The 121454-nt window shown below is 44.7% G+C and overlaps 5 protein-coding genes across 10 annotated transcripts; 2 read left to right on the forward strand and 3 right to left on the reverse strand.

The window, feature by feature from the left end:
* Window positions 1-5148: 5148 nt before the first annotated feature.
* On the reverse strand, window positions 5149-32591 carry LOC127236455 (C4b-binding protein alpha chain). Of its 3 annotated transcripts, none has more exons than XM_051204091.1 (12): window positions 32409-32591; window positions 28876-29042; window positions 27893-28075; window positions 26147-26246; window positions 24949-25034; window positions 24606-24800; window positions 22373-22555; window positions 20313-20504; window positions 14898-15086; window positions 11263-11424; window positions 5837-6012; window positions 5149-5533 (listed from the first exon to the last, which is right to left on the reverse strand). In XM_051204091.1, the coding sequence occupies exons 2-12, from the start codon at window positions 29000-29002 to the stop codon at window positions 5372-5374; spliced, it is 1755 nt and encodes a 584-aa protein (XP_051060048.1). In that variant the 5' UTR covers window positions 29003-29042; window positions 32409-32591; the 3' UTR covers window positions 5149-5371. The 3 variants fall into 3 exon arrangements, with proteins under 3 accessions (XP_051060048.1, XP_051060047.1, XP_051060049.1); XM_051204090.1 differs by having other exon boundaries at window positions 20313-20507; XM_051204092.1 differs by lacking the exon at window positions 11263-11424 and having other exon boundaries at window positions 20313-20507.
* Window positions 32592-38130: 5539 nt separating this feature from the next.
* Window positions 38131-45918, reverse strand: C4bpb (complement component 4 binding protein beta). Of its 2 annotated transcripts, none has more exons than XM_051203977.1 (6): window positions 45650-45918; window positions 44941-45114; window positions 43354-43530; window positions 42657-42750; window positions 38877-39003; window positions 38131-38352 (listed from the first exon to the last, which is right to left on the reverse strand). In XM_051203977.1, exons 1-6 carry the CDS (start codon window positions 45699-45701, stop codon window positions 38200-38202), a joined length of 777 nt encoding a protein of 258 aa, XP_051059934.1. In that variant the 5' UTR covers window positions 45702-45918; the 3' UTR covers window positions 38131-38199. The 2 variants fall into 2 exon arrangements, with proteins under 2 accessions (XP_051059934.1, XP_051059935.1); XM_051203978.1 differs by having other exon boundaries at window positions 38132-38352; window positions 44941-45111.
* Window positions 45919-49460: 3542 nt separating this feature from the next.
* Window positions 49461-73475, reverse strand: Pfkfb2 (6-phosphofructo-2-kinase/fructose-2,6-biphosphatase 2). Of its 3 annotated transcripts, none has more exons than XM_051203938.1 (15): window positions 73330-73475; window positions 72427-72540; window positions 66538-66663; window positions 65951-66047; window positions 65487-65553; window positions 65273-65347; window positions 64862-64918; window positions 63834-63958; window positions 60632-60839; window positions 60123-60269; window positions 59174-59278; window positions 58354-58483; window positions 56922-56984; window positions 56415-56479; window positions 49461-49655 (listed from the first exon to the last, which is right to left on the reverse strand). In XM_051203938.1, the coding sequence occupies exons 2-15, from the start codon at window positions 72518-72520 to the stop codon at window positions 49590-49592; spliced, it is 1425 nt and encodes a 474-aa protein (XP_051059895.1). In that variant the 5' UTR covers window positions 72521-72540; window positions 73330-73475; the 3' UTR covers window positions 49461-49589. The 3 variants fall into 3 exon arrangements, with proteins under 3 accessions (XP_051059895.1, XP_051059894.1, XP_051059896.1); XM_051203937.1 differs by lacking the exon at window positions 49461-49655 and adding an exon at window positions 55325-55831 and having other exon boundaries at window positions 73330-73474; XM_051203939.1 differs by lacking the exons at window positions 49461-49655; window positions 73330-73475 and adding an exon at window positions 55325-55831 and having other exon boundaries at window positions 72417-72538.
* Window positions 73476-75347: 1872 nt separating this feature from the next.
* Yod1 (YOD1 deubiquitinase) lies at window positions 75348-77565 on the forward strand. The gene is made up of 2 exons (XM_051203969.1): window positions 75348-75684; window positions 76546-77565. Exons 1-2 carry the CDS (start codon window positions 75348-75350, stop codon window positions 77247-77249), a joined length of 1041 nt encoding a protein of 346 aa, XP_051059926.1. The 3' UTR covers window positions 77250-77565.
* A 9485-nt stretch (window positions 77566-87050) lies between these two features.
* On the forward strand, window positions 87051-99626 carry CUNH1orf116 (chromosome unknown C1orf116 homolog). The gene is made up of 4 exons (XM_051203960.1): window positions 87051-87247; window positions 92830-93014; window positions 96253-96430; window positions 97564-99626. The coding sequence occupies exons 2-4, from the start codon at window positions 92910-92912 to the stop codon at window positions 99069-99071; spliced, it is 1791 nt and encodes a 596-aa protein (XP_051059917.1). The 5' UTR covers window positions 87051-87247; window positions 92830-92909; the 3' UTR covers window positions 99072-99626.
* Window positions 99627-121454: the final 21828 nt, after the last annotated feature.

Below are 121454 nucleotides of genomic sequence, written 5' to 3' on the forward strand. Positions count from 1 at the left end.
ACCTAGATTTGAAAATATATCTATGAAAACTGAAGTTGCACACCTTAGAGTCTGCAAGTTCACCCAAGACGTGCGGCCATAGTCATAGCCGTGTAACAGCAAAGCAACTGAAAGGGACTCTAAATCCCTTCCTTAAAGGAAAAATAGAGAAGTCATAGCATGTCTGCACGAGGAAGTCATAAAATAACACAGCAAGATGAACGAAGCTATGTATGACATGAATAATCTCATAATCTAAAGAGTCCTAACAGACAGAATAGCCTGTGTGGCCCCGCCATGAACGCCCCCGACTTGTCGGTACTTTCTTGATCCTTCTTTACATCTGGCCGATCCCCTAGGATTAACTTCCACCTGCTGATTTCCTGTTTTTAAGTAAAGCACTATACATTTCTATAACGAATCACATGGTTTTTAAAGGTAATGCCTTTTCGGTATCACATCAAGAAAATAATTACAGGGAAAGGAAAGGGCTGGCCGAGGTGGCTCGGCTGGTAAAGGAGCTTGCTGCCAAGCCCGAAGATCCCAGTTCAATCCCTGGGTCCTCTGTGTCAAAAGAAAAGACCTTCCTACCACAGGGTGTGCTCTGGCCCACACACACGTGCTATGGCATGCATGTATGCTCCATGACACACACATTTTTAAAAAAAATGTTGGTCAGGCAGTGGTGGTGCATGGCACATGCCTTTAATCCCAGCACTCGAGAGGCAGAGGCAGCTGGATCTCTGTGAGTTCCAGGACAGTCTCCAAAGCTACACAGAGAAACCCTGTTTTGAAAAAATAAACAACAACAAAAAAGTAGAAGAGGGGAAGAAAAATGTTTAATTTTAATAAAATTTTAAGAAATGTGGAAATTAAATATAAAATATAAATAAATATAAAATATAAAATAATTACAACACATAATTAAGATTTTATTCCATATACATATGGAATATATATATATATATATATATATATATACATATATATATTTGGAAATCATTCAAAAATAGAAGCACCAAGTAAAACGAACAAACAAGTAGATAGAAAGAGAAGAAATGAAAATGTTCATTTCTAGGAAATATTGCATGAGTTGGGTTCCCTGGACAACAGCTCTGAGATGGAGTTTACCTATGGTTTGTTTATCTGAGGCCGCCATGAGGAATAGTATCTATATGGGAGGACCAGGGCTAAGCAGAAATAAACCTAAACCAGGGTTTCTAAACTTGTGGGTCGTGACCCCCTCATAGGCCAAATGGTTTTCCACAGAGTTTGCTTAAGACCATTGGAAAACCCAGACACTTAATTTTGAGATTCGTAACAGCAGTAAAATCACAGGTATGAAGTAGCAATGAAAAACATTCTATGGTTGGGGGTCACCACACCATGGGGAACTACATTAAAGGGTTGTGGCATTAGGAAGGTTGAGAGTCACTGTCCCTCTAAGGTCCCAGTTCATTAAACTGAGCACCCATACCCCTGCATCAACCAATCAGAAGACGAGAAGGCCACTTTAAACGAGACAAGAAACGCCTTGTGCCTATTAAAAACACAGATTCCAGGTGTGCACCCCCTGGCCAGATGCATCCTCTAAATCTTCAAGGCCTGAATTGTTTCTAAATGCCCCACGTTGTTCTCTTGGGCCTCAGTTAAGGAGTTTCTGCCACGAGGATGCTATCCTTTGTCTTCTGGGACCCTTTATTTCAAACCCCGTGAAAGTGGCCATGTTTGGACACCGGTAGTTGCTTAACTCCTTGCAGAAGCAAAGATTTTAAAGTAATAAGTCAACAGTACATGCAGATTGGCGATGGATTTATCTGAAGGCTAGATTTGTAGTTGTTTGCTATTGACATTGTCCCATATTTCTTTTCCTGCTTCTTATAAAATAGACCATAATCTTTTAACTTTCAAATTTATTTTTTCTATTTTACTAGGAGCAAATACATTTTCATTCAAAACTATGTTTCTTTTTACCTGCCAAAAAGAAGCATATAATCACTGTAGTTCCCATTATTCCTTGCTTGAAGAAACAAGAGAGAGAGAAAGAGGGAAAAGTGTTTTCTGAAAATCTGAATATAAATCCAGAGGAAATGTGATAAGAGCTAAGACTGATCCTGTCGGAGTAAGAAAACGGGACTTTATTTTTTTAATGGATCCGGGAAGGAATAATATCTTTAAACACAGATACAGTTTGTTATTTTTAAATAGTAATATGTTAAGTCAAGAAATAGATGTGTTTGCATTCTGGCGTTTATTGAATTACAGAAGTTAAAATGTAAACTTTATGTTTACGCTTAAAATGCAAGGAAAGAAAAAAAAGGAAATCTCGCAGACATTAGCACTTTTGTCCATCTTTATTCTAGTAGTAATGTTTATTATTTTAGATACGCAGTATCTATTTTAGATTATTTTTGAGTCCTTCAAGTAAAAGAACATGATTTTAAATGGAAGACTAGTTACAGTAGCGTGAAAGCAACTCTGCAGTGAACAGTGTGTCCATGAAGGTGTTGAGGAACCAAAGGCCTCAGCATTTCTTCTCTGCCGTAAGGACTATGGCTGGTGGTACACAACACTGGGTGCACTGGTATCAGCGTGGCGGGAGTGTGCTCCCGTGTCTATTCTAAGGCAGGAGTAAGAGGCTGTGGGAAGTGGCTTCTCAGAGAGGGCAGTTCTAATTCCACTTACAAAATTATGGAATTAATTTGGGGCATGGAGAAAATACTATTTCCTGTTTAATCCCACTTTTCAAACCACTTTATATGTATTAAGCTACAAATAACCAGCAAGGATTTATACAGTATAGTACGTTTAACATGTCAATTAGCTTCCCAATACTCTAAGAACGTACTAATAATTTAAATGTAATATGAAACGAATTATAATCATAATCTATTCTGGACTATTGAATAAATGTAATAAAAAGTAACAAATGACAATAAAAATTTAAGATATTATTATTCAATAGCAACTAACAAACTAAAAAATCTCTTATTTTTAAAATAACTATCTAATGAATATTGCATTGGCATTTGGTGCCAAGAGGAGGGAGACGTAGTCTCAAATACTGATGGCAAAATGCAGAGAAAGAATTAGTAAAAGCAGCTGGGCGCTCTGTGAGTTCGAGTCCAGCCTGGTCTATAGAGCAAGTTCTAGGACAGGTTCCAAAGTAATACAAAGAAACCCTGTCTTGAAAAACCAAAAAAAAAAAAAAAAACACCCTACCATATAAGTACTGATATTTGGCCCCACAGCCCTGGCCAGTGTGCTCTCTTTTCCTCCTAGACACTGAGAGTAGCTAAAGGGAGGACCTGCTGGAGGATGCAAAGATAACACCTGGTTGGATTTCCTTTGTTTAAAACTGTGCAGCCCTAACAGAAACCTGCCATGCAACCATTTTTAGCGTGATATGCCTGCAGACCTTCTGATAAGTCAATAGTGATCATTTTTCTAAATTTTATTGAATATTTTGCTCTAAAACATCACCTCCTTCCCTGCCTCCCACTCACATCACATCATTGACGTGAGCAAATGGTCCAATGTGCCTTTGTTGTCTGGTAAATTCCACCAGCAGGGTTTCTGAAAACCATTCTCCTAGTACTCATTTTCCTTCCCTGAGCTCACACTTGTCCTAAGTAATGAAGACGAGCTGAACATTGTCCTACATGAGGCGTCTAAACAGTGAAATCAGGAAAGGGATTACTACTCTAAGAATGGCAGAGTCACCAGCAGAGCCTAGGATGCACCACCCACCCCCAGCAACAAGTGGGAGCCAAATGTGCCCAGCGCTTTGTTGACTTATTAACAAAGTTTAATTAAGTAGCTTTTCCGGCAGGTGCAGCAAATGCTTGACTTGTGAGAATGTAACAAGTGCTATCAGTAGAAGCCAGCTTGGAGGGAGGGAATTGTGTCAGCAGCAATACAAGGCTTAACAAGACAGGAATGATGGCAGCTGCGTACAGAGTGGTGAACTACACATGCAGCTGATAGGCAGCTCTAGACACGGTACTCTGCGCCCTGCTCCATCTACCCTGAAGTTCGCCACAAACACCCTTCCTTGCAGTATGCTTTGCTGCCTCTGGGAGTCAGTGCTGCTGGAGTGAGGAGGTGGATGTACATCCCAAGTCCTCAGCAGGGGGAGGCTAGCTCAGAATCACATTCTACAGGTCCTCAGAGAGCTGTCAGCCTGACCGGGGCCCCTGGGAACCACGGCAACAGTACTCTCTCTGTGGAGTGGTCCCTGGTCCCCCTTTGGCTCTCCTGATCCCTGTCACATCACCATCATCTGTTAGTGCTTACCAGAACCATCTAAGTAAATCAGCTACCACAAGCATGCTTGTATGTGGGGGAAAACAAAAGCAGTCATCCAAGACAGAAATTCCGAGACACTCATCAGCACTAGGCAATGGCTTTTATGATGGCAGACAGGAGCTTTCCATACCACATGTGCCTGGCCAGCAGGCAATTCAGGAACATCTGTCTCATCTGTGGCCCAGAGGAAATGTGCTATGTATCACTGCCTCCTTGCAGTATGTTTAGAGGAAGTCAACGGAAAGACTAAAGTTACCCACGGAGTTCCGTAGGCAATAGGAAGTACCAAGACAAGAATGATAAAGACTTAGAGGGAGCAAGAGGAGTTGATGCCTGGAAATACGTGGTGCCCCAGAGGCTTCAATACAAACAATAGTGGCACAGGGTTTCTCCTCTGGGGTTAGGGATGTGGCTCTGACCGCGTTCGTTCAATATCAAGGAAAATGGTGAAGCGGATGGAAGACTTGGGAATATGAAGATGGCCCATGTGATCCTCACAGTTACCAGTCCTTGGAAAGTCCTTCTCTGGGGTGCGGTGAAGTCAGAGAGACTATGTGAGCCCCCTTCGTGGAGGGTGATGGCTGGCATGTGGCCTGGATAAAAGAGGTACTAGTCACAGTTCGGAGGAGGCGGGGTAGCCGTCAGTGGGTAGCCTGGACTGGGCTGGTTGGGGGGTGGGATGGGGATTGGGAGACGTTGACAGTTACTCTGAACTCTGAAGGACCTGGATGATATGCACATGTGAGACTGTGAGACAGAGGCTGTCCAGGGACACAATAGCATGAGTGCTCTCAAATGAGTTTTGTGCCTCATATTTTTAAATACATGCATTAATTTTATATATTAGCAAATGAATACAAGGACAAAATTGGTTTTTAATTGAGAAAAAAATGTGCATGCTGTATTCAGAAAAGCAAATGTATGAGCCACAATATGATTAATTATTTCATACACTTAAAACACGATGCTTTAGTGGATTGGTCTAACCAGACATTTATCAGCACGGCCATTGGTGCCAAAGTGACAAGAGGTGCTAAATGCAGGCGATCTGTTTTGACACTGAGGTTAGGAAACCATCCTGAGATCATAACTCCGGGGCAGTTTGTTTTGCCTTTTCTATCTGCAGCTCTAACAGTTCAATCTCCAGAGACAGTTTATATACCTCCAGTGCCATCTTCACGTCAGCTGAACTTGGCAGACATTGCATGAATCTCTTGCCTGCAAACACAGGCTCACAGTCTTTCGCCTGGAAGAGATGTAGGTTTGGGTAGCAGTGAGTGGCTTCCGATGACCAAGAAATACCGCAACATTATATTACACGGTGTAGAAAAGTAGGAGGCAGTACTCCTAGGTCTATGGGACTTCACTCTTTATAGGATTCTTTATGCCCTCAAATGAAAACAGGAAAATGCCTTGTGCCAACTTACCATATGACTGTGAGGGGAATACAGGTTATCTGGATGACTTATAAGTCACAGGTTGGCACTATTGGCTGGGAAACCCATTTTGGTGTTTGATGGCGCAGAAGTTCTAGACCCGTGTCACTTACCTGTGCACATCTGGGCACCTCTGGGTACCAGGTTCCATTCTCTGAACAAGTGATACTTTGGGAACCCAGCATGGTAAAGCCAGTGTCACACTGGATGGTGACATTTTCAGATTCAACATACTCATCTTTACTGGCAGACAGCATCCCATTGCTTATCTCTGGCTTCTGGCATAGAGCTATAAAGAAAACACGTTTTAGATAATTGTGACATAGCATTCTGTAGTAAAAAGAATGAACTGGACTGGCATGTAGCTTATTCTGCTTTCCATTCGTGTTGTTAGCAAAATATTGATGAGCGTTTTTGTCGAGCATGACAGTCTGTGTACACAATGCGACTTTAACTTGAGCCTCATGAGTCCTGCTAAGTGAGTCTACTGTTCTCCTGTGTTTTTTGCAGAGGAAAACTCAGATACAAAGAAGGTAACAAAAGTTTCCATGGCTAAAATGTGTTTAAATGACATGACAGGATATTCGTAAAAGTGTATATGATTCTCTCTAGACACATTAACTCTTGCTGTAAATAGTTCTTCAAGACTCTAATCATGAAGTTTTGATATTCTTCTGTGAGCACTGGGGACAATTACATCAAATAAATTATGAATTACTATGACTATAGTTGTACTAATATTACATGAACATAATATAAGACCTAACGCTGACTCCCCCCCACTCCCTATAACTAACTGGCACTGTGTTTTCTCAACACGGTAGGTGGTACTTTGGCAGAAGTTTTGATGGTAAAACTTATCATTCCAGTGTTTGAAATTAGCCCAACAGAGACAATATTGATGCCGGAACAAGTTTTATTGAAACATATTTACAGGCCCACACATGTAATTATAAAGTGTTTTGCTTCTACAATATTTCTTAAAACATATATAAGAAACTGAGAATATGAGCTGTCTCAAGAAGGTTGATGCTTGTGGCTGTAAGAAAGAAGTAGAAGGAAGTCATACTGTGCCTTTTTTGTGTGTAGTTTTGTGTGGAATACCACGTTTATATGAGTTATTTAAAAATAAACAAAATTGAATCAACCAGAGGCCACACCGAGCACAAGAAGTCTAGGCAGGCTACCCTTCCCCAAACTCCCCCATTATCTCAGCATCATATTACAGCAAGCCCTAAATATGCCAACACAGCTTAAGCACAATTTTATGAAGAGATTGAGGTCTTTAAAGAAATTCAGGGGCTGGAGGGATAGCTCAGCAGTTAAAGACTAGGCTCACAACCATAAATATAAAAAAAATTCCAGGAAAACACAAATGATTGGAGAAAATGCATAAATCCCTTAAAGAAAACCAGGAAAAACAAACAAACAAACAAACAGTTCAAGGAAATGAATAAAACTGTCCAAGAGCTGAAACCGGAAATGGGAGCAATAAAGAAAATACAAACTGAGGGAATTCTGGAAATAAAGGATCCAGGTGAGTGCACAGGAAGCACAGATGCAAGGATCACCGGAAGACTATCAGAGACGGAAGAGAGAATCCCAGGCGTAGAATATACAGCAGGAGATATAGATACATCGACCCAAGAAAATGTTAAATCCAAAAAGTTTCTGATACAAAACATCCAAGGGCCCAGAAAATATTCTCAACAAAATCACAGAAGGAAACTTTCCTAACTTAAACAAAGAGATGCCTGCAAAGGTACAAGAAGCTTACAGAACACCAAATAGAGTGGACCAGGAAAGGAAGTCCCCTCTCCACATAATAAAACACTAAATATTCAGAACAAATAAAGAATACTAAAAACTGAAAGGGAAAAATATCAAATAACATATAAAGGCAGACCTAGTAGACTGACTTCTCGATGGAGACTCTAAAAGCCAGAAGGACCTGGACAGATATCCTGCAGACAGAAGACAGATGCAAGCTTAGATTATTATACCCAGCAAAACTTTCAGTCACCATAGATGGAGAAAACAAGATATTCCATGAGAAAGTCAAATCTAAATAATATCTAACCACAAACCCAGCCCTACAGGAGGTATTAGAAGGAAAACTCTAATCCAAGGAGTATATAACTACAAACAAGAAAGCAAAGGAAATAATCTCACACCAGCAAAACCAAAAAAGAGAGAGAAACACAGACACACACATACACACATACTCACTCACTCATACACTGTCAACAACAGCAAAAAAACAATAAAACCAAGGACTTAATAATCACTTATCATTGATATCTCTCAAAATCAATGGGCTCAAGTCCCTAATAAAAAGACACAGACTAATAGAATGAGTGTGTAAAGAGGAATCACCCTTCTCTTGCATACACCTCGACATTAAAGATAGACATTTCCTCAAAGTAAAGGGTTGGAAAAAGATTTTTCAAGCAAATGGATCCAAGAAACAAGTTAGTGTGGCCATTCTAATATCTAACAAAATTAACTTCAAAACAAAATTAAGAAGAATAAGGAATAATAATTCATACTCAACAAAGGAAAAAAATCACCAAGATGATATTTCAATTCTTAATATCTATGCCCTAAATGCAAAGACACCCACATTTGTAAAAGGAACATTGCAGAAGCTTAAATCACACAATGACCCTCACACACTAATAGTGGGAGACTTCGAAGCCCTACTCTCACCAACAGACAGGTCACCTAAGACATTATCTAAACAGAAAATTACTGAAGTTAACATGTTATAAACAAAATGGACCTAACAGATATCTACAGAACATTTTATGCAAACACAAAAGAATATACCTTCTTCTCAGCACCTAATAGAACTTTCTCCAAAATTGATCACATACTCTGTCACAAAACAATTTCATCAGATAGAAGAAAATTGAAATAACCTCCTGTATAATATCAGACAACTACAAACTAAAGCTGGATTTCAACAACAATATAAACAACAGAAACTCTACAAACTCCCTACTGAATGAATTCTGGGTCAAGGCAAAAAAAAAAAAAAAACACTGATGAGTATTTAGAATTCAGTAAAAAAGAATATACAACATACCCAAACTTATGGGACACAATGAAAGCTGTGGTAAAAAGGAAATTTCATAGCACTAAGTGCCCTCATAAAGAGTTTGGAGAGATCTCCATCTACCTCAAGACCCAGCTATACCATTCTTGGGCATTTACCTAAAGGATGATCCATCCTACCACAAGGACGCTTGTTCAACTATGTTCACAGAAGCTTTATTTTTTTTTAAGTTGTGATTTATTATTTTTTTCTTATTTTACATATTGATCCCAGTTCTCTCTCCCTCCCATGCCCCACCACCACCACCCTCCCATCCCATTCCCCCCCCCACTCCACAGGGAGGGTGATGTCCTCTGTCAAGTCATTTGGAGTAGAGACTAGGCCCTCCCTCCTGCCTCTAGGTTAAGGGAGTATCCCTCCATGGGGAATGTGCTCCCAAAGTCCTATTGCACACCATGGATACATCCTGGTTCAACTGTCAGAGGTCCCTTAGACTGCCCAGGCCTTCTAATTGAGATCCATGTTCAGGGGGTCTGAGTCAGTCCAATGCTGGATTCCCGGCTACCAGTCTGGGGGGGGGGGCTCTCCCTTGTTCAGCTGTCTCTGTGGGTTTCTGTAGCCTGGTCTTGATCCATTTTATCACTCCACCCTCTCTGCATCTGGATTCCAGGAGTTCAGCTCAGTGTTTAGCTGTGGGTGTCTGCTTCTGTCTCCATCAACTACTAGATGAGGGCTCTATGATGGCATATAAGGTAGTCATCCATCTCATTATCAGGGAAGGGCATTTAAGGTAGCCTTTCCAATGTTGCTCAGATTGTTAGCTGAGGTCATCCTTGTAGGTCTGTGGACATTTCTCTAGAGTCCGTTTTCTCTTCAAACCTATAATGGCTCCCTCTTTATGGTATTTTTTTTCTCTTGTCTATTCCTCCCCTGCTTTATTCATGATAGCCAGAAACCAGAAACAACCTAGATGCCCCTCAACAGAAAAATGGATAAACAAAACGTGGTACATTTACACAATGGAGCACTACTCAGCAGTTAAAAACAATGACATCATCATCCTGAGTGAAGTAACCCAGGCCCAGAAATACAAATATGGTATATACTCTCTTATAAGTGGTTATTAGCTGCTAAGTCAATGATAATCATGCTACAACCCAAAGACCCAGAAAGGCTAAGTAACAAGGAGAGCTCTACTAAGGATGCATGGACCTCCTTGGGAAGGGGAAAAAAAAAAGAATAGATTTTGTATGAAGGTGGGGCTGGAAACAGGAGATATCAGGCAGGGATGGGGTGAAGGAGAGAGCGCTGAGAGAGATTACTGGAATTGGTGGGCATTTGGGGAGCAGGCGATGTGGAAACTTAGTCCAGTAGAAACTCAGGATTCTACAAGGGTGACCCTAATGAAGATTCCCTAGCAATGGAGGATTCAGAGCCTAAACCAGCCATCCTCTGTAACCAGGCAAGGCTTTCAGAGGTGGGACACGGATACCAACCCGGCCACAAAAGCTTCAATCTAAACTCTAACTCTTGTGCAAGATGTACTAGAGGGCAATGGAGGTACAGAACTTGTAGGAATGACCAACCCATTACTGGTCTAACTCGAGGCCCACACCACAAGAGGGAGCCCATGACGGACACTGCTTGGATAACCAGAAACCGGAGGCTAGGTGGTCCAGAGACTTGTGATAGAAAAAAAAATCAATAAAATCATTCCTAATCATATCCATATATGCTCACAGATTGGTGCCCTGCCCACTAGTCATCAAAGAGGCTCTTGCTGGGAGCTGATGGGAGGAGATGCAGAGAGTCACACGTTAGGCAGAGAGCCCAAACTAAAGATCTCCATAAGGCTTCCCCCCTTTGTAGCTCTGGGAACGCTACGGAACAGGACAAGGAAGAAAGGTAGGAACCAGATGGGTCAGGGATGCCAGGAGAACCTGACCCACAGAATCTACTAAGTAGGGCTCACAGGTGCTCACAGAGACGGAAGCAACAGTCATGTGGGTCTGAGCTAGTTCCTCTGCATATATGTTCTAGTTGTTAGCTTGCCATTTTTGTGAGGCTCCTAAGAGTGGGAATGTCTCTCCCTTTCTTTTGTCTGATCCTGGAACCCTTTACCTCTTACTGAGTTGTCTCTCCCAACCTTGATATGAGGGTTTCTGCCTAGTCTTACCCAATCTTGTTTTGTCAAGTTCAGTGGATATTCCTGGGAGGTCTGCTCATTTCTGAAGGCAAATGGAGGAGGGGTGGATCTGGGGGAGAGGTGAGGTAGGGTGAGGGGCTGGGAGAGATGGAGGAAGGAAAAACTGAGGTTTTTGTATTGAAAACAAACAAGAAGGAAAAATCATATAATGACAAAAAAAAAAAAAAAACCAATCAAATGCTTTGTCCTTCATCTATCAGGGAATAACTTTGATCTCCACTCCTGACAACAATTCTACCCATGTTGTATTGGGGTGGGAAGGAGGGAGATGTTACCTTTACATTTGGGAGGTGCTGAAAACCATCCTGGTAACAGGCAGGAGATGCTTGCCTGTCCAACCAGCCTGTATCCTTTATCACATTCATATGTAACCATAGTTGAGAAGAAGCTCTTAGATTTTATACGTCCATGGGCAATGTTTGAAGGAAAACCACAATCTTGGTGATAAAACAGAGGAGAGAGGATAAGACATGCATGTAAAATGTGTCAAACAGCACTTCTCCCACCTCTTGAGTTTGCCCAGATGTTTCATAAGTTGCATCTCCTCTGTGAGACATGAGGCACCCTACTTTTGGCAAGACTTTATCTGCCTTCATGGCTCTGAGAAATATGCATGTTAAATATGTGTTTGGGTATTAAACTGGAAACCTTCTGGGATCAAAAAGAACTTTTAGGGTATTTTTAAGAACAACTTTTAGAGGATTTTTAGAAAGAACATCTAAAGAAACTTTGAAAGAATATATTAGGAAAGAACTGTTTTTGAAGAATAAACAAACCTTTAGAAGAATGATACGTGTATGAACTAATTCATTGGCCCTCAGGTCTTATTAGTCAGCTCTACCAGTTTGCTTTGCGCCTCCTGCCTGAATGCTCATTAATCTTAAAAGAGAGAGTCTTCCTGACTGGTCCAGCTAAATTGGGAGTATTGAGATAGAATGAATCAATTACCTATGCAGAGAAAGATTGGAACCCTGGGTACAAGAGACCAGGCAAGGAAGCAGGTAAGTTGACAAACAGAAGTGGGCAGGAAGGTTGAAGGTGTGTGTGTGTGTGTGTGTGTGTGTGTGTGTGTGTGTGTGTTAACGGTAGTGCATCCCCTATAGACGAGGTATTAGAGGACGAAGTAGATATCCACCAGATAAAGTTGGGTGTCCCCTATCATTGGGGATGGGAAGAACAGTTTCCATGGTGACCGAGTGGAACAAACACAGGAGCCAACAACGTGGACTCCCATTCACCGAGGCAAATCATCATTCTTGACATTCCAACAATGATGTCCTTGCTATGACAGTGTAGCCGGAAGTGACCCAAAAGCCACAGTAGCAACTTGTCTCCCTCAGACCCCTTCTACCCTGAAAGGCCATGATTTTGTTTTGATAGACAAGTATTCCAGACACGAGATTGCCTTTCTTGAATGTTCTACCTCAATCTGTAGCTCCTCTAAGGACTATAGAGTAGACAGGCTAAACAATTAGAAGATGGGAGGGCTAAGAACATGCAACCCAAAAATATGATTGCTGTATTGGTCATGCACTACGTTCTCTAAAATTACCCTTGTAACCCACTAGCTTTATACCCCACACCAGCCTCCAAGTTGTGGGAAACATACTCTAACTTGCGCCCAAAGATGCCTAGTAGATGCCTTTCATTTTAAAGCAGAATAAATCTTGGCATCTCTGCCTTCCTTTTTTGTAAAGGTATCTCCTTTGGGTGAACAGTTGAGGTCCTGTTCCTGATTGAGTCTACATGTCAGACCCATTCTGCAGTTTGAACACCAAGTGTCTCCCTCAAAAAGATGCTGTATTTGAAGCAGTGTTCAGACGAGGCTTTAAGGAAGCAATTGGATTATGAGGGTGCCGACTTTCTGGGGCACTGTGGATGTATCTTTGAAATGTGTGTCTTTTTCTCTTCCCTTTCCTCCTGATATCTCTCTGCTTTAGGGCCACTATGAAGTGTTCGGCACTGCCCTGCCCTGACATTCTAAGTAAGCCAGCTGTCTTAGTTAGGGCTTCTATTGCTGGGATAGGGCGGAACGGGTTTATTTTCCTTACACTTCCACATTACTGCTCCTCACTGAAGGAAGTCGGGACAGGAACTCAAGAGCAGGTACTGGAGGCAGGAGCTGATGCAGAGGCCATGAAGGGGAGCTGCTTACTGGCTGTTTCACATGACTTGCTCAGCCTGCTTTCTAACAGAACCCAGGACTACCAGCCCAGGAGTCACAGCACCTACCATGGGCTGGGCCCTCCCCCACTGGTCATTAGTTGAGAAAATGCCTTCCAGCTGAGTCTCACGGAGGCATTTCCTCAACTGAGGCTCCTTCCTCTCTGATGACTCTAGCTTAAAGCAGTCATGCTAAACCAGCTAGCACACCAGGCAAACTGCATGCAGCCTCTATTGCCATGGCCAAAATAGATCGTCCCTTCTTTAAGCTGTGTCCCTTAGGCACTTGTCTAGCAATAGTCAAAATGTTATTCGTTTAAACATCTATCTTAGCCCAGCAGCGGTGGCACACACCTTTAATTCCAGCACTCCAGAGGCAAAACAGAGGAAAACCTCAGCAAAACGAATGAGAAAAATAGCAGCATAAAAGGCAGCAACATGGAAATAAATTCATCAAATAAACTGAGATTTTTGAAAAACAGAAATATAAATAAACTCCGGGAATCAAAGAAAAAAAACGTACAGTGAAAGGACCCCCAACCCCTACTTGACAAGTAGAAGAAAGGATGTCAGGGAGGGAGGACAAGGTTGGTGGAATGTCACATACAATCTTCAATGTGAAGAAAAGTAAATGACTGTAACAATAGCTTCCATGAATGCTGGGATGTGAGCAAGGGAAGAAACCTAAGACTTCATGGACTGGGAGAGAGAACTGAGACAGACACCGAAGGCATAGAGAATCTATGCAATGAAGTCAAAGCAAAAGAATGTCCCAGATCTAGAGAAAGAAAGACACATTAAAACACATTAAGCATTTAGAAAGAAACTGAGATTCAAACATAAGGTACAGCCCTTTCTATTACATACTATACTCATGGATCAAGTATACAGAGAAAGAAAAACTATCACACTAAAAGCTTGGCAGGGACAATGCCAGCACAACCACAACAAAAGAAGCATCAGAAGAGCATCATGTCCCTTCTCCCTCAACAAGTCTAAACGCCCAAAACACAGGGGAAAATAAAGAGTAAGCACTACTTCCACCATCCAGAAAAACAGCAAGCATCGGAGGAACTGGTAACAGTCTCTTAATAATAACCTTCCATGTCAATGTCCTCTAACCAGGGACACACAGACAGACAGACACTGGCTGACTGACTGCAAAAATGATATGCAACTTTCTGTGGTCTCCAAGAAACATTTCACTGACAGAGAGTCCGAAGTTTGAAAGAAGATCTATCCATCAATCAAGTGGAAACAAAAAATGAAGGAGAATAGCTACTGTTTGATCTGATAAAGTAGACTTCAAACCAAAATTGTATTAGAGATGAAGACAGTCACTACAGTTTAGTGAAAGGAACAATTCAACAAAAAGATTCAACAGGATTTATTGTGTAGTCCCTCCTTACCACTATGTTGTCCAACCTATCCTTGACTTTGTTTTCGCTGCATTGGGCTCTTGATAAAACTTCTTCTATCTACACTATTACTTAAAGAAATTCTGGGGCTGGAGAGGTGGCTCAGTAGTTAAGATCATTGGCTGCTCTTCCAGAGGACCCAGATTCAATTTCCAGCATCCACGTGGCAGCTTACATTTTCTGTAACTCCAGTTCTGGGAGATACTACACCCTCAAACAGACATATGTGTAGGCAATATGCCAATGCACATAAAATAAAAAATAAATAAAATTTTAAAAATAAAGAAAATAAACTCTCCCCCACAAAACATAATTCTGTAAATTCTTACTCTTATCACATAATGGTGTTTTGGGATTCCATGTGCCATCTGATTTGCAAGTGGCTGAAAAGACAAGGTCATTGTGGCATTTGTATGTCACTGTGTCATCATAGAAATAAGTACAGTCATTCTTAGGATGTGTTTTTTCATGTCCAATGACTCTAACATTATTTGGGTCTGGTTCTGGACAACATACCTCTAGAAAAACAAAAATGGAAAAATGAGCGGCAATGAAATCATCAGAAAGACGTTCTTACAGTTAATAACCCAATTTCTGCAACACTGAAGAGAAGTTTGGGGTACAGAAAAGGAAACCCAAATGCTTCATCTTGCACCTCCTGTAGGATTTCTTAAAACAACAAAGAAAAAACTCAAGTCCAGTCACTTCCTCCAAGTAAGCAATTTGCAAATATGCATATAATGTGTTTTAATCAAGTCAACTCCAATTAACTCCATAGCCCCTTCCCTATCGCCCACATATCTCAGTTTCATATTTCCTTTTTATTTTTTTAAAAATAGTTTTCTTATTTTACATAGTGATCCCAGTTCCCTCTCCCTCCCATTCTCCATTCTCCCCACAAGAAACCCCCCCCTCATTTCATCCCCTATCTTCTCCCCAGGGAGGGTGAGGCCTTTAATGAAGGGTCATCAAAGTCTGTAGAATCTCCCCTTCCTTAGGGTTAGGGTTAGGGTTTTACACTGAGTACACTTGATGTTTCCAGTAAGTGTACAGGTGTAAGGCCATCTGCTGAAGAATGAGTAGCCTATTAGAGTCTGCTGCATCATGAACAAAACGAAAACAAAATAAAAAAACAACAACAACAACAAAAAAAAAAACCTGCCTCTCCATTTCCTGGCAGCCATCAGTTGCTACTAGCTCTGACTTGCGTCTCTAAATATAAGCAGAAAGTGGTTGGTTACTCCCATAACATGTGTACCTCTATTGCTCCAGTGGGCACACCTCACCAGGCCAGTGTTGCAACAGTGCATAGCTGGGTAATAATAATGATTACCTTCTCCCCATCCTCCCAATAGTGTGCAGATCATCTTGCCATACAGTGAAAGATGGCCACTAGGGATAAAGCATCTAGGTTGATATAAACTTGATTTCCCCACGTTCTATGATTCAAGTATGTGTGACAGCAATAACCTATCATTGTTCAGAATCTTTGGTGCCCACTGACCAACATCTATTAGATGGCCGGCACCGTACTTTTTATTTGATAGCCTATGGTGTCTGAGAGAGGCACTGTTGCCTGCAAACCCCCCCCCCCATTTCAAGGTAATTCCACTTAAATTCTTTATATATGCATGTATGTATGCTTTGGGAAGATTATAAAGTAGTTGGGTTCCAAATGGCTTTAAAAAAAAAGTCTTTAGTGTTATCTCTCCCCATACTTTCTCCTCTATCCTGCTATCCTGCTCTCCTACCAACATCCCATTTAATCTTCCTATCCCACTATGCCCCATTTCCCTCTTTATACCAACCGCATTGTTTATCAGCCATAAGTCTTTTCACGCTCATGTATGGTATAATATCATCTGCAAATAAGGACACATCTTCCTTTTCTATCCGTACCCCCCTTATCTCCTTCATTCGTCTCACTGTTTTAGCAAAGAGTTCGAGTGACATATGGAATATACATGTAGACAGTAGGAAGCCTGGTCTGCTTCCAGATCTCACTGGACATGCTCTGTTTGAGGTGATATTTAATTCATTTTACTATTATCTCATTGAGAAGTTTTGCATTTATGTTTATTACTGACCCTTTTACTTTTTAGTTGGGTTCTTATCTGGTTCTGGTCTCAGGATAATACAGGCTTAGTAAATAATGAAAGCATTCCTTCAGTTTCTATTTTACAGAATAACTTAAAGAGCAGTGTTATTACATATTATTCTTTGGTAGTCTAGTATAAAGAATTCTGTACTGAATATACCTGGCCCTGAGATTTTTTTTTAAGTTGGGAGATTTTTAACTACTGGTCCTATGTTCTTGGTTTTTATGGGTTTTTAAAATTATTTGCTTCATCTTGATTCAATTCTGGTTGATGATATGCATTTAGAAATTTACCCATTTTCTTTAGACTCTGTTATTGAGTAGAATACAGGTTTTCAAAATATGTTTTTATAGTCATTTGAATTTCATAAGTGACTTATATTTTCCTTATCAGCTATGATTTTCTCGATTTGGGTCTGTAGTGAGATATTCACCCAGTCTGCACCTGTTGCACTGACCACACCCATTGGGGAGGATGGGGACAGATGCAGATGTGACCAGAGAAAACTAGGTCTGGAGTTGGGAGTTCCAGAGACTCTCTCTTACTTCCTGGTCAGAGACAGAAAGCATCCGGAGGCATCCTTGGGACGACGGGAACCTGCTGACGCTCATCCGTCTCTGTTGTAAGTGATTTCTCCATGAATAAACATCTATCAGCCTATCTGTTTTCCTTGATCCCTATTCATTCCATGATATGGGTCCTTTCTTTCTCCTTGTTGATTTTGATATGGGTTTGTCAATCTTGTGAGTCTCGTCAAAGAACCAACTCTTCATTCAGTCCATTGAGTCTTTGTATTGTTGTTTGTTTGCTGTATTTTATTCATTTTTACCCTGATTTTATCTTTTCCATTCAACCATTTTGTGTGTGGTTTGTTCTCATGTTTCCAAGACTTTTTAGATGGATCGTTAAGTTATGAATATGAGAGCTCTCAAAGAAACTTACGTAGGCACTTCGTACTATAAATTACCCTCTTAAAATCTCTTTCATTGTGTTCCATAAGTTTGACATATTTTGTTTTCCTTGTGACTCACTTCTAGGGATTTTTAAGTTTCTTCTTGATTTCCTCATTGACCCAATTATCATTCATTAGTGTGTATTTAATTTCTGAGAGTTTTGGTCATTTTCATTCCCATTAACATCCATCTTTATTCTATTGCTGCCCAATGTAGAATGTTATTTCAATTCTCTTATATTTGTTGAGAGTTTCTTTGTCTCCTACTATTGAAGAAAGTTCTAGGAACTGCTGAGAAGAACCTTGGTGTATTCTATAAGTGCCTATTAGGTCTGTTTCACTTAAGTCATTTATCTCCAATATTTCTCTGTTTATTTTTGTCTGCCTTGCTGTCTCTTGATAAGGGTGAGGCAGTAAAGTCATCCACTACCACTGTTTCATTTAATCTGTAGTTTTATGTCTAAAATATTTCTTTTATGAAGTTGGGTGCATCTAAATTTGGTGCATATATGCTCAGATTTCTAATAATCCCTTAGTAGATTTTCCTTTCATGAGTATAAAAGGACCCTTTATTTCTTCTGACTAGCCTTTGCTGGAAGTTTATTTTATCAGATAACATAATAGATAAAGCTGCTTGTTTCCTAGTTCCAATTTCTTAAGTACCTTTTCCCATCTTTTTACCCTAAGTTGGTATTTATCATTGAAAGTGGTATGTGTCTCCTGGAGGAAAAAGAAGGATCCTGATGGGGGATGTCCTTCTGTATGCTGTGAATATATGTTTCTCTTATTGGTTGATGACCAATGGACCTGATGGATAGGCAGGAAGTATACGCAGGGTTACCAGACTAGGAGATGGCTGGGAAGAGGAATACAAAGAGTAAGTCGCAAGAGAGTCGCCATGTAGCTGCCAAGGAAGAAAAGGCTCAGGTATCACCAGTAAGACAAGACCACATGGCGATGCACAGACTAATACACAGAAATGTGTTAATAACTAAGAGAGAGCTAGCCAACAAGAAGCCTGAGCCATCAGCCAAACAGTTTATAATTAATATAAGCTTCTGTGTGTTTATTTGGGACTAAAGGACAGCAGGACCTGGCAGGACAGAAACTTCCTTCTGTTTTCTAACCTAATCTGTTCGTTGTCTCTTTATTGGAGAGTCAAGATCACTGATATTAAGAGTTATTATTAAACGGTGTTTTAATTCTTGTCATTTTATTGTGAAGGTGTTTTTTTTTCCCTTAGACATCTTTAGATTAATCATTCTGGAATTATTTATTTACTCTTTGTGACCTCTTGTTTTTACCCTTCTCTTGAGACTAAAGTATCCCTGTCAATATCCACTGTAGAGATAGCACAGTAGCCATAAATCATGTTTTTTACCATGGGACATTTTTGTTTCTTCTTTGACTATGACTGATACTTTTTCTAGGTATAGTAATCAGTGTTAGCATATGTGGCATTTCTGAACTTGTAAAACATCAATTCAATCCCTTTTATATTTTAAAATCTCCATTGAAAAATCAGGTGTTACTCTGATGGGTCTGTCTTTATTAAGTGACTTAACCTTTCTTTCTTGTAGCTTACAATACTCTTTCTTTGTTCCATATTCTTAGGTTTTTTTTTAACTATAAAATACCAAGGGAGTTTATTTTCTGGTCCCATCTATTTGGTGATCTACATACCTCTTCCACCTTGGCAGGCTCTCCTTCGATTTGGCGAATTTTTTTTTTCTATGATTTTGTTGAAACTATTTTCTGTCCCTTTGATCTGTATTTCGTTTCTTCTTGTAGGTTTTTTGTATGTTTGGTCTTTTTATAGTAATTCCAGAGTTTCTGCCTGTCCCATTCATTGGTCATTGATTTTCTTTTTAATTTTACACTTTGTTTAACCAAGTGATTCAGTTTCTCTGCCTTGTCTTCAAAAGCTCTGAAATGTGACACCCCACTGGACAGGCTAATCAAAACCATTTCATTTTGCTGCTTGTATCCATTAATAGATGTTTCAAATTTGATCCATAACATAAAAATGCCCTGTAGTCTGAGTCTGTGTTTTTACTGCTAAAATGACAAGCTTCTGCTAGGAGAGAGACAATTTCTCTCTCCTAGAAATTTCCCTGAGGTCTGTAAAATAGCGATTACCCACCTTAGCCCCTCTTTTGTTCCCACAAATAGACAAAGAGGTAAATGAGCAAGTTCTTTTCTATACTGCTGAGGTAAGAATTCTGGATCAGGAGTTAGTACCTGTCTTCTAGAAGACAAACCCGTGGCTCAAGAACTGTAAGACATATGCCAATTTGTAGCTTGTTGAATTCATAATATTCTCATGGACTTCTGTTTCTACCAGAACCCCCAGACTTCACATGGTGAAAAAAGTACTGTAGAGTCTCACTATGACAAGTGTTGAGCTGGGTACTCCACCCCAGATCCACCAGCAGTGAAGCTGAAATGTAAACCCGCACGCTATCTGACTTATATATTTATTTCTTCTGTTCACTTCTAAAGTGGCCTACAGAAAGTTTTACAGTCTTAGGCCCTGAAACTTTATGATCACATGATACTAAATAGCTTCTACTTTGGTTAAAGTAGTGTGCTCAGGTTTTATTCTAAGTGATAAAACTGCACTCACATAAGGTCTAAGGTCCAGTCACTTAGACATTTAATATCCACACCCATTTAGAAAACCCAGAACTCACCCTTGCATCCTTTGAACGGGCTCCAGGATAAATCTCCCTTACAAACGACAGTCATAGGCTCTTTTGTAGAAGGCTCATAGCCAGGATGACATTGGTAGTGTAACACAGTCCCAACCGGATACAGGTCTTTTTGGGGATTGAGATTTTTTAGCCAGGAAGCATGTGGGATGTTTGGAATATTAGTGCAACCGGCTCCTCATTAAACCAAGCAAGAGAAAAGGACATTGTTAATAGGGCTGCCATAATATTCAGAGAGCATATTTCATCAAAGGGTACCAACAGGAACTACTCTTCCATAGCTCCCATTGACCACACCAGAAAATACAGAAGGACATTTGCCAGTCTTGGCCCAGCACCTGACTGTTCTTACCAAAGGCACTACCTAATGCTGTCTGCGTGCTACGCCAACTACACTCAACAGTAATTCTCTCCATTGTACTTTACACAGTGTTGTTTCTAAATTGGAACATGAGGCTTTTTAAATGAAATGAGAGGGAAACCTATGGTGTTTGTCTTTCTGAGATTGGCTTAATTACCATAACATGGTTGTCTTTGTGCTGTAGACAGGAATTGGAAAGAATAAGTCACTTCCTTCACCAGAGCCCTTACTGTAGTGTAGGGGCTGTGGAATGGAAGGAGTGTGTCAGAAAGGAGTCCTGCACCCAGCTGTCCCCACCACCAGTTACATAGTCTACAACCCAGAGCCAAGAGAATGAAATCTGTCAATATTTGCTCCTTCTCAAGTCTATAACAGAGAAACTGGGAGTGACAGTTTGTTGGCCAACCCACTAGACCCTTTCTCTTCCAAGATGGATCTTTTCAGAAGCAGGAGGATACAGTTGCTGAAGCCGCCTCGCCTGGCTTCTCCATCCTATGCAATGGATGGTGGATGGAGGAACAGACCTGATGTCTGGCTGCTGACATCTGCTTAATATAAACTTCTTACAATGTGGCGCTTTACAAAATTCCCACTATTCAAAAACAGCCCATCCCAAGAGTATCTTTCACCCAGCAGCAGATAGGAGCTGGCATTTAAGAGTTCACATAAACAGTTCTCAATGAGTTAGTGTTGATACAGTGGCCTCTCAATATTTCTATCAAGTATCCGTGGATTTACTAAACAAATGCTTCTCAATTTGTTGTAACTCCTTTAAGTACTCTCCAAGACACACTGAATAGTTTCTTTACTAATTTTGGTCAGTTTAATAGATGCTTCTCCAGGACAGAGATCTGTACCACTGTTATAGAAGTCCCCAAGATAAAGAAACATAATGCTTCATGAGTGTAAAACTAAGACTATAAGGCATCAGAGGTCTCCTCCCCTTACCAGTTGTGTGACCTTAAGAACTCACTTACCTTCTAGAAATGTTTGTTCATATGCCAAATTAGGGTAATAATACTACCCACCATTTATTGATTGCTTTAATTCTTTTTATGAACAGAGACTAGTTCCAACTTAACATTACAACTTTTATCACTATTAAAAAGATCCACAAGTTACTTGTACAAATTAGAAAAGGACATTTTATTACCTGACTTCCAAAAAATCATTTTGTTAGACAATTATCTATTAACTGCCAAAAATTAATTACATAAATATACTAATCCTCTATGTCTGCAACATCAATGCTTCTCCTTAGGACTGGAGTGAATAACTGTGTATGATAGATGACTTTGCAAGGAGTACTAAAGCCATCCTTCATTCCAACAAGAAAACAAGTTAGCTTGAGAGATAGAGGCAGGCGGATCTCTGTGAGTTCGAGGCCAGCCTGGTCTGCAGAGCGAGTTCCAGGATAGCTAGGGCTGTTACACTGAGGAACCCTGTTTCAAAAAACCAAAAAGAAGGAAGAAAGAAAAAAAGGGAGGGAAGGCGGGAGGGAGGGAGGGAGAAGGGGGAGGGAAGGAAGGAAAGAAGGAAAAGAAAGAAACCAAAATAAAAATTAAAAATCCAAATTTAAAATTTTGTGGTCCAGAATCTAGACGTGAAAGAGTGTCCACACAAATATACCTGGGTATCTTTAGATGCCAAACAATGAAACTCCTTCATGGTCCATACTTACTGAGCTCACAAAAGGGAGGAGGAAAATTCCAGTTGCCATCAGCTCCACAATGGATTATATTTTTGCCTCTGAGGATGGACCATTTCGGGCAGGCAAAACTAATAGAGTCTTTGTATTTATAGGTAGTTCTAAATCCAGAAGTAATTATTCTATGCGAAACATTTGGCTGAGGACATCTGATTCCTAAATAATTATGAGAAAAGACAAGTAGATTTTCAACGTTAAAGGTTACTGGGGCAATGGCTCAGTTGGTAAAATGCACAAAAGGACCTAAGTTTGAATCCCCAGAGCCCACATAAAAATCCAGCATGGGAGCATACCTCTGTAATGTCAGTGACCCTACGAGAAGACAGGAGACTTTCCTAATGCTGGAAGGACAGCTACTTCTGTGTATGCAGCACAGAGGCGAAGCCAGACATGGCAGTGTTCACCTTTAATCCCAGTCCTTGGGAGGCACTCATAGTGAGACCCTGTCTCCGGGTAGGAGGAGGGCTGCCTCGAGGTCAAAGGTCAGCACTAACCTCCCACCTCTACATTACTCATGCACACACATCACAGAGAATTTGAGATCTGGGGATGTAGCTTAGTGCAAGGGTGCCAGCTGGGTACCTGGGTACCACACACACACACAACAAAAAACAGTATCTTGATATCTTGAAGAATTAACATAAGTAGTAATAGGAATTTGATTGACGACAACTAGCGGATGCCTCTGAAAAAGCCAGTTAAGAAGTCAGAATAAGACTTTATTTAGAAATAGAGAAAGAGCTTTAGAAATCCACAAAATAATTGAAAAGGATGCCAGAAAAGATGGGGGGGGGGGCGGGGCTTGACACAGAGAAGTGACCCTAACCAGCCTCAGCTCCACAGTTCCCTGTGGAGGAGGGGAGCAGAAGGCACCCGAAAGGCAAGCCAGACAGAAAATCAGGAAGTCTGACTCTCAAGACAAGCTAAAACACCCTCATAAGCCGCAGGGCCAGTTGTGGATTTTGATGAGACAGTCAGATGGGGCCAGCTAGGAAGAAAAGTCCCTTTTGTCACAGGACTGTATGACAGCAGCAGAGCCGGTACAATCTTGAAAGAAAATCTATTTCTACAACTGAGCTACCTATGGGCCTGAGGTTAAAAGAAGCCCCAGGTTAAGGAGCCTTAATGTAGCCTGTTCCAGTCCCTAGTGAGGGAAGGCCCAGAGTTAGCAATTGTGGTTAGGAGGATGGGTTAACACCTCTTCCACTCCAGTTAACACAATGAAGGTAGGTACTCCCTACAGGCTTTCCTGAGAGGCTGTCTTCCAGGTGATTCTATGTTCTGTCAAGTTGATAGTTAACCTTTATCATCACAGATAAGATGAAAAAAAAAATCTAAGAATCCCCAGCATAGAAGAAAGAAGTAAGGTAATACAGAATCTACTCAATAGAAACATAGCAGAAAAATCCCCCAAATCTACAGAAAATATTTCAAATACAAGAGGCATTTAGAACCCAAAATAGACATGACAGGAGAAGGGCCCCCTCCAGTACATATCATAGTTGAGATGTTAAAAAATGGCAAAAAGGGTCAGGCGGTGGTGGCGCACACCTTTAATCCCAGCACTTGGGAGGCAGAGGCAGGTGGATCTCTGTGAGTTCCGAGGCCAGCCTGGTCTACAAAGTGAGTTCCAGGACAAGCTCCAAAGCTACACAAAACGAAATAAAACAAAAAATGTGGCCAAAAGGGAAAAAGTCAGTGGCTTTCTGGCTATAAAGACACTTGCTGGCCAAGCTTGACTACCTGAGTGCAATCCCAAAGACCCACACAGTGACCAACTTCCTTGATCAAAACAAACTTAAAACTTCTCAATAAAATTGTACAGGTCAAATCCAAAAACATTAAAATGATCACATGCCAAGGATCCATTGTTTCAACATAAGTAAATCAGTAAGGTAATATATTCAGCATACAAATAGACTTAAGTACAGAAATCACATGATCATCTCAACTGATACAGACAACAAAGCTCAACACGTCTGCATGATAAAATTCCTGAAGAAAGTAGGAATAGAAGGCCCACGCCTCAACTTTGCAAAGGCTATAAATGCCAAACCTCTATGTGTGAGTGGCAGCCAAATGATAGATGCATATATGCACTCATTCATTTATCTTTAAATTGTTCTACTTCCCACGATGAATTCATCTTCTTTTTTCTTTTAAGCAAAATGTTAAGTGGACAATTGAAAGTGTCACCAGGCCTTACTTTCACAGGTAGGAGGGCTCGGGCTCCAAACGCCTACTGTTTTGTTCACCACGGTGCAGGTAATGGAGGCATTGCCAACAAGTGAGAAGGTGGGGTCACACCTATAGGTAACCGAGGAGCCATACGTGTAGACATCTTCATATCCACCATTGTGCTTCCCATTGCTGATGTCTGGAGGAGAGCTACACTTGACAACTGAGAAATTAGTGAAAGAGAAAGAAAACGTTCAGGGATGGGCAATCGTAACAATGCTAGAATTACTGCAAAGGTATGCAGGGTCAGGAACAACACATAGACTCATCCCCTGAGTTTATGGCCAAGTCAAAAAGATTTCTTTACTTACTTTCACATTCTGGGAGTGGGTTGCTCCAGGCAACGCCTTTACTTTGGATCTCACAATAACTAGTGGATGAGCCAATTAAGAAATATCTAGATAAGGGAAGGTCAAAAAGTTTAATGGAATTCCCACTTTAAAGAAAATCATATAAACCAGGCATTGGTGGTGCACGCCTTTAATCCCAGCACTCGGGAGGCAAAGGCAGGTGGATCTCTGTGAGTTCGAGACCAGCCTGGTCTACAGAGAAACTTCCAGAACAGGCTCCAAAGCCACAGAGAAACCCTGTCTTGAATCCCCCCCAAAAAAAATTGTATGAAGGTTACATACATATTAAAGAAATGATGTTTTCTCATCTGAGGAGTTGTAGTAGAGGGTTTGAGGAAGAGAGAGGAGAAGTAGATCCAAGAATAATGACACATGTTTGAAGATGCCATAATGAACCCATTTCTTTGTACTTTAAAGATTAAAAGTCAAAAAGTACAGTGAAACAAATGCATAAAATTGTCATAATGGAACCCATTACTCTGTATGTTAACTTTAAAAATTACTTCAATTTTTAAAAAATCATTATACATTGCAGTAGAAGACTATTTCAAAATGCATTTCAAGTGAAGGTTACAAATGATCTACATATTTAAGTTAATGTACATTACATAGTAGTGAAAAATTGGACCAACTGCTCCCATTAAAACAAGTAAGATGGCTCAGTGGTTAAGGCCCCTTTCATAGGACTGGAGAATGCTTCCTAACGCCCACCTAAGTTCACAGAAATCTGCCTGTCTCTGCCTCCTAAGTGTTCAGATTAAAGGTTTGCATCATTAAACCCAGCAGGACTCAGGGGTTTTTGTTTTTGTTTTGACGTTACTTATTCTTGAAAATTTCATACATGTATCGCATACAATGAAATATGATCATATACATCTCTATTTCCCCTTCCGACTTCCCTATATAAGAGGCTTAAACAGGAACTAAATTTGTTATCAGAAAGGGGAACTGAGAAACGTGCTAATTTCCTGACTTGTATTTGAATGAGGAGGAGAAACTGATGAAAAGGAAATTACCTTTTATACCACAGGAAGGGAAAGGGCGCACGGAGATAGGGTGGAAGAATTCCACATAGATATTCTTTGTATCACTTTAAGTTTTGAAAGTAGCTGGTTTTTAAAGGTAACTGGGAACTGTTCCTAAATTACCTCACACTCACCCTTCTGAGCAACTGAATTCTATCTGTGATCCAAAATAGAAATCTGTTTTAACTTCCACTTGTCCATTTTGTAAGTCTCCTGGGTTCCCGCATGATTTTTCTAGAGAAAAAAATTAAATGATGGTAAGTGATCCCACCGTTCATGGGTAGCATCCATTTCAGAAACTCACAGATCCATGCCTCTCTCCACACTCACAACGACCTACATACTTAGCGGCACGTTGCCCCTGAATCTGACTCACTGAATTTCTGTTCTGGAGGGGAAATTCTCACAAATCCTGATCTCTTTGCATCACCATGCTTTATTTTAGCAAGAATCGTTTTCTTTATTATGAAAAGAAATGAGAGAGAGAGAGAGAGAGAGAGAGAGAGAGAGAGAGAGAGAAGCCACTGTGTCATTACTGTTGGGGACAGTACAGAATATATTACCTGCTCGCAGTAAATTAGCTGCTTTTCCAAGTCCACGAAATATTTTGGTTTCTGCGTGATTTTACTTAATATTTAAATTAGTAAACAAAATAGTGGTTTTCATTATGACATTTCCATATAGGTATAGTATTTTAATCATACTCACTAGCTATTGTGGTCACCTTCCTTCCCCAATATATGTATGCATGTATGCATGTATGCATGTATGCATATGCATGCCTTTGTTTAAAAACTTCCAAATTCCACATATAAAAGCAAATGCTCACCATGAGTTTGAGGTAAGATTGCTATTTTCTGGTCATTTAGTCCCAAGATGTTTTATCATATTATTATCTTTACTATTTGTATTACTGTTGTTGCTGCTGGGGGGGTGGCTACAGCGTGCAGACTGAGCTCAGAGGACAGCTCTGGAGGGAGGCTCACTTCTTTTCTTCCATCTTTACACAAGTTTCAGGGATCGACTCAGGTCACCTTCACCTGCCAAGCCAGCCTACTGGGCCCGATTTTCCTTTCTTTTCTCTTCTTTATGTTCTGTTTTGTGTTTGAGAGAAGCCCTGGGCAAGCCTGGAAGTCGCTATGTAGACCAGGCTGGCCTCCAACTCACAGAGGTCCTTGCTTGCCTCTGCTTCCCGCATGTTGGGATTAAAGGTGTTCACTACCTCACATCAGGCCTTAGTCCTAATATTTATTTAAAGAAGCACCCGGTAAGTTACTGATAACTTAGTTAGGGTTACTACTGTTGTGATGAAACACCATTACCAAAGCAACTTGGGAAGTAAAGGGTCTATTCAGCTTATATTTATATATAACAGTTCATCATCAAAGAAAGTCAGGACAGGAACTCCAGCAGGGCAGGAACCTGGAGGCAGGAGCTGATGCAGAGGCCATGGAGGGGTGCTGCCTACTGTCTTGCCCCTCATGGCTTGGTCAATCTGCTTTCTTGTAGAACCCAGAACCACCCACCCAGAAATGAAACCACCCACAATGGACTGCCTCCCCCCATCAATCACTAATTAATGAAATTCCCTCCTGGCTTGCCTACAGCCTGATCGTATGGAGACATTTTCTCAAGGGAGGCTCCCTCCTCTCTGATGCTTGTGTTGAGTTAACATAAAGCTGGCTAGCATTCTTCATTGCAATTAGCTTATTTCTTATTTTCTGCTCTGTTTTATTCTGCTCTCTAGAAGATTCAAACATATGTTCATTCAAATTGCCAATTTATCATTTAACTAGTTCCTTAGTGACTTAAGATTCAATAATTATATAACCTGAGATGGCATTCCGAAACCGGGGAGAAAAATAAATATCAGTACTTACTAACACAGGAGATACCAATCTGCCAATCCCCTCCATGTGCACAGTAAATAACATGGCTTGAAGTTGCCCTACTGTAGCCAGGGCGGCAACTGTATCTCAAGACAGTTCTGCTTGCGAAGTCTGTCTGGTTCGTCTCTCTTTCTGGGAAGGCACCGGGCACATCAGGTGGTGGACCACATTTACCTAGACACCGACAGGACAGCAACGCCAAATGTTACACCCTAAAACACAGCATCTATAATTGCAGACAGAGAACGGTTCTTTTCTTCTGTAATCAAGAAAAAAAAAATCACACGTGTACTATTCCCCTGTTATGAGTCCTGAGAGCAGTACGACCATGCCTGTTGATGAATGACGATGACAATGATGACAAAAGGCATACAGCTTGTAACTTTTCCAAAAAGGAGACAGTCATACATTTCTTCGGCCTCTATTACCCATCTCTGCTCAGAGAGCATCGATGAAAATCCCGAAGTTCCTATAGATTTGCCTTAACAGAAACACGCTGTCTCACTTGAACTAACATAAGCCAGACATGATGATCTGTAAGGAAGATGATGAATTCAGTCCAGCCTGGGCCACAGAGAAGCCAAAGCACAGAACTCTTGAGATACAAGAATCTAAATCCTACTTTCCCTATTACAAATGAATAGACAGAGCTAAGGTGTTCTACGTGAGCCCCAGAAGTATGTTCTTCACTTCTCCATCCCAGACCACCCCTCAGGCCATGAAATGTGTTTAGGTGCTGTTAGGCAATACAAGTTTATTTCAAACCCCAGCTGGGAAACAGGTTGCCTTGCAAACTTAGGTAAGAAATTTGAGGTGAAACACCTCGAAACTGTCCCAACTCCAGCTGGCCCAATAAATCCTTTGTTGCTGAAACCGAATCTCCACTAGCTAAACTATCTCATTTTTAAAGTATTGTAAATAATTCTTTGTTATCCATCTGGATTTTTTATTTTTTTGACTCCTACCCTACTCACCAAACACAGCAACCCAGAGAGCAGCAATGATGGTCATTTGGAACAAAGTTGGGTCAGAGACTCTCCAGAGCCTAGAGAAGGGCCAGGCCACAACATCTCTCCCATGTGGAACTCTCGAGGGCCACATAGCCTGCTGGAGCTTTGCCCACTTCTGTTGTGCCAGAAACCTGAATTTAATAAGCAACGTTTAATCTACTTGTCATAAAGCACTGGAATAAATGCTATTATGATATCCACCTCTTCAAGGAAGTGACAGCCTACATTTTACTAGGATATGAGCACAAATGGTATCACCAGAAGACCATGAGGACTCGCCTCTGTAAAGGCCACTTCTGGGAAGAGAAATTCATTCCGACTGGAAAAAAGGAAGTGAACTTGCAGAGGAGGATACACCAGTGCCCAGTGTTTTGTGAAGCCAAGAGAGTAAGTTCATACCAGACAGGGTCAGGAGACATTGTTCAATTTGGCAAACTAGGAGAACTCTCCTCTCTCCTGCTGACTTACTAGATACCTAACCATGTGGTTATTCAGATTGTAGATACACACTGAAGACTGAAGATCTGGCCTGCACATATAAGAGAAAATATACAATATTTGTATTTTGGGGCCTAGGTTAATTGGCTCAGGGCTATTTGTTTTTCTAGCTTTGCCAATTTACCCGGGAATTTCATGCTATCTTTCTTAACAACTGAGTAATACTCCATTGTGTCAATGAGTCACATTTTCATTTTCTATCCATCAGTTGATACACATCTAGGTCATTTCCAATTTCTGGCTATTATGAATAGAACAGCAATAATGAACACGAATCTGCAGAAGGATGTAGTGTCCTTTGGGTGTGTGGTGGTGGTATAGTGGTATAGCTGGATCTTGTGGTAGATTTGTTTCCAGCTTTTGAGAACCCTCCACATTGATGTCCATAACAGCTGTATCAGTCCATACTCCCACCAGCAATGAAAAAATGTTTCCCATTCCCAGCATCCTCCCTAGCATGTGCAGTCATTTGTTTTATTGATCTTGGACATCCTGACTGGAGTAAGATGAAACGTCAAAGTTGTTTTCGTCTCCATGTCCTGATGGCTAAAGCTGGGGAACGTTTCTTTAAGCGTTTCTCAAGTATTTGTGTTTGATCTTTTGAGAACTTTCCACTTAGTTTTCTGCTTAGTCATGTACCCCATTTTTAATTGGAGTATTTATTTTCTTGACGTTCAGGGCTTTATTATTTATTATTATTACTAGCCTTCCACCAGATGCATAACTGGTGAAGATTCCTGATGCTTTTGTCTTCATTCAATAGCTGCTGCTTTGCCCAAATACTGGTGTCCTTTACTGAAGCGTACTAGCCTCACGAGGTCCCATCTACTAATTGTTGGTCTTAGTGCCTGTGCTACCAGCATCCTCTTCAAACCTACACAGCGTAGTCTTATGGATTCACAAAGGGAAAACTACAACAGGAGGACTAAATGAGGAGGGAATGGGAAAGCAGGGAAACTGTGGTGATATTTTGCTTGTCTGGAAGTCAGAGAATGGAGCTCGCCACTAGCTAACCATAGAAGTCTGGAGGGCTGTATAGACAGACAGGAAATGAAGTAGCTGGGCGGAAACAGGATATAAGCAGTGAGAAACAGGAACTCGCTCTTGCTCCTTCTTCTCTCTGATCTCTCAGCATTTTCCATATCTGACTCTGGGTTTTTATTACTTAGACCAATTAAGAACTACATTTACAGGGGAGTGACAACTAATATTAAAGGCCATTTGAAAAATTATATGGAAACATGCTACTGTAGAAGCTTCCTAAAATATATTCATTTAAGAAAGGAATTTAAATACAGTCACTATATAATGTGGGAGACAATGCCCCAACAAGACATCTTTTGCCACCAAATATCACAGGCTATTTCTAAGGCTATTGGTTGCTTTCCACTTGATGGTAAGGTCCCATATCTGATGACAGCAATAGTTAGGTCATCCAAACAGAAAAGCTGAGCTGATGCCTGTCAAGAGCTTCACTCTTACTAACTAGCACTCATGGCACTAGAAGGTACTCTGCTGGTGACTGGAGATGAAAAAATGGTCATCAGTATCATCCACCTAGCAAAGTGTGAAGACTTTGGTGGTTTTGTTTTGTTTGTTTAGTTTATTTCTTGTGGTATGGAGGAGATTGAAGCCAAAACCTTCTGCATGCTAGACAAGTACTCTACCAAATACAGTTTTAATGAACTTTTCTCATTTGGGTTGATGGTGCTTCCTCCAAGACCCAAAGACCACCTAGCCAAAAAAAAAAAAAAAAAGACATGACAAGCCCTCTTTTGAGTTTTTTGGCCAAGGCTATTCAAGAGACTCCAGAACATAAAGCCTATTGCTTTGCCCTTGGCCAACCCCTAGAAGAGGAAGGTAAGTCCCTATTGCTGAAGACACCATGAACTTTAGAAATAGGGACCAGAGACCCCTGAGCTGGAGCTGGGGCTGATTTGAATGCCCTCTCCCAGAGGAGTAGCTTTTGTGGTACTAGAAGGCACCATGAAAACTTCCAAAAGGAGGCAGCCACCAACAGCCCTACCTACCTATGATGTCTATGAACCACATCAAAAACCAACATAGCACACCAACCACTAACCCTAAGCATGTAGTTGTGGCACACACACCATCGCAGTAAACAAAAGCTCTCTAATTGGACTTAAGACCCATTCAACAAGGGAGGAAACCATGCCCAGTACTGCAAACCTAGCTAACTAATTACTCGGTGCTAGTGAGGTCACAGTTAATAACAGAGACTCTACAACCAGCAATTTACTAAATCAGCATAATCTGTAACAATAATCTATAAACATTTGGTCTTATGCCCACAGATAAGTATAGTCTTCCTCGCCAAGGAAACTTCTCTTTGTAGCAGATGGAGACTAACACAGAAAACCATAACCAATCAAAATGTAGAGTTATGGAGCCCAGTTCCAATGAATACATCTACAAAGCACTCCTGTGCCTAAGAGGAGCATTGCAGAAGAGGGGACAGGACCCAAGGGAGAGTTTACTGTGAGATTGTAACTAGTACCATCAGAAGCTACACCAGTAAAAATCTCACCAGCATGACCTCCCAAACTTGAGCTGAACAAGGACGCCAGGGAACATACAAAGCTAGATGGGCAAGGCCCATGAGGCCTTGATTCTATACAAAGAACTATAGGCAACTTAGGTAACCTGGGAATGACAGAGGCGGCATTGCCCAGGAGAAAACCACCACGACTGGGTGTCAGTGCCAAATGTTCAGCCCAGAAAACATGCACACAAGTAACATGATACGGGCTGAACAGATTATATTTAGGAATACAGTCATGCAATCACAATTAATGAAAAAAGAGGTCACAGATTTGGAAGGGGGCGAGAAAGGGTGTATTTGAGGGGAAGAAAGGGAAAGTGTAATTAAATTACAATCTCAAAAAACAAAAACAGAACGTAGAGGTGCATGCCGTATTATAGGGCTTGATGGCCAGCTTTACCCATAACCCCCCACCCGTGATCAGTTGCTCACTGACCTGCAGTAGCAGAGGAAATGACTCTGTGACGGTGCCTTGATCTTTATTGTACTAGCTTCTCCCAAGATGTCAGTTGATCATAATATCCTAAAGGCCGCCAGTAATGGCTCCACCAAAAAGTCCCTGGATTCTCCCCACACAGGTGGTCCTTGGATTCCACCTACTCGGGTGGCTGGTCAGAGACAGGTAAATAAAGATGGACGGGAGAAACTTCTCTGTCCCAGTGAATGATTAACAAACCGGAGCAGTGGTATTTACCTAATCTCCTTCCTCCCCAGCACGCTTTCTTGACCATGTGTTGCAATTATTTATTTTCTTCTCTGCCAACCATTTCCCCTAAGTTAGAAGGGTGACTGGAATTTGATGCCAGAATTTTCCTTTTGTTTTCATAATCATAAGAGTGATGCAACATAAAACCCAACCAGCCTAGAAACCCTAAGGAGTTCAGACCCACTCCAGCTACAGGGATCCTCTTCCTAGTACAGGAGGCCTAGAGGCATTCAGGGAACTCAGGTCTGGGGTCCTTGCTCTTCACTTGTCTCCATGAATCACAAGGAGGTCCAACAGAATGTATTTTATTGGGTTCCTGCCATGTGATAACATACATGGAACATACTCAGAGCTCAACAAATATTAACAACCCGCCAGCAGGCACCAAGTGGTCTCCAGAAGCTAGTCTGACACTGATTACCACTCAGAAGAATGTGATGGAGAGGCTGGCAGCGTTAGATATCACACAAATCTACAAATAACATCAAACCCCAACATGTCCATTTAACAAAACCTAAAGTTTCGGATTTCATGAGCCCAAAAGACTGCTATTGAAAAGCAATTCTGGACCGGTGAGATGGCTCTGTGGGTAAATGTGCATTTCGTAAGCCTATGCCATGTTATGAATGCCCCTCGTATAAATAAATACATGTTAAAAACAAACAGTTCTTACCAGATGTAGTGCTACAAGCTTGTAATTGTAGCCCTTGGGAGGCTGAGGCAGGAGGACTAGGAATTCAAGACTAGCCTGGGCTACATATAAGATCCTAGCTAAGAAATCAAGGGCTGGAGGTGTTTCCCAGTGATAGAGCACTTGTCTAACATGCAAAGGTCCTTGGGTGTGATCAGCATAGCAAAAAAGAAAAAAAAATGTTTGTGGCATAATATTTTGTTTTCGCTAATAAACACTAATGGCTCCACAAATTCAGCTCATCAGGGAAGTTTGACAGGGATGTGAGATTTAGGGTGGGCCTTGAATGATAAGCAGCAATTACTAGATGAAAATGAGAAGGATATTACAGGGGGGAAAAAAAAGCACAGCCACCTCACAAAGGTAACAGCCTGATTTAATTTGATAGGAATCTAAATAAAAGACAATCCACAAAACTGAGTTGGAGGAAATAACACCTTTCAAGTTCAGTCTTCAAAGTATCGTTTTTTTCCAATGTGTTCTTTCCTCTGCTCTGTGCTACGGTGGGTGCAGAGTTTCCAAGGGGCCTGGCTTGTCTTACTCTCAGCAGATCAGGTTGCCTTCTCAAAACTCATTCTGTATTAGTTTTACCCATGCCACATTTCTCTCTCCTGTCAATCCTGATTTTAAAGAGTTGCCTCTCCTCTGATACAAGTCTCTTAATCTGAAGTATTCCTGTAACCTTGCCAGGACTTCAAACTCCTTTTCATTCCTTAATATGGCGCTGTACTCCTCAAGAACAAAGTCTTTGTCTGCAAGTTTACATGTCTTATGTCTCTTATGTGTTTAACTCTGCCAAACATTTCCATTCTAAACCACCCGTTCCCACTTTGATTCCTGTGATAATGCTATCAACTTGGCAAAATTTAGGGTCATCTGGGAGATGGATAGGCGTCTGGGTGTGTGTGTGGGGATCTCTTAATTATGCTAATTAAGGTGGGAAGACGGAGCACCATGGGTGGCATCATGCTCTAGGCAGGACGTCCTGGGTGGTATAAGACAGTGAGCAGCACATGCATGCATTCATTGTCCTCTTCTGACTGAGAACCAGCTACCTCAAGCTCATGGTGTCTTTAATTCATTTCCTGTCATGATGTACTGTAACTGTGAGCTAAAACAGATCCTTCAATTAACCCTAAACTTCCCTGATTCTTCAAATTCCTCTCAGGGTTTTAGAACTCCTTTTCCTTCCTCTCATCCATAAACGTAAACACATTTCATTCCCGTCTTCTTTTATCATTTTATCGTTTAGAGTTTAGGTAGCCCTAACTGGCCTGGAACTCATTACACAGACCAGGCTGGCCTCTGCCATGCCTGGCTCTTTTCCTTATTAAAGAAACAAAGCAATCAAACAAACAAAAACCTCTTCACTTTAATGAACTTATTTATTCTTAACCTTTAAATAGCCCCAGTAGGAGGACCACTCCATAGAACATCATTATCTTTGATTGCTGTCCTAAGTTCTATTCACATTATTGTGTTGTGTGTGCGACATATTTAAACACCTCTCACACACAGCACATCTAAAGAGAACTCTAGGTCCTCGAGGAAGGAATTTCAGGGCTGCTTTTGAATACTTCTTCCTTAAGCAAATCAGTTCGCAAGTTATTTTTTATATAAGTATCACAACACCTCTCATTCCTTCTGCTCCATTTCAGCATCTGCCTCCATGAAAATAGTTCCGTACCATCAGTGTCTTTCGTGTGGGTGTCTCGGTCTCTTTTCTGTTTCTATCGCAGAATGCCCAAGGCTGGGATTCTTATAAAGAACAGAGGTTTACCTCTCACATCTCTAGATTAGTAAGTCTGAAACCGAAGGGCCTACTTCTGGCTAGGGCTTTGCTGCTGCGTTGCCCCACAGTAGGAGGTGAGGGGCAAGAGAGCAGCAGGAGGCAAAGAAGAGATGGAACTGAACTCCATCCTTTTGTCAGGTCTCCTGTGACAACTAACTCAATATCAATCCACTCTGAGGACACTAACCCATAAAACCTAATGACTTCCTATGCTGGGTGCTTTCACGTCAATTAGACACAAGCTAAAGCAGAGATACCCAACCTTCCTAATGCTGCCACCCTTTAATACAAGTCTCATGTTGTGGTGACCCTCAACCATCAAATTATTTTCCTTGCTACTTCATAACTGTAATTTTACACCCGTATCGATCATAATGTAAATATCTGATATGCAGGATATCTGAAATGCAACCCCTATAAAAGGGTTGTTGGACACCCCCCACCCACCCAAAGGGGTTGTGACTCACAGGAACTGTTGAGCTAAAATCACCTGAGAGGAGGGAGCCTCCATTAAGAAAATGCTTCCTCAGGATGGGGCTGTAGATGAGTCTGTAGGGCATTTCTTCATTAGTGACCAATGGGGGAAGTCCCAGACCATTGTGGGTGGGGCCATCCCTGAGCTGCTGGTCCTGGGTTCTATAAGAAAGCAGGCTGTGAAAGCCATGGGAGCAAGCCAGTAAGCAGCACCCTCCATGGCCTCTGCATTGGCTCCTGCCTCCAGGGTCCTGTCCCGCTTAGAGTTCTTACCCTGACTTCCTTCAGTGATAAACTACACGGTAGGAGTGGAATCCAACTAAACCCTTTCCTTCCAGCACGAACTCTGGGGAACATACATGCACCACTGCAGAGACCCTTGATTGGTTTCTCCATGTCAATTATTTTCCACCTCAACACATGCTATTAGGGTTTCCCTTACCGCTATGAGAAAGCATCCTCTGTGTTGTTCCCATCTCACTGCTTGAAGGCCATATGTACTCTGCCTAACAAAAGACGTGTGCAAATTCTCTGATGCATGTTTTAAAACCCTGTTAGCTGGATTTAAGCAACCTTCTTCCCCTCACCACCACTCATGTTTCATTCAAGCCAACCCAAGTTACATGCTATTGCCTAAACATGTTCCATCTTTCTTGCATCTCGGGAACCCTTTATGAAAAAAAAAAATTCACTTCAAAGCATTAAATCACCATAGGGGAGAAAGCCTTAGGGTTCCTGCATCTCCTACTCTTTAAGTAAAGAGACGAACATGCGCTCACCATACTGCAACATCTCAGACCCATGTGATGCGGGGGACTGGGAGTTACAAAGGCAGTGACCATATTACCCCAGGCACCACACTATCACCTGGTTACTTCATAAAGCAAGTGTAGACAAGAGTTTGGGACCTAATTCTTCTTCTGTCTCCGTGGGTCATTTTATTTATTTTATTTGGTTGGAAACATTTTAATATTCTTAATTATTCTTCGAGAATTTCACATGGCATATTTTTTTACAATATTTTCCATCCTCCAAGTCATCCTAACTCCCCCACCCATGAGATTTCATGCTCTTTCTTTCTCTAAGAACAAGAGTTCCAGGCAATGCTGGCACACACCTTTAATCTCAGCACTCAGGAGGCAGAAGCAGACAGGTCTCTGTGAATTCAAGTCTAGCCTGGTCTACAGAGACAGTTCCAGGACAGCCAGGGCTACACCAGAGAAACCCTGTCTCTAAAAACCAAAAAGAAACCCAAAATTCCTACAGCCATGGGATCTGATTTGTGTTAACGAACTATTCCTGAACATGGGGCCTCCCCTGGAGTGTGGCTGCTACTGCTATGCCAATGTCACTCCATTGAAGAGAAGTGATTTTCCCTCTCTCAGAGGTGGGACTTGTACCTCCTTCCTTCCCTTCATACTTGGATTTTGTCTTGCTTGAGTGTGGGTCTTGGCATTCTGGCATAGTCTGCGTGAGTCTATCTTTCCTGTTGTGTCTGGAAAGGCTGTATCCTTAAGGTCATCTACCACCTCTGGCTATTGAAGCTCCCCTGCATAACTCCCTCCCTGGGTTCTAAGGGTGGTGGTGTGATAAATATATCCCACTCACGGATGAAGGCTTCCAAAGCCTCTACTCTGCATGTCGTCCAGTTGTCTCCGCTTAAATTATCATCTACTGCAAGGAGAAGGTTCTCTGATGAGGACTGAGTGATGCACTGATCTATGGGTACAGCAGCGTGTCATCAGGAGTCATTTATTCCTCTGTTCCTTTTGCAGAATAACAGTAGTGTATTTTTTGTCTAGTCTCTAGGTCTTGGCTACTTACACAGGGTCAGGGATGGGTTCCATCTTATGGATCAGGCATTGAAACCAATCAAAATGTGGTTGGCTATTCCCTTAACATTTCTGCCGCTATTGTACCAATGGGCGTATACTGTACGAAGAACGTTATTATAGCTTACAGGTTCACAGCCGAGGGAGATTAATGAGCACTCTTCTTCTCTGGTAGCATAGTACCTTCCAACACTGTGAATTTTATCCAAAAGGGATGAAACTCTCTGTTGAATACCAGAGAGACTTTGCCATATGGTATGTCATATCTTCAGCAGTAGGGACTTACTATCAAGTTGTCAGAATAACCAATGGCATTGTCAATAATCTTTAGCGCTTGAGAGGGTGTGGTACTCAATAGGTAATTTTAAAGATGTAACTGTTGTAAATATATTTGTCCAGAATGGAAGGTTAGTGCTTGTCTCGGAAATTTTGACTTGTAATTCACATCTCATGTGACCCTCTGAACAGATGCATGATTTCTTATTCCCCACACAGCCAAAGAACTCATCTTTGCATTCTTCATTAGCATGTTGCCAACTCTGGTCTGCAGCGGATAACCACCACAGCTGGCCCTCCCACAGTCTAAGTAAAATTCCCACCCATGCCCCCCAGAGTACACACAGTATACCCACTGTAGAGTCACACGACCTTGCACTTCAACTCAGTAAGGAACAACCTGAGAGCACCCTCAGAAGCGCTTTATTCACAGGGGTGCGTCGGTCACCATCTTGCTTAGCTATATTTCAGTAAAATATCTGCCTTCAGCTTAGTTTTCTTTATCTCCAGGGAATATTTCAGTTCTCCCATTTTTAGTCCACTTTCCCTCAGGCTTCTCACAAAGTTCTCTGTGGCGCTGCAAAGGTCCTTACTCTCCTGAAAGGCAAGCTGAGGGAAGAAAAACTTTTGAAGTCAGGGAGGCGAGATTCAGCTGTCTACTCTTAAACCAATAAATAAATAAGCTGCAAACCCAGGGAATTTGCGCGAGGATCTGAGCCCTCAACATGATCAGCCATTTACATGTCCTGCTTTAAATACAAGCGTTACTATTTCTTCAAGAATAAATGCAGGCCTAAGTTAGTCTGAAGGAAAATCAGTGTGTTCAGAATATACTGGAATCTAGACTTGGAGCAGCTTCTCACAGCTGCCGGTGCACCGAGTATAATTAAATGCCGAACGAGGCAATAAACCATGAGAAGGTTGTGTGAGGTGTTTGTGATGATGGCGATGAATAGGAATGTTATCCAGAAGTGCGAGTTGGCATTTTATGAGACCCCTTCTGCAATGGGTCAAAGTTAACCTATTCAAGCACATTACCCAGAACTGAACAAGTATCCACTAAGTATATGCCATGAGTAATGGCAGGCCCGAGGCTGCAGCTAAGAACAAAATAGATAACTGCCCCTACTTACAATTGCTGTCCTAAGTGCAGTCTGTTCAGCCTGGCTGGGATCTTCCTGAATAGGCTCACAGGTAGGATAGGAACTGCTCCAGTCCCCGTCAATGCATCGCAGCTTCTGCGTGCCCACCAAGCGGTACCTGGAGATGTTAGAACACTTAGCCTTTGCGCCTTCTAAGCGGAGCAATGGGGACTGCATTTCAGTGTTTCAAACTGTCGTCAAATCCACCTCCCTGCCCCCAACTCCCAGTGTATTCTGCAGTTATCTCATTCTGAGAAAACAGCTCTGGAGTAAAAGCTCTCCTGAAATGGTGGGAAGACCCAGGGGATGAGTTAACCCAGGATCACATGGAGGTAAGTGAGAGCTCCAGGGCCAGGGCTTTGGGTGGGGACCGGTGAGGGAAGAAGTGTTTGATTGGTCACAGCCTACAACAGGCGTCTGTGTTAAGCTCTAAAATCTGGTGCAGGTGAAGGGACTAAATAAGAGAGGTGTGTGTGATGAGAAAAAATAAAAGGTGACTCAAAACCGAGAGGTGGGACTTAGAGGCTGAGGAAGCCACATGACCCATCCAGGAGGGAGAGGAGACCATGTGAAGGAGGGTTGGTCCTTGTTATAATGTGTGTGTGTGGGGGGGCAGACAAAAGGGAAAATCTGGGCCATGAGAGACGAGGCTTCCCCTGAGCCAGACAGTATAGTGACCCTCTAGGTTTGGAGAAAACAATGAATAGAGACTTGTTCAAGATTCCACATCCCTGAAACAGACTCCTCATATGGAGTTGGCTAGTTATCGGTCCCCTGTAACACAGAGTCACAATGTGACAGCTACCGGTGCCAAAAATACACATATTTAGAAACCCGGATAAGTTTAAGAACCATTTAACAGAAACTGAGGGATCCAGTAGACAAATAGCCCCGGAGCTCACTTTGAGACTGGGGCATATGCCCCAAAAGTCTATGTCACAATCCCCGAATATATTGCGAGAATGAATGTATTATTGCAAACTACCATGGGGAAAGGTGCATGGCAAACAAATATGTCTTGGCCACAAAGCCAATCTCAAGAGACCATATCAGTGACACTGCTGACTCCAAGGCCATGTACCAGTACTTTCTAAAGGTATGGGGGAGCACCAAGAGAACACAGAAACAATCCATGAGTTGGGAAAGGTTAACATCACTATGCTTGTATACAACCCTTTAATTTGTTGTCATACCCTATCCAAAAGCCTAATGGGACATAACTTAAGACAGCTGGTTACTGGAAATATTGAGTAAGGTGTATCTGGCCCTACTTAACACTGCTATACTGTTTAAGTCTTGAAAACACAACCAGGACATCACCATTGTGTGTGGTCTATGTACCGGATTTGTCCAATGATTTTTTTTTTAGCTCTGATACAGTAGTTGAAAGGCAAGAATATTTTGCCTTCATCTGGGAAAGCCATCAGTGGACTTTCACCATGTTTCTGGCAGAAACGAACCAAACCAGCAACTGTTCAAATATTGCATTACACGGAGGAGACATTAATCCAAACAAGGTCCAAGGACCTGAATTGTTTATGAAATATTTGAGTGTTGTCTACCATAAAATGTAAGTATTGCCACAGATTTAACAGACAAGGCACAGGCTTTCCTCCTTCTCTACATGGTTTAGCAAATACAGAAGTCTATAGGGCTACTTGGCTACTACAGGGCTTCCATCCCATACCTGACCCTTCCCACCTAAGGCCATTCCAATTCAAATATAAAGCAAGAGATAAGAGGCTGTCCAGAAGCTCATCCCATGGCATTTAAGGAAGAAAAGCAAACTATGGAGCAAGTACAGGGTGTGCAGACAGTTCTCACACAATAAGGGGCTAACCATGCGTGTGTCTGTGGGGAAAAAATGGTACACTACTCATGAAGACTTAATAGCCACAAAACCCATTGGCCTAGAAGCTCTGGTCAATACACTGACTACTTACCCACTGGAGGCTAAATAACATTACTTATAGACCCATCTGTATTCAGGGACAGCACTGATAACTACTTTGAAGATAGCACATTCTCCCTCAGTAGAGAACTCCAACAGTGTTGTTACCCCATTAACTATCAAACAGAAGAAGTGTAGGTGAAGTTTTTCCATTGGGACCCAATCAGCTCTGTCCCATCAGCTGCTCCCAAATATCCACAGAGACTTAATGTTAATTATAAATGTTCAGCCAGTAGCTTGGGCTTGTCTCCAGTCAACTTTTACAACTTAAATTAACCCATTTCTATTAGTCTATGTGCTACCCCAAGGCTCATTTACCTCATCTGTGAACTTCCTATGCTGCTTCTTCGATTCTGGCTCTCAACCCTCAGACCCTGCCCTTCTTCTCCCCAGAATTCCCTTTGTCTTGAAAATCCTGCCTGGCTATCAGCCAATCTCCTTTTTTATTAACAATGAGAGCAACACATTCCCACAGTGTACAAAAGGGTTATTCCATAGCAAAGGAGGCGTGACTATACCCAGGGAAGTGTTCACTCATCAGTGAAGGAGGGGAGAAGCAATTATAAAGTGGCGGGTTGGCAAAGTGAAACCACCCCCTGACAGAGGGCCTACTACTGAAAGACAGAAAGCTTTTGTGTTGATGAAGGTCACGTTTACAGCAGTCAGTGGGCCAGACGCCACACAGAATGGATCCTAGCAATGTGAGAAGAGAAACTCCTAATTATAAGCACAGAGCTTCGGTCCATGTTCAGAGGCCTTCCATTTTGGCTTCCTCACTGGCAGAGTCAACAGTGGTCCATTAGCAGACACCCACTGTGGGGATGAGAGCCATGGGGAGATGTGGGTCATGAAGTGAAACAGGTAACCAAGACCTAGTAACCAAGGCCTACTGTGGGTGTTCCATCTATCCTTCAGCCCAATAGGTTCGGGACTCACCAGGAGCAGGACACATCAAACAGGCGAATAAGTAACTGAATCTGGCTTTAAAGATAGACTCCCGCTTCTTTCCCTAAAGTACTGAGAACGTTCAATAAAAGGCCAAAACAAAACAAAAAACAAAAACAAATCCAGCAGCAATAGAGTAATAGTCACAATTACCCAACAGAGGCCCCCAACATTGAGACTACAAATTAAATGGGCAGATCTCTGTAGCCAGCACGGGGACCTGACAGAAATGTGCTCCTCTGAGATCAAACGGAAGTCACACCATCCACAGAATACCTTATGTAGCCCTAGAAGGTCTCAACCATTGTTACACCTATCATGCTAAGAAAATGGTCTAACACTTAAGTGTGCCCAATAGCAGGAATTACTCACAAAGGAAAATATCATATAAACAAATCGCAATTGCATCTCCCTGCAGGATCTGTTTCCTTTCTCCCCCAGGTCCCAGCCTGACAGTTGGTTGAATAACCGAGAAAAAGGAATTCTTTCACAGTGTGCTGTTTTGAATAAGATGCCCCCATAGTCTCCAGCACTCCAATACTTCATTCCCAGTTGGTGGTACTATTCGGGAAGGCTTAGAAGGTATACCCTTGTTGGAGGAAGTATGTCACGAGAGGCATGCTCTGAGAGTTTAAAGACTCACGCCATTTTGAGTTCATGCCCTCTGCTAAGCGCTTGCCGTTTAAGGTGTGAGCTCTCTGCTTGCTGCTCCAGCCACCATGCCCCTGCCGTCATATTCGCTGTCAGGATGCTACCGGGCTCTTAACCCTCAGGAACCATAAACCCAAGCCAACCCTTCCTTCTACACATTGCCTTTATCACAGCTATAGACAAGTAACTGCTCCAACTAGGGTATAGTGGTACTCTACGCTTACCCATCTCGACAGTGATAAGTAACAACGGATCCTGCAGTGAACGATCCTCCTTCAAAATAGCCATTGCTAGGAATCCCAGGAGATCCACAGTCTCCTAAGGGAAAGACAGCCGGGAGTGAGATTTGTGAGAGGTGGGTACAATCAACAGGACAGGGCGTCCTATGCTGTCTGCCACCTTCACACTGGGACATGTGATACCCGAGAACGTGTTCCCCATTCAGTTCTTTCTCCACTGAAATAACAATTGCCCATGGGAAAGATCCTTTCTGCAGCCGGTCCCCTGAGTCACAAGGAAGCGGGAATCCTTTCTGACCAGCAGGGCTCCGGGAAAGGAGCTACACATTGTAGAGCTGCCAACTGGTAGAGTGTAAGAGAAGGCAAATTAGGGTTGAAGGTGTGGCTCCGCTGGCAGAGTGCGTGCCGAGCACGTATGAAGCCCTGGGGTCAAGCACCAGCACGGGCTAACAGGGATGGCAGCACACCCATCATCCTAGCTCTCCTGGCGTGGAAGCAGGGGGATCCGAGGTTGGGAGAGGAGGGGCGGGAAGAGGGAGAAAGGAAAGAGGAAAATTTGGATCACATGGGAAGGAGAAGTAAGTCACAAGACAGTAGGTAAAGGTTTTATCCTGGCTTGTACACTAATAGGGCACCAAAAGGCAATTTTACCCCCACGGTGGCAATACTAATCAGTACTTACTATTGTGGCATATGGGCAAGGGAGGTGCCCAGGTGTGGTCCTCTAGGCACTGGCTCCAATTGCTTCCCTTGAGGATGTAACCATCATTGCACTTAAACACGATTCTGTCATTTGTATTCACAGGCCCAGAATAATTGGTGTTGCCATTTTCCAGTACAGGCTCAGGACAGTGGCCCACTGAAGTAAGAGAACCATCAGGCTAGGAAGAAGTAAATGTCACACTTCCCCAAGCCTCGGAAAGGTAACAGTAACTCGGAACTTAATGGTGCCCATCTATTATGTATGTATGTGTTGTCAAACCATAACCATGCAGGATGAGAAAAGGCCAAGGTACAGTAATTGGGAACAGAAAAAGGAGTGGGACTATTGTATGGAAATGTCCTCCAAAGCTCCTTAAGTAAGCCCCACAACTTTCGAAAGAAGGCCCATTTAGACTCTGGAAGTTCTAAAGGGGACGGACTCAGCAAGAAAACAGCTAAGAAGGACATCCTGAGCCTGGCCAGATTCACAGGACTCTTCCCTCCTTAATGTTACATGAGCAATAAGGACTGCCCCAGAGCCCTCGGACCAGCTGAGTGGCCTGGGAGAGAGTTTTGAACCTGTTTAGCTGCCTGCAAGTTGTACAGAGGGCTGCAGTTTCCCAGCTTCTGTGAGCCATCATAAATGCTGGGGTGGGCCTTGGGCGATGCCGCTGTCACTGAGTCATTTCTGTTCCTGGAAGTAACCCCAATAAACTCATTGATTCACCACGTTGGACTTCGGTAGTATCCTTAACCTTGGTCTGTCATTAGTTTCTTATCTGGGATGGGCAGACATTTTCCATGTCTCCCCAGGAATAGTGTTACACAACATGGTCGTGCACAAGAATGTGAATGACAACTGTATTACACAAAATGAAGTATGTAACTAGTTATTCCAGTAACATGTTCATTATTCTGCTATGTTGAACACTGTTCAAATGTCTTAAGCCTATGTTTCGTGTAAGTCTTTCCTTTTCTTTCATCTAGCCATATATATATATATGCTTGCTCATTTCTTGCTTTCTTTTTTCTTATATATTTTAATTGTTTTTTTTTTCCCTTGTTGAAAAATCAGGAGTCAATGGAGAGGGATGTAAATTTTTTTCATATGACAGAAACTTTAAAATATTATGAATACATAAGATTAACACGGTTTATTAGAAAATAGTAGTAGCAAAAACCATCTGGAAGAATTATGCTCTGTCATTATAGAAGATAACTCGATGAGTTTTGTCACCTGGAGCAAGCCACTTGAATCACACTTATTACACATGTAAATTAAGAGTACAGCTTTCCCCTAGCTTAAAAGTAACACGATGGACAAGCATTGGTGATGTGCCTGAAATTGGAAGTTCCAGGTCACTAGGGCCACATATCAAATTCCAGCAAATTCCAGATCAACATGACGGGCTACTACAGCAAGATTCTATTTCAGAAGCACCTGGGAGAAATGAAGATTAGCTTCTTAGAAATTGAGATTTTTTTTTTTTTTTTTTACAATTTTAACATGAAGCAGGATATAACAGGATACAGGAGATGACAGTGTGGACAGAAAAACCAAACTCACGGCGGCACTCAGGCGGGGAGTCAACCCATTCCTCTAGGCCACTGAGGACCAAAGACTGCTTTCCCACCAAGTGGTAGCCTCGGATACAAAGGTAAACCCCCTGAATCTGTCCTTCTACTTTCTTTGCAACAAATACACTATTGTCCACTGGAGGAAGCTCTGAGAAGCTCTCTGCTGGAAGGAGAAAAAGAGAATGGAATCATTCGGCACATCGCTGGCTTCTGGCTTCAAGGACACCCCACTGGATTCCTCCCTCCAAGTCTTTGCTGAGCTTATCTTCACACCATGCCGTGGCCTCTCTCTTCCATTGTATGTGTATCCCCATCCCCCATTCTCCAAGGATTTCTGAAGCTATGTTTCCAAACAGATCATGGGCATTATAGTCAAATTCAGCCACAAGTTATCCGTTCTTGAACGAGCAACCTCCCCCCCAAGTATCAGTCCTGGAGTTTTTAAATAAGTGATACCCCAGAATTTTGAAATTGTCACTTTTGGGGGTCCCAGAATAAAAAGAGCAAGCCAGCACTGGCCATCCATCTCAGGGAGCAAGATGACCATTAACATTCACCAGGTCCCCAATGAGTATAGAGCATATACCTCAATTAAGAATTTTTAATATTATAAATGTAAATTTCATTAAAACACTACATAGAATGCCTCTTAAAGCCACAGGCTGGCATGAAATATCTTGTAAGGAAATAGTACTTACCATCAAAGGCAGAAATCAGCCACATCAGAGAGCACACAACCCAACAAAGCATTTGGTGAACACTTACTTGACCCTGGGGTGAAATTAAAGCGTGATTTCAATCCTAAGCATCCTCCTAACCCACTTAAGGTCTGAACAACTTCCTTCTAGGGAAGTTTGATTTTCCTCCTAGAACAAATGTGAAAAAGCGAAGTCTTCCCTGAAGACGGGGGAAGGACAGCAAAAAGAGGACAATGTATCCAGTGGCTTTGCAACCACAAAAGATTGATTACAGAGCTGCCAGATTTAAAATTTTAACAACCTTCCCCGTTTCTAGAAATGTAAGCCAGCTGACCAGTCACTGTGAACTGCAGGTTTATCCTTCCCCATTGGGCATGGGCCAAGCGGTCCTGCCGTGACCTTGACTTCTGTCAATATTTACCAGTGTTTTTACTCCACTGCCTACACTCTCTCCAGCTTTGGGGACAGAGGAGGGTACAATGGTCAATGGCAACTTCCCAGTGAAGACCAAACTGAGTGCCACTCTCTGCCACTTTTCTGAATTCTCTTCTGTGTCCCCGGACAATGCTGACAGGCAGGTAAGGTGAGGCAGGTGAATGGGTGTACACAAGGCAAGAGACTGTGTTAATGAGACACAGTTCAGTACAGCCTCAGTGGGAAAGGCTAGAGGCAACATCCACCTGGAGGGAACTGAAGGTGCTGCTTTTATCCGGTGCTAGGCTGACTATAGGGGCAGTCAGCCATTGTTTCAATGCTAACAGTGATCTGGAATGAGTGATGTATTATTAGAAGCAATGACAGTCTCCACCTTGGATCAGAAATGGCTCAGCATGACCACCCTGTCCTGAGCTGACACCCACATTTTAGAGCTACAGCTCATTATGAATAGCTCTGATGACCAGCAGTGACCCTTGCTCTGAGCCAAGCCTTCTGTGAGCCAAAGCAGACTTGGGTTGGATGCCTTGGTACATTCATCCATACCAGACTGGCTTCCACACATTAGCATGTGCTCAGTACTCAAGACCAGAAGTTCAAGTTCTACTGGGAAACTTTAAGCTTCTCTTTTTGGGTTCTTAGTCTAACCGATGAAAGGATTTAAAACAGAGTCGGGAGGAACACGGTGAACCATTTTATTGGAGTTTGAAGGCAGGCCTTCAAATCTTAAGGCTGCCAAGGGGCAGGAGGTGGTGTGAAGAGGGAGGGATAAAGCTGTGCCCTGAGCTTTGGAGGTTGTCAAGCAGCTGCATGGGCTGGGACTGGGGTGCTTCACAGAGGAAGGCTGAGAAATCCCAGGTTGCCTGGCAAAGTATGCCTCTACACTGAGCTGGGAGGAAAGAAGGGAAAGGTGTACATTTCTGAAAGCAGAGGGCCTCTGCGATGCTGCCTGAGGGACGCACCCACTGGAGGTCTGAAGTAGTGGCTTCTGCGAGGACACTTCATTATCGGTAGACCCTAGCTCTTCCTGGACGCTGCCTGCTTTCATTCATTATTCTGCCTTCCCCTTAACACGACAGGTCCAGCTGGTTAACTCTTAAGAGACAATAGCATACAATGTTTTGGGAGGCTTAGAATGTCAGCTCACCACCCAGGGAGAGGTAAAACTTAGACCCTGTTCTTTTGATCAGGGGGAAGTAGCTTTACCTTGACAGACCTCAACAAAAACTTCACCTTTCCATACAGTAATTTACATTCTATGGTGCTTGCCTTTCTATTGTTACCAAGGAAACAAGAGATGGGCTCAAAAGTCAACCAGGAGAGAAGGGTCCATCCTCAAAGGCCTCCAAGTCTATTAATACCAACCCCCCAACTTAAGGAGGTTGTGGCTTCCCAGAACTGGATTGAGTCATTACCTGTCAATCAACAGGCAGTCATTAAATGTTTGTAAATCAATGAATGAATGTCTAGACTAGTAATAATATATGGCTAAAAAAAACTCCACTGATAGTCACTAACTGAAGACAATACAATAGCTGGAAACATGGATACCATTAACTTCAGAATCATTTCCTTAAAAACCTTCAAATACATTTTGGAAAACACTCATATTTTGTGCATCTGTAATGTACCAAATGATGTCTTTTCGTATGTGAATTAAAAATTTCACTGAACCTTTTAATTAAAAAATAACTTTATTTTATTATAAAAGCAGTTATGGAACTCAGATATTTCAGCATGGTTTTTACTATCAGAGAGAACTTTTCTCCAGAGAAATACATTCCTTGGTTTATGATAAAAATCAATGAAAAAAATTTAAATGTACTGCCATAACATAGTTATCACTCTTTTACACACACATGTATTTATGCACTACAATTTTGACTTAAGGTAATACTATGGACATGAGGCTTAGGAGTCAGGCCACCTACACAGCTAGCAGAACACAGAACATACATGACATCCTGATTAAATACATGCAAAATCCTCACACACAATAAATAGCTTCACAAAAATACTAGCTAATCATCAAAAAGGAGTGTAGTCCAATGCAGAAGGCAGCCTGGACCACCAGAACAAAACCCTTGTAGCAGAGTATGCTGCAAGCAACCGAGGGGAAACTCTCCACACTGAGCAGAACAAGGAGCCTCCCTCCAGGTGATGTGTGTATGAAGAGAGCTACAAGTTGGGAGACCCTGGACTGCCCGCAGTTCACCATATCCTACTTAGGTAACCGTCTCCAGTATTGTCCGAAATATAAAAGAACCGTGTAGAAAAAGAAGCATTTCATGATTTTTCTTGCTACTATTTTTCTGCCCAAAGAGTGAGCATTACAAGTGAAAAGAAACAAAAATGTAATGGGAAAAAAACAAAACAAAACAAAACAAAACACTAGGTTGTACTTGTAAGGTACAATACACTTTGTGGCTTCTTCATTCTTCTTCAGGAATAACACAAGAGGAGTGCATTCATAGTGTGTACATACATGTGATCTGGGAACAGCAATCCGATTCGTCTGAAAGGGCATCTACTCACTGATGCATCACCGTAGCGACAGCTAGAACAGAAGTACCCGTCTTAGGACCACTAACTACTTATAGTCACAGCCATGGCTTTCCCAGAGACCGCGTCAATAAGACAGATGCAAGGGCCACGTCTGCCTCTGCCTATTTTGAAATTTAAAAAAAAAAAAAAATCCCTAGTATAATTTATTTTCAAGAAGCCATCCTTACTTCCTGGTGGGATGGATATGATCCCACCTAGCCTTCATTGCCAACCCCTCAGGAGGCACTGGATTAGTCCTCTCTAGCTCTGTGAGGCACAAGTCTCAGAGAGAAAGATCATAGCTACAGGAGAATGTAAAGGCTGGTCCCCTTTGGGGAAGGCTGGCATCCAGACCCTGCACCAAAGAGTATGGAAGAAGAAAAACTTCTCTAAATAAAAAGAGAGCCATGGGCACCACTCTTCTGTGGCCAGATGAGGCACTTCAGAGCTGAGTTCCTGACACCCTCCATTTACCTGCTGATAGATCTCACTCCCCACATTGCAAGAGGTAACCGCTTGCACTCATATTGCCCTTCAGCCTGCTCACCCTCAGCAGATGCTACGAGCACCTCTCACGGAGCAGAACGGCCTTCCTGAAATCCATCCTCACCTAGAAACCAATTCTAAAGCAGTGCGTTCACATGTTCGGCCAACCTCCAGCTAAGGATGCAGGCAGTCATAGGTAGACTATTGAAGGTCTAAGTAGAATAGCATTTGCAAACTTGGGTCGAAAGAGGTAAGAACTAACTCCTTCAGGCTGTAAAGATTTCTGAGGCACGGTGTAGTAATAACCCTTCGGCATGACGGGAAGAAACAGAGTCAGGTTCTCCAGGCCTCATTTTTGATGGCCTCAAATGAGAGGTTCCTACTTAATTTCCTGTTCTAGCCTCGGTGATGCTGGCATCCCAGGCTTTTTAGTGGACCCAGTTCCTCGGAGAGGTCTGGCCTCAGCCTCACACCATCAGGAGAGCAATGTGAGGGATGCCATCGAAGGGCGTCTGTGCTCAGCCAGCACCTTTTCCACTTCCTAGGAGTCAGAAAGAGAAGCAAAGCCATTATACCACAGCCAAACAATGAGCAGACGTGAGAAGAATCCATCCCCAACCCTACCAGTGTTTGTTACCTCATCCCCACACCCAGACACACGTGAGGACACGTAGGTGTGCCTGCACACACCTTGACCCTAGGAGCCCAGGTAAACTATAATGGCTTAGCTGTTCAGTGGTTTCTTTCCCAGAGGAGCTGACCTTAGGACAGTAACAGAGTACCTGTCTGTTTCAGGACTGGACTCTCAGTTGCACATCAAAGATACAAAGTACAGGTGGGTTGAGTCTCTGTGGTAAGCAGGCTGCATCAGCCCCAACACACACACGCACGCACGCACGCACGCACGCACACACACGCAAACACACACACGCACGCACACGCACACCAACAGCAATGAAGTCACAGGCTATATGACTTCTGAGGAGGGTCCCAACTGTTATGGTTACCTCAGTCCACCCTGAAATCTATAGCCAAAGTAGATCAACTTCCCATGAACTGATATTTAACGTTTAATTATTTCCTTTAGGAAAAATTGTTTAGAAAGTATTAGATGTACCTATGAACCCAGTCACTTGGTGATCTAGTTAAAACTGTGGTTTAGTAAGTTTGGGAAGAAGCCTTTGATTCTGAATTACTAATGAGCTCTTGGTCGTTGGTACTGCAATGTGGGATAAAGCAAGAGAACACTGGATACCCATCTGTATCTCTGCTCCAGGAGATGGTAAGTTCCATCTCATACCATTGGCTGAAGTCTGCTTGGAAACAGGCAGGATGGATTTTAGAAACAACAGCTTGGTAAATTCTTAAAGACTTACCAAATTTTTCTTTACAATAGATAACAAAGGTTATGTGCGGTGTGGTCTATTACAGTTCTTAATTCTTGCACAGGTACCAGAAGGTGCAAGGGACTGGCAACTAAAGTTGATGCACTACCCACAGTGTCTTCCCCACCTTCCCCCAGAAGGTGGTGGAAGAGAGCCATGCCTATGACCCTGGACTCCAGGCTTTCTGGGAACTTCCATTAGTCTGCTACATCTCGTCTCAGCTTGTCACGGATGAGGCAGTTTTAAAAGACAGTGAATGGGAAGAACAGCTCAAAATACAAACCAAATTAGTAATAATAATGATAACAACAATAATAAAAACCAGAAGTCTTCTGATAAGATCAAGTTACTCGATGACTTTATTAACCCATTCTACACAGGCATGCACATAAAACACATTTCAAATACAATTATATACACTTTCAATGGACCCAATGCAATATTTCATTATTAATACCACGAAATAAATCAGAATGCTACTGAAGATTGACATTCCCACTTTCAGCAGGGCTGTGTCTAAGAAACCTGCAATAACATTCTGTTACCGGGCTTCCCAAGTGCAGCCCATTTCCATCCAAACCCACAGGGCTCAGCCTCTCTCTATCACATGCCCCATTTGGGATGGGCCCTTCGCTTTTGCCACAGGAAGCCACCACGTCTGAGCAACTTGACCTTCAACAACAACAGAAAAGCTACACACAATTCACAAGTCCCTTTACAGAGTGAGCCACATGAGTGTTAGTCACACACCCAGTGAAAGGCTTACGAAAACACTCTTGAGATCAGTATTTGCATGCACATCTCCCTTTGCATAAGATTAAGGCCGAACATACAGCAGACTAAAAACAGCATCATCCTCAGTGAGAACCGTAGCCCATGACTTCAGATCTGTGTCCATCACCTCTAGGGAAAAGTTGAGATCTTGCACGGCAGTCCTGCTATCTGGCTCAACTGTTACATAGTTTTAAAATAAAAGTGCTTCAAAACACAAGTCAAAAATGAATACAAGGGAATCTGGGTAACTCACTAAAACATCAACAAATACAACATCCCTCTGAGACTGGCAAGGCAGTGGGACCTGCATAGAACCCCATCACTTGGAGCTGTCTCAGGTACCTGCCATGAATTCCTCTGTTCACTGGCCACTCCCAGAACTAAAGATCTCTGGAACCCAGATGACACCTGTCCCAGAAAGGTCATCAGGAAGACTTATTCCCTAACAGTTACCCTGTTTGCTCAAATGAGGCGCCTGGAGATCAACTGTGGATTTCTAAGAGGATTACTCGGATCCTTGCCTGAAATGCTCAACCATTTGGTTCTAGAACACAAGCACGCTGCTTCCCTAACTTGACTTCTTAGGACCCAGGAAGAGCGGCCAGCATGCAGCATACTGCATGTCTAAAAATGGTGAAATGATCCCTTTACCAATGGTCAGGAAGTGCTACATTTTGGTTTGGGAACAGTACAGGGCAGAAGTGGTTCTCTAAATCTCCTTTACATTCCTCTCTGGGATCCATTTCCTGACTGTCTTCATCCTTCGGTGGTTTTTTTTTTTTTTTTTTTTTTTTGTTTGCCCCGGTACTGGGGACCGAACTCAGGGCCTCCTATATGCTAGGCAAGAACTCTACCACTGAGCTGCATCTCCAGCACCCCTCCCACCATTCTTCAGGGTTTCATCTCCCACTCAACTTTGAGTTTAAAAATAAATACATAAATAAATAGACTACTGCTTTCTCTTCCACTTTACACAGGTAGCATTCACATGGTAGATCCAAGGCTTCACCTATTCCTTCCACAAGAAAACCGAAAGCCTCAATACAGTACGGCAAGTCACCCTTGAGACACAGACACAAGCACAGCAAGGAAATCTCCCACCCGTAACAACAAGGGGGAGGGGGAAATGAGAGGTGGATTTCCCTGGGATAAATACTTTCCACTCTGCTTCTCCTGCGCAGCTCCTCTGAAGGATCTTGCTCTAAAAGGTGAAGGATGTTGAATCGTCCGCTGCTTTTCAGCTCTAACTTCCACTCCTTGTCATCCAGGGACAAAACTACCCCAGCTTCTAATACAAGAAGGGAACTAACACAGGGGAAACGAGAAGAGTGAGTCTAGACTGAGTCAAGAATGACCGTCCAGTGAACCCGTACAGACGGTATTTATAACAGGCTAGCTCAGTCCCAGGTGGGCAGCAAAGTCTCCTCTTACAACCTAGATCCTCAGCCTTTGGATCAGGGTTCTTCCTCCTCCCACTCAGTGTCCCTGAACTACTCTAACCTGGCAGCAGCAGAGAGGACCGAACGCCAATTTAGACCAAAGCTGATAATATCTACAGTAGACCAGGAAACTGTGTACAAGTACCAGGCATGCTACCCAGGCCACATGTCACCCTCACACTGTGAGGAGAGCACATCCCAAACCTACTCACAGCCGCAGAGCAAGAAAACAGTCAGAAGACAGGCTACCCGTACTCTATCCAGCGTCTTCTAGCCTGTTTGTTTATTTTGCAAATATTCTTGTCTTTTTAAATCTCATTTTTAGTATTTCATACGTGAGTACTGCATTCTAGCCCTCCCACTCCATCCAACTCCTCCAAAATTTCCTCTACTCTCTTTCAAGTTCTTAATCTCTTAGTTATTGTTGCATTCATATACATATATACACGTATGTATGAATAATGTGGCTCTAGATACAGAGCCACAGGCAATCAATGGCTGCTGAGAGAGGGAGACTTGGTCTTCTCCAGGAACAAGGCCCTGACAGGTTATCCAATCCTAATTGGTCAGCCCTAAACACATATATGTCTGGCCTTTTAAGGGTTGTTTGTTGCTGTTTGTAATCTCCAGGGCAAGGATACTGAAAAGAAATTTTTTTCTTTTTGCATGTTTTCCTCACCAAGACCAGTGCCTACAAACAAAGCTCAAGAGGGGACAATGAACACTGCCTAAAAGTTCCCACTTTCTTTGTCTTGGACGCTTCAGGAACCTAGACAGTCTCCGAAGCCGGCTGAAACGTTCTGTATGGGATGGAAGGGTAAAGGTGTGACATTGGATGGCCTCCATCAGTCCACGTGCTCTATCTCCGCATACCCTCACCTTGCATGAATTCAGTGTGGAACCAAGGACGTGTGTTTAAGTCAGTACTGTGCTGCACATTCCCCTGCAATGCCAATGGGAAGGATGGGACCTTTCTAACAAAGCAGCCTGCCCTTGAGGGGATAACTCATTCAAAACTGCTCTAACCCAGCGTCACAACCAAGAACTCAGAATTTCCAGTCTGATACATACTTTGTCTAAGATACCAATATACTGGCATTTTTCTATCCAGCTTCATAAAGTGGGATTAAAAAAAAAAAGATTTACTTTAGTTTTACTTATATGTATTTGTGTATACGAGCTACATATATGAAAGTACCTGGAGATCCCAGAAGAGAGCATCAGATTCTCTGGAGCTGGAGTTACAGGCTGTTGTAATTCACTCAACATGAATGCTAAGGGCCAAACGCTAGACCTCTGGAAGAGCAGTATGTGCTCTTAATGGCTGAGATATCTCTCCAATCCCTCAAATGGCCTTATTAACCTCGAATTAACTCTTCTCAGTGGGCTGATCACTAAGGAAGTAATTTAAACACCCAAATATCCAGGCTCCAATCCCAGAGATTTTAAAGGCAGTACTCAGCCTAACAAAAGGGAACCCAGGCATGTATATATTTCAAAAATTCTACAGCATAGTCTAGGGACTGATTTTAGATTTTAAAAAAAAAATGCAAAAAGCTTTCTATCACAAGACAGTCTCATTGGAAATTGCTAACCTCCCATCACCAGCTGGCCCCACATGACAAACTGTCTCTTCTGAGACCTTAGAAGATTGGACACGAGTGGACTGGTATTGAGCTCAGAGGACAAAGCCCTGGCCAATGCAGAAAGAATCCCCTTAAAGCAAGCAATAAATACACATATAAACTTCCAAGAGCCAAACCTCAGGAGACTCCCTGGAATATTGAGATGGTTTCTCAATATAAACAAAATGGCCCAATAAGATAGGTTAAGTCCATCATCAAAACTTTCTTATGCTCAAAAAAGAAGAGATGGTTTTTTCATGTAAAAACTTGGCTTAAGGAAATTGTTCTAAAAAGTATTGGTACATGCAAGTGGCTTTACTGAACTTATTGACCACCTGTCTTTTGCCTGGAGAAATTTGGGGCTCAGTGGTAGACCCTGGTGCTTTTAAACAGCCCCAAAAGTCACGTGCTACAGGAAAGCTACTGGAAAGGCCAAGAACCTGAGAGCCACAGGACAGAAAGTCTGAACTGGGAATTTGTAAGGGCTAGACTTCACCCTATCCCCAGTCCCACTCCACAGCCAGGAAAGGAGTGTGTGACTCCTCGAGTTGATAACACAGATCAACATCCTTAGAGCCAGCTCCCCAGGGCAGCAAAAACTTAGGACTGTTTCTCACGAAAAGAGGCAGGAGCTCTCACCCTATGCCCACTTGCAAACTCCAGGGCTCTCTGTGGATGTTCTGTAGCCTGGGCTGACCCTTGCGGGACCTGGCTGGAGAGGAAGGGAGAAGGGGAAGGGAGGCTCTCCCAGTGCAGAGCCAGACCCACTTGCAGGGAGAGCCAACGGGCTTAAGCTCCTCTTAACCATCCCTTACTTTACAGCACCACAACGCCACGCATCAAACCAGACAAGCCAAAGAAGCCAGAAGGGATGGGAGTTCAGCAAGGAGAGTAAGGACAGATTAAAAGGACACAGGCAAAGGACAAATGGGTTTTGTGTCTCCCTCTATTCAGCACTCCCTCCCAACCCACCCTCCACCCACCCCACACACGCTTCACAGAGACATTAGCGGATCAGACAGGAGAAAACAGAAGAACCAAGTCCATGACTCAGGCTTGGCTCCTCTCCCTCCAGACCATCCCATCTGGGAAGCCGCCCTAAAAAGACCCAACTTGCCATCTTGCCCCCGGCTGAGGTGTTTACACTAGAGAATGGCTGAGGCTGCTCTGCACACGCATGAGCTCATATTCCATGTTCAGATTAATGTTGGGACAGGAGCGGGGTAAAGTTAAATGACTTCTTGGTTGATTAGTGGCAAGGGCAAGAGGCCAAAGCTGGAGGGAAACACACAATTACACCACCGGAATGCTGACGTGGCTCTTCGGCTGGTCCGCCCCTTCTTGCGTGTCCAGGGCACGGAGAGGGCTGAGGGGCTTGAGGGGCCGGCTCCCAACACTGTAATTTCTTGGACGCCTTATTGTGTTCGAACTGGACAGAGGCGTAAAGCTGTTCCTTCTCATCCTTACAGGGGTTTGGCTCTTGGGGAAGTTGTGCTGATTGGAAATGGAGGGACACCACATACATGAAAGCCATACCAAAACCTCACCCACAGAGGTCAGACAATGGTCCTGAGCACAACCGCTGCTCCTCCTGCTTTCTCTACACACAGGGCAGAGCGGGGCAGAGGCTGGGCCCAGGGCCCCAGAGGAAAAAAAGGGTCATCACAGGGGGAGGCCCCTGGCCACCACACTGAAGAGCAGTAAGGGAGCCAACAAAGGCATTTGTTTAAGACCACACAGGTTGCCAAGCCCAGACCAAGGAGCTGACCTGCACCTGCTGACTATACTATACTGGCAATGGCCCCCCGGACCCTGCTTTGCAAACGGAGACTTCCCTGCGGGTACAGCAAGGGAATTCATACATTTCACTTTTTATTTTGAACTCAATACCCTGGGCTAAGATTCATGAAAGAAATACTCATTTAAAGAACTAAAAGTCCCTTCATCTTTTCCTCTTGGAAGTAAGGAGACCAGTGAAGGCCATGAATTCTGGCTTTGCTTTTCTTTGTACAGAAAGGAAACCCAAGTCTCTTGACAACAAAGAATCAGAGATCCAAGATGACCAGGAAATACTTACAGTTGGCTTTTCACGATGTGTGTCCACAGCCTCCACATTGAGTTTAATTGTTTCCACTTTGCAACCTGAAAAAAAAAAAAAAAAACAAAACAGTAAAGAAAAGCTGTCATAGCCAGGCATGGTGGGCTCACTCCTGAAATTCCAATACTTAGAGGCTGAGGCAGGTGAATTGCCACGAGTTCCACATTACCTGGAGTTCCAGGCTAGACCCAACTAGTCCCAACAAACAAAACAAAATAGAACCAAGCGCAAGAAATAAAAATACAACAAAAATGGGGTAAGGGTGGAGAGGAAGAGGAAGAGATAAATAAAAGCCACCAGAAGTAGCCCAAAGAGAACTCTTCAGTGCCAGCATGATCAAGTATACACTGGCTGGCGCATACGTGTCCTCTCAAAGAGACACGGGTGCATGTGCTTTTTTTCGAGTGGCAGCTACTAACACAACATCCTTGCTACCCAGAGAATGTTCCTCATCCCCACCTCTCACCAGCTCAAGCTCATAGTTACCATAGGCCACAGGAGTAAGTTTGAAGATGGTATGGAGAGGACACCTCAAGTATGGTAACTCATCTGAAAGAAAAAGGAGCCGGTGAAGAAAGCCTTAGTACTCTAGGTAAGATCATTTGAGGAGAAGAGACTCTAAGGGGCTCGTGAGTCTCCTTTATCCTGACCATCACCTAGAGTGACACAGCTGCTCCAGTAAACTCAGCAAACTGGCGAGGCCAAAGAAGGCACCCAAGCTACCGCGTGGCGAGGAAGGAGATAAGGCCACGCAGATCTGAAAACGCAAAGAAAAAGGAAGCGATTCTGAAGCCAAGGACTACGGCCCACCCGAGCCCTCAAAAGCAGTCAAAGGCTTCAAGTGGCCCGAGGACTGGAGAAAGGCAGGTCAGGGTAGCACTTCCGGCTGCTTTCCTAAAACAGCTGCTCTCTCTACTCCCAACCTGAAGGCTGGAGACAGTCCTTGTAAACCATCCACGATGGTTTACCTTGCCAAGTCAGGGTAAGACAGCCATTCTATTTCCCTGCTGTTGTTGTGGTCTGTCAAGTTCTCTTGGCCTTAGCCAAATCTGGGTGTACCAACGTCGCTGTGAGACCTAGGGTGACTGTTCAGGTGGCTTGCTGTTTCTGTCCTTGCTGCACCTTTTGGAAGTTGTCCATCCGCATTTCCTGTCTACTCTAGTATTGTTAATTTCCTTCTCAGGTCTTGATGAGGTTAAAGATTAAACTATCACAACTATTATTCTCTCTTCCTAGTTAGATATATTAGGTACTAGACTTAACGTTTTCCAGCTTAGGACAACTCTATTGTAAACTCCATTATGCCCTCACCCTAGGACTAGATATGTAGGTCATTTTGTTCTCGATTTTCCTTTTCTTGGAGCACAATTGTTATTCACTGTTTTGTATATACTTTTGTATTAAGCCTAAATCTTTTCTTTAGACTAAAAGGGAAATTGTAGTGAGATAGTTCTGTGGCACTGACCACGCCCATTGGGGTGGAGCCATGGGTGGAAGTGACCTGTGGAAGGAGGTCGGAGGGGGCCAGGAAAGGCGCTCTCTTTCTGGCGTGACTCGGACAGGAGAGGATCGGGTTGAATTTTCCGGTGTTCATCTGTCTAGGTTGTAAGTTATTTCTCCCTGAATAAACATCTATTCGGCCTATTTGTTTATCCTGATCCTTATTTACCGCGATAACTACAGACTGGACTATCCAACCGTCCACCTTGATGCTGCCAGTAATGTCAGCTGGAGCTGGCCCTTTAGGCATCAACTCAGCCATCCTCCGCTGCCGGCCTTTGCAGCCGCAGACTGAAGAACCTTCTCTAATATGAGCGGAAGAAAAGGAGGGCCAGTGGTCAGAAAGCCTGGTACCACCGAGTCCAGCCTTGTCCCGGTGTGTGCCTATCCCCTCCCCATGCCTTCCCTCAAACGGTACCTGCGCCTTTATCTAAGAAGTAGGCCAGGAGGCAGCGCATGACAGCTTGGTGAGAGATGACCAGGATGTTGCCCTGACGCTCCAGCTCCATGATGACAGGCTCCAGGCGCTGCACCAGGTCCTGGTATGACTTGGGAGAAGTAAGGAGAGCTGGTAAGGGGCCAGCTGCATGCTAGCAGCCAAGCTGGTGGCTAAGTTTCAGAATCAAGAGACTATTCTGGGAGGCAGGGCGCCTCTATGTTGCCTAACTACCCTAGCTAGCGGCCCTGCTTTCCCGAGAAAAATCAGATCTTTCAGAAGCAACACTTGAACCAAAATCCAGTTAAGGAATGCACGTGGGAACTCAATTTATTCCTGTTTTCCACACAGACATTAATAGGCAGTGTGTAAAGCAACAAAAGAGTTCTATTAGTTTCTGGAACTTCTGCCATTACACTCCATTTACCTTTACCATACATACCCTAGGGTAGGAAGCCATTTCAATAAGAGTAAGTGCCTAAAACATGGTAAACGAGTAACTCATGCCCCATACTTATGTGGCGACTCTATCTGCTTGTAGGAATGGAGTAGAGGAAGTAGAATTAAAAAGGAACAGGGTCGTGTTCATTCTACAACATTTCAACACAAAAGGTATCTTGCCACCCTGTCCCCTGGAGATCTTAAGAACCTAACAAAATGTAAAGCACTGACTGTATAAGCTGAATTAAACAGTATAACCAAAGGCAGGATAACAAGGGCTCTTAGGTCACCCTTTCTCGTCCCCTTAAGAAAAGTGCCCGGCAAAGCTCTGGGCAGCTAGTTCAAGTGAGCAGAGCCTCACCTCCCCACCAGGGTAGCGATACAGGTACTTCTCTTGATCTCGAAGAGCAAACTCCTCAGGGTACCGTTTCTCAATCTCTGAATAAGTCATCTCCTCACACACGCCCTGCAAAGGCCATACCAGCATCAGGGTGTGGGCTACCTACCCTGCACTCTCCACATCCCAGGTAGGACGGTGACACTGGAAAGCGCCAGAGCCCCACCACGCGCGCGGGGGGAGGGGGGGGGGCGCGTGCTGTGTTCTGTGTGTCGCACCCACCCGTCTGTGGCAGGGAAGTCAGGTGTCACAAGGTGCCATGAACAGGAGGCACTTCAGAGACAGGTGGTTTCCCTGGCTTGGGCTGCCACTCTAGCCTGCTACCACAAGGGAAATCACAGCTCAGCAAGGATCTGCAGGACCAACAGGAGCGGGGATCAGAGGACGGGAAACTAGGGAAAGAGAAAGCTTGTGGGATGAATGCAAGGCTAGGGAAGGATGGAAAGAGGAGCATCTAAGCCGAGCATGGCGGCTCATGCCTGTCAGTTCAGTATTTGGGACACTAAGGTATGAGTTACAAGCCAACCTGGGCTAGAGGGAGCCCTGGTATCAATACAACAAAATGAAATGTATATTTGGGCTAAGAGGCAAGGAGTGCAGAGAGAGACAGGGAGAGAGAGAGAATTGGGGGAAAGACTCTCCCAGAACTGCTGGCCGAACGATCAAAGCAGGTCTGACAGAACTGAGGGATCAGGAATTTATTTCCCTTTTCCTAGCAGGGAAATGAAATGAGTCCTTGTTAGCTCCACTTTCCTCAAACACCAGGGGCTCAGTTACAGAGAATGGCCTGGGCCTCTCATCCAACCTCTGAAATGGCTGGATTCAGAGTCCTCGGTTTCTAGTGGGTGATTCCAGTTTCCTAAGTTTCTCAATTTATGAGTTCTGAGAGTGTCGATCGGAGATGCCTACTCACAGCATCAATCTCATTTAGGATCTTCCACTGTTCATAGGTCACCCCGAGGGACTCAGCGGTCTGGATAGTCCTCTTCAACTGGCTCGTCCACACTTTGAGGTCCTGGATCTCCTGTTCCTCCAGAAACTTCTTCAGAGCCTGAGAGAACTGGGGGTTTGAAAATATAAGCTAAACAAAGAAAACCCGCCACACCACACACACAATACACACAGAGACTACCAGCCATGGTCAAGAGGAAATGCAATTCAGTTGGAAGGCTCTGCTCACATCACAAATTGTTCCCAATAATTTCCTGATGGCTGAATGATCACAGCAGAACGTTCTCAGGTGACTCATACTTTAATCCAGAGTTAGGAACAGTAAGCAGGGAACATCCTTAGCACTTGCCTGGCCATGTGAAACCACAGCCTAAGCCCAAATGGGATTTAAGCAGGAGGGGATAAAACAGATGACCTCTACCACGCCCTTCTAACTCTAATCTAAGGAAATCCAGCCTGCTGGCTATTTACCTGCTTTCCTCGGAGTGAAAGGCCAGAGTCACCCCCAATCTTTCCCAAAAGATTGAAGTCGCTCTCTCCATGTCGGCAAAGGTAGATGGTTCGAGGCTGGACATGGATATTCATAAGGTAGTAGACAATTTTACTTTGGATGTAGTCCTGGACTCTGTTGACCAGAAATCTCTGGCCTACGTTTATCACCTTGATGAAAGACAGATCCCTGGGACAGCATAGAAAGAAGAAGTTTTGCTGTCAGAAAATCTGAAACTAGGGACGAGGCAGGCACGGTGACAAAGCTACCAGCACGTGGTGACAATCCCGGCACTCAGGAGGCTAGGGCGGAAGGAAGGGCTTGGGCTTGACCCTGACTCAAGACAAATGAACAAAGGGAAAGTATGGGAAGGGTGATCTGCACACTGACTTGTAGGGTCCCATGACCTCTTCCCTCTGTCCCCATCACTGCCACATTTATAGAAGAACCAAGCGTTAGAGACAGATACGATTTGTTGAACTTACAGTAAACATGTACTGTCTTCCTGGTGTCTGCCCCATACCATGCGGTATGTGTAAGAGTGAAAAACAGAACTCAGGGCTAGACTAAGGGACTTGAAGAGTTTCCTAAATTCAAAATTTGGTGAGACACGTGGGCCCCACATAACGTGGTCAAAATCTAGACAGAGAATGACAACCCAGGGGAAGCGGAGGAAGGAAAACCCAGGGCGACCGCTGCACCCTGAACCGCCTAATCAATCTCTCTCACCTAATCAATCTCTCACCTAATCAATCTCTCTCACCTAATCAATCTCTCTCACCTAATCAATCTCTTGCCTAATCAATCTCTCACCTAATCAATCTCTCTCACCTAATCAATCTTTCTCGAAGATATTGCTGCTATTTGCTTTGTAGCCAGAGGATTTTTCTTCAAATTAAATAAGAGATTATTCAAAATAATAACCAGGAGAAAAAGCTACAGTAAGTAAGGAAAATCACCCATTGACCTACCAGCAGAGATAAGTATCTATAAACATACGTACTGATAAACATAAATATCCCTCTGAAAGCTTTTCTGCCCAGGCCGTAGAGACACTTCTCCTTATGCAACATCTAGGACAGTGCCTGCCTTTCAGCCACTTTATAGAAATCCGTTTGAAGAAAATGAAAACATTCAAGACATGAATAACTGTAGTGATTTAACACTGCGCTACGCACAGTTGTGATGGCTGGTTTTCATACTCACCTTGACGGGATTAAGAATTGCCTAGGGTACTAGAGACACACCTCCGGGTGTGTCCGTGAGGGTGTTTCCACAGAACCCTAACCCTGACTGTAGCCAGCATCATCTCACGATCTAGAGCCTCCTAGACTGAACAAAGAGGAAAAAGGAAAAGAAGGAGCGAGGCATAGGACCTCCCTCACGCCTGTCTTCTCGGCACTAGGACTGCCCTGAGCCCAAGGCTAGCCTAGCCTAGGATACACAGTGAGCCCTTGACTCAGAGAATGGGAGAGAGGGGAGAGAAAGCCAGGTGAGCACAGCTTTTCCGCCTTCTGAGCCTCTGAGATGAGAGCAAGCAGCTGCCCCTCAGCAGCATGGGCGGGAGCCAGCCCTGCCCCCAATGCTTTCCCTAGCGAGGGGGCTGTACCTGCTGAACACTAAGCCAAAGCTAACGTCTCCTCCCAGAGTCCCCATGTCAAGGGTTCCGTCACAGTGATGAGAAAGCAGTGGCAACAACACCGTTTCATCGGAATATCATGCCAGCACTGTGGAGGTGGAAGCAGAAGGGTCAGGGGTTCAAGGTCACCCTCGGTTACACAGTAAGTTGAAGGCCAGCATGGATGAACTGTCTTGAGTCCTTGAGACTGTCTCAATGACTCAAAACAAAACACTATTTCATAAGGCCATGTTCCCACAGGTTTCCCAACATACACTGCCTTTCTGCAACACAGACTTAACTTTCCACTATATCCTACACCAGGCAAATCAATCTGTATTCTATGTCTCACTGCCATTAGACATCACCACAGTCACGACTACTGTTTAACACTGATCAGACATCTGTCCTTCAATCAGACAGTCCCTGGGTTTATATGATACACATGCAACAAATAAATACGTGTATATGTTAAAACACGAATTATATATGGTGAGCTTTAAAATTGTAGAGCCTAATGATGCATCTCTGGGAGATATCCTATAGCATTCTAGTTCAGATTTCTAAGTCTGGAGCAGTGCCTCTTAACTAGACGAGACCTGGGCCCCTAGGAGACATTTGGTAATATCTGAAAACGTTTCTCTTGTCACGGTTTGGAGGTACCCCCCGGCACCTAGTGGACGGCTGCCAAGGAGACTGCTAAACACATAAAAATACGCAGAGTAGCCCCTACGACTAAGAATCCCATAGCTGAAGATGCCGCTAATGCTTAGATGGAAAACCTTTCTCTACATCAGTGGTTCTCAACCTTCCTAATGCTGAGACCCTTTAATATAGTTCCTCATGTGGTGAGCCCCAAACAGGAAATTTTTGTTGCTACTTCATAACTGTAATTTCGCTAGTTACGAATCGTAGTGTAAGGCTTGACATGCAGGATATGCGACGTGTAACCCCCTGTAAAAGGGTCATTCTACCCCCCCGCCCAGAGAGGTCTAGAGAATAGAAAAAAAAAAATTGAAGATAGGGAAACATGGTTACGTATGGTTAGGTAAGACATACAGCCCACATAAATATCTGTGCTGGATAGTTTTGGGTCAACCTAACATAAGCTAAAGTCATCTGAGAGGAGGGAACCTCAAATAAGAAAATGCCTCCCCAAGACCAGGCTGTAGGGCATTGTCTCAATCAGTGACTGTAGCTGGTGCCGTCCCTGGGAGTGGTGATACTCGGCTCTGTAAGAAAGCAGGCTGAGCAAGCCACGAGGAGCAAGCCAGTGAGCGGCACCCCTCCATGACCTTGGCATGGATCGGCTCCCACCTTCAGGCTCCTGCCTCTGCTTGAGTCACTGTCCCGACTCCCTTCAATGATGACCTGCAAGGCGAATAAACCCTTCCCTCCCCAGCCTGCTTTCAGCCGTGGTGTTCTGTCACAACTAAGACAATGTCTCTGAGAAACGACGCAAATACACACCATAGGTTTAGAGTAGCAGAAAAAATAAGAGGCCAACAGGGAGAAAGCCACCCTTCCTCCTGTCTCAACCCTCTCGCCACAGGGTTGAGCCTTACTTATCATAGTGGTCCGGGTCAAGGGGCTGGTAAGTGACTTTGTAGCACTCAATTCTCTTCAGGAAGTCCTCCATCACATTCTCCCTATTTCTTTCGGGGTAGTCGGGGCTTGACACCTTTACCTCCTGAAATCACAGGAACATAAGGACCTGGTCAGAATGCTGTTCTTTACAGCCCTTCTACAAATATAGCCACTGCTAAAAACAGAAGGAGTCCGTAAAAGCAGATCCTCACTTGAGCACTGGCACTCCTCATTCACTGAACACTCTCATCCTGTCCTGTGACCCTGGCAACCAAGAAAGGGAAGACAACTGGAGAGTCATGTGCCTGCCTTTGGCCACAGGACAGACAGTCATGCAGCTGATGCTGCTTCTGAGCGCTGCGCACTGAGCCCTTTATGGACTTGCCTGTGAACGCAGAATGGGCTCCAATTTTCCCCTACTGCTTCTCAGAATAGGGTATGTGACCCAGTACCTGACTTAGGAATCACTGCTTCTTCCACAGATAAGAGAACTCCAGCTCCTACGGTGGGAAGGCACCTCTGAGAGAGCACACAAAGATGCCTACTTGGCACAGAGCAAAAACAACCTGTCCTGGGAGAGTGCTGTCTGCTGCTGGGCCTCACAGGGCATCGATGCTGATGAGAACATTCGACAACTCCTGAATAAATCACCTCCCCGTGAGGCGGCGGAACAGGACAAAAAGAACTCTAATCTGCTACAATATTTAGGTTTCACTATCAGGTAGTATCAGAGCCCAAAGCCAGGACTCCCAGACTCTGAGTTTTTCCCCATTCGGCAACTCATTGTTATTGTATTTCTCACAGGCCCGGGCCCGTTTCCAAAGACAAGAGTATACAAGTACAAAATGCTCTCAGATAAAGAAGACCTCTGTGTTTGCTTCCTTCTTTCACTATCCGGAGTCCACACACACACACACACACACACACACACACACACACACACACACTGAGAGAGAGGCAGAGAGACAGAGACTGACTGACTTCAGGTGACAGGGGTGGCACTCACCAGAATATTGGCAGCAATGACATCGGGATCATCACAGACAGATTCCACAAAGAATACCTGGCCACCGAGCAAAGGCATGATAAACACGTCAGAACTGCCAGACTGTTAACTGAAAGCACATGCTAACCTACTCTAGCCAGCTGCCGCACCGTCAGGATTTCCTTCATAAGGTGACCTTTAAGGCTTCTTCCTTTAAAAGCAGACCTTACCACATCCCCTGCACCTGATGGGCTAAATAAAAGTCAGAGAAAAAGATCTAAGCAAAAACACGCAAGGATTAGGCATGTGCCCCAAGTGGACAAAATCAGATGTCCTAATCTTGTATTCATCAGAGTCAAAGGGATCTACATCCCCCTCTCCATCCTGGCTCCCCGTCTCTTCTTTTCCTTCCAGAATACTGTCGGAGCCCACCTTGAAGGCATTCTGCTCCGCAAAGTTCAAAATCATGTCCCTCCTCTCCCGAGTGGTATTGGTAGCATCAAACACCTAGGCAAAAAGTATACAAAGTAAATGAGTGGGAAGACAAAAAAAAAAAAAAAACAAAAACACCGCCCCCAGACCAACTCCAGGTGGGGCTGAGTAATGAATGACAAGGATGCTAGATGAGCTGAGATGGAAGGCTTACCGCAATCTGCCCACTCTCTTCAGTAAAATAAGCCTTAACATCTTCCAGCGCTACCAGAGCACACTGTCTGCCACGAGAACAAAGGAAATCAGTGAAAAGAGCCACGCTCAAACAAGGCCGGACGGAGTCACACACGGTTGCAGGAGTCACCTCCCACTCAATTTCTTTCTGGTTATGGTTCCCCTGACTAAATCCATCAACCTTCCCAAGAAGTTTACGCGCCATCCTACACCTTCCTCACCGTCCCATTTATGGGCCTTATACCCCTTTAGACATCACACAAAAGAGGACATCTTCTAGAGCCCTGCCTGCTACCCAGCCAAGCCACGCTGATCTGTCAATCTAATCACACTCATTAAAACACCCCCCCATCAAGATATTTCCTGAGAAAAACGGGGCCCTAACACATTCAGTCTCACAACTGCTGCAAAACAGTCGAGTTGGGTCAGGCCTTTAAGACTCACTTGCGAATCTTCATAGCTTCCTCGTTGTCATGACGAAAGAAATCGTAAGACTTGTAGGACTTGACTGCTTCACGCCGATACACCCCAAGATTAAACACTGCAATAAAAACAATACAACGGCCCCACTAAAGGAGACTTCTTGGCTGATGGGTAGGGTGGCCAGTGGGACGGGAAAAGCCCCATGTATGTTGGAAACAATACCAAACTAAGACAAGTGAGGTCAGCCTCCTGACACAAGAAATGTGTGGGCAAGCCTGAAGCTGAGCTTCTACCTCCTCAGCTACTGTCTCACCAGAGTGCCATTAAGGTCCAAAACATGACACATTGGGACAAGGGTTCTGAGACAGCATATTCTCATTTAGTTATAAATACTTCTATCAAAGGCATTCTATCAAGACTAGGATGATCTGCCTAGGCCTGGAGGAGACATGACTGGGGACAGGAAACAAATCCAGGAAGTGAGGAGGCAGTCTTTATTTTCATCAGAAGCATTATACGACCTCCATGCTAGGAAGATGAGGTCCCTCAGAGGCCTGTGGGGCCCCAGAACTCATCAACTCCCTTCCAGAGGAATGGCCTGCACCTACCTTTGGTGGGTACCCCAATCCAGTTGAGGTAGCGTGTTAACTTCTTGGACACGTAAGTTTTACCCCGGGCTGGCAAACCGATCATAACGATGAGAGTTGGGGAGTTGGTCATGTAAGAAGCCCATGCTAAAAGAAAATGAAGCAGGTAGAGCTTAATGGCTACACATCTGCCGAGGGTTATGTCCCGGATGAGGGACTTCATAGGCATCACCTCATTTCACCTCCATAAACTACAGAGCAAAGCTCCAGGAAGAGTGAGCAGGCAAAACGAGGCTGTATTTGGCACAGCCTCTTGAAACACAGTGAAGAGGCCAAGCAGACATCCATAAAGTACCCACACCCAGTCATTTCTGCCCCAAGCCTTCAGAGAGGTTCCTAAGAGGGAAAGACATCCCAGTAAAGACTAGGGACAGAGAATGCTTGGTAACATTGTAGCTATGATTCTATTCATCCCAAACTACACTGACTTTAAAAGAGGCCCCACAGAGTGTTTGTCTCGAGGATCCCAGACATCCCTCCAGAGCCCCAGGCAAGACTTTGAAGGTCTGGGCAAAAAGAGCCGCACCTCGAGCTGTCCACTTTAATTTCTAAGCCAGTGATATCCGGTAGCCAAAACCTACAGGACAAAGGGTTGGCCAGACTGGATGAACACAGGGCGTGGAGCCTGCCTGCCTCCACAGCTCATCTAAAGGAAAGATGGCTAGAAAGGAAGCAGTTGGTGGTGCTGACCTCCCTGGGGAACTTCCATGAGGAGTGTTCCTTTACAGATACAGGGTCCCCTGGGTTCGTAGGCTTAGACGGTTAGTGACTTGTACAGCACAACATTGGTCAAGTGCAGGCCAGTGCTACCCAGACAGTTTTCCTGCCAACAAAAGGCCTTTTCCAGTTTGCTCACAGAACTGGTTCCTCCATGCATACGATGACACAGAGCAAAGGTGGACAACATACCCCCATTTGTGCCTGATCAATCCCTTTCTTGCAGCCAAGACCCGAGCTGAGGTTATCAGGGAATGCTCAGGCTGCCGGCTTTCTCCATGGAGAAAGACAAGGAAAGGAAAAACCAAAATACCTTGACCTTCTGCTTTCAGCACCCTTTTCCAAAGGGACCCTGTCACATGTGTCACCTGATGGTGACAGTGTCGCTCTGAGGCTAAGCATCTTTGAAGCGCAGTGAGGTCCTTCTCACTGTGCCAGAAACTAAAGCACCAGGGCACTTTCCCACACTTGTGCGCTAAGGGGCTGCCTCCTCAAGACCTGACATCATTATAATGCACATTGCTGTTGTGACACACTTTCCCGCTTGCAGGGATCTCCTAAAAGGGAGATGCGGCCCACCATGACTTGGGAGGAGAAAGGCACCCCCTAATAGATACTCCTTTAAAACCTACAGTTCAGAACCTACTGGGTTGCTGCTTCCTGCCTTCAAGCCTCCAACTCCAATCTCCTTAAGAGTCTTTACTTTGTTTGGCTTTGCCAAATACACTTCTGTTTAAGCATCTATTACAGTCTCTATGAATTCTTTCCCTCAAAAGGAACAAACAGACCACCTACTGAGAGTCCAACCCCTGTTGCATGGGGGAAATTGCAGGCTCTCCACCAAAACAGGTAATGGAGCAGTGTAAGCAGTTTTCATCTCTAACCACACAAGGCCCTAAGGGGTAAGTAAACAACACCTTGTAGTCTCTGGGGACAGGCATTAGTCCCTGAGCACTGACCCCAGCAGACAACATGCCTCTCTCTCCTGCCATCAGGTTAGAGCAGTTAATAAACCCCACCCCACCCCCGCCCCCCAGTCTTCATGTTCTCCAGCCTAATGCATACTCCTCTGGACATGCGATAATTTGGCTCATTAGCTGCACTTAGAGGCCTCTCTGCCCGCATCTTCTAGCCCATTAGGCACTTCCCCCAAAGGAGTTGTTTCCCTCCCTGAAGTTTGGGAAAAAAAGCATGCTTCCTTGGAGCTGCTCTGAGAGAAACCAGGGAGAGGCAGCTCTGTGTCCACCGGGCTGGACAGAGAAAGCCAAGCCAACAACAAAAGAAAACACTGCTGGGTCACAGGCTCCATAGCCCTACTCTTCAGCACCACTCCTCCAGCCTCCGCCTAGGGCACATGCGCGCACGCACACACGCGCACACACACGCACGCACACACATGCACGCTCATGCACGCACACACACACACGCTCATGCACGCGCACGCACACACGCGCGCACACACATGCACGCACACACACACACACGCACACACACTCGCTTGTGGTATAACCACGTTTTTGGTTTTTTTCCACCTGAGTTTGAGCAGAAGGTACTTCACACCGATTGACCTAGAGATTTGCAATACCATGTCTTGACAATGGAAAACTGCTCTAACCCTGAAATTCTTTTGTCTTTTTATGCAGAATTGAACTTGGGTTATCCAGCTTCAATTCATTTTCTCTTTATAAGCATCATTAGTCAAAATGAGAGCTTGACGGTTTCATAAGATCCCAGAGATCTTAAGAGCTTGGCCCACAGGACCACAGAAGAAAGTCAAGGTCAGGCTTCCTGACCACATTCCTGATCTCATGACTGCCTATTCAGGCTTATCTGCTGGTTCTTAGCCATCACATTAGCACCTAACAAAATGTCCCAGGGAAAACAAGCTGATCTGGAAGGACGTCTGAAAGAGTAATGGTTCCTAGTCTCCTCACGGCCAGAGATATTTTCCACTATCCACATAAAGCAGGCCCAGTATTTTGAATATGCAACCCATAAGGCATTATCATTACTGCTATCTTAATTTTATTCATTAAAAGTTATAAAACCTGATTATCTACTGCTGTTTGACTGATAAGCATGAAATAATCAAGTTCAAGAACTGCACTTAATTAAATACTAAAAAGAACTGAGGCTTCTGTCAAGCAGCGCAGCTTTAGTCGGGAGTAGCCAACCTCCAGCAAATCCGTCTCTGGACACCCTGAAACTTCAAAGAGCATGCTACCACATGCTGAGGACTTCCACTGGGGCTACCATGCTCCTTCACTTCTCTCAGAAAGGCTGCTGACAGATGTCTGTACACTCTGTCTGTCACTGGAGCATTCTTTACCATAGAGGAGAGTTTCTAACAATTATTGCTTGACATTCATACAGTGCAGAAAGAGGTCAATCTGGATTTACCAACAGGGAAAAAAATTAAAAAAAAAAAAAAGAGTTCAAAGTGTAGGAAATACGACAACAGAATAGAACAGGTATATCATGAGTCTACCTATGTTTGGTACTGTGATACACCAGAACGAAACACACACAAGAAGTGAATTTAACAAAGATAGGAAAGATTGGAAGAGATTTTGCTTTCTGTGTTTTTTTTTTTTTTTTTTTTTTTTTTTTTTGAAGTATTTGAGTTTTCCTAAACATGCACTGCGTTAGTATTTAGAGGAAAATATACTTGTCTTCTCCAGATCTACTCAAAATATTTAAAAATAAATAAATAAATAAAAGGAACCAAAAGATAGAAAGAGAAAAGAGACTTAATAAGGAAAGCACATAGGACCCTCGCTTCCTGCTCTGGGAGACCCCGAAACCACTCATCTGGGCACCTTAAAAGGACCCAGCCAGCCTGCCTACTACCCAATCCCAGGAACAGCTCAAGTCCCAGTAGGGCTGTTCGGAGGTTTTGGCCTTGAAACAAAGCCCAGTCACTTTCCAGACTCAAAGTTAGCAAGCAGGTGTAGTGAGCAGCAAGGAGACAGCAGGGGAGCTATAAATAATGCGACACCAGCCTGTGTGGCTCTGCAACAAGGTCCCTTCCCCACACAATACAGAACGGGCCAGTGTGGGTCTATCTACTGAGGGATGATATCTCCCATTTACAGGGGTTTTAAAAGGACACAGTAACAACAGAATAGGTGCCTATGGGTGTACTTTGACTCATTAGTAGGGTGGACCAGAACAAGCTGTCTAAACAATCAAACTGCCAAGTCTCTGTGCACAGCAGAGCAAAATAAACCAATATTCTCCTCCTAAGGGTCTTACAACCTCAGTCCAGCCACGAAGTTAGAAAAGTTGGGTTACATAAATGACAACTCAGAGTCCTTTGGTTGGATAGAAAAAGCAGTTTTAAAAGAGCAGAGATTAGCAAAGAAGATCTAGAGCCAGGAGTGGGGATGAGTCTAGAGAACATACATGGGACCTAGGGTTACGCTTCTTAATCAAAAGCCCTGCTCTACGAAAGGGTCAGGAAGGCAGCAGCAGCTAGTTGGAGAGCAAGGCAGAGCTAGGAGGGCTGAAATACGAAAAGTGGAGTCACTTGTGAGGCGGTACACACAGCAGCTGCTTCCAATATTCATCTGAGTGCTTGAGTGTACGCACCTACCTAATTCTCACAGCACTCCCGCAAGAACGGTTTTAGAATTTCACTTCATAACTAGGTTAAGAGTGTCCTCGTTCACCTGTAATCCTGGCACTCTGGATCTAAGGCAAGAAAAGCACGTTTAACGCTGATCTAGGCTACATAGTGGGACACTGTCAAAGGAAGGAAAAGAAGAAGAGGAGGAGTCAGAGAGTCCTGATTCTTAAAAAAAAAAAAAAAAAAAAAAAAAAAAAGGGCAGGTAAATTGAAGGAGAGAGAGGTTAAGCAAATTGCTCACTGGTACACAGCTAGGAAACAGGAAAACCATCATTCAAACCCAGGGAGCGTGACTCAAGGGGGCTACAACTAAGCATCTTGCTGCCTGCTTTACTCACGAGACAGTTTGCCCTCAGTACTGGCTTCCTGCCCTGGCAAGGAAAAGAGACCCTGACCACAGAGGTGTGCCAGGCTCAGTACTATAACTGCATCAATCGGGATTTATCTCACGATGCCAGGTAAAAGAGCACGAGCCTGTCAACTCTGAACACGGCTAGTACCTGGTCTCATGCTGACCACCCACCTCCTTCCCCCTGCCCACAATAAGCACTTCTCACTAATGTAGAACTGACTAGAAGTGTTCCCAAAAAAGATGCCTTCCACAAGGAAGACCAAGCTAAAACACTTGTGCGGTTTCCAGAAACACCTGCGGACCAACGCCCCAGATTTTGAGGAACTCTAGAGCCTTGCTTAGGAATGTAAAGTCAGGCAACAAGAAGAGATGTTTCATTCCCGTGTCACCATTTCTGCCATCCCTGAGCTTATGGTGAAAGAATCTGCAAACTGAAGGCTAACCCTGTAAGAATGTAAGCACCCAAGACAATGAAAGTCACATGTCAGGACTATTCCCCTCAGGCCCAGAGGCAGGGTGAGTACCAGCTTCTACCTGCAACTTCTAGTGCCCCAGGCTTACTCTGAACTAAGCCAGCCTTTATCTCACCAGGGCTTGGGTTACAGGTGTGTACCACCATGTTCTGGAACACAGTCCAACAGATAAAGGGAAACTGAGTGACAGCCCTGGACCTTGACACTCTGCCATCCTGTGTATATAATAACTAGCGTCCTACATCAGGCAAGTGTTCCCTAATCGCACAAAAGCAAGAAACTCTGGGCCACAGAGCAGTCAAGCTCCAAAGACACATTTCATTACGTCTACTTGTTTGGAACAGGAAATTGCCCACTTTGTAGACTTTAATTTCATGTCGTGTCCAACACAGTGGCACACATTTGTACTCAAGAGGTTAAAGAATAGGAGAACTGCATGAGTCATGGGTCAGCTGGGTTACACAGTAAGTGCCCAGCCAGCCAGGGGTCTGTAGTAAGACTCTGTCGCAAAATAAATAAAACATAAGTGGCCATACCAAAGAATTACTATTCACTCCCACAGAGCAAGAGTCTAGGATACAAATACATTCATTATACATTTCCAAGACCCCCCCCCAAAAAAAAAAAAAAAACAAAAAGAATCCTAAGAGGGAGCAGCCTTCATCTTTACCAGAACTCACAGCATTTCTTCCCCGCCTTCCGAAGGTTTGTGGCTTGAGGTTTACAGTTGCTGCTGCTTCTGTTTTCTGCGGAAGATGAAGTATTCCCAGACATGGCAGTTCTTCCAGAGGCACCTGGGAAAAGAGAGAGAGGAAATTCAAGGAAGGGAAGGAAGGTGTCCCCCAAAACAATAGAGATTAGTGTGATACAGGCAAGGAGCCCCCCACCAAAATTCAGGTCCAGCCTCTTCCTCTGATTCAAATGCACTTGTTCTTGGAAAATTCACAAACCCAATTCCTCACCTACAGAGCTGCTCCAACTTTGAATTTATTTGTTGACCTTGTTCCCATTCATAAACCTCAAATCCAGGAAGCCTTCCAGTAATCTTTTAATAAAGCAGATTTTTCCCATCATGGTTACTTCGTTTTATTTTATAGAACTGACAAATCAAAGACAGCCGACTAAAATGCCTGTCCAGTTCTCCTGACCTCACATTCTAGTCTTAAGACTATGGAGAGAACGGAGGTGGCATCGGAGGTGAGGTGGAGGTAGGGATAAGAGAAGTAATGCACTGTCAAGAAAGCAATCTCAATCCAAAGGTAACACTCAGTCTCAGTGAGAGAGAGAGAATGAGGGCGGTGGAGAGGACAGGGCTGAAACGTTCTCTGAAGGAAGAACTGTAACGGGGCTGAGACATCCCTAGCATGTTACATTCCCCTCCAGTATTCCCCATCCTCCCGGCCCTCTCCAATCCACCCTCTGGGGCTCAGCGGAAGAAAATGGTTTACCTACAAAATAAGCCTCGGGTCCTAATATCAACTAGGGTAGGAGGGGCCGAGCCTCACTTCTCAAACCTAGATAGATAGATACCAAGGAGCTCAAGACAAAAGGTCCTATTTAAGAAACAAAACATAAAAGAAGACCTTGCACGGCTTGCTCCTCGCCTGACAGTACAAATTCTTCAGTCCTCACAGCAGCTGCGGCTCGGCGTCGCCAGGAGTTGCCAGGCGAGCTGCACTTCCCGGAGGGCTATGCACCACCGCTCCGCACCGTAACCGCGCCCGCGCAGCACCCCATCCTCGCGTCCCGTCGGCTCAACTGCGGCTCACCCTAACCGCCCTATGCGTCCTCCGCGCTGTGGACCCGGTGTCGCCACCGGAGCGCCGCGAACCAGACCTGGCGGACCGGCTGAAGCCCCGGCTCTCCTTCCCCCCCCCGCCAGCCCCCCCCCAAACCCCGGGATCACGTGGCCCTGGCCCCGCCCACTCGCGCGTCAGCCCTCACCTGGAGGCAGGCTGGACCAATGGAACGGCTGCAGGCCCGGAGGCGGCTCCTGGGGAGGCTGGGCTGCCCCGGAGGACCTACGATCGCCTACGGCTGCCGGCTCCCAGAGAGGCCGACTCAGTGCGGCTCGGTGGCATCGTTGCTTGGGAACAAACCGAGCTGGAGGCGGGGTTAATTAAAAGCCTTACCTTTCCCCCCCCCTTATTCTCGCGAGACCTATTTGACTGACATCCTGAGTGGGAATGACTGGTGAGAGCCAAGATTAACGCCTTCACTCCTGTATCCCAGCTAGACTGGGTGGCTCCCCTAGTCTCGGGAGGCAGACGTTTGCTATGGTTTGGTTTTTCGAGACAGGGTTTCTCTGTGTAGCCCTGGCTGTGGAACTTAGATCAAGCGGGCCTCGAACTCACAGACATCCACCTGCCTCTGCCTCCCCGAGTGCTGGGACTAAAGGCGTGCGCCACCAACGCCCGGCTCCGACGTTTGCTTTTAAAGACGCCTTGCTGGCTACCAGGGTGCGAGAGCTGACTGCTAACTTAGGGTCAGATCCTGGAACCTAAGCCAACCGTGCACGAAAGCCCGGAGCTTCCCTGGCCCCAGGTGGCTTCTCCAGGGGACTGCAAACCACGCACCTTCCTTTCCTCCTACTACCCCGACCCCGATGGGATGATCAGTGGAATATTTTCTAAAGAACCAAGGGGGCGGAGAGGGAAAGCTTTGCTGTAACTGATTTGTAGGGAGAGGCTCTTTCCGCGGCCTTACGCGTCGCGGAGCTGCTTTGCAAACTTATCCCAGCACATGGTTCGACTGACAGCCCCGGGTGGGCGGGGATCTGCCGCTTTAAAGTGTGGGGAAACGATCGAACCGGGGCTGCTTCCCTAGCTTCTTCTTCTTCTTCGCCTGCAATCGGGTCGCCTTCCAGCCAGTCCACGTAGGCGCCTTACAGCCCCGGCGCGTTGCAGCGGGCCAAGAACCGGCCGCGTCGTCAGCTCGCGTTTACTGCGCTTCTTTTTAATGCCCAAGGTCGTGCCGGGCTGTCGGCACGCAACGCTGGGAAGCGGCAAGTGGGACTTTGTCCCGCGTCCTCTGTCCCTGATGCCCCCGGTGCGGGAACCGCAGTGGCATCCGACGGCACGGCGGGGCGGGGCCGCGTCCTCCGCGCCCCGGCGAGCACCGGAGTGAGGCAGCCGCCCCGGGCACAGCCGCTGGCCTCACTCGGGCTTCCGGGTCCGTCCCACCGAGGGGCCGGGCCGGGCCGGGCGTGCAGTGCCCGGAGGCCGCGATGAATCAACCATCCGGGCGCGGCCGCGGGGCTCGCCGGCAGCCCCCGTGACGGTCGCCGCCATGGGATCGCCCTGTCCACGGTGAGTGTGCTTTTCCTGGAGCCTGAGGGTTGCTGCTTTCATCACTTCCGACCTCCCTGACAGGTGACACACGCCGCGGCGCGACCCGCCCTCCCGCCGGGAGCATAAATGCTGCGCGGACGCGCCGGGCGCCACCCTCGCCGCAGCGCCCGCCCTGGAGGGGGGCAAGCCGGCCGGCCGCGCTCGGCGCTTTTAAGAGTCCGCGCTAACCGAGCTGTCGCGAGAAGTGCGCCCCACACACGCACACACGCACACACACACACATACCCACCGGCCCGAGCCTACTTCTCGCGATGTTTGGCGGCGCGAAAGGCGGCCATTTTGGAGTCCCCCCTGCTGGCGGCGGCGGCGGAGGAGGCGGCGTCTCCCGGGCTGCGGCGGGGACCAAAGCCGGCCCAGCAGGTGGCCGGCCGGCGGACGCCATGTGGCGGCTCCGCTGCAAGGCCAAAGGCGGCACTCACGTTTTGCAGGGGCTGTCCAGCCGCACCCGCCTACGGGAACTCCAGGGCCAGATCGCCGCGATCACCGGGATCGCCCCGGGCAGTCAGCGCATCCTGGTCGGCTACCCGCCCGAGTGCCTGGATCTCAGCGACCGGGACACCACTCTTGGGGACCTGCCCATCCAGTCAGGTACCGGCCGGCCGGGGCTCCCCTGAGGGCTGGGGCCGTCTCGGGCATTTGCTTTTCTCTGCTTTCCCAGAGGACAGCAGGATCCTCGCTCATGTCCTGATCAGCAGGCCAGCAGTTATGACACCAATTTTATCCAATTGGGTTTTTTTTTTTCCTCTTTTTCCCTTTGCTTTAATTTGTTTTTGTGGTTTGTCCCGTGTGTGTGCACTTACCTGTACTGTAGAGTTTTGTCCCCACTATTAAAACCTAAACGTCAATGTTGGTCATCAAAACTCAAGGCTCCCTCAAATGATGTAGTCAGGCTAAGTGCCACTGTTAACACCCCGGTGACCTACCTAGTCTGTGGTTGGCATCTGGAAGATTCGTGGTTTTAAATGCACAGTATAGGAGGGTTGTTGTTGTTGTTTGCTTTTTTTTTTTTTTTTTTCTTTGTATTTTCTTCCCCGAGACAAGAGTTTCTCTGTGCAGCTTTGGAGGCTGTCCCGGAACTCACTCTGTAGACCAGGCTGGCCTCGAACTCACAGAGATCCACCTGCCTCTGCCTCCCGAGTGCTGAGATTAAAAGGTGTGTGCCACCACTGTCCGCCTTGTTTTTCAACTTGTTTTTTGTTTTTTGTTTTTTTTACATAAAGGTTTTTGCCTCCAAGTTGAGATTGGACTCGAAGCATTTTGTTCTCTTTCCCTTTCCGAAGACACAGTGAACTGAATAACAAACAAACCTAAGTGTCGCCAGTCTCTTGTTTACAAAGTCATGTTGTCTTCTTTATGCTTCAGCCCATTTGACTCATAACTTACCGTGTTGCCTCATAAGCACGCAATCTATAATTTTCTGCAGTTCTGGATTTGTTTTATTTTTAACAGGTGACATGCTGATTGTTGAAGAAGACCAAACCAGACCAAAAGCTTCGCCTGCATTTTCAAAAGCTGGGGCCCCTAGTTATGTCAGGGAAACTTTGCCCGTGCTTTCCAGAACCGCAGTGCCGGCTGACAACTCTTGCCTCTTTACCAGTGTGTACTATGTCGTTGAAGGAGGAGTCTTGAATCCAGCCTGTGCCCCTGACATGAGGCGTCTCATAGCACAAATTGTAGCAAGCGATCCAGACTTGTACAGTGAGGCAATACTGGGAAAAACAAACGAAGAGTATTGTGAGTGGATCAAAAGGGATGATACTTGGGGAGGAGCAATTGAGATATCAATTCTCTCTAAGTTTTATCAGTGTGAAATATGTGTAGTAGATACACAAACAGTTAGAATTGATCGTTTTGGGGAAGACGCGGGATATACCAAAAGGGTTCTGCTTATCTACGATGGTATCCACTACGATCCACTGCAGCGTAACTTCTCTGATCCAGATACTCCTCCTCTGACCATTTTCTCCTCAAATGATGATATTGTCCTTGTGCAAGCATTGGAATTAGCTGATGAAGCTAGAAGGAAGAGACAGTTCACTGATGTAAACCGCTTCACGCTGAGATGCATGGTGTGTCAGAAGGGGCTAACTGGACAAGCAGAGGCAAGGGACCATGCCAGGGAGACAGGCCACACCAACTTTGGAGAGGTGTGAGCCTACTTACGAGTTGGAGCCTACTACCTCACAGATCCAGAAGGCTCTGGGTTTTCCAATAAGCTATTCATCACCCTGCAGAATAGAAGAACACAATGCGTGGACCCATCCTTTTAACTTATATCAGTATGACTGACACTGGAATTCCTTGTTAAGATTAAAATTAGTGTGCAAGTTTACAGGTGTGTGTCTACACTAGTGGCATCCCTCTTTCTACTAGGGTGACGGAATAGGTGGCTTGGGCCACTTCTGCTAACCTGAAGACTGGATTCTATTATAAACCAGCACCCAGCGGCTTTACCTAACAGAAGAAAACACCCTACTTTAGGTAATGTGGGAAGCCTTGCAGAGGGTCACTGGACGTATGCCACAGTGTCTACAGCAGTTGATTCCCTTAAATAACTTTGAATGAGTTAGTAGTTTCTAAATTCTGAACTGATTCATCAAATGAAGATACTCAGAATTGTCAAAACTTTTTATATTGCAATTTGGTAGACTTTATAAGTGTATCTAACAACTTACAAATGCATAAAAAGCAATTTTACAGGGATGCGTGTATCCTTTGAGAATGTTATCTAAAACAGGAATGGGGTCCTGTTTGGGATTTCTAGTGTGTAAAAGTGGAATGTATAAGGGGGTTAAGGTGCCTGATGTAGCTTACTGAAGCTTTAAAAGACTGTTGGCCTCATTTTTTAATGCAATTCGTGTGTTGGTATTTGTCACATTAGATATTTCTTTGTTGTTGTTAATGAAGCAGGGTATGCCTTTTTATTTGCTAATTTAATTTAATTTGAGTGGTTTGTTTTGTTGATTACATTAAGTTTGTCTGGAGGGATTTTGATTCCTCAGCTGCCCTGCTGAAAGCACTTCTTCCAAACAAGTCTTCCTGTAAAGTGTCAATGCTAAGCTTTGACTCCTAAACATCTTTTATGTAGATAAGTATCCACTTTGATATTTTAGATACTCCACATTCCTGCAAGTTAGGACCTTGTTTACCTGTGATCTTTGACTTTCAGTTTTTAAATAACTAATTGGGTTTGTTTCACTTCTAAAATACAAGTTTTAGAATCCTTGCCTTATGCAGCTCTCAGAATCCTGCTACCTAGATTCAGACATGTAGCCATTTACTTGATGGATTGCTCCTCAAAGCATACCCACTCAAAACAGCTTCACTATGCCATCTAACAGGTAAAGTCTTCTACCTCTTAATTCTCCTAAAGATCAGGGACCTTTAAGTTAGGATCTGTGTGTTCTGTCATACAATGTCAAGAGGCATACTGTTGTGAAGTTCTGTTGTCTCCATCTCTGATTACATAGCTCACAACCATCGGTGGGTGGACTTTCAAAGCACTCACATCTTTCCCCGTGTATCTTAGCAAATGTTTTCAAATTAGCCATTTACTTGATAGAGGTTAGCGATGTAAAATCAAGGAATATTAAAGCGAACAACTTCAAAAGTTCCTTTAAGGAGCAGTTGAACAATTCACAAAGTATGCTTCAGTCATCAAGTGACATTCCTTCTTGATATGAGACAGGGTCTCCCTATGTGTTTCTGGCTGGTCTGAAATTTACCATATAGACAACCAGGCTCTAAACTTGAAGTGGCCCTTCTGCCTCAGCCTCCTGAGTGTTGAGATTACAAGCAGGGGCCACCACACCTGACCAGAAGACTTCTCTTGAAAACCTTTCATGACATAGCCAGTCAGGCAATGGCACTTATTATAGTCATGTGAATTGGAAATACTTAATTTTTGTGGTTTTTTTGTTTGTTTGTTTGTTCGAACTGAGCCTTAAATATAGCACCAGTGAGGTTAGGACACTGAATATTTTGCATCTGTGACATGGGTAAATGACTCTTACAAAAGTCTCAGTGGTCCAGATGATTTTTTTATCTATTTCCTCTATAAAATAGTTTAATTTAAAACTGTATAGGAAAAGTCTAACACTGGGTAACATCCATCAATAGAGTTGTATGCATCATATTTATAAAGTCTGCCTTCCTGTGCCACCTGAGCATTCAAATTCAATGTTTCTTAAAGTTTGGATCCAGAAGTCTGTTCATGCAACAAGTATTTATTGAATAACTTATAATGTGTAGGGCATGTTCTATTTATTTGAAGATAAAGTCCTATCACAATAAGTGTGAGTCTGTGTTATCTACAGAGGATTAATTTAGTAAATGTGAAGAAGTAGACTGAGTGCTGATGTCTTAAAATCCAAGCCCTTCCTTCGAGGTGGTTTCTGTACATCTTGTTCAGCGCTTATTTAGGGGATAACTTCTTACCTTATTTTATCTTTCACCTGGATTGTCCAATTGCCAGGCAGACACTTGATAGTCAAATGGCTTTCAAAAAGGCTTTTTAATTATTTGCTTGACATGTCAATTAAATATTTAATTGACATGAAAAGTAGTTTTAGAGTAGTGTTCTGGGTTAGAACATTCAAGGTGAAGCATTATATGCATATTATTTAATTATTAATTTATGTTCATTCTAAATACAAGCTGATAAGCCTCATAGAATTTAAAGGGCATTGTTGTTGTTTTATATATTTTTTGGCCTGTGCTTATTAAGCTCTTGAAATTATTTATTAGTGAGTAAACTCATTTTGAGAGTTTTGAAAAATCTGAATTTAATTGCCATAACTAAAAGAAACTTTGTCCTAATAAAACCCTTCCTTCTGTTCAGTTTTTGCCTGTCCTACAAGAATTTTCTTTTTTAATTAAAATGAAACAGTTTACATTCGTGTGCTAGAATATTAGTGGTAGAATAAAATTATACTTTTGCTCTCGATACCCTATTCTTCCCTCAGTCTTCTTTGGATTAAAGATTCAACATGTTTTCATAAAGATACCCTCCCTAGTCATGGTATTAGTCCAAATTATTGTCCCTGGAATTTTGTGACATGACAGCCATATAAAGACATCCGGGATGTTACCACATCTTTTAAAAGCTAGTGATTCATGGTTGATTTCTTAATTGCCCTTTGTGAATGAGAAATGGACATAGTCAAATGCTTACTCGCCAGCCTGACCCCTTTGTTAGGAACTAATACCATTATGCCACTTGAATATTCGATGGAGTCCAAGTCCCAGAAAATCAGAATCCAAAAATAACATTATTACTTCCTACCTATATATCCCTCTAACTGCTTATGCTTACCTTGCTTGTCTGTCTAGCTTCCTCCCTTCAATCTGCCCTAGTTGAATCTTCTGTTCATTTGGAAAGTGTACAGAAGGACAGGTGTGAAATTAAGCGACAATGATCCGTATCCCCGAACGCACTATATTAAAAATCAGGTGGCCTTAAATTTACATACACTGAGAATTACATTTTTTCCTGTGTTGAAACATTATTTTTGCAGCACTTTAAAAATTGGAAAATAAAAGTTTACATAGCCCTCTGCAGATCTTGAGGGCAGGAAAGATAGAACCTTGAGCTGCTTCATCAGTATTACCATCAGTATTTTCTGTATCTTCTGATAAAGTCTAATGTCATTCACTAATAAGAGCTTGGTCTATGCCCTAACACAAGAAATACTACTTGTGTGATGTGATTGTTACCACTTGTTTTACAGTATTCAAATTGTGTTTACAGCACAGAGTTTTTAAAAGAAAGTAGATTTCATCGACCCTTTCATTCATTTTTAAGTAAGCTTATTTTGGAGAAATTGTCTTTTGAGTAAAGTATGCAAGCAGTATTTGTGAACCTAAAGGAATACTTGTACGAGCTAGCTTGTTTCTCATAGTGATAGACATCGCCAGCCCCAGGGTGTTTCCTTAATAACCATTGTAAGATGTCAGCACATCCAACTCAATGAATGTAAGACTAACTTGATGGTGATAGTCTTTTCCTTCAAAAAGTAGTTAGCATTTGTTTACAGTGCTTTGAATATTTCATTTGGAAAACAGTATTTATGTTGATAATGAATTATGGAGTGTTTACATCTTAATTTAGTAGGAAAAAGTACTACTAAAAGGGCATGAATGTAAGCATTTTGCATGGCATGCTTTTTTACTTCTGTTCTTAAATACATTAACCAGTGTGTAGGAATTTAAGTATAGTGAAGGTATGTTTTGGTTAAGTTACAGATAAAGAGGTTGGGAATTTCTGCTGAGGTGATGGGCCTTGGCACCCACCGGATGAGAATGTTGTGTTAAGTATAATTCCCCCTCAGTTATTTAAAGGATTAGGGTTTCCGGTTCATATTTTGTACCATTCAGGACTCAAGGTGTCACAGGAAATGTATTTATACCAAGTTAGTTTTTCCTGTAAGAATGCCTAATAAGTACATATAGCTTGTTAAACAGATAAGGAATGAGAAATAGTTTATAGAGGCTGTATTAACACAGTAGAGGGAGAACTCCTTAAATAAGGAAACAGCCATGAAGACTGAAATGCAGAGCTCTGGAACATAATTGCAAAGGGATTAAAAGGGGCCAAACAGAAAAGAGTTGTTTTCTTAGCATAAGAAAATGTGTTCTTAGTGATGAAGATGGACAGTATTGCTTTCAAAATGTTCCCTTGGCTACTTGCCAGCAAGTTTTCAAAGTTCATGCACTGCTGCTACCTGGAAGATGTCTTAACTTCGTTTTACATAATTCATGGTTTTGCCTTTGTTATTAAGATGCATTAATTTTATTTATGATATGTGACTTTTCAATATCTAAATGTATGAAGTGACTTGTTTTAAATGAATAAATGAAGTGAAAACATTGTTGTGTGAGCTTATTTTGGGGTCAGGGCAAAGGACCAGCGAAGAATACTACACTCAGTTTACACATTACCAACTGAGACCACAGTTTGGGTTTGTGTCCCTCGTTCCCACACCCTTTGAGTAATGTTTCTCTTTTCTGATGCCAAAAGGCATTCACATTTTCCCTTCATTGACTAAATTTTCTAAATCCCCTGAAGTTCAAGTTTAACAACCTTTGCTGGTGAATTGTTTAAATGGACAGGTTGGGTGTACCTGTTTTCCCTAGATTAGGGTCTAAATGGACTTAAGTTATGTTTGAGAGTCGGCAGCTTTTCTATAGGTTCCCATTGTCAGCAGTTAAACACCAGAAACCACAGGGCTGTTAGTGTTGGCCAGAGCTTAGGTTTTCTAACTTGACCTAGGTCCACAAATACACACAGCACACAAGAAACTAACAAGAATAGAAAGAATTGGTTACTTTAGTATTCTTTACAGCTTCAATACTGTGAAGTCTGAAGTATAGGGATGATACTAGAAGTCAGGTAGTATCTGCCATCTTGAAAAGCATTTTAATACCAGCTATAAAATAACTGCAAAAGAACCTCTTCCTCCTTTCAAATGTTTTTTTACAATATTACACCCACAATCAGGGTTTTCTTCCCCTTACCCTGGAAGAGAGTTGGATATGGTAGAGGCTACAAAGCAGGGCATCCATTTGTGGCAAATGCCTATTTTTGAATTGATAAAGATCTTACATCTCCAAACCTGAAATAAGGCAATGAAGATCAGAAGGTTCACAAATCTTGTTTTGAAATTCTTGTTCTGATATGGATGTTTGTCTTTGTCTCTCTTGCAATGGCACCAAGTGCCAGGTTACATACACACAGTTACCAAATGTGACAATAACTATAAATCGAATGGGAGTTCCTGCTCCGTTCAGGGTGTAGCACACTGGGGTTCTAACCTACACCAGGTGTAGTCCTTGTTCCCCTTGTTCTGCCCCGCCATCACTAGTACCATCCAGCCTTTCAGAATGTCAGCTACCCAGTCTGGAATAAACATCTCTCTGGAAGAAACCCCAAGTGTTAGGCATACTACCCCATACCTGTCCCTGCTTCCAGGCCCAGTCATTTACCAGATTCTTGGCCTTTTTGGTTTTCATTACTGCAGCAGGAGGTTCATCTGAATTACTTGTTTCAACATTTCTAGAAATGGATACCTCTAACATTACCTTTGTTAGGATTATCAATAGACCACCACCATGAAACTTGGGGTGGGGGTGGGTGGGGTGGGCATAACTTAGAAATGGCAGGTGGAGAAGAGTAGAATTTGTCAATGTGGGATGTAGAGCCCTCAAGAAGGAAAGGGGCTTAGCAAGTAACATAAACATATCTATGATAGTTCACGTTCATCCTTGTAGATATTGTATTGAAATACCCATCAAAATAATAGAATAAAACTTCAGAAATACTAGAATTCCACACTTTATTTTATGACTGAAACTGCTTCCTACTGGGGCTAGGAAATCAATGCTCCCTGTGGTTTTTATTGAATTACTTCTCCCACAGCATAAATATAACAGGACAAACCAATCAAGTTCTTAAACCTCCAAAATATGGGACACACTGAATTACGACCTTTTGCAAAAGTGACCCTCCCTCCCACTCGGTTCATTTAATAATGAAAACATCCATTTTGTTTGTCTGGGGTGGGCTTTGGTTTGTTTTTCCTGAAGAGTCTCACTGTGTAACCAACCCAGAGGGGCTCCCACTTAGGACCTCATTGAGTCTGCCCTCATATTTCCTAAAAGCCAAGTCACAGGCGTGCACTTCTGTGCCAATCTCTAGTATTGTCTTTCTTACTCTTAAAATGACAACCGAGAAAATGGTTTTTAATTTGCCGAAGAGAAGCCAGGTAATTCCAAGCTGTTAAATCCTTCCTAAATTCTACTTGTGGGCTGTGGTGTCACATATCTCAGGATTACAAAAAAACACAGATTCATTCAGTGCGCATTCTTGAATGGCATTATTCAAGCCATTATTCAATGGGTGCTAGATGCACTGGAAGGAAAAATAAAGACAATGCTGTAAAGAAGCTAAAATGTATATTCCATGAAGGAAATAATGGGGTGAGAAAAGCAAATTAAAATTGGTGAGTCTGGGAGAGCCTTTTAGAAAAAGTGATATTAGGGATGAATTAGTCCTTTAGAGAGGACCAGGAAGTGGTGGCATCTGTAAACTCAGTACTGTGGGAGGCACAGAAGTATTTCCCTAACCAGGCTGTCATAGTACAAAGGAAGGAAGAGGAAAATAGATGCCTTTAGAAGTGGACAAGGACCCCAGATTTGTGCTCTCTTATTCCATGTACTTGTGTGTGTGGATGTGTGTATATGCATTTGTCTTCAATTTACTCCATGTGGGACAATGAGTTCTGTTCTGTTATTGTATTCTCAGCTCCCAGTAATGAATGAATGAATGAGTGAATATGAATAAATGATGTCAGGGTCTAAGGAAATAGACATTGACCTTCAAGTTTGTTGTAGAGTGACTGGAAGGACATAAAAGCATTCCTGTGAATCATCATATCTTTGTCTCAAAGGAATTTTATTAGCTCTTACTGAGGAGTCCAAGAGCTCTCACAGGACTAGAACCAGAGCTTCGAATAAAGCGACTCTTAGAAGCATATCCTCATTGTTGTGGAAATTTCTAAATGCTAGAAACAGGAGGGTCCAAAATGTAGAGTCAGAAATACTTTGGAGCTTTTCAACAGCAATACTGGAAGCTAACACATGGTAACTTGAAACTGTATGCAGCCACACAATCAAGTACAGGGATGAAAGTAAACATTTTCCGACTTACAGGATCTTAAGCATTTGTCCTTAGGAAATTAATAGAAACTGCTCCGCCAAAAGAAGAGGGCTAACACAGGACAGAAGGTCTAGGCTCCAAAGACTCAACAGGGATGGCATTTCCCCTAGTTATTGATGAAGAGAGTAACGGGACGTCCATTGACCAGCTTACAGAACAGTCTTCCCCAAACTGATGCAGCTCTGAAGACTGAAGGAAATGTTTTCTTCAGAATGAAGCTGATAGAAAATATAGCATATATGTGAGTGTACTGAGGGGAAATTTACATACGGAGGGGGGTGAAGGGCATAGAGATACACAGAAAAGGGGAAATGACCATATCATATCTAGTAGCTCAACTATCAACATTTGTGTAATAGGAAACTGTGTGTGTGTGTGTGTGTGTGTGTGTGTGTGTTTGAGAGAGAAAAGAGAGAATATGGGGTGAGGATGTGGGCATAGAGGAACAGAGTACTGTGTAATAAAACAAAGCCATCTTCTTGCTCAGTAGAAAGAAGACATCCATACCCAGCGTGGAAACATAAACTCCTAATTCCCATAGCAAGTGGGTTAGAGAAGCTTTGAAAAAGAAATAGGGAAGAACCTGCTCCTGTAAACAACTTAGCAATTAAGTAGTGTCAGAAACTAGAGTGCACTTTAGTATCGCTTAGTTTCCATTTGTATTAGGCATAGTAAGACTCATACTTTGATGAAAGCTTGGTAGTTTATTAGCTATGGCCTGTTCTAGAATTTATAGCCAAATTATACTCTTCTGAATCCATTCCTAGTTATTCCTTATTTAAAGTCAGCTCTTCATTCCCCAGGCTGTAACTTGAACTGTCAAACTTTCTACCCGTATCTTAGAGGTCACCCTCAGAGCCCCAGCAAGCATCCCCATGAAGACAGGGTGTTTCCTGGGAGTAAAGAAAACACTTTTCCTTTAAGAGAAAAGGAAGAAGGACCCTGGCCAGTGTGGTGTGCTTCCAGTGTGAAGTGTGGATGGAGTCCCACAGGTGTTTTGCAGTCTGACTTTGTAAGGAACTGCAAAGGGCCAATGTTATCTATTTTTTATTTAAAGTGGGCGTGGCTATGTGTGCTTACACACCTGCCCATACTTGGGTCACTTAAGTGACTGCCTCACTCACTGAGTCAGGCTGACTGAAGAAGGGAATGGTAAATGAGCCTTTAACCAAAAGGAGGTCACCTACTCCAACAGTACCAGCAGGGACAAGGAGTATGGAAACAGGGTCCTGGGAGCTCCTCTGTAATTGGGTATCAGAATCAGATCATCCTAGGGGGATTCAGTTCCATCTCTCAATAGTACCTCTCCAAGCACCGATGACCTGCATGGACCATCAAGTGTCACTCTGACTTGGGTCACTCTAACTTGGGAGTCTTCCCTCATCTGTAGTTCAGGACACCTTCTTCATTCTCTGGGGACCTCTGAGGTTCTTATTTTTCCAAACAAAAAGGAAAGGAAAGCAAAACCATGCTCAATTCCAGGGAAAATAATTAAGGAAATGGAGAGCAAGGAACACCTGAGTTAGGATAGAGGCTTCATTTCTACCAGTATGTATGTGTGCTTTGAGGGATGGGGAGAGGAGCTGAGGCTCATACGGAATTCCAGCTATAATGGTGGGTAGCTGACTTGACTTGTATTTAATGTCCATTGTCACCTTCTCTGACCAAAAGGGACTAGAGTCCCAAATGACAGAGTTCAAGTTCTCACCTTGCCCGTTATAGGGTTTTGTTGTCGTTTTGTTTTGTTTTTAAATCCAGAAAAGGACTTCCTAGAGCTAGGACGGCTCTCAGCAAGCGGGTGACTAAGCTACATCTCTAACCTTGAGATCCCAGAACCTCCTCTGGATATGATGCTGCCTATGGCTGAGAGTTAGGAAAGCTGGCTACAGAACTAGCCACCAGAATGTTAGCCTGGAGAATGCTTTCAGCTTCAAGTTGGGGAAGGCTTTTCTAAACAGGAAAACCGGTTCTCAGCAGGCCCGTAGAAATGCATAGTGACCAGCCCGCCTGTTGCATTCCTTTCAAGAAAGAAAATCATGCACCATTGGCCTACTTCCTCCCTGACAAACTCTCCTTGCCCTTTCCACTCCCAACATGAACCAGCTCCGGCCCAGTACCCTTTTTTAAAGCTCTCTATTGGCTCTAAGCCAAAAGGGGGCGGGGCAGGGAGCCCGAGGTTATTGGCTAAGTCCTCCGTGACTGAACAGCTGGAATGAGGCGTAGGGAGGGAGGCTGGGATTGGCTGGGAGTCAGCGGCTGGGTGTGTGCAGGCAGCGCGGATGAAGCTTTTACCTGTCTAGGTAAGTCAGGAGGAGGTCAAAAGAAGAAAATAGTAGGAGACGGCTGCCTGCCTTCGGAGGGACAAGGCGTCTCCATCTCTGCCCTTTGGAATAGAAGGGCCTTCCTTTCTTCTCTTCAGACCCCAAGCCAGAGAAGGTGAGTCAATCACTAACCAATTCTTGCTTACTCTGCATCGAGGGAAGGGACCTTAAGGGAGGGCTACAGGGCTGTGCTGGGGAGGGCTGCCAGAGTGTCCCTTTCCATCCAGCCAACCTGGGCTTTTCATCTCTGTTGCTCAAGTCTCTTTCTTGGTCAGCCCAAGATTAAGCCAGATGGGATTTTTTTTTTTTTTCTCCAGAGTTGAAATATGTTTATGGAACACTGGGGAACATCTCTTCCATTTACTTATTTAAGTTACATAAGCATAGTGTACAAACAGAAAACCAGAGCTGGTTTTCTTAGTACTCAGAAGGTCGAGGCTGGAGGATGGAAGAAAGTATGGGCTATACAGCAAGTTCCAGGCCAGCCTATCACACCTGGCAAGACCTGTCTCAAAGGAAAAACAAGAAACAAAACAAAAACAAAAAAAAAGACAACAACTTTGTTTAAAATTTGGAAATTTCCATCTCTGAGCAGCTAAGATCGAGTGGTGATTTTGAAAGAGAGTAAGTGGACAGTCGGAAGAGCTGGAGTCAAAATGATGAGGAAGGTCCTGCAGATGAACCAGGTGCCTTAGTTTTCCATTACATTTGTAAGAGGAAATTCGCCCATGGCTCCGTGTCTATCTTTCTTTAAGTAAAGGGTGCAGTGCCTGTTAGTAGATAAGGCTGCACGCTGTGCAGATACGTAAAGCCTGAACTGAGCTAGCTTGTTTGCACGGGGAGCTGAGGTTTGGAAGTGTTGAGAAAACGCCAGCTCAGGCCAGCGTTCCATCTTTGGAAAGCCCACAGATAATCTAGCTCCGATCAAGTTCACTTAGGGTCTACTAGTTAAATCTCTGCCTTCACCCGTTACTAGATGTAGACCCCGGAAAACAGAAAGTTACTTAGCCATGCTGGGCCTCACCCACATTTTATTTCATCTCAGCGTAGCGAGCCTAACCAGACCGCCAAGTGGGGCTCAGGCCAAGGTAATGCGGCGCGGTCCTCAGAGAGGAGAAACAGACTTGGGGTGGAGGTTTTGCTTCGTGCTTGTGTGAGCAGGCGCATCTGCCTAAGGATGCAGCATATACAAGTCCAGTCGGAAAATAAGCTCTCTCTCATCATCTTGGCTGGCGACATGCAGCCGCTAACTTGAACTCTGACCCTCTGCAGAGAAGGGGGGATGTGAAAAGCCATCAGCACACAGCCCTAGAACAGTTCCTCATGTTGTGGTGAATGCGCCCCCCCCAACAATTATATTATTCTCCTTGCTACTTCATAGCTGTAATTTTGCTCCTGCTATGAGTCATAATATAAATGTTTTTTTGGAGACAGAGGTTTGCCAAAGGGGCTGTAAGACATAGGTTGGGAACTATTGCCCTGGATGAATATATTGAGTTTCTGGTCCTGAATGCTGGCACTTTAAATGTTATCTTCCCCTACCCGGTAGGGTCTGCCCTCTTCACTCACTGACTGAAGACTTTGATAGGAGGCAAATGTCAACAGTAAGAGTCACAGGGGTCACATGCAGTGTCTAACAGGGCTTTCTGTACAGCCCCTCCCATAAAGGACTGGTAAAAGAGAGACTACCATTGTACAAATGGTAGCAATTTCAGTCTTTCTGGTGTTTAATTCTGTTTCCCGGGTATTCTCCTGCCAAGGCTCAGGCTGAGTCAGCAGAAAACAGAGCCCCTTGCAGAAGAGCAGCATTCCTCTGGGACTCTGGGCTGAGTTCTTAGGAGATAGGAGGGTGTGCTCACGGGATGTTGAGGAGGCCTGAATCTGTTCCGAAGATCTGATTCAGATCGCCTAGAATGGCGCTCCAGCCCTCTCCACGCCCACTGCTTTGGATGCCAGGGCTCCGGGTGCCATTTATTTACTCTCTTGCAAGGCTTGGCTGGTATCAGAGAAGTAGTTAATGTTTAATGTGTCTTTGGATAGGTGGCTGTGCACATTTCTTCGCTTGTTCCTTTTACCCTTGAGTCTCCAAAAGAGGTCAAGGGTGAGGAGATAGCAAACTCTCACCTTGACTGCTCTGCTTGTTTCTCAGGGCTTCTTATCAGGCAGAAATGCCTAGAGTTTCGATTGCTGCCCTGATACAGCCCACAAGTTTCAAGGTTATAAAAACAGCACATCTAGGTTTGGCCTAGGTGGAGAGTAATGGGATTTTTTTTGGGGGGGGGTTGATTTTTGAGACAGGGTTTCTCTGTGTAACAGCTCTGGCTGTCCTGGAACTCAAAGAGATCCCCCTGCCTCTGCCTCCCAAGTGCTGGGATTAAAGGCATGCGCCGCCACTGCCCATCTAAGAACAGGCATCCTCTGCTCAGTCTGAGTCAGAAAGCTGGGTGTGGAGATGGGGTCCCAGCAGCTGGGCGCTAACTCGTTCTGAGATTATGTGGCACCATCGCATCACCTGCCACTACATTTAGTGCTGGTTTTTTACTGTTTACTTTATCCTGCTGTTGCCAGGGTAACCAAGTAACCTACAAATGCAAAGCTGAACCAGATGATGCACAGGGCTTAAGGTATGATGTAGTAAGAGAGGGTGTCCTTGGACTCTTGGTGGCAGAGTGGCTAGTGACCCGTACTTGAATGTGCTTGACACCTAGCCAGTCTTGAGATGTCTTCTGTAGGTGAGAGCCATTCCTACGTCACTTAGGAATTTGGGAAGACCCCCAGTTTTCTCAGCTACCAGGTTCTCCGGATGATCCTATTAGCATGCCTGAGAGCACCTTGAAGGGACAGCATGCAGATGGTGTGAAGCAGAGCTCTGTCCAGTAGCTCTTGAGTTGCTTCTGGGATAGGAATGGGAGTGCAGTGGGCTTCCCTCCTGGGAGGGACCAGAAGCCACCTACCCACGGTGCAGCCCAAGGCACACATGAAGGTACAAAGGTAGTATTTTCCTGTGAAAGTAAGAGGCACCACCTCACCCATTGGGAGAAAATATTGCATTAATTGTAGTGAGTCACCTTAGAGATTTATCACTCATTAAACATGGAATATTGGAGCCAAAAACAGCCCCATGAATCCACACCGACTCCTTGAAAATAATGTGTTTTGTTTTGTTTGGTTTTTCTTGTCTTTTACAGTGCCTATTGGGTGCTGGCAAATGCTAATCTAAACTAGCATTCCACAAAGTCTTTTGAGCCACTTGTTCTATGGGAAATAAAATCCTGTGAAAAAGCTTAGCGTGGTGGGCTGAAGCCTCCACCCAATAGACTTATTCCGACGGCATTGGCTTTTAATTGAGTTAGCTCTTTGACAGTCTCATACGTGTATATAATTTATTCTCGTTGCTCTCTCTCGCCATCCTTCCTTTCCTCCTACCCCGGTCAACCTTCTTCCTCCTCCCTACCTGCCCCTTTCCCCACTCTCCCAGATTCATGGCTTGGGACTTTGCTATGTGGCCCACTCAGTTTATCCAGAGCCATCTTTGTGACCAGTGGTGGGATCACCAGGGTATTCATGGAATTCACTCTCCCCCCTAGGAAATACTTCAGCAGTGAGGGGTAGGGCACCCTGAGTCCCTCCTCCATCCTTGCTTGGTTGTTGGTGGGCCCATTCTTGTGCAGACCCAGTGCCATCTTCAGAAGTTATTGGGAGGTCGTGATTACACGGATAGGCCATGCCTAGATGGTGACATCACACACTCACACACACACACACACACACACACACACACACACACTGCATTTCTGACCCTTTCAGTCTTTCTACCCACCCTTCACAATATTCCCAGAGCCTTGGCAGGGACCATATGGATGTCTTGTTTGGGACTGAGCACTCAACTGTTGCCTACACGCAGCACTATGTGCAGACATGTCTCTGCAGACAGCAGTTTTGAGTGGCTTTGCTGAATGTTAGGAATTGGTTAGTACACCCTGAGCCTGGACGATCGCTAATGAAATGCAGAGCTAAGACGGCTAAACTCAGTCTGCTCAAGGTTGTTCTTGAGTTTCTGTTTCCTTGGGTTTGGGATGTTGAGGAACTGACCTGGTGGAGAAATCCCAGGGCTACCCCACCCAGTGTTGATTGGCGGGTGGCTTCTTTGTTGTCCTTTCTCTTCTGGGCCCCTCCTCAACGTCTGAGAGCCTGGGAATCCTATGTGTCTGGCTTGGGACCCTGTCTTTTTCTCTCCCCAGCATCCTGCCCCATTTAAGGGTCTCTCCTAAGCAGGGGAGGAGCCTTGTGAGGCCTTGCCTTACCCTTGCCAGCATAGACCAGGTTGGAAGACCTAACTGAACCCAAAGCTGACATTGGCATTGAAGCAACTATTGGCAGAGGAACATGTACCCTGGCACCTAAGCCCCAAGTCCCCAGATCTCCAATAAAACATCCTGTCCCAGGACAATTTACCTTCTCTTAGAAGAGCAGCAGAAACGACTAAAACATAGTATAGTGTTACAAGCAAAATATGGATCTGAGTCATATAAAATTACTGTAACTCTAGCTCTCCTCTTTCTAGTTGACCTTGCAACTGAATTTTGCTCATAAGTCTTTTAGACTTTTCATTTTCCATAAAAAAACAAAAGTTACTCTAGACTTACCCCACTCTTGTGGACTATTTCCCACAAACAAATGTGAAGAAAGAAAAAAAAAAATCCTTGGAAGTTCAGTGGCAGCGATGAGGTGGCTTTCTGTTGGTGTTTGGTTTTTGCTATTGCTGTCGCCACAATGAACTGGAACTATTCCCCCCCCCCATAGAAGCTGGGTTCAGAGAGGACATTTTTCTCGTCCATTTGACACAGTCCAGGGGACCTCTTGTGAACGTGTGAATGGGGGGAAACGGGGCTATTCTCAGTTACTGCAGGGGCTGTGTTCATACGGCCGAGGGCAGAAAGACAGTGCCAGCCTTCTTGGAGGCAGGGTCATATTTATGATATTATTAACAGTGATTGCAGCTGACATTATTGGGCATATGCTACACCTCATAGGCGGTTCCATTCTCCTGTTCTCATGATAGCTCTGAGAAGTACATCATTAGGGGCCCTATTCCTTCTCTCAAGCCTGTAACCCCCCCCCCCCCATTTAGACAGACCCTTCTCTCCCAAACTCTTGTTCCCTGTGCTTGGGTTTAATTTGGTCTGAGATGGATTTTTTTTTTTTTTTTTTTTTTAATGAGAGCAATAGTATCTGCTACCAACAGAGCTGTGTGTCCTAACTGACCTCTCATTTAAGCTTTACCTTAATCATATTTAACAAGTAATTTTCCTAAAATCAAATCACTAAGTGGTTCAACTGGGTTTTGAACCCAGAACCCAAGCCCCCCCCCCCAACGTTAAAATATGTATTGCTTTTCATAATGAAATTACAAGTTAAACTCCTTGCTTCATAGAAGAAAAACCTAGAAAAGCAGCTAAGAGGAAGGCCAGAACCTCTTTTCCGACTAGCCCCCGTCTCTGCTCCCCGAATCCGTGCCTCTGCGTGCATTTGAGCCAGAGTCCGTGGCCCTCCGTGCAGACGGAGGGTGGAGTTCAGACACGGCCGGTCCACGGCTCCCTTCTACCTCTGAGCTTGCTTGGTATCTCGCTGCCAGGGCCTGAGCAGTGCTTTGCAGAAGCCTCTGCTCACTCGTGGCTTTGATTGCTCTCTTTTCAGGCCCAGCTTGGGACATTCTCCACTCCCATTCACTTCCCCTCTGGGAGCCCCTTTCACCACCCTGCGCCTTGCTTCGGGCGATGCCCAAGAGGGAGCTTTGGCCAGCAGGGCCTTGCTCAGAACCCGTGACCCACATCGGCAGCTGCGACAGCATGATGAGCACCACCTCCACCCACTCAGGATCTGTATGTACTCTCTCCCTCTTGCAACCTGGCCTGCTCCGCATACCTGTCCCACCCCGCCCTGCCCTGCCGTGCCACCCACCATCACCCACAGCATCTTCTCTTTCATCTTCCCCACCATGAGTGAATCACAGGATTCTTGCTGCTTCTGACTCAGCTCTGGCTCCACAGAGAACTGGGTGGGGACAACCTCAGAGAGCAATGGGATCAATACCCAGCTTCCCCGTTTTCATTAGACCTGAGGGCTTAGGTGGGGAAAGGAGCAGGCACTTAGGTCGTGGTGGAACTGGAAGGTAGATTCTTACAGCACATGGACTCTCAAAGTCCTCTGCATGGCTTCAGCTTTCCACAACAGGCAGAGGGAACAGAGCTGAATGCACCCAGCTCCCCTCCTCAGAAGCCCGTCTACCTTGGGCATATCATCAGTTTCTCTAAACTTCAGTCTCCTTGGTTTGGGGTTGTTTGTTTGTTTGTTGTGGAGACCCTGGCTTGTGGTCTCACAGTGTTACCCTGGCTAGGCTGGCATTCACTATTTCAACCAGGCTGCCCTTGAACTCGCAGAGAACCACCTGCCTCTGACTCCCAAGTGCTGGGATCGAAGGGGTGCACCACCACACTGAGCTAGTCTCAGTTTTAAAATGGGGAAAATATCAACACCTAATCATAATGGCTCTTGGAGGGAGTAATAAGGTATGTTTGTTATATGTTTTCCTGGGGAGGCTTGACGGAGCACAGACAGACCAAAGAGATGGTTCCTTTCCTAATATGGAGACTTACTTACAGGAGCATGGGTAACTCTGAGCATGGGTGACAGCTTAAAACCTACATCCCTGTAGTTCCCTGACCAACTAACTTGCAGAAAACTGTGTGTGTGTGTGTGTGTGTGTGTGTGTGTGTGTGTCTATGTCTCCCTCTTTCTCCCCGCCGTCCCCACCCCCCCGCCTCTGTCTACTATATATGAAACCTTGGGGAGGAGCCATGTGAATCTTGGAGCATTCTGAACTCCTTGGCAGTCTAAGTTTTGTCAGCCATCTCTTACAAGCTTCCCCCAAAGGGAGTGTCTGGGGTTAGAGGACAACTAAGCAGCATTAAGTAGCATTTAGAATCTAGGGCTAGGGTGCTGCCCAGCAATTTACTGATCACCTAGTGTGGGCAAGCCCTGAGTTCTATCCTCACTGCCTCATAAAATAAGAGAAAATAAAAGCTATTCTTTCGGAGTATATTGGCATACGCCAAATCTCAACACCTGGGCTGCGGAGGTCGGGGGTTCATGCTCTCCGCCAGCCAGTGCTATATAGTAAAGCTTTGTCTAAATAAAAAAAGGTTTATGAAATGGCTCAGGAGCTAGAGGTGGAGTTCTAGTCTCATAATCCACACGGCATGAAGAAGAAACTGACTCTTGCATGTTTCCTTCTGACCTCTCTACACTCAGGAGCACAGACATGCCCACAAACACACGCATACAAAGTGAATAACAAACATTTTAGGTAATAAGATCAATAAAGCCCTTAGCATTTAGCTCTATGTAGAAAATAAATGGCCCTCTATGAACAGAGATAGAACCATCCACAATCACAGTGTTTAGCTGTCTGTGAGGGCATGGAATAAGCTGCTTTTTTTTTTTTTCCTGGACATGATATTACATTTAGGTGATATAAGGTTGGGGTGAAGGAGTAAACATGACTTAAGCATTCCTTTGCTGTTAATCATTGTAACAAAGGGTTTGAACTTCATTGTTTTATGTCCTACAAGGTATGTGAGAATTTAGACCGTAACCCTGCAGGCACAATGTCCTGGGTTAGATCCCCACCGCCACCACAAACAACAACAACAACAAAACAGTTGAGTACCAGGTGGAGAGAATCAACAATTCAAGGCTATCCTCAGCAAGTTCAGGGCTAGCATAGGCTACATAGACCATCTGAAAAAATAAATAAATAAAAATAAAAAAAAAGGAAAGAAGCTGGGTGGTGGCAGTGAGCAGTGCCAGCACTCGGGAGGCAGAGGTGAATCTCTGAGTTTGAGGCCAGCCTGGTCTAAAGAGTGATTACCAGGATATCCAGGGCTACACAGAAAACCTGTGTATAGAAAGGAAGATGCTAATAAAAGGTTTCTCCTTTTTTTTTTTTTTTTAATTGTTGTTTTTGCTTTTGTTTTTCAAGATAGGGTTTCTCTGTGGTTTTGGAGCCTGTCCTGGAACTAGCTCTAAAGACCAGGCTGGTCTCAAACTCAGAGATCCGCCTGCCTCTGCCTCCTGAGTGCTGGGACTAAAGGTGTGTGCCACCTCCGCCCGGCTATAAAAGGTTTCTAGCAAATGTAAGCATTTATTTATTCTAGCTAGTGGGCTGGTTGGTTGTTGATTTGGAGACAGGGCCATGCTAGAGCTCAGTGTGTGCCCACCCACCGGGATGGTAGTCAATGAGTTTCATTACATAAAAGCAGAGCAGAAAAGGAAAAGCGCTTCAAACATATGCAGACTTCCCTCTTGACTTGAGAGTCTGGGGACACAAAGACAGCATCCTATTTCTGACTGATAGACACCAGTATGAGTGGTCACATTCCATTGGATAATCTATAAAGGAGAAATCCAGAGGGCAGTGATGAAGAGCTTTATTCAAGTTATTCCGAGAGCTGTTTGGGGGACTTGCCCTTGTTACGCAGGCCCAGTCAACTGACGGGTGACTTAAGGGCGGGCAGGGCTGGGGCAGGGGGCATTTATCAGCCTCTCCCCTACTCCCCAGGATATTCCTAGGACTCTCTGGCAACCTTCCCCGGCAATCTTGGTGAGTCTAGACAGTAACAGGAAGAGGGGTAGAAGCTATCTCTTGATAGCTCAGACCAAGTGTCACATCTCCCCACAGCTCCTTGTGGTTTTTTACCTAGCTGCAGGTGGCACCCGCCTGCCAGGTGGCTGCTGAGAGGAGGCAAAGTTAAAAGAGATGATACAGTTGCGTTTTAACTAGCCATGTTGTTGCCTATACCATTCACAATTAGACAGGAGACGGACTAGTAGAAGTATTGTCTGGACCACCTGGTCTGGACCATTAAGCCCCCTACCTACTGAGGACTAAGCAACAGGAAGTGTCCTTGCCGTCTGCCTACCTAGCCTTCAGAACTGGGTCCTCCTCAGGCCGACTGTTGCAGGAAGCAGCTTCCCTGGTGGACAGAGAAGAGCCAGCTTTGCAGTATTCTTTCCCTGTCTCACACCTCCCCCTCCCCTCACAATTCCTTCTCCCAACAGAGTGACAGCAGCTACGACTTCCTGTCTGCCGAAGAGAAGGAGTGTCTGCTCTTCCTGGAAAAGACCATTGGCTCCCTGGAGGTTGAGGCTGACAGTGGACTGTCCACGGACGAGTCAGAGCCAGCCACCAGTCCTCGAAGCTTCCGAGTACTACCCATCACCCAGCAGGCTCCCCAGGGTAAGAGACTGTCTAGGGAGGCAACTCTCAGAAATGTCTCTTTCTGGACACTTCTCACCTCACTTGGCCTCTGCTGCAAGCTCCTAGGCAGAAGGAACCCTGCAATCTCCAAGCCAAACTAAAGTCTCCAGAGTCGGGGGCGGTGGGGGGGGGGGGGAGGACTCCTGAGAAGCCAGCTTCTGTTCTGGTGACTTTCTATGAAGTAACAGAGGCCTAGGAGGGAGAGGGGTTTGGCTAACTCCCTTCTGTCAGGGAAGAACTCAGAAAGAGATATATTACAGCATGTAGGGAGGAGTCAGGGAGGCCCAAGTAGTTGGCCCAGGAGAGACTGACTCAGCATCGGGAACTGATCTGAGTGACACAGAGAACCAGACTGTGGGAGATAAGAGAGGCGTGTCGCAGCAACACATGGTACCTTGAGGCCCCTGTAAAGAGACCCCAGGAAGACCGTGGAGTTTCGTTTCAGTAGAAGAGGATGGAGTGGCGAACAGGCGACGTTGGGGAATGTGTCCCAGGGGAAACAGAAAACATTGCTACTATGCACAATCCCAGTAGTATCGTTTATTCATTCAGTAAATACTCATGAATACTTAACATAGCCTTGGGCCCTCCATTTAGACTGCGTAGAAATGGAAACTTCATGTGCCCTGAGGCTAATTCACTGAGCCTAGTGGACCTCACATACCTGGCAAGATCACTAGGCAAGATAGCCATGTCACTCACAGGTACAAGGTACTGTGCTGTCCAGAATCACCCAGTTCTGACAGAAAGGGAAAGTAGAAGGCCAAAGCATGTCAAGTTGACAACAGCAGCTTCTACTGGGCTCAGTTACCTGGGTTCCCTGAATCAGCACAAAGGCCATCTTCACATCTCTCCCATAGAGAAGTTGCTTTGAAGCAACTCAGAAGTGATGTCTTCCAACCACTGTGAAAAATCAGTTTCCTGTCAAAAAGAATCCGTCATTTTTGACCTACTCATCTACACGACCTCCAGAAAGCAGTGCTGCCCCGTTAAAAGTGGGCAAAGTCAAACCAACCCCATTCGTGCAGGGGGGCGGGGTTATGTGCTTTCTGCTTGACAGCAGCAGGCTCTCTCTGTTGAGTCTTAACTCCTGTTCTCTCTAATCCCCACAGGAAACCCCGAGGTGATAGACATTCAGCAAGTGCCTTCGCCAAAGAAAGTGGCCCAGACCTCTGGTCCTCCCAAGTCGCCCAGTCTAGGCCTCAGATCTGGTTCCTACAGCCTTCCCAGAAACCTCCACCTCAGCAGAAGCCAGAACCTCAGGGAAAGTGCCACTCAGACTAACAGCCGTGGCTCTCAAACACCTGGGGTGTTCTTAGAGCCTGAGACAGGACGGAGCAGCCCTGAGCCCATCCAGCCACCGGCCCCATCCAGGGGAACTACCCTTGATCTGAACACAGTTCTCATCCCCCCACCAGAGGCTTTTCGGGACATTAGGCCAAAGCAAAGTGGGGAAGAGAGCCCACTTAAAGAGCTAGGAGAGAAGAGACACACACCACAGGCCCATACGCTGGTCAGCTCCCCGAAGAAAGAGCCTTCGGAAGCCATGTCCCATAAAGCCGCTGAGAAAGGCTGGACAGAAGATCCTCAACAACCACAGCTGCCTCCTGCCCAGTCATCTCAGAATACAAGAGCTGAAGAGGCTCCCTTACCATCAGGGCCCAAGTCACATACCCAACAGGCTGCCCTCCCAGCCCCAAAGGCCCGTAAGCTGCCTCCTAATATCGTTCTGAAGAGCAGCCGAAGCAGTTTCCACAGCCAACCCCAGAACTGGCTGTCAAATCACACAGAGGCTACGGACTCTGGGCCTGCGCCTTCTTCCCTGCAGGAACAAAAGAAAGCCCGTAGAGAGGCTCTGGAAAAGTTAGGGCTGCCCCAGGACCAAGATGATCCCAGCCTACTTATAAATAAACACACCAGTACCCTCAAAGTCAAGGAGGCTCAGGCTCAGAGCCATTCCCAAGCCCCGGCCATGGTTCAGCAAGCATCTCCAGCTCTGGTCCCAGAAGCTGCTTCTGCCCAGGGGAAAGCTTCTCCGATGAAGGCTGTTGTTACTCCTGTGGCCTCTTCAGGCAAGAGTTGGGTTCCTGCTCAGGAAACCCCTCCAGAGAAGGTTGCAGCTGCCAAGTCTGTGCCCATTCCTATCCCTAAGACCTCAAAGGTAAACAGTTTCCTAACACAGCCCAAGCCTGACGCCCCGCTGACCCTGAAGGAAAGTAGCATCCCTGGATTGAGACAGATAAACTTCAAGTCCAATACCCTGGAGCGCTCGGGCGTGGGATTGAGCAGCTATCTCTCGGCAGCCGAGAAAGACCCCAAATGCCAAGCCAGCACATCTCTGGGAGAGAGCCCCACCTTGGACAAGGTTTCGCCCAGCGTCTTGCGTAATTCCCGGCCCCGGCCCGCCTCCTTGGGCATGGCAAAGGACTTTACAGAAATCCAGGGGGGCAAGATGGTTGGCCTGGGGCAAGGCCAGCACTCCCGGCAGCTGTCCTTCAAAGGGCAGAGCCCCGACAAGCTGCCTCGACCCCTCTGTGTCAGTGTCAAGATAACCCCAAAGGGCATTTCCGATGGACACAGGAGGGAGGCGCTAAAGAAACTGGGACTCTTGAAGGAGTAACTAGGTCACTGGCCTAGCCCGCACCAACCCACCAGAAGAGACTGACTCTACATAGAGCCTTGGCAGCCTCACAGCGCGGCTCAGGGCCGGCGTTCCCCCCCCCCCCCTGTCTGAGGCGAAGAAGGAAGAGGCTCGAGGCCAAGCACATGTCTGTACTCAGAGCAGTTGTGTTGTTGAGTACTTGCATAGACCACGATGACTCTCCCGGGACGGGAAGGGAGAAGGACAGAGCAAGAAGCCTTAACATATATCACTGACACTGTTTACGTAACACAAGGCGTCACTGTGCAGAGCTCTGTTCTCGGTTGCGATTTTACAAGTGTACAGTTCAGCCTGTCCCAGAACTGAGTGGAGCCGAGTGGCCAAACCTGAGAAGCAAAGTCTAAGGAGACAAAAGTGGTAGAGAACTTAAAAAAAAAAGATGAATGACATTGCACACGTGGCGTGACTGTGGTCACAGGAACCGTGGGATGAGTTTTTACAGTAAATGGAGACTGCTTCGTATCTGCCAGGCCTCTCTCTCAGGGTCTTCTGGGAAAGGCCAGAGGTCGGGGGGGGGGGGTGCTGTTAGTATCTCTTTACCCAGTCCCTTTCCCTGTGGTTCCTTGCAGTGTATGTAGGACATGTCCCTGTCTCTAGATCTCATAGTTCACTGATGGTCACTCACTCCCGGCTCTGAGAAAGCTGAGTAAAGGGCCACACCACACACCCCTCCATTTCTATCTGGAAAAGCCCATGCCATGGGCTTGAAGAATATAAGAATAAACTGTGACATGACGTGTGACTCTGGAGTCACTGTTCTTCCTGCTTTCTGTCTCCCTGGCTGGTTGTAGAACAGGTCAGCACTGAGCTGGAAACCCAGTCCAGTGACTTATAAATTCAGAGTTGTTCCTGAACTTTTCCCTGCTATTCAAGTCTTCAGGTTTCCTGGGGGCTGGACAGGTGCCTCCATGGTTAAGAGTGTGTAAGACTCTTGCAGAGGACCAAAGTTCAACTCCCAGCACCCACTCACAACTGCCTGTAACTCCAGTTCCAGCTCCAGGGGATCCAGGGCCCTCTTCTGGCCTCCAAAGACTCCTGCACTCACATGCACACACTCATACACAGACACACTTGTGTAACTAAAAAAATTCATGAGTTTTTTTTTTTCTCTTGAGAAAGTTTTCAGGTTCCCTCAGTTCCAAAGATGGAACAGAGGGAAATTCAGTGCCAGAGAAAGGAGGTGCTGGGCCATATCATCCCACCATTTAGTAACACGGCAGAAGCTGACCCCAGAACTTGAAGTATTCACATGAAACAGCTCACCAAAGTGCTTGTCATGTCAGTCATATTGTCACCCCACACTGCCATCATCGCCTCTTTAGCCAGTGTTCTTGTATCTTGTCACTATCAGAGACTCAGCCTCAGGCCCTTCAGAGTTCTACAGCATCTTCCAAAACACCGGGATTGATATTTGGAATAAATTGTGATGCTGTTTATTTTCTCTTTAACAAGGGAATAAATTGTAACTCATTCTTAATAATTCAGAACAATTCTTCCTCCAGATTTCCCAACAAGTTACATATGTATTGAGTGAGATGGGTAAGTCCTGTGGCCTAAATGACCAGGTGTGGCCAGGCATGATCGTCCTTTCCTTACAGTAGTGTATCCTGTGACGACTCTGAGCCAGGGGTAGTGGAGATGCCCAGAAGAGAGAAGCAGGTAACTGACTGCTGCTGGGAAGATGCCCTTTAATCCCCCGATCATTAGGGACCCATCGATGTCAAAGATCTACCTCTGAGAATGATGAGGTGGTTAGGGATAAGGGCAACAAATAGCTCCACCCTATCATGGTATGTGAGGTGTGGGTGTGGCAGTTTCTGTGTGCATTCTTTACACGCCCCCACATACTCACACACCCAAACGTCTGCTACCCGGTTCCCAGCCGCAGGTGAAGATCAGATCTCTCAGAGCTGGTGAGGGCTCCCACATCGACCAGGCTCTGTCATTACGGGCTCTGCAAAGGCAGAAGGCCAATTCCAGAGGACTAACTTGTGTTTCCAGACACAAGCTGGTTCCCTGTTCATTCACTGCGTGATCAAGGCAGAGCCGTGAGTTACACCTCAATTGATACTGAGGCGTAATGGGAGTCTAGAGACATCACGAGGCTGACTTTGTGCTGGTGAGAGGTGCTGTCTGTCCCAACTCCGTCCACGGGAAAGGGAACTTGACACTGTACTCACCAGAGCCACATACAGCCTGTACCCGCCCCTCTTCATCTCCACCACAGTGATAGGTCCATTTCCCCACTCTCTCAGGGTGAACAACTCCTTTCTGTTTTATTGAAGAACCACGCTTCCCCATGTGCTTGTCCTTCCGAGGATATCCTGCTTTAAAGAGTTGAGGAGAGCCTGAGGATAACGTTTGCAGCACCAGCATGAGGATCTGAGATCAATCCCCTGGGCGCACGTGCACACACACACACACACACACACACACACACACACACACACACACACACACACAAATAAAAAAATAAAAAACCAGGCTTGGTGGTGCATGCTTGTAATCTCAGTTCTGGGGAGACAGAGACAGCAGGATTTCTGGGTTTCCCCAGCTTCACCCACACAAGGAAGGGCATATGGGATGTTTATCAAGATGCAAGAATATGAACCCAAACTTGGCCATCTTCATTTTGAAGAGAATCAGAAAGGTCCAGTGGGGACATCCATCTCCCCAAAGGCGAGGCTACACCCAGCTGGCCTGACTGGTCTGTCCTCTTGTGCCCAGACAGGAAGGAGTTCCCTTCATCCTCTTGCACTGGTGGAGTGGGAGGTGGGGTGGGTTAAGAGCTGCTCCTCTTGACAGACATTGTAAAGCCCTACGTGTAATTTTAAAAGCCAAGCTGACTGCTTTGATTTCACTTGGATCTTAGATGTCTGTCATCTCCCACCAGAGTGGTGGGAACCATCTTCCAAATATAGAAGGAAGCTTCCCCCAAGCCTGGCACAGTGGACTACATGCTCCCTAGATGTAAGGATGGCTGCCTCCCTGAGTCACCACCCATGTGTTACCCGGGGGAGTACGGCTTGTGATTCCAGAGAGACACAGCAGGCCTACAGGCCATCTTACCCTGCAGTCTGGACAGGCCCACTCACCTCTGTGCATCCCCACAGTGGAGGAACAGTTTGGCAGAAGCCGTCCTGTGACCTGTGACCTGCGGGTGGGCAGTTGTGCAAGCATTGGCATGTGTTTTATGGCAGGGAGGCAGGTTTAAGAGGGGAAGTACAGGCTGAGTCTGGCCTGGAAGTGAAGGAATGCGTGGGTGCGGGAAGACGTCCCTCTCCCTTCCATGACTTCCGTGGCTGTCTGTGTGGGCACACAGATCATAGGATCAGAGTGTGACGCTTCAGTCTCATTGATCCAGGACAGACGGGTGAAGAAATCCTGTCCATCTCCATCATTCTATGCAGGATTGCAGGTGTGACGCTTCTCTGAACTTTTTGTCTTTGAGTAACTATGGAGCAGGCAAACCCATGTTCGAATTTAATATTCATTTTTTGACCAATCAAGTAATCCTAGGGTACACTTTCTGAATCTTATTGTTTTCATAAGTGAGGTAGGGGTAGTGTGACCCACCGTCTGTTTGAGGTTGTCAGGATAGATAGAGCACACTCATAGGCACACAGTAGCAACTCAGGAAATCAGTGTTGCCCTTCAGACGGAGGTGCCTCTTTCTCAGGGGAGGACACAAGGTTCGAAGCCAAGTGAGGGCTCAGGTAATAAAATTCTGCAAGGAACTTGCAATATATGAAGTCCACAGTAATCCTGTCTTCTTGGGCTCACCCTCCAGGTGATACAACCATGCCCACATTTTGTTTCCTGGAGTTGGAAAAGGAAAGTATCTGCATGAATCTGGTGTTTACGTCTTGTCGAGACTGAGCCAGATGTTTCCTGCTCCCGAATCCTCAAAACCAGCTTCCGTGCTTGCGGACCTTAAACTGTCTGTGACCAGACTGTCAACTTCTTCATGTTCCTGATAACTTATGCGCCAGTAAGGACGTGTGCCCAAATCAAGAGATAGAAGCTAAAAATGTTTCGAGATTCTGGAATACTTCATAGAACCAAGATCAGCATCTCTGGCATGAATCAGCTGTTGGTTTGGAAGAGAGAATGGGTGTGTGTGATACGCTCTCTCACCCTTTCTGGGGTTGGGATTCTATGGATTACAGGAGCCGGATCACCATGACACTCATCATTGGCACTGAGCTCACACACGAGTTAAAGACAGGTAGCATCCTAGACTGTCATTCTCTTGCCTGGTACCCAGCAGGGTCTTCATCCTTAATGACTATATGCCAAGAAATGGAGTTCGAAATAGCGTGAGATATGATGATATCCCAGGAAAGTCCTGGGCCAGTGAATTTCTGTCTTGCTCATACATGGGGTAGGAGAAGCAGAGTAGGTCCGTTTTACAGCACTGAAATATGTCCGCTCTTCCACATTGTCAATCTGCTTCCAGTCCCCACCCACCCAGAAAGCAGGAAGATATCTGTCCCATTGCACTAGTTTTCACTTTAAGAATAAGGTGCCTGAGAAAATACACACATATTTGTACATAGGCCTATGCAAAAGAAAGTACAAGAGCAAACTAAAACACTGATACGATTGATTACCGACAGAGATCAGGCAGGAAGCCGTGGAAATAAAGGAGAGAATTCACTGTTACGCCTCCTTCCATAGTTCCTTGGTAACATTCCACACAGTCGTCACATAACAAGCAGGCAAACCAACACAATGTGGGTAGAGGGAGAAGTGAGTCCAAAATGGGCTACAGACAATAGAGTAACTGTGCTAAGAATTGCACCAAGGGGCGGGGACAAGAAAGGAAACTAAAGTAAGAAGCTGGTCCAGGGAGATGGCTCAGTGGGTACAAGCATGAGAACCTGAGTTCAAATCCCCAACACCCAAATATAAAAGCCAGTGTCTGTAACCCACGGCATTGGGGGTTGAAGAAGCATGTGAATCCTGAGAGCCAGCAAGCTTCTAATTCAGCAAGAGGCCTGCTCTCAAAGAAATAAGGTGGAATGTACCCCCCCAACACACGCACAGGAGCACACACAAACTCAAGCGTGCACACACATGAGCATAAACACATGAGTATACACACACACACACACACACACTATTTTGACTATGTCTTTTTTTATTTTATTTTTTTAAAGGACAGACACTATTTCAAAACTGGGTGTCTCCCGTTTGTCTGTTAGGATAAGCACTTTCTGTGTATTACAGGAATGAGTAAGTGATCGCATTATTAATAAAGAAGACAAATTTATTACTTCTGGGAGAGGGGGCTAGAAAGTCTAAAACCAAGACTGGAATGAACCCTGTGAGCTGGTGTGGAATTGGAGGCATCATTAGCTTGTAGGTAGGTGGGAGACAGCTAGACAGGCAGACACATGATAGATAATTATAGACAAAACCATGTGCACACATATATTTGGACATCTTTCCTAGCTCTCTCCTTTGAAATAATCTGGGAATAAAAAGGTTCTCCCCTGGGGGCTGTGAGCAAATCTAACGCCCAATCACTAACTTCTCAATCCATTTCCTACCTGAGAAAGTGAAAAGTCTTTGGAGTTCTCCACCAGTGTAGGGAGAAGACAAAATGAGCTTGAAATGCCTTATACTACAGAAAGTAATGTTTAAAAAGTAACGTGGCGGCGGTGTACTGAAAGAATGTTAGAGCAACACAACTTTCTAAGGCTAAACATGAAAGCTGTTGGGCAACCAAGAAATGGGGGATATAGATTACACTACCTGGAATAAAAAGAAATACAGAGATTCCATATTGATATAAACAAATAGCTTAATAAATAATTAAATTCTGAAAAACAGACAAAATTTTGATAAAGTAAAGGATGATTGACAGCAATAAAAGAAGTACAATTTAGAAAATATCACAGTAGCATATAAGCTTATTACTGGGTGCTGAAACTCACAGAAGAAAGTAACAATGAGATATTGGCATAATGTCAGGTATGTCTCTACAAAACAACAAAAACATATTTCTAGCCAGGCATAGTGATACACACCTTTAATCCCAGCACTTTAGAAGCAGAGGCAGGCAAAGCTCTGTGAGTTTGAGGTTAACCTGATCTACATATCAAGTCGCAGGCCAACCAGAGCTACCTAGTGGGACCTTGTCTCAAATACAAGAAACAAAATTATTGTGAAGAAAAATAGCATCTTTGCAATTAGTATCTAAGCAAAGAAATGCTTAGCAGATATGTTTAACTCGATGATCATCAAAAGCTATTATTTTTGTGTTACTCTTACCAAAAAAATAAAAAAAAATAAAAAAATCAAACAAACACTATCTTGTAGATGGTGCACAAAACCATCGGCCAGTCAGTGTTCTTCAAAATCACGCGGTGGCTTTGAGAAGTCTTAGGGAATCATAACATGTTGGAGGAGACAAAAAAAGACACAACACTGAAAAAGGACAAGTTGATTTGATAACAAGGCCTTGGCAGATGTTGGCATTTAGGAAAAGTGGGTGAAGTGTATGTGAAAATTCATGCTACTTTTGCAAGCTTTGTATATTTTGAATATCAACGTTTTCGTTTTTGCAACTTTTGGTAACGTCAACATTATTGCGAAATACTTTTAACATTTCAAAATAGAAAGCTGAAATGGTCATGACCTGACTCCCCCCACCCTACTCTTAGGATATTTATTTGGGTTATGCATGTGCCATGAATTAAACTCAGTCATCAGACTTGACAGCATGTACCTTAGTGCCCTGAGCCATCTCACTGACCCCAGAGCAAAAATCCAGAGCATAGACTCCAAGCTATCTAAACTCCAGAGTAGATAGTCCCAGTCCTTCCCTGTGACCTACCCTTCACCTCTGAGTTGCAAGCGCCTTCCTAGTTCACAGAACCGTGTGCCTCCTCCAAAAGCACTTGCTTCTAGTTATTTTGCTAATGTCTGTTAGACAGAGCTCCATAGGATGGACAAGCAATGCCGTACAACATAGCATCCACATTGCTCAGCACTCAGTATGAAACAGGCACTCAGTGACATCTGTTGAATAGCACGAGGCTAAGTAGTGTGCTACGAAACCCCATCATTCCTAAAATCCAAACAAAAGGCGGGGCATAGTAGAGCACACCTGCAATCCCAGTAAAGATGCTAAGATGCTGATGCAGAGTATTGCAAGTTTGAGGCCAGCCTGGGCTACAGAGTGATAACTCTGTCCCAAACAATAAAAAATTAAAAGATGCACCCAAGACTTGGAGAATCTCAGTCCCTGACATCAGAAGGTGGTTTAAGAAAGAGAACTTCACAGGCAAGTCGGGGCTGGGATAAACCTTGAAAGGCTCTGCCAGACCCTGACCAAGGGGCTGTGTTCCTTCCCCCAAGGCTTGCTGAAGTTCCCTGCCCCCACTCCAGTCCTTTCTCCCTCGCCTTCATTGTTTAACTCAGTCACCCACTGACACCCACATCTTGATAACCAGGGCAAGGCAGTTCCTAAAGATGAAACAGCCTTGCCGGGACAACCAAGCCTGGAGGTAGAACCTGGGGACTGTGCGGAGCTCCCTGGAGCTGGACTGTGCAGAGCTCCCTGGAGCTGTGGTCACTTCCCACTCTCCACCCATCCGATACAATCTGCAGGTGTCCCCTTCCCTCTTCACAGCCGCCCCTAAGCCCCTTTCCTGCTGTGCCTGCCCTTCACTGTTGGAAACACCCTGATTTCCGAGTCTCTGTCCACCCTCTGTGTCTTTAAGACCCCTCCAAAATCTAACATTCTCTACCTCTCCCTCTGAGTCTAACTTTGACATAATCCCTGCTGTGCTCAGTCTCCCTCACATTGAAAATCTGATAGCACTCCAACTGCATATGATGGTAGATGTCCATAATCCCAGATACTTGAGAAGCCAAGGCAAGAGAATTACAAGTTCAAAGGCCTTTCGAGGTCAACCTGGATAACTTAGTGAGACCCTGTCTCAAAAAAAAAAAAAAAAAAAAAAAAAAAAAAAAAAAAAAAAATTAAAGCTGGGTGATGGTGGAGCACACTTTTAATCTCAGTACGAAGGAGGCAAGAAGCAGGCAGATCTCTGAGTTCAAGGTCAGTCTGGTCTACAGAGTGATTTCCAGGACACCCAACGACATAGTGGTACCCTATCTCGAAAAATCAGAAAGAACTTCGTTTTTTTTTTTTTTTTTTTAGGTTAAGAACAGTTGGAGATGTAGCTCAGTGGCATTGCACTTGCCCTAAGAGCCCTAAAACTGAGTTTATAAGTCACTAATGATGCTCATTACACTGGATTCAATCACCCTCCTGTGTTCTGTTCTGGTTCAGGTTTTTTGTTTGTTTGTTTTCTTTCAGTAGTCTTTGATACAGTTGCAACCTCCTTGCCAGCTTGTCCTCTTGGATTCCAGAAAGATGTTCCCACATGTTCTCATTGAAGCACATCAAGTTCGCACCAGCTCTGGGACTCTGCCTCAACACTCTTCCTGTAGGAATTCTCTTTCTCTGTCTTTTTTTTTTTTTTTAAACAACATAATTTCTTTATTAATTCTTTGGGAATTTTATATCACATACCCCAATTCCACTCACCTCCCAGCCCTCCATATCTACCCCTCGCCCTTATAGCATCCCTCCAAAAGAAAAAAAAAAAAAAAAAAAAAAAAAAAAAGACCAAGACAACATCAACAACATCAACAAAAAATCCCCCTCCACTCCTCCAACTTTCCTTCCGATCCATCACCTCTGCATTTATCCTGGTGGCACTGGAAGTTGTGGTGATCACACAATATATCCTTTTGTCCAACCAGCCTTATTTGCAAATGTTCATTACAATGAGTCATTAGTTTGGTGTGGTTTTTTTTTTGAGCCTAGATGTTGCTATGTGGCCCAGGTAAGCCTGGAATTCACACCCTCTCCATCTTGGTTCCCCAGTACGAGCACAGCCCTTGTGCCCACCAAGCCCAGCTCAGTGGAGAGGTGAGCACAGGCAAGTAACATAAACCTGTTTCAAAACAGTGAGCAGAGTTTTAGTGTAGCTAGAGAGGGAGAGGAAAAGTTGGGAAACTGACGCTGTGAACCAAGGGTCCAGGAAGCATCTTAGCCTTTGCTTTAACAAAAAAAAAAAAAAAAAAAAAAAAAAAAATAGATTTGAACTTGATCACGTTACAGAAGGAAAAAAGTGGAAATGATGGGGGAACCATGGTTGGAAGGAGGCTCTTGAATGAAAGCAGAAGAGGCAAAATCTAGTAAACAAGAACGAGTTCTGGGAAAGGTCAGGCCATCTCCAGGTCTGGGAGGAAGAGCCCAGGGACAGACTGGGAAGGAAAAGGAATATGGCCAGGAAAGAGTAGGGCATGAGGAGCCTCCTCCTAACAGGCTGCGTTTCCCTTCTGATTCCAAAGGCCCTGCCACTGCTGAAAGTGGGGACAAGGTGAAGGGCTTGATGAGGAGCCAGGTGTGATGGCAGGTCTGTCAGCCACTTTGAAGGCTGAGGCAGGAGGATCATGATATGAGTTCAAGCCCTGACTGGGCTACAGGATGAGTTTAGGTTGTGCTTGGGCAACTTAGTGAGACCCTGTCTCAAAATAAATAGACAGATGGAAAGAAGGAAAGAACTAAAGAACAAAAAGAGGGGGGAGGGGGGAGGGAGAGAGGGAGGAAGGGAGGGAGGAAAGAAGGCTGGTTCAGTGATGGAGTATGTGCTTAGCATGTGCAAAGTCCTAGGTTTAATTCTTGGGAACACACACAATCGCATGAACTTATATTACACACACACACACACACACACACACACACACACACACAGAGAGAGAGAGAGAGAGAGAGAGAGAGAAAGAGAGGTAGATGCTTCAGCAGACAGAGTCTCTTGCTGCCAAGTCTGAGTTCTATTATCCCCAGGGCTCACATGGAAGAAGGTAAAAAGCCAGCCTTCACGAGTTGTGTCCCTCTGACCTTCTCTGACTCAGATTCATAAAAAAGCATAATATGAAGAGCTTGGTAACAGAGAAGGCTTAGAGGAGTCAAGATGGATAGGAATGAGAAATACTTAGCTTGGACCAATGACAAGAACAATAGCGTGGAGTCAGTCAGTAAGGGTGGCCTTTGTATTCCTCAGGGCAAGGATGATGAATTCTGTGTAGATGTACTGAAGGAGGCCCCTCACTCACCACTCTGTCCTTAACCACAGCAAGTCTGCGTCACAAGACAAGTGCTCTAAACAAAAGGCAGATTTCTATATCGCCGAGTTTCGTGTCTAGTGGCAATCGAGGGTGTGGAGAAAGGATCTGGGCAGCCATGTGCTGCGGCGTCCTTTGGTTGGCACAGGCCAAACTCCTGTTACTCTAGGTCCCACAGGCTGAGTGTAAACAATTCTCACCCAGGAGTTCAATTCTCAGGAACGAGAAGCGAGGATTTCAGAGGGGAAGGCGGGTGATTATCTAGGCTCAGAACTGTCTCCCATTTCTTAAAGTAGGCACCAGCCTTCCAGCTTGGAGGACCCGAGCTGAGTCCGCTACACTGGAGGCAGACTTGTCGAAGCAGAGGCTAGTGAGCTACACAAGCTACACATCACTCATGCTTCGGTCACCAGAGACAGCCTGGGGTTGGCTCTTCTCTCCACCGCTCCTTCCTTGTTCTGGCTTAATCTGTCCTCCACACGGGTCTTTCGAACACTGTCCTTGGGAGAGGTTTGGCAGGAGTGGGGACACGGCAAACATCTAGAGAACTGGGTGTGCTGCATTCTGGTGACAAGTGCAGAGACGGGAGGTCTCGGGCCGGGTTTGGCCGTCAGAGAGCATTCCGATGTGGGACACCCAGTCCCAGTGGGCACTCGGACCTGAGGGGTGAGACCTGAGGGCAGGTGGGGCTGATCAAAGGAATGTGAGTAAGAGCGAATGACATTGAATCCACTTTGAAGGGGACAGTCCTTGCCCTGAGGGGTAAAAGGGAAGCAGGGTAAGCTTCACTTTAGGAGAAAGAGAAGGTGTCCAACTCTTCACCCGTGGACAAATGCATCAAATCACAGCAGCCTGTCCCAGGGTCTCTACTCACAGCTGGATTCCTGTCAGGTCTAAGGCCACAAACCAATGCAGAGGCTCTGGTAGGACTCGTACATCTGGATGGAGTCCCAGCAGGGAAGAGACAATGGGCTAACATTCTGCTCGGGCATCGGGGACCCTTCGAGAGGAACCTCAGAAGACTGACCCATCCTCTGTACAAATGAGGGCTGAGGGTACTAAGGCAAACGGGACCGGGAGGACGGTGAGGAAAGGCCCTGTGTCTCACAGAATGTGCCTGTGCGATGGGGGCGCCACCTGGACCTCGTCTCTCATCAGCTTCTGTCAGTCTGCCCTGCGAAGGCTCCACAGTACTCAGGTTTTTATCTGGCTCTGAGTGAAGAGCAGCTCGAGCCATGTGAGAGCAGGGAATGAGAAAGGCCTTTTGCATGGGCAGTGGGGATGCCATTACACACACACACACACACATACACACACACACACACGCCATTACACACACACACATACACACACACACGCCATTACACACACACACACACACTCACCCAACAACCCAACACTGTACTCCGCACACATACACACACAACACATATACATACACATTATACTCCACACACGTGCCATAGGCGCGCACACACGCGTGCGCGCGCACACACACACACACCAGCTTTAGCACTGGAGTGCCGAACTCTGGCATGAAGTACATGGAAATTACACTAATTGAGAGTCTATGTGAAGGTATAGCATGTTTGACTCATAGAGGTAGCTGGTGAGTCTCAGACCCTCAATAGGATCTAACTGACTCGCATATACACAGCAGTAGAGATTCTACAATGAGAAAACTACAGCGAGCTTTGGTTCCCTCATGGAGCATTCATTTTTAGCAAACTATGAGACTGGCATCTTCGTACACCTGTGACAGATGCAGAAAAGGTGTAGTGTGGAGCTTGAGGCACGCACGGCGCATGTAAGGACCTAAAGTGGGATATAGAGAAAACACTGGGCTCATGTTGGAATAATACACATGGAAACAACGTGTAGAAAGGACTTGGAGGCAGGAGCGCTTCACCATGCTGTGGGAGCGGCGGGTGTAAAGGTATGAGTCAAGGTAAGCCGTGTCCTCGCCAAGAACTTCAGCTTGGCTCGCCTAGCAATCAGAAGATGGAGCAGAGCGAGGCTGCCTGTGGGTCTTGATGGCCATGTCTAGAATTCAGATATGACATACAGTGCGAGCTGATGGCCAGAGAAGCGACGTGATCAGATGTGAGATTTTAGAAGTTTACTCTGGCTGCTGGGTAAGGGACGCATGAAAGCAAGCGCAGACTCAGTAGAGGAGGATGGGGCTAAAGCAAACAGGGGTCTGAAACTCGCCCGCTAAAGCCTCTCCGGTGACCACGGGCCTGAGAGTTGGTGTCGGAGACCCTGTGCTCAGAGAAACTGAAGCAGCCACTGGACCTGAGCACCAACCAACCCTCCCAGCACATGCTGCTGCCCCTCTGTCTCCTGCCAGCCCCACAGGCTTCCTTCCAGTGGCACAGCTACTTGGGGTGGGGTAGAAAAATCTAATGTGCACCCCATTTTGAAGAATAGTCTAAGCCACTGGTTGAACTGGTTTGAACCTGTCCCAAGGCCCATCCCACCTGAGGCCCATCCCACCTAGCTCAGACTGGCCTCACCACATTCCTGTGCCCACACTCACCCTCGGGAGGTTACGGCCTGCCTCTATGCTTTCTGGCCAGACAGTCGGCAGCAGCCTAGCCACGACTTACATAACCCAGGCCAGGGCACGGTTCCATTCCCTTGTCGGGGCTGGATGGCTTCTGGAGAAGAGGTTAATAGGTAGGTCTCCGTTCCAGATGAGACCATGAAAAGCAGTTTCCAGTTCTACTGGTCCGTACCTCAAGACCTTTGGGCATGTCCACTGCACAGACACCCAGAATCCCATGGCTCGCCAACACTCAGGGTTCAGGGTTCTCTTCCGGTGTGAGGAATGGGAACGACTCTTTTCTGGGGTAAAGGGACTTATTGTAGGCAAGACCCACAGCTTCTCTGACCCACCCCTGCCACCTTCTAAGAGAGGAAGGAGATGGAGTGGCCAGTCTTAGAAAGGTTAAGATGTACCTACCACCAAGAGAGAGAAGTATCAGGGACAGTGTCAAGGGGCGACAGAAACAACTACAGTAATAGTAATTCCTGTCCAATGGTGTGCGATTCATGCTTGGTATCAAAGCACCGAGGACTCCTAGACAAGAGCTCAGGACACAGCGCACGCAGCTCGTGTTCCCCACTGATAGTTTACCCTCCCGGCCCAACCCTACGGCAGTCAGGGAGAGGCAGAGGCTCAGCTCTTAGTTGCTTAGATGGGGACAGCAGTCAGGGAGAGGCAGAGGCTCAGCTCTTAGTTGCTTAGATGGGGACAGCAGTCAGGGAGAGGCAGAGGCTCAGCTCTTAGTTGCTTAGATGGGGACAGCAGTCAGGGAGAGGCAGAGGCTCAGCTCTTAGTCACTTAGATGGGGACATTGCCGGCTCCATTGGGATGCAACACCCTCTTCCAGCTGAGACATGCTTACTCCAGAGCTCCCCGTGACTGGGGCCACAGGCATTTCTGAAGGAAGTGGGAGGAGATAATTGTCACCCCAGAAATGACTGTTGTGACAGCCCAAACAGGATTAAAGCCAACATCTAAAATTAAGATTCTCCAAAGGTGCCAGAAACCAGACCAAAAAAAAAAAAAAAAGGCACCCTTAGGTTGCTGTGTTTTGTTTTGCTATTGGAGAGGGTCCTATTTATTATTTTATTATTGCCATTGCCCGTGTCTGCAATGCATGCGCGGAATGCACACACGCTCCTGCCAAGGCATGTGTGTGGAGGCCAGGGAACGATTTTCAGGAATCAGTTTTCCCCTTCCACCTTGCCTGCGCTGTAGTGTTTACTCCTGGCTAGCCGGCCCATGAGCTTTCCTGTCAGGTCTCCTGTTCCTGCTTCCTGTCTCTCTGTGAGAAGGCTGGGGTTACAGGTGTGTGCCAATAATGAAGGCTCCAGCCACTGAAGTCAGGTCATCACGTTTGGATGGCAAGCACTTTTACCCGCTTAAGTCGTCTCATTGACTCTGTTTTGTTTTACTTTTGACTTGTATGTTTGTTCATTTGTTTGTTTGCGACAGAACCCTGAACCCATGCTCCTCCTGCCTCAGTCCTCGGGGTACTGGAATTACAGCATTCTTTTATCACTCTGGTTCCTCATTAAGGTTCTCATTAAGGTGCCCAATATGTTTAGAAAAGTCAAATTTAAGCCAAAGAAATGAATCTGTAAGAATTCACATATATACGTGAAAGCCCAAATAGCTGAGCCCACCAGGCACTCATGTTTAGTCTGACAAAATTAGCGTTGATTGACTCCCCTAAATGAGGAAGGGTGTTCCTGGAGAACAGCAGTGGAGCTCAGCAGGAGGCGCCTCTCCAGGAAGACTGAGGATCCTGCCTTGGGATTGTGAGGGGACATCTCAAGAGTGGGGATCAGTGCTAAAATGCCTGGGGTTTGGGTGCAGCATCAGGACCAGATGCTGTCATGGGCAAAGGCAGGTCAGCAATTGCTATCCCTCTAGCACACCCATCACTGGAATAAAGTTGGTATAGGAGTATTGTGCAGAGCCGGAACAACCCAAGACTTCCTCAGAGGCCCCCATGAGAAGACAAAGGGAACTTCAGTTCTGTGTCCTTGTCCAAGGGTGCCCTTGGCAAAGCCAGTGTAGAGCTAGAGCTCGTGCCTCGAAGGAGTCAAGGTTACAGTTCTGGGGACATGACTCTTCTCAGCTGTATCTAAGGTACCCCAAGTTCTTTTTGCCTACATTGTCTGACTTAGCTCTCTGCTAACCTTAGCCATCTCCCCGCTGCAAATAGTATATAAGATGCCGTAATTCTTAATAAACTTGTTTAACGTGAACCAAAAAAAAAAAAAAAAAAAAAAAAAAAAAGCTTGTGAAAGACCCTAGCATTTACCCTTTTTTCCTTCTTCTTCTCCTTCTTCTTCTTCCTGGAGACAGGGTTTCTTTGTGCCAGGCTGGCCTCTAACTCACTGAGATCTGCCTGCCTCCACCTCCCAAGGACCAGGATTAAAGGCGGCGCCATCAACACCTGGCAACATTTACCTTCTATCTTCTCTGTCTCCCTCATCCCCTATTTGCTCCCCATCAGGACCCTGGTGCTGAAAAGCAACGTGCTGGTCCAGGTCTGGGAGAAGAGGAGGCTTATAGCGGTTATCTGACTTGGGGGAGTTATTACCCCAATGCACTTTACAGCCATGCCAGTCCTTGCAGCTAAGGAGGCTGCTTCACTGAGATCTTCACTACGGTGTGGGTGTGTGGGTGTAACACCCCTTCGCCCTCTTACCTTCTCACCTACCAGCAATGTTTACAGGACCTTCAGGGCGTGACTCTCTGGATCTCCTGGATTCAGACTGGCTGACGTCACATCCTGGTTCTGCTGCTTTCTTGTCTCTGAGATCTGGGGCAAGCTTCTCAATTTCCTCATCTACAAGACAAGAGGACATAAGCGTACTTGACCCAAAAGGCTGCTGGGAAAATAAAGAAAATAACCCATGCAAAGTCCTAGAATAGTACCCAGCCCTAAGTCAGCACTCAGTAGACATTAGATCTTTTGCTGTCATGTTTATTTGAAAAGTAACCCAACTTGTCATTTAAAATGACAGACTTGCTAACCATATTTTCTCCTCCACCTAAACGATCTTTCTAAATCATAATAAAGAACTAAAATCTAGACTGGGTCAGAGTCCTCCACCTCCAGGGAACTTCCTGGATCAAAACACCTATCATACAGAATAAAGGAAGACTATTAAGAGCAGAAAGGAAAAAGACCAGGTAACATATAAAGGCAGACCTATCAAAATTACACCTGATTTCTCCATGGAAGCTCTCAAGGCCAGAAGATCCTGGATAGATGTTCTTTTTTTTTTTTTTTTTTTTTTTTTTTTTTTTCTGGATAGATGTTCTACAAACACTAAGAGACCACGGATGCCAGCCCAGGCTACTATACCCAGCAAAACTCTCAATCACTATAGATGGAGAAAACAAGATATTCAATGACAAAGCCAGATTTTCACAATATGTATCTACAAATCCAGCCCTACAGAAAGTTCTTGAAGGAAAACTCCAATCTAAGGAAGTTAACTATGCTCACAAAGATGTAGGCAGAAGACATTCCCACTTCACCAGAACCCAAAGGATAAAGCGGGGCAGATATTTTCACAATACCACCGCCAACAATAAATCTAAAACAAGCAAGAATGAACAATCAGTAGTCCTTACTTTCCCTCAACATTAACGGTCTTAACTTACCTATAAAAAGACACAGGCTAACAGAATGGATACAAAGACAGAATCCATCCTTCTGCTACATGCAAAACACATCTAAGCTTCAAAGACAGGCATTACCTCAGGATAAGGGTTGGGAAAAGATCTTTCAATCAAATGGATCCAAGAAGCAAGCAGGCATAGACTTCAAACCAGAATCAGTCAAAAGAGATAAGAAGGTCATTTTGTATTCATCACAGGAGAAATCCATCAGTACAAAGTCTCAATTCTGAATACCTATGCCCCAAATACAAATGCACCCGCATTCACAAAAGAAATGCTACTAAAACTCAAAGCTCACATAAAGCCTCACACACTCATAGTGGGAGACTTCAACACCCCACTCTCACCTCTAGACAGGACCATCAGACAGAAACTTAACAAAGAAACAAAGGAACTAACAGAAGTCATGTCCCAGTTGGGTCTAACAGACATCTATAGAACATTCCATACAAATACAAAAGAATATACCTTCTTCTCAGCTCCACATGAAACCTTCTCTAAAATCAACCACATACTAGGCAACATAACAAACCTCAACAGGTAAAAAAAAAAAAAAAAAAAAAAAAAAAAAATTGGAATAGCTCCTGTATCTTATCAGACTACCATGCTTTAAAGTTGAAATTCAACAACAACACAAATTGCAGAAACCCTACAAACTAATGGAAACTGAACAATGCCCAATTGCACCATTCCTGGGTCAAAGAAGAAATAAAGAAAGAAATTAAAGACTTCCTAGAATTCAATGAGGATGAAGACACAACATACCCGAACTTATGGGACATTTTGAAAACAGTTCTACAAGGAAAATTCATTACACTAAGTGCCCAAATGAAGAAAACAGATGATAGTCACATTAGAGAATTAACAGCACAACTGAAAGCCTTAAAACAAAAATAAGCAAACTCATCCTGGAGGAGTAGATGCCAGGAAATAATCAATTTGAGGGCTGAAATCAATAAAGTAGAAACCAGAAAAAAAAAATCAATGTAACAAAGAGTTGGTTTTTCAAGAAAATCAACAAGATAGACAAACCTTTATCCAAACTAACCAAAAAAGCAGAGAGAGAACATGCAAATTAACAAAATTAGAAATGAAAAGAGGGGCATAAAAACAGACACTGAGTAAATCCAGACAATTTTCAGGTCATACTTTGAAAACCTGTACCCCACAAAATTAGAAAATTCAAAGGAATTAAACAAAGAACAGATAAGCAACTTAAATAGACCTATAACCCCAAATGAAATAGAAGCAGTCATCAAAAGCCTCCCAACCAATAAAAGCCCAGGGCCAGATGGCTTCAGTGCAGAATTATACCAGAAATTCAAAGAAGAGCTAACACCAATACTCCTCAAATTGTTCCACACAATAGAAGTAGAAGGTTCATTACCAAAGTCTTTTTATGAGGCCACAATTGCCTTGGTACCCAAGCCACACAAAGACACAACTAAGAAAGAGAATTACAGACCAAAATCCCTCATGAACATTGATACAAAAATACTCAATAAAATACTGGCAAATCGAATCCAAGAACATATCAGAGAAATCATCCACCATGACCAAGTAGGCTTCATCCCTGGGTTTCAGGGATGGTTCAACACAGGAAAATCTATCAATGTGATCCACCATATAAACAAACTGAAAAAGAATAACCACATGATCATCTCACTAGATGCTGAAAAAACCTTTGACAAAATTCAACACCCTTTCAGATAAAGGTCTTGGAGAGATCAGGGATAACAGAAACATATCTAAACATAATAAAAGCAATGTACAGTAAACCAATAGCCAACATCAAACTGAATGGAGAGAAGCTTAAGGCGATTCCTCTAAAATCAGGAACAAGACAAGGCTGTCCACTCTTTCCATAGCTCTTCAATATTGTACTTGAAGTAAGACAACAAAAGGAGATCAAGGGGATACAAATTTGGAAAGGAAGAAGTCAAACACTGAGCTGAACTGAAATCCAGATGCAGAAAGGGAGGACAAGACCAGGCTACAGAAACCCACAGAGACAGCTGACCTGAACAAGGGGGAGCTCATGGACCTCCAGACTGATAGCTGGGAAACCAGCATTGGACTGACTCAGAGCCTCTGAACGTGGGTCTCCATTACAAGGCAGTCTAAGGGACCTCAGACAGTGGAACCAGGATGTATCCCTGGTGTATGAAAGGACTTTGGGAGCACATTCCCCATGGAGAGATACTCCCTTAACCTAGAGGCAGGAGGGAGGGCCTAGACCCTACTCCAAATGACTTGACAGATTTTGTTGATCCCTCCTGGAAGGCATCACCCTCCCTGTGGAGTGGGGGGAGGGGATGGGATGGGAGGGTGGTCAGGGAACATGGGAGGGAGAGGGAACTGGGATCGAAATGTAAAATAAGAAAATAAATAAATAAAAAGAAGTTCAAACTAAAAAAAAGTGCAAATGCTGGTTGCAAACCAGTTAGAACTCAATTGTGAGCGTGTGAGCATAGGTGCGCGCACACACAGGATGATAGACAGGCAGATGTGTGTGTGTGTGTGTGTGTGTGTGTGTGTGTGTGTATGAGAGAGAGAATCAAATTATAAAGAGACCAGTAAAATAAATTATCTAGTGGCGATGTCAACAAATACTTGGAGGAAAGGAAGGAGCTAGAGGAACAGTGTTGGCTGGTGAAGCAGGGGGCACAGATCCAGGAGAAGAGGGGGCTTAGGGAAAATGAGAGGCATAGACAACAGATGTAAATTATCTCCTTGCTTTTTGTTTTATTTCGAGACAGGGGTTTCTCTGTGCAGCTCTGGCTTTCTTGGAATTCACTCTGTAGGCCAGGCTGGCCTCAAACTCAGAGATCCACCTGTCTCTGCCTCCTGAGTGCTGGGATTTAACAGTATGTCTTCTTTCTTCCTTTCCTCCTTCCTTTCTTTCTTTCTTTTCTTTTTTCTTTTTTTTTTTTTTTTTTTTTTCTCTCTTTTTCTCTTTCTCAAGACAGGGCTTCTCTGTATAGATCAGGCTGGCCTGGAACTCACAGAGATCTGCTCTGTAGACCAGGCTGGACTCGATCTCACAGAAATCCACCTGCATCTGCCTCTCGAGTGCTGGGATTAAAGGTGCGCACCACCAACACCCAGCTATTTGCTTATTTGTTTGAAGAAGATCTCTGGGTAACCCTGGCTGACCTAGAATTCACTATGTGAACTAAGCTGCCTTCATATTCATGATCCTCCTGCATCAGCCTCCCGAGTGCTGGAATCACATATACACAAAGAAATTTTATCTGGCCATAAAGAAGGATGAAATTTGTAGGTGTGTTGATGAGAGCTGTCATTCTGTAAATATGTTTCTCTTATTGCTTAATGAATAAAGCCCTGTTGGCCAATAGGAAAGCAAGATAGGTGGGACTAGGAGACAAGGAGGATTCGGGAAGAGGTAGGAGGGGAGTCAACATGTAGGCAGAGAGAGCAGAACTCCGGACCCTCTCTCCGGTAAGATAAGACCACGAGGAAACACTTAGATGGATAGAAATGGGTTAATATTTAAGACAGAGCTAGCCAAGAAGAAACACTAGTAACAGGCCAACAGCTTTATATCTACTACAGCGTCTCTGTGTGTGATTTGGTGCTGACTCGGCTCTGGGGCCAGGCTTGGGGGAAAACCTGCTCATAGCAGTGAGGTGTCTTCGTAGTCACCTGATTTTGACTCCCTCAACTTTCAGCTCAGTTGTGTAGCTAGTTCCTATGATCGATCTACTTGTAATTTTTTTTTTTTTTTTTTGAGGACTTTCCATAATGATTTACAAAGTGGCTGTGCTAATTTACATCACAGGGGTGTTGTGTGTGTCTCTTTTCCCCTCACATCCTCACCAGCATTTTATTTATGTATTTATTTATTTATTTATTTATTTGCTTGCCTGTTTGTTTGTGGTTTTTGAGACAGGGTTTCTCTGTAGCTTTGGAGCCTGTCATAGAACTCGTTCAATAAACCAGGCTGGCCTTGAACTCACAGAGATTTGACTGAAAATAGCTATGAGGGGCTGGAGAGGTGGCTCAGGGGTTAGGAGCACTGGCTGCTCTTCCAGAGGACCTGAGTTTGATTCCCGGAACCCACATAGTGGTTCACAGCCATCTGTATATCCAGTTTCAAGGGCTCCAACACCCACTTCTGGCTTCTGTCAGATACATGTGCAGGCAAAACAACACACACACACACACACACACACACACGCACGCACGCACACACACACACACACGCACGCACGCGCACACACACTTTAATACTAAAAATTTAAAAAGAGAGAATACTGCTCGTGCAGAAGACCTGTGTTCGGTTCACAGTATCCATATGACAGCTTGCAGCTGTCTATAACTCTGGTTCTGGGGGATCTGGCACCCTTTTCTGGCATCCATGGACCCCAGGCAACCACAAGGCGTATTTACATACATACATCAAAACCCTCATATACAAAAAGTGAAAAAAAAATAACTATTACTCACATATCTAGCATTTGTAAGATTACTTGTTTTCAATCATAACTCTATTGAGCTATGCACATTGTCTAGAAGGGTTTCAGTTTGCCAGGGAGCTGCTGACACGATTATATGATAACTAAATGAAGCCTGAACAAGCCTTTTGTCCTCTATCACCTGACAAAGACTGACAACTTTTTCCGCCCGCAGGGTGCCCCCTAGTGGCCCATGCAAGTTATTTAAGCCAACACATCAAAACTTTACAAGGTAACCCAGCAGATAAAATGTAAACCTTCCGTATCTCAATTACATAGAGCTTCCTCAAAAAACATTTTTTAAAAAAAAGCAATGTAAAACAAAACAAAACAAAAAAGAACTCTCTGAAAATATACCCTTTAAATTTTGCCGTGGGGGGTGGGGGGAATCATCCGAGTACCAAATCCACAAGTGACACCGTTTCAGCCACGTTGAGAACCAGTAGCGGACAAACTTTATGGCATCCGTGCGCAAACTGACTTGGGAGGCAGAACTGAAACAAGCGGGCTGTGCAGGAACAATGACTCCCTGTAACGGCAATCTTACGTTGATTTGTATATCAACCCTCTTAGCCTCCTCATCTTGCTGTGGTGCAGCATCCTGATAAAGAGCGGCTTAGGGAAGAGTAATTTAACCCACACTTCCGGTGGCAGTCCACAACAGGGAGGAGATAGCATCCAGAACTTGAAGCAGCTGGCCATACCCTCCTTTAAAGGATGGAGAGGAAGAATGCATGCACGCTTGGAACTCAGCTAGCGCTCTCCACTCTCACACATCCCCGGGGCCCCAAACAACGGTGCTGCCCACATTCAAACTGGATCTTCACACATCAGTAAGGCAATCATGACAATCCCCCCACAGACAAGCTCACGGGCCCACCTGATCTAGACATCCCTCCCTAGACACCCTTCCCAGGTGATTCGAGGGTGTGTCAAGTTGACAAACAAACAGCTGTTACTTAAAAGCATCTTTTAAACCACATAACACATAGTTTTGCTAGCTTGGCCAAATATCGAGCCAGGTATACCCAGTCTTTAGAAAACTAAAAGGTGATAAAGGCACACATTTTCAAGAACAACGATATTGTCCAAAACTTAACAAAGCTTATTTACAGCTCCCGGGGTCTGAGGTGATGGCAGAAGAAACCTGAGAAGCATCAGCTCCCAAAGAATTTTAGGGGAAAATATTCGATTAAAAAATGGGGCTTCCAGGAATGATCACATCTGTCCCATATATGACTGACAAAGTGACACTGAAAACCGCCAAGGGAATTATGAGAGGGAAGAGTGAACAGGCCATGCGGTGCCTGCAGTATTCTTCCCGTCCAGAAGTCCACTCGCTGGCCCTTATCAGGTGGGACTGTCCCCGTGGGCTTTTGCTTTATCTGGAGACCCGGTGGACAAGCACTCATGTGCTGGTCTAACACTAGGTTTCCAGACTCCCAAATCTAATTATTTGACAATGTATATTTCTACCCCACCTCCACATGTCTCCCCCCC

Source organism: Phodopus roborovskii, unplaced genomic scaffold (assembly GCF_943737965.1).
Source record: "Phodopus roborovskii unplaced genomic scaffold, PHOROB, whole genome shotgun sequence".
Classification (NCBI taxonomy): Eukaryota; Metazoa; Chordata; class Mammalia; order Rodentia; family Cricetidae; genus Phodopus; species Phodopus roborovskii.

Bases quoted from the DNA above. Each gene is read 5' to 3' on its own strand.
- Pfkfb2 (XM_051203937.1), bottom strand. From the start codon at position 72,520: ATGTCTGGGAATACTTCATCTTCCGCAGAAAACAGAAGCAGCAGCAAC. The intron at 66,664-72,426 runs GTGAGTTCTGGT...ATTTTCTTTTAG, and splicing joins GAAGGCGGGGAAGAAATGCT to CATGGGCTTCTTACATGACC. The intron at 60,270-60,631 runs GTAAATAGCCAG...TCAAACCCCCAG, and splicing joins TTTCACTCCGAGGAAAGCAG to TTCTCTCAGGCTCTGAAGAA.
- Yod1 (XM_051203969.1), top strand. From the start codon at position 75,348: ATGTTTGGCGGCGCGAAAGGCGGCCATTTTGGAGTCCCCCCTGCTGGC. The intron at 75,685-76,545 runs GTACCGGCCGGC...TATTTTTAACAG, and splicing joins GGACCTGCCCATCCAGTCAG to GTGACATGCTGATTGTTGAA.
- CUNH1orf116 (XM_051203960.1), top strand. From the start codon at position 92,910: ATGCCCAAGAGGGAGCTTTGGCCAGCAGGGCCTTGCTCAGAACCCGTG. The intron at 93,015-96,252 runs GTATGTACTCTC...TTCTCCCAACAG, and splicing joins CCTCCACCCACTCAGGATCT to AGTGACAGCAGCTACGACTT. The intron at 96,431-97,563 runs GTAAGAGACTGT...TAATCCCCACAG, and splicing joins CACCCAGCAGGCTCCCCAGG to GAAACCCCGAGGTGATAGAC.
- C4bpb (XM_051203977.1), bottom strand. From the start codon at position 45,701: ATGCTTTGTTGGGTTGTGTGCTCTCTGATGTGGCTGATTTCTGCCTTT. The intron at 39,004-42,656 runs GTAAGCGTAGAG...TAACATCTCCAG, and splicing joins ACTTATCACTGTCGAGATGG to GTACCGCTTGGTGGGCACGC. The intron at 38,353-38,876 runs GTAAGTAGGGGC...TTCTTCCCTCAG, and splicing joins CTGCACTTAGGACAGCAATT to CTTGCCTTTCAGGAGAGTAA.
- LOC127236455 (XM_051204090.1), bottom strand. From the start codon at position 29,002: ATGTGGCCCTCGAGAGTTCCACATGGGAGAGATGTTGTGGCCTGGCCC. The intron at 6,013-11,262 runs GTAACATCTCCC...TTTTCTTTATAG, and splicing joins AGCACCTCCCAAATGTAAAG to CTCTATGCCAGAAGCCAGAG. The intron at 5,534-5,836 runs GTAAGTGACACG...CATCTCTTCCAG, and splicing joins AGGTGCCCAGATGTGCACAG to GCGAAAGACTGTGAGCCTGT.